Genomic DNA, 126,367 nt, shown 5'->3' on the forward strand with positions numbered 1-126,367 from the left:
CTCTCTGTCTCTCTCCATATAAACATCACTGTGGGAATAACCTGTGGAGTGCTTATTCCCACAGGAATAACCTGTGGGGATGTTTCTATAGAATAACTTCCTAAAAACAGATACATTGCACCAAAGATCATATATATTTAACCTTTTGAAAGATATTGCTAAATTGTCCACTAAAGGTAGTATACCAATTTACACTCCTCTCAAGAATGCATGAAGATATCTTCATTTCCCACACCTTCATGAATGTTGAGTAATATGAATACTTTCAATCTTTGCTAATCAGATAGCTAAAAATATTTCATTAGATCTGGTTCTTAAAAGTTCTATCTTCTTCTAAAAGTAACACGTTTATTTTAGAAAAAGTGAAAATCATGGGTAAGGATAAAAAATATAAAACATCTATAGCTTCCACAGATAATTACTATTAGCATCGTGGTGTATGCTCCCCTAAAAACAAGAATAACACCTTCCTCCCTACCCGCTCTGCCACCCCCTTGCTTCTACACTCCATAAACGTTATCAGTTGAGTTGATTAGAAAACAACCTGCTGAGTAAATCTGATTTGGATGTCTAGGGCTAATAACTGCTTGGTGATGGCACTCTTTCCATGGAGTATTTAAATAAATGTACTTTGGTAGATTTATCATAACATTTCAGGCCAGTAGGAGGCAGGAGAGGAGTGGGTAGGGAGGGGAGATATCCGTAGGGATCCTTCCAACATGCGTGTTCACTTACTCATTGTGAAGTTCATTCAATATTTAACTTGATTGGCTCCAGAGATGGTCATGCAGTTTTTTGTAACTACTTAGACTATCTTGGAATTCCAGAGAACAAGTGCATTAGAAAAAGACAGGGAAGAGAAAGGCTAAAGGAATGAAGAGGGCATTTGGGAATGAATTCAAGCCAATGGGGCAGGGGAGATACAGACAGTCCTCATACCCGACACAGGAAAGAATTTAGGAACACAGCTGAACCACAAGCAATTTGAAGTGTTTGTTGGGCTACAGTTGAAATACTTTTGAGGTTAATGAAACCTTTGAAATGGTTTGGAATTATTTATTTCTCACACAGTCCTGCCTATGGAACAATCTAACAGGATTTCCTTTTTAACCAAGTCTTGGAAATTGGCTTTTTGTTCTTAGGAAAAACATCAATCTCTGAAGCATAATGCACGGAAGATGGAACAAACTTCAGTCCTTTAAAGGGGGGGTTTAAAAAGGAACTGTGTCGGCAGCAGTCAGGGTTAGCCCGTCCCCTCCCCACCAGCTCCCCAGATCCCACCCCGGACCAAAGTGTGTTCTTCTGAGGATTGGTCTCCATGACCACATGACACAAAAAAAAAAACAAAACAAAGCAGAACAAAGCCCATCAATTTGGTTAGTTAATTAACTGAGGGGAGAAAAGTGTTGCTTGATATTACCGTGGGTGAAGAGCACTAACCCAGAGAAATTTGAGAGATAAAGATGCTAGGTTGAAAGTACATTGCCGTTTTTTCAGCTACACGTACTAAAGAACTTGGAGAAGATTGGGCTACTTGGGTCTAGGGAGGACTCAATGGCATTTTCAGACTTTTCCCTATAGCACTATTGCTGTCTACACTGCAACCCAGATTGGTAGGGTTTCCCGGCATCTGTAATTGCTAATGCTTTTTACCAGAAGAAAAATATTACTCTGACCTCTTCTTATTGCAAATGATAGTGCTCATGACCATTGCCCAGTAATGACTTCCAGGATGGCCTGTGTGAGTTTTATCTGGAACTACTTGAATTTTTCATCTTTAAAGCCCTTTGAGTCTTCGCATGTGCATGCTATGGTTTGTTGCAGGTTTAGAGTTCTTTGGTTTTTGTTTCTAATGGAGACCCAGCTTTATAATTTACAGCAGCGTTCATTAATTAACATAATTACTATCCATGATACTTATTATTAGTTTGCATTCATAAAGCTCAAAATTCACTTCATTCTTTCAAGTAGTAAGTAATTAGTTCCTTTGGTTTTGTAGCTTTATCATCCTTTTATGACCTGTTTAGAAGAAATAGACAACCAACCTCCCAGGAGACTGCTTTAAAAATCTGGAAATACATTGTCTGGCTAGTGCAATGAGGCTAATACAATGTGGAAAATATGACTTTTCTTTGGTTTTAGAAGCCAGTTTTTCCTTGCATTTACTCAGCAAATAACTATTGAGCACCTGATGTGTTCTAGGAAGCTTTGGGAGACAGAGATGAATCACTCAAAGATTCTGTCCTTAAGGTTTTGGTGAAAAGGAAATAAGATTTTACATATATATATGTAAAAAAGCCATGATGGCGCATGTACTGAGATACAAGCTATAAATAACCACAAGCACTATCAGAACAGGACGTGACTCTGTTCTCTGCTGTATGATCAGCACCTAACACAGTATATTAAATTGGAGGTTTCATAACTAACTTTTTGGATGAATGAATGAATAATTCAATGTATTAATTTGTATTCTTTCCAAGATGTATCTGTGGGATATTGACATTTTTTCCTAATCTCACTTGCTTTCTTTGTTCTCAGATACCTCAGCAAGCATGGCTGTCTCTTTGACACCCACCCTGGGACTCAATTCTGCCCCAGATGAAATCCAGCATCCACATATTAAATTTTCTGAATGGAAATTTAAGCTATTCAGGGTGAGATCCTTTGAAAAGGCCCCTGAAGAAGCTCAAAAGGAAAAAGATTCCTCTGAGGGGAAACCCTCTCTAGAGCAGTCTCCAGCAGTCCTGGATAAGGCTGGTGGTCAGAAACCAGTCCTGACTCAACAAGCAGTAAAGCCTCACCCTAAGTTTTTGAAGAAATTCCATGATGATGGGAAAGCAAGAGAGAAAGCCATCCACCAAGCCAGCCTTCGACATCTCTGCCGCATCTGTGGGAATTCTTTTAAAACTGATGGGCACAATAGGAGATATCCAGTCCACGGGCCTGTGGATGGCAAAACCCAAGTGCTTTTACGAAAGAAGGAAAAGAGAGCCACTTCCTGGCCCGACCTCATTGCCAAGGTTTTCCGGATCGATGTGAAAGCCGATGTTGACTCCATCCACCCCACTGAGTTCTGCCATAACTGCTGGAGCATCATGCACAGGAAGTTTAGCAGTGCTCCATGTGAGGTTTACTTCCCGAAGAACACAACCATGGAGTGGCACCCCCACACCCCGTCCTGTGACATCTGCCACACTGCCCGTCAGGGACTCAAGAGGAAGAGTCATCAGCCAAATGTGCAGCTCAGCAAAAAACTCAAAACTGCGGTTGACCGAGCTAGGCAAGCCCGTCAGCGCAAGAGGAGAGCTCAGGCAAGGATCAGCGGCAAGGGAGTGATGAAGAAGATCACCAACTGCAGTAAGATCCATCTTAGCACCAAGCTCCTTGCAGTGGACTTCCCGGCGCACTTTGTGAAATCTATCTCCTGCCAGATTTGTGAACACATCCTGGCTGACCCTGTGGTCACCAGCTGTAAGCATGTATTTTGCAGGATCTGCATTCTCAGATGCCTCAAAGTCATGGGCAGCTATTGTCCCTCTTGCAGATATCCCTGCTTCCCCACTGACCTGGAGAGTCCCGTGAAGTCCTTTCTGAGCATCCTGAATTCCCTCATGGTGAAATGTCCAGCAGAAGAGTGCAATGAGGAGGTCAGCTTGGAAAAATATAATCATCATGTCTCAAGCCACAAGGAATCGAAAGAGACTTTTGTGCATATTAATAAAGGGGGCCGGCCCCGCCAGCATCTCCTGTCATTGACCCGGAGGGCTCAGAAGCACCGTCTGAGGGAGCTCAAGCTGCAAGTCAAGGCTTTTGCCGACAAAGAAGAAGGAGGAGATGTGAAGTCTGTGTGCCTGACCTTGTTCCTGCTGGCGCTGCGGGCGAGGAATGAGCACAGACAAGCCGACGAGCTGGAGGCCATCATGCAGGGGCGGGGCTCCGGCCTGCAGCCAGCGGTTTGCTTGGCCATCCGAGTCAACACCTTCCTCAGCTGCAGTCAGTACCACAAAATGTACAGGACTGTCAAAGCCATCACGGGGAGGCAGATTTTTCAGCCTTTGCATGCCCTCCGGAACGCTGAGAAAGTCCTTCTGCCGGGCTACCACCCCTTTGAGTGGCAGCCACCTCTGAAGAATGTGTCCTCCAACACTGACGTTGGCATTATTGACGGATTGTCTGGACTGTCGTCGTCTGTGGACGATTACCCGGTGGACACCATTGCGAAGCGGTTCCGCTATGATTCGGCTTTGGTGTCTGCTCTGATGGACATGGAAGAAGACATCCTGGAAGGCATGAGAGCCCAAGAGCTTGACGATTACCTGAACGGCCCCTTCACTGTGGTGGTGAAGGAGTCCTGTGACGGGATGGGAGACGTGAGTGAGAAGCACGGCAGTGGGCCAGCCGTTCCGGAAAAGGCAGTTCGGTTTTCATTCACAATCATGAAAATTACTATAGCACACGGCTCACAGAATGTGAAGGTGTTTGAGGAAGCCAAACCTAACTCTGAGCTGTGTTGCAAGCCCTTGTGCCTTATGCTGGCAGATGAATCTGACCACGAGACTCTGACGGCCATCCTGAGCCCTCTCATTGCTGAGCGGGAGGCCATGAAGGACAGCGAATTAATGCTTGAGATGGGAGGCATCCTCCGCACTTTCCAGTTCATCTTTAGGGGCACGGGCTACGATGAGAAACTTGTCCGGGAAGTGGAAGGCCTCGAGGCTTCCGGCTCGGTCTACATCTGTACCCTTTGTGATGCCACCCGCCTGGAAGCCTCTCAAAATCTTGTCTTCCACTCCATAACCAGAAGCCACGCTGAGAACCTGGAGCGCTATGAGGTCTGGCGTTCCAACCCATACCATGAGTCTGTGGAAGAACTGCGGGATCGGGTGAAAGGGGTCTCCGCCAAGCCCTTCATCGAGACAGTCCCTTCCATAGATGCGCTCCACTGCGACATTGGCAATGCAGCTGAGTTCTACAAGATCTTCCAGCTAGAGATTGGGGAGGTGTATAAGAACCCCAATGCCTCCAAAGAGGAAAGGAAAAGATGGCAGGCTACGCTGGACAAACATCTCCGGAAGAAGATGAACCTGAAACCAATCATGAGGATGAATGGCAACTTTGCCAGGAAGCTCATGACCAAAGAGACTGTTGAAGCAGTTTGTGAATTAATTCCCTCCCAGGAGAGGCACGAAGCTCTGAAGGAGCTAATGGACCTTTACCTGAAGATGAAGCCCGTCTGGCGCTCATCATGCCCGGCTAAGGAGTGCCCAGAATCCCTCTGCCAGTATAGTTTCAATTCACAGCGTTTTGCTGAGCTCCTCTCTACCAAGTTCAAGTATCGGTATGAGGGCAAAATCACCAATTATTTTCACAAAACCCTGGCACATGTCCCTGAAATTATTGAGAGGGATGGCTCCATAGGGGCATGGGCGAGCGAGGGAAACGAGTCTGGCAACAAACTGTTCCGGCGCTTCCGGAAAATGAATGCCAGGCAGTCCAAGTGTTATGAAATGGAAGATGTCCTGAAACATCACTGGTTGTATACCTCCAAGTATCTGCAGAAGTTTATGGATGCTCATAAAGCACTGAAAAATTCTGGGTTTTGCATAAACTCGCAAGGAAGCTTAGAGGACCCGTTAGGCTCAGATGACTCTCTGGAAACTCAAGATTCAATGGAATTTTAAGTCAGGCAGCCACTTAGGAGTTGGTTTTTGTGGATGAGTTTCCTTCTGGGTTGCATTGAGATCTTCTCCTGTCACCATTCAGTCCTCTGTGTGGGGCTTCACCACCCGAGAGGTGGTAGGTTGGAGAAGCCACAGATGCTGAGTCCACGTCAGGGATGGGTAACTGATGAGCTGGTTGCTTGAGCCATTGAGGGAGTTCAGAAAAGCAACAGGAGAAATCAGTTATTTCAAAGCTCAGTAAACTCAGAACAGGAGTAACAGTCAGGGACCAGAGATGAACAAATCTGTGTGTGTGTGTGTGTTTGACTAGTGATGTGAAAATCACAGCCACATTGTCAAAGAAGAAGAGCCTGTGAAGCCAGGAAGGGAGTTTGTCTTGTGGTTTCCATTTCTCCCCCTTAATTTCTTAGAGTTTTTATTGAGACATAAATGTTTTCTATATCATTTTTGTGGAATTCTTTATTTTTATAAATTTCACATACCTTGTCTTATTCTGCGACATTCAAAAAAGCTGTTCAGATTTCTCTAATAATAATATCTTACATTTGTACGGCATGATGACCTTTAAAAAGTGCTCTGAATGCATTTTCTCATTTGGTGCTTGATGCAGAAATACCCTCCATCCAGAAAAGTTTTGGAAAACCAGTCATTTTCTGGGTTTAAAGGATGTCTGTATTGTAACCTTAAGAATTTAGAAGGTCATCTGCTATCTTGGATTTTTCAATAATGAAGTTAGAATAAAACTGTTAGCTACAGTTGGTTATTAAATCTTCTGATAATACATGTTTACTTAGCTATCAGTAGCCAAAACTGTTTTTGTTTTTACTTTTTAATTAATTTAGAGTCTCCAAATGCTTCTCTATAAAATCTTGAAGCCACAGAGGCTTTTATCATCCAGGTTTGCTCACAATGTAAAAGCAGATTTAATGTCTTGCTGAAAATTTCTGCCAGATTTTCTCCATATGAAACCTGGGCCAATTTTACTAAATCCAGGCTTCCTGGAGTCTTTCCCTCTGCAACGTGTTATTTTTTCTATTGTGATCAGTTTACTGTCAGTGTATGCAGATTTTTGTAGCGGGGAACTTTGTGCTTTTTCCGCCCGCTAAGTTTAGATGGAACCTGCTCATAGTGCAGCAGAAGAGTTCATGTTTGTAGGGCGGGTTTTTTTTTTTTTTTTGCCACTCTTGGGATATTTCCACATTTATTTTGCCTCATTTTTCCTCACAACAACTCTGGGGGGTAACATTGCTATTATCCTTATTTCATAGAGGGTTAAATGATTTGCCCAAAGTCACAGGGATAATAAATACCTGATCTGGAATTTGAACTCAGGCCTTTTGTCTCCAAATTCCATGTTCTTTCTACCACGAAAACCATAAATTGTTTAGGATCCACAACTGATCGTCACGGTTCATAATCTTGGGATTACATTCCTTGGCAGTAGGGATGGGTGAGTTTTTAAGTCATTGGCGTGCTTTGGGTCTTTTGATAGAAGAAAGTGATGCTAAAGCTCCCAAGAGCCCCAAAACCTCTGGTGGCTCCAGTAATTTGAAAACTACTGTCTGCATCCTTAGGAATTTGGGAATTGCCAATAGCTGGCAATGTAGAGCGGGCATGGGATTTTATATGCTTCCCCGAGTCATAATGACATGTTAGTGTTAATTAGTTCTTTTCTTCCTTTGATTTTATTGGCCCTAATTGCCACTCTTCATACGCAGTATATCAAAGAGCTTTGTAATTTACTTGTCCAACATGCACCAGTGACATTATCCTAAATGGGATGCATTTGGTGTTTTGGTGGGGGTTGAACCCAGTATTTTCCATTAAAAAAGTACAAGAGTTTTTCTTGCTTTTTGTATATAGAATATATATAAATTACAAAGACATTCCTAATTTAGTTGTCAAAAACAGATACATATTTTAATTTTATTTTTTCTTGAAAACCTAAGTTTTGCATTTTGTAAACCAAGGGCTTCTCGGACATCCCTTCCCTTCATCCTGTTTAATCCACACAGTATGTCTCTGCACTCATCAGCAGCTAAATTCATATAATCATCCTACTCCCTGAAGCAAGCCGGCACTGGTTTGTAGATTTTTTCCCTTTTCCACCTGTTACTGGATTGGTGGTACTGTAAATACTTTCCAATATTAAATTTCCCTTTTCTAGCATTGTAAGAACTGTTTTGAATGCATGTGACTAACAGTGTGATCTATAGCACAACCTTGCTGGTAATCCCTTAATCAGATCACATCTTGATAAACCCTGGGAGCCCCTGGCCGCAGGACTTTCGGTATGTAGAAATGTTGCCTTTGGTTGCGTTTGCTCTCATTGTCGAGTTTGCAATATCCTAGACCCGGGTTTTATACGAGAGTTTTATTTTTGACAATGCCCTTTGTAAATGCAGTGACATGCTCCAGGGAAATTCACCACACTGAACGCAACATTGTTTTTTTGAAGTATAGACTGGGACTTCAGAAGTGCAATGCATTTTTCTCCCATGAAACCTGATTCTGTGAGTGTTCCTGCCAACTCTCTAAGGTGCTCTGCAGGGACCAGTGATAATGGCTGATGGAGATTGATGAATGGCCCGTGTGAGATCAGAAAGTGTCTTGGGGTTAATAACCATGCGCAAAGAAGCAGGAGTGGGAGGAAAGATTCCTTTTCCTTGCAGGTGAACTGCGGTTTAGTTTTGCCTCAATTTGTTTTCACAAAATATAGATGAAGATAAAGATTTTTTTGGTTGAGTGTGTGTGTCTCTCACTTCATCAAACAGAATTCAAATTCCACACAGCCAGGAGGCGGGATTCAGAGGCCCAGGTGGTGGTGGGAGGAAGGAATCATCACCGGGATGTGAGTGAGTTTTGATGGCGGACGTGTATGTGTCTTCAGTTTTGTCTGGGAGATGATCTCTTCTTTCAATGTTAAGAGATTTTAAGGAAGAGATTTGTCCCTATTTTCTTTTTCCCTTTAACTACAGTAATGTACATAAATATACCTCAGAAATCATTTTTGGTGAGATTTTTCTTTTTTGTGGAATTGCACTTCACTTTATTTTCTTACAAATCATTGTAAAGTTTGTTTAGTGGCTTTCAAGAGCCTTCTTTTTTTCTGTATTAGGGAAAGTTCGGGTACCAGGATGCAACGAATTCATTTGATGCGGGGACTGTATTTCCATTTGAACATTTCTTCACATGTTTCCAGATTGAACAAAGTATTTGTTTCAATACTTATTTTTATGTTTCAATATTTCTACTCCTTATTAATATTATGGTGATTGTTACAACTGTACGTTTAAGTATTTGAAATAAAAGTTTAAAATTGGAAATAGTGGGTATTGTGATTTATATTCAAATAATATTGAGTGCAACATTTAAAAACTGAAGTAACATTTTCCTTGAGGGAAATACAAAATAAATTTGGTGATCTTTAGAATAAAGGCCAACAGAATAGTGATAATGAGTATAATTTATCCTAGTAAAGGATGAGACAATTTGGTTCCAGATACTTGAGGTAAATAGTAAGCCTTTCAAAAATGTAGGATTTGAAAATCTGATAAAATATGGAGCTGTTCCTCAGAAAATGCACATATTTGTATACTCAAAATTTTGGTCAGAGCGGTTGATTTGTCCAGGGCCACACAGATAATGGCAGAACAGAGCTAGAGCCCAGGTTCTCTGCTCAGTGCTTTTCCTAATGACGATAGTAACAAAATAACAATGATCATGCTAATAATAATCATAATAGCAGTACCGCTTACCAGTGTGGTCGGCACTTTGCACTCGGCTTTCTCACCGGCTCCCTTGGGAGTCACTGCCACTATCATCTCCTTGTCCCACACGAGGTCACTGGAGTTCGTCTCAGCCAGAAAATGGCAGAGCCGCATTTCCAGTCGCCCTCCGGCTCTGTGCATCTTGTCTTCCCAGTACTCAGTCACCTCCTCATCATCCACGAATTTCCAAGCATCCTAGTGCCACTCTTGCTGGGGACTTCCCAGGTCCCTTCTCCTCGTAACAGAGATTCAGCCTGGCTGCTTCTGTGCAACCACACCAATTTATAAAATGTTACAATATGTTCGTCCTTGTAGGCAAATAGCCTGTGCCCCGAAGGCCCTGCTGTCTTCCTGTTCTGGCAGCCCCACCCCGTCCCCCAGGAACTCAGGATCCAGCCAGTGACAGGTTAACTCCCGGCACAGCAGGGGCCTAGGGACTGACTGCTCCAGCGACTTCTTCTTTGATTTTTTTTTTACTGGTGCTATCTTTGCCTTGTTTTATTTTTTCCCAGCTTTATTGAGGTATAATTGACAAATACATATTGTATATATTTTAAGTGTACAACATGATGATTTGATATAAGTATACATTGTAAAGTGTTTACCACAATCAGTTAACACATCTCTCCCCTCACATAGCCACCTTTTTTGTGTGTGTAGTAACGCTTAAGATCTACTCTTGACAAATTGCAAGTGTACAGCCCGATATTAACTAAATCATCACCCTGACATTAGATCCTCAGAATTACTCATCTTATAACTGAAAGTTTGTGTCCTTTGACCAAGTATTTGAATATCACCCCTGCCTTTGAGAATGTAGTATGTCCTCACCCTTCAAGGCCCAGCTAAGTTCTCTATCATTCCTGATACCCTTTCTAACCACTTCAGTCTATATTTTGAACTAATATTTGTAGGATGCCTTCTGTGAGCAGGCAGTGTGTGCTTGGCGCTGGAGATACAGCGGTAAGCAACTCGAACTGGCCTCTGCTCCCAAAGAGCTGGGTGGAGGCAGACAATGCATCGACAACAAGGCTGATAAATGCGTGACTACACACTCTCGAGGGCGATCCGGCGGAAAAGTACCAGGTGCAATCAAAGTGCAGTAGGCCAGGGAGTTTAAACTGGGGAATCAGAGAAAGCGCCTAGGAAGAAGGAAGAGACTGGTAGAATGAGTGGGGTGAGGGCATGTGAGGGGCACAGACCTGGAGCAGACTCAGGCTCTGGGAAGACCGAGGTGAGAGAGCAGTTGGCGGTGTTTAGGAACTGAAGGAAAGCCCATGTGGCAGAAGCAGCCTGGGCGAAGGGGAGGCAGGGGCTGTGCGAGTCTGGAGAATCAGGCAGAGGCCTCGGCACGCGGGACCCGGCGGATTGGTAAAGACTGAATCCCACTCCAGGTGGAGATGGAAACCATTGAAGAGTTTGAGGCGGGCAGCTGATGCAATCCATGCCAAGCCAGGAATGGGACACGAGTGAAAAGCTTCCGGAAGGTCCTAAGCGTGAGGGGGTTTGTCCAAGATTAAGAAGGGTTACGCACATATGAGTAAATGGTGGAGCAGCGATTTGAAACATTTTGACGTCAGTTATACACTGCCTGCTGAGTCACACGTGTCACTCCCTCGAGTGACTGTGTCCAGGTGCCCCAGGTAGGAGGGGGAGGGGAAAGGTTCCACATTAGCCTCATTTTCTCAGGAAGTCAGCATTTCTTCCCCTGGCCTTTTTCCTTCTTTCTCATAGAAATTCTTCCCCTTGGCTTTTTTTTTTATATGATCTTTTTTCCCCTTCTGATGGTGACAGTGTATTTCTGCCTTCACAAAGTACATCCTGACTTGCTCGGAGGCCAAGGTCTGTGTATTTTTATAGTGAGGTCTGATCAAGGCCTAAATGAATACCCAGTGCTCACAGCGCCATCTTTCCATTTTTGTCTTCAAGAAGTCCATTGAGAGGTTTTTTCCCCCCACAGCAACCAATTCACTGGTTCCCCAAAACCAATTGCATGTCCTACAATTCGATTTAATTGTGACCCTAACCATGCAACATTAGCCCAGACCCCTCAGGTTAAGGGCTCAGTCCCACAAGACTGCCCCTACTTCAGACACCAGCCGCAAATGGGGGGCCCAGGCTACCCACATTTCTGCCTGGCTGGCTACTAATTTGAGGCTTCCCATGACCCCTCCCACCAAGGCTTGATAATTCGATGGAATGGGCACAGGACTCAGGAAGCCACTTTGCTTATATATTTACTGGTTTATTATAAAGGATACAATTTATTACATATAGTTCATTATAAATGATACAAATGAACAGCTGGATGAAGATGACGAGGGAAAGGTCCAGAAGGGTCCTGAGTGCAGGAGCTTCTGTCCCCATGGAACTGGGTTGTGCCACCCTCCCAACCCAGAAGCTCTCTGCACCTCATTGTTTAGGGTTTTCTAAAAAGTTATTTTATTGAGATCATATTGGCTTATAACATTATATAAATTTCAGGTGTACATTATTATATTTTATTATATTTCAGCTTCTGTATAGACTGCCTCATGTTCACCACCGGTAGTCTAGTTTCCATCCTTCACCACACGTGTGTGCTGCTTTACCCCTTTCGCCCTACCCCCAACCCCTTCTCCTCTGGTCACCACTAATATGTTCTCCTTATCTATGTGTTTGTTTGTTTATCTTCCACATATGAGTGAAATCATACGCTATTTGTCTTTCTCCATCTGACTTATTTCATTTAGTGTAATACCCTCAAGGTCCATCCATATTGTCACAAATGGCACAATTTTGTCCTTTTTATGGCTGAGTAGTATTCCATTGTGTATATATATATATATATATATATATATATATACCACATCTTCTTTAGCCAATCATCTGTTGAAGGGCACCTGGGTTGCCTCCACATCTTGGCTATTGTGAATAATGCTGCAGTGAACATAGGGGTGCATAAATCTTGGGAATTATTGATTTCATGTTCTTTGGATAAACACCCAGTAGTGGAATAGCTGGATCATATGGTATTTCTATTTCTAATTTTTTGAGAAATCTCCATACTGCATTCCCACCAGCAGTGTATGAGGGTCCCCTTTCTCCACATCCCCTCCAACACTTGTTATTTCTTGTTTTCTTAATTATCGCCATTCTGACAGGTGTGAGATGATATCTCATCGTAGTTTTGATTTGCATTTCCTCGTTTAAGGGTTTTTATGGAGGGTTCGTTAAGTAGGCATGGATGATTAAATCATTGGCCACTGGTGATTGAACCCTATCTCTAGACTTTTTCTCTCCCAGGAGCTTGGGGTGAGGGTAGGGCTGAAAGTCCCCAGCTTCCCATCTGGGCTTGGTCTTTCTAGGGACCAGCCCCCATCCTGAAGCTATCTAGGGGCCTTTCAAGAGTCACTTCATTAGAACAACAGCAACAAAATGCTCCTAGCGCCCTTATAACTCAGGAAATTCCACGGGTTTTAGGAGCTCTATGCCAGGAACCAGGGACAAAGACAAAATATCTCTCCAGGATACCACATTCATACTTTTCATGGTTCACAATGGATGATTGAGCCATCTCTTACACACACACAAACCCCTCCTCTTCTGAGTTATCACTATACACTTTGCATTACGGATAGCTTGCACTACACAATTTCAAATTTGTCACCAACTGCTTCAAGTGTATTGCTTTATTTTCTACAACTTTCCTGCCCTGCCCTCTTGCCCCATTCTACAGTGAGACTGTGAGTTCCCTAAAGATAGGTCTCATCGTTTGTGGTTCTTTTTCATAAGATTTAGTGTGGACCTTGGATTTTCAATAAATGCTTACTGATAGATACCTTGAAGAGGCCTACAAACTGTGGATCTAAGCCATGATTCAAGGGAGTTTTATCCTTAAGCTATATACACATCAGCCTTCTAAAAGGAGTGGTATTGATATCTTTTCCTTCCTATTTTCACAAATTATGATTTAAATCAATATACTGGATTGATATCTGGAGACAGAGTGAGGTATTAGTTCTCTTAGAAATGTGTGCCATGTTAGATGTTTCCTGACAGAATTAGGCGTGGGAAAATATATTTTCCCTATCATCTATGGTAAATTCCAAGTCAAAAAGCAAGATTCTATGCTAGAGTGGAATTTGGTGGCAGATAAAGAATTTGGAATTCTTGTCCCTGTGGATTAGAATGGCTGCCTATTCTATCTAAATTTACCATGATATCCATCCTAATCCTGCATGAACTCTTTTCTCTAGAAAAAAGAATAAATTTAACCCAAGGCCTCATCTCATCTCCTTCTGTGAATTTCACCGTACTTTTGGTTTCCAATTTCTGTGAGATGAGATATTTTTATTGATCAAGATATTTGGAACACAAGGAATTTATTGCCATATCTCATCCTTCATTTATTAAATAATTGGAAACAAAGGGAGACAACAACTGTAGAAGTGAGTAACTTCAGTCCATATACAGTGAACTTAATTCAATTCAGTGAACATTTATGGAGCAAATATAGTGAAACAGAAACCATGCCTGGTATTGAGGATACGAAGTTGAAGAAGAAACTCTTCTTGTTTTCAAGGAGCCCACCATCAAATAGAGAAGGCGGGCATATAAATGTCATATAAGTTGATAAAGACTATAAAGAAAGACAGTGGGCAAAGAGAGATAGCTTGGCCACCAAGGTGAGTGTTCCACTCTGTTTAGGCTGAAGGCTTCACAGAGAACATCAAGATTAAACTAAACCTTGAAGGATGATAGCTATTTACCAGGGGAAAGGATTTTCCAGGTGGAGGAAGTATATCTATATTATAGGAGATATTGGCTCAGTGCTCACTACATCCATTTCTCTTTTCTGGGCACACACTAAGCTATATTTCCCAGCCTGCTTGCATCTAGGTGGGCCATGAGACTAGTTTTTGCCAATGGAATATCAGAGGAAATGATGTATCACTTGCAGGCTGAAACATTTACAAGTTGGTGTGTCTTTTCCATGCTTTTTCTTTTCCTTGTATCTGAAGTCTTGAGGATGCAAGATAAAGATAAAGATGGAAGAATTGCCAAACAGAAAAAGCCTGATTCCCTGAGACACATCTTGGGGGAGAGCCACTCAGGTGAAGAGCCTAGTAAGGATAATCTGTGTTGGACTCTGCCTGAGTGAGAAATAAGCTTTAATTGTGGCAAGTTACTGGTATTTGGGATTTTTTTGTTACAGCAGCTAGTGTTAATTATCCTGACTAATATTTATTTTCTTATTCTCATCTGTGTAATCACTCAGAGGTTTGTTGGTTCCATTTGTTCTTGTATCTCTTGCTTATTCAGTTAATTTATTCACTCTAAATATATATATACACACACACATATATACATATATATGTTTATGCTAGACAGTGTTATGTTAGACGCTTTGGCTGCCTATACTGGAATTCAGATGCAACTCATCAAATTATTTATTTTTTGATTTTTATAGAGAAGAAAACCCTGGAGAAGTTCAATACATTTCTTTTTATTTATTTATTAAATTTTTTTTTTAAAGATTGACACCTGAGCTGACATCTGTTGCCAGTCTTCTTTTTCTTTTTTTATTCTTCTTCCCAAAGCCCCCCAGTACATAGTTGTATATTTCTAGTTGGAGGTCCTTCTGGCTGTGCTCTGTGAGACGCCACCTCAGCATGGCTTGATGAGCAGTGCCAGGTCTGCATCTGGGATCTGAACCGGCAAAACCCTGGGCCACTGAAGCAGACGTGTGAGCTTAGCCACTGAGCCACGGGGCTGGCTCCCTCATCAAAGAATTTAATTCAATTCAGTTCAACAACACTTTAAATGCCTACGGGATCCCAGGCATTATGCTAAGTATTTGGTATACAGATATTACAAAGTCGTTGTTTGAGTCCTCACGGAACTCACAGCTGGTTGGACAAGTCAGACGCTTAGCACACTCAGCCACCAGTATTTAACTGGGTTAGGGGTCACAATAGAGATCATGAGAAGGTGCTGGAGCAGCGTTGGGAGGGATGATGAGCTCTGTGTGGTGTGACAGTAGTTTGAGTTAGTACTCTTTTGTTCTGAGAAACAAATTTAATTAAAATGCTATTCTGTAATTCTGCTACAAAATAAGTTTGAATTTCTCTGAAAACAACATTGCCTTTTTAAATAATATTCTCTAGAGATAATCTTTTTAAAGATTTCATCAATTTGGATCAATAAAAATTAGTGTTTTCATATTTAAACTGTGGCAGTTAACAAAAATGCCCTTAGTATGGGGCTGGTGTCTATTTCTATTAACACTCGATTGCTGTGCATGTGTTTTAAGTTTTGATTCCTCTCTGAAGAGCTAAAGGATTAATGACAACTTTATTTTTTCTTAATCCTAATAATGTATTTTTTCCAACTTTATTGGGATATAATGGACATATAATTGTGTAAGATTAAGGTGTACAATGTGATGATTTGCTATACATATACATTGTGAAATGATTACTACAATATGGTTAGTTAACACATCCATCACCTCACATAGTAACTTTTTTGGGGGGGGGCGGTGAGAACATATAATATCTACTCTCTTAGCAACTTTCAAGTTTTAAATGTAAAAACACTTCTTATTTCTTTATAGTCAAGAGTAAAAAGACACGTCCCTGCACCAGAGTTTTGGTCATTGAACCTATGAATCAGAGAAGGGTAGACTTTTTCTCAAAATGTTGCTGCAAATTTTGGTTTGTTTGGGGGGAATTAATTTTGGGAGATTTTTGGAAATAGTCTGAAACTCTGCGGAACTAGGTCTGGTAGATAAAGCAGGTTATCAAATTTTATAATAACATTTTTGGTGATTTGTTTTCCTCCTAGTTCTTCCTTTTATCCTGACTTCACAATTCAGAACTCTATGCTTCACGGGGAAATGGAAAAAACTGAAAATATTAGCATTAGGTTTTGAAGGACACCTGATGAGTAAGAGCTAGTCTATCATGCCGTCATTCATTCATTCCATAAATATTCATTTAGTGCTTACATCACCAGGAACTGTTTCCACGGTAGGTAAAGATTTCTCAGGCGAGAGTAAGAGAAAAAGCTAGAGTGGGCAGACACTGTGGATCCCAGAGAAAAACGGTTCTTCCTTGTATCCTATATCCTGGGTTGAGCTGTGGAGTTGGGCAGAACAATAGAAACCCCAGATAAGTTTGAAGGAGTCAGGAACAGAAAGAATGTTCATCTTACTTTCCTGATAGAGTCCAGGAAGCCAGTGGCATCCAGAGGGGTAATGGCAGTGAAGTGTGTTTAGGCAGAGACAGTCAGGAAGAGGTTCTGTGACCAGTAAGGTGCAGGAGCAGCAAGATGTGTCCCAGAGGGGTACAGAAACAGACAAGTCCTAGGCGGTCCTGCAGGAGCACGGGGGCCACGCTGGGGGAGGAAGGGCAGAATGACCTCCTTCTCACCCTGTGAGCCCACTGGGAACCTGCAACCAGCTGAGAGAGAGCTCAAACTAATGAGGCCTTGGGTTAAGGCTGAGGTGCAACTCGGGCATCATCTTTAAAGCTGGTACCCTCAGGCCACGTGGGAGTGTGGCTGTGGTAGCAGAAGCTAGTGAGGAGAGATGATGTCCCTGAGGACCAGACGCTTCACCCCATTCTCACTCCTACTCCCGACAATTCAGCATTACTTTTCTCCCTGGAACTTGGATAAAAAGTTAAGCGAAGAGGGAGAACCCTAAACTTACTGAAATTAAATTTCCAACACATGGTAAAAGGGATGCATAGAATAGTGTGAGTTGAATTACTGAAAATTTACAGACAGTTTTGTTTCTGAGGCAGAGAGGTGTAAGCACTACAACTGTCAGGAGGTGATGGGGTTCAGAGAAGGCTTCCTGGAGGAGCAGGCGTCTGAACTGGGAGGTAAAGAGGGGACAGGAATGGGCCAGAGGCCTAGGGTATGAGCAGGAGTGACAGAGTGGAGAGGGAGGGCAGGCCCTGCAGGAGGAAGGGGTCGCTCCACAGCCCTGAGGACTGAAACAACTACGGGTGCTCACTGGAAACGTTACCGGTTCCGCATTTTTGGAGACTGAGCACAAAGCATGAAGGGAGCAGTGGAACGGAGAGGTAAGAGAGGGGACAGGAAAAAATGATACGAATGAAGTTGCATGTAACTTTATTTCACTGATGAAGATGGGGGGCCCCGGCCCTGCTCATCTCGCCAGGCCCCCGCCACTCCACGCTCCCCTTGTTTACTCTGTTCACAAGACTGACCTCCTTTCAGTTCCTCAAACATGACAAGCTTCGAGTCACCCCACGGCCATTAGACTAACTATTCCTTTTTATTATCTTTCCCTTCTCCTAACACAGCTAATTCACTAGTACTCGTAGGTGAGTATAGTCCCTTACGATGGTCACTTTGGAAAGCCGTATACTTTTTATTGAGATTATTCTGTGTAAACAGTTTTGGGACTTACCTTTAGACCCTATATATGAGCCACATCAGAAAACCCATTTCGTTAGCTTGTCCTCAGACTTCCTTTTTGACTAAAGTCATAATATAATATTGAGTTACACCCTACCAGGCTTTGGTGACATTGGTCTGTTTCTAGAAACCGACTCTGTCTCTAATGGAAGAAGAGGGGTGACTGTTAAGGATTTTCAAAGGAATGAACCATGGATGCTGAAGCTGATAGAAATGTTTCAGGCAAAAGCAGCATATCATTGGAATAAGTGATATTCTTCTAATGTGGTTTATTTGAATGTTTGTGTAAGCTTATTACAAAAAAAGCCTCCTTATCTTAAAGTCACATCTGACGGACTCTTTGTGAGAAGACTTAAACAGACCTATTTTTACTCAACTATATGGTAAGTAAAACCAAAGTACTTGCTCTTGAAACACACGCCACACACCACACACCATACGCACACACACACACACACACACACGCCCCAAAAGCAGCTATGCTGGTGAGACTGGAGTTGAAGCACAGAAGCCAGTGAGTTCAGAATTAAATTAGTTATTTTATCACATCTTGATCTCATTGACTACAACACAAATATGGGAATAATTCTTTAGCCACTCAGTCACTGTAGACAAATAAAGATAAGGGAATGTATCTACCTCTTGAGGGAATAACTCTTTCGAACTCTGGGAAGGATATTTCAGCTCTCACTTATGCCACTTTCTACTAACAGATAAAAAAGAAATCAGAGTGACTCTCAGAAAATTCAATAGTATAATTTTGCCCTTAATTGGTTAACTACAAATGTTAATAATTGGAGTAAATCTATATAAACAGAAGGCATTTTAATATTTTATTAGTTTTATATAGGTGATAGAAACAACAAAAAATCAAAACTATGGTACAGCAAATTGTTCGAAAGGAATATTCATCAAGCAACATTACTGAAACAAAGTGAATGTGATTTAATTTAGTCAAGCTAATTTTAGTACCTGAGACATGGAACTGTTATCGGAAGAACTTGCATTCCACAGTTTCGTCCCCTGGATGGTTCATGTTTCCCTTGAATTTGGCAATAGTACCCCACGCGCTGTGGATGCTCAGTGGAGACTGATGAATAAGATGCTGTGGCTTAACTCTTAGGATAAGGTGAAATGCCTTTAGAGAAACGTACTCTAGGAGGGAGGATATTTGTTTCTAAGGTCATCTAATTATCAGTTGATGTCTCAAAGCCTCAAAATTCACAGTCCTTTTAACTTTCATTCTAGCACATATCTAAGTGAACCTGAGGGAGTGTACCCTGAGAAAGGACCACCAAATCAATCTCATGGGAAGAATAGTATTGTTTATTTCCCTGAATAATACAAGTTTAAAGAATTTCCTAAAGTTAACAGGTAGAAGATTTTAAATGGAGAAAAATAGATTTGTGTATGTGCACCATATGATGGGGGGATCCTCTGAAGAAAGTGCATGCAGACAACTTGATCAAATGTAACAAACTTGATGTAAATTTCTTTTCTCTTCTTTCCTGTCAATGGAGACTATCTATCTATCTACCATCTATCTAGGTCCTTACATAAGCTATAAAGAACTTTGTCTGCTCACGGGCATAGTCAAGGGGCCAGCTTAGAGGTACATAAAGAGCACTAGTGTGGGATACAGGTGATCTCAGTTTTAATTTTTGGCCAAACACCAAATTATTATATTGCACAAAATAATTCATTTAATTCTTTTAGGTGTTTGTTTCTTTACTGGTCTAATTTTGTCTTAACTTCTCTATAGCTTATTTGTTATCAAAATCATCTCAGGGATATAAGCATACCTTGATTATTATTACTGTGTCCGTATTTAAGATTCCTTGAATGAACAAATTCAAACCAGAAATTCTCATTTAGATACATTTGAGTAAAACATTTTCAGGTATTTAGCATAAGACTGTAAGTACGTTTTGCTGGCGTTTAATTCATCTAACTAAAAGAAAATGTAGATATTTCCAACAAATAAAAATGAGAATATAATTTTTATTATTGTCATGATTCTTTAAAATAGATTTAAAAATTCGATGCACTTGAATTGGAAGGGTCTTTGTGAAGCTAATCAAACAACCTTCTAAGAAAGGATTTCTTGGCAGGAGTCAAAATTTTCCCAGAACCTTTTTTGTGGAGCGATTTCAGTGGAGGCTTTTTTAAGGGTAGGACTCTTTTCGGGGTTTGCAGTGCCCTTGCTATCTCCACATGCTCCTTGCAGTAATACTTGTTGCTTCCTTCTGACAGATGGATGAGCGTGCGTTCTGCCAGATCCATGCACTGGGCATGGACCCAGTGCCCATCTCCATGAGAGCAGTAGATCATGGCAGGTTTGTTGAGCTCAGTTGAATAAAATGGTACCCAAGTGTTGATATCCACATCACAAGTAGGGCAGCATGTAATCCAGTAGCCCGTCTCAGACTCATCTTCCTCATCATCTTCATTATAAGTGTCAAATTCATCATCACCATCAAAACTATTTGCTTCTGCACTGAAACAAAATTCTTCTGAGTCTTCAAAGGGAGTGGAGTCCCCTGGGTCTTCTGTTGATGTCTGACTGTTTGTTAATGTTTTCTGGTCTTCGTTCAAATCGTCTTCAGCACATTTCAATATATAGAAATAGAATGCTTCTGAAAGAGCCTGCTTATTGTCTCCTGGTATGCCAAGGAAAATGGCTCCATTTCCCATGTTACTTCCAAACCATATCTTGCTGTGCTTAATATCTGGGGTCCAATCTGGGGTCTCCATCTCACGAATTTCTATCTTGTTGTCCTCAAAAGAGACAATGTTGCAGACCATTCTTTTTTGATTTTCAAACTGATAGCCACCAACAATAACATATTCATCCTTGTTTGTTTGAGTCAGAATTGCACTGGAGACAGAGATTCCTCCTGGCAAGACGGTGCAGTTCACTGCTGGACTACCCAGGGGGAGATCAACCCTTATTCTGTATAGGTTGGCAGGGCGGATGTTATTGGCAAGTGAATGTCCTCCTAAAATATAAATGGTATCATTTCTGGCAATGGAGACGTGAAAAGATAGCCCATCCTGAAGTTCTGGAAGAATGTATGATGTAGAGCACCCAAATTCAAAATCCACCAAGAAAACATGGGGCAGGCAGTCAGCTACGCTATTCCATTTTTCTGTGGTTCTTTGGGTGGAAGGGATGTAGGACCGTCCTCCAAAGAGAACACCTATACTTTTCCCTCGACTATACACCACATCAATGGAATGACCATATCTGGCTTCAGGAACATCTCCTACCAAGTCTTTCTCCGTGCAGCGAAAAGTAACTTTTTTGCTGTTCTTGCAAACAACAGACATGACATAAATCTTATCCGAAAGCTCATTGTTTGGTGTTTTCCCTCCGTGGATGATGTATTGATGCTTTTCAGACTCTGAGCTGCCTTTGAAGGCGCAAGTGGCTGGGTAGCGGAGAGGAGGAAGGTAGCAGGAATCCTTAGAGAAAGCTGTGGGCTTCAGTTTGAGGTTGTTATGCTTTATATCAAAATGGAAAACTCCAGTGGGGCAGGACCTCTTGGGCCAGCCTTTTTGGCCGAAGAAGAAAACCTGCCCATCAAAAGTCATCAGTGAGAAGCCTGGTTGAATTAAGGCTAGGTTATTACCGACTGTTACCATGTGTAGCGACATATTTTCTGATGGTGGGTAGATTTTTTTATCTAAAAGAATTACACAAAAAAATTGAGTTACTATATCTCTTCATATAAATCATTGTGTTTAGATACTCTCGTTGTTTTACATACTCTCATACGTAAAAAGCATGTTTGAAAAAAAGTTCTCCCACAAGCTTGTAGTGGGACCGAATTAGCAAAATCCAGGCAGTTAGGTAAGCACAGAACCTTCCCGCCTAGCACAATCCAAGCATCTGGGGCACGTTTTAGCCATGGACGCGCCTCTCTTAGATTTCTGGGAATTGTAGTCCCTTTTGCTTAAAGATTCACCACTTGTCAGCAGAAAAAACTACATTTCCCAGGAATCCCGTTCCCTCCGGGTTGTGTGGCCACGACAGTTTGTTGCTCCAGGAGCGGAAACTCCTAGGATGTCTCTCTGAATAAAGGCGCCAGAAGTGCGAAATGACTACATGGCAGCCAAGGCAGAAAACTGGGGAATGGGAGGTGAGAGTGGCGGACCCAGACCCCACATCCGGGTTACGGGGAGACTGCAGCACGAGGGGGGCGGCAGGCAGCCGTGTGCGCGGGTGTTGCCGCTGCCTCTCGGGGGCGTCTTCTGCAGGTGACCGTACGGGAAGCACGCTGCTTCTGGCCGGGTCAGGTTGCCTGGAAACGGCAGCCCGGGGGGACGCCGGGCCGAAGCGTCGTGGCAGACTCCTGCCTGGAGGCTCCGGGGCTCGTCTCGGAACTGCAGCCCTGAGCATCCTCAAGTGGCTGGGGTAGAGCGTTGGGGGGAGGGGGGAGGGGGGAGGGGGGAGGGGGGAGCTGATGTTAGAGAAGCTGTGACTGTTTTGCAGAACCAACAGATCAGTGTCTGAATGTCTGGAGTGCAGGGGGGAGATGACCTGATCGTGATTTTCCCCACTCCTAGATGTAGTGATGGAAATACGGAAATCAGACTTTAGCGAGGGCCGCCTTACACGCTCGCTGTTTTCTCAACTGCTCTTGCTCCTGTTTGTAGGGGCCTTTTAGGGAAGCAGAGAAGGTTCCGAAACGCCTCTCTCTCCCGCTCCCTCCCTCCCTCCCTCTTTTTGGATAGGAAAACAGAGTTAGTGGCTGTTAGGTCAGATCTCCCTTTCCAGCCCAAGTTTTGAAGTAATTCTTTAGTCATTCTGTAGTTAGCAGGCACTAAGTAAGGAAGTGCCAGAATTATGCACAGTTTAATATTTGTACTATAATGTTTTTTAAAAAAAGTATTTACTAGATGAAGTAAGTTCGATAGAGTCTTATTTTGTTATTACCTACCTTGGAGAGATGTCAGGAGCTTTCATGTGAAATACACTCCATGTTAGAGTGAAGGCCTGGGCGCCGGAGGTTAAAGGAAACAAAATAGCACAGATTCCTTGTTTTTTAACAGTAAATTGTTAATATGTTTCAAAACCAATATAAAATAGTGGCTAAGGGTATGGACTCTGAAGGCTGACTGGCGGGATTCAAATCCTCAAATCCTTGCTCTGTCGCTTACTAACTACATGAACTTGGGCAAGTACCTTAACCTCTCTGTGCCTCAGTTTCCTCGTCTGTAAAATGAGATAATTTTGCCTGCCTAACAGGTTGATGTAAGTTATGATAGTAATTAATACATATAAAGTACTTAGAACAGGGCTTTGCATGTAATTATGATGATTATGTCTGAACTTATCAAAAGTAAGGTTGTTAGTGCACAATTGCCTGCCAGTCATGGAAGATGACGTTTATAATGTTGGAGATGATTAGAAAGGCTTTAAACTCTGGGAATCTGGTCAGTGGATGTCCATTGATAATTTTTTTAGACTAATGAGAGTTGGATGAGCATATACAACTGAGGTGCTGGTGGTGAGTTCAATTTAAATAGCAGGAAGTAATTCTTCCTGTTACCCTTTCTCTAACTCTTCATTAAATATGCAGACTCTGAAGTTGGATTGTCTGGGTCCAAATTTGGCTTCTAAAACTTAGTTGCTGTGTAACCGTCTTGGGCAAGTTATTTTTCTCTGTTCTTTCTTTTCTGAAAAATGGGGTAATATTAGTACCTATTCACTGGGTTGTTTTGAAGAATAAATGAGATAACATGTAAAAACATAGCAGTGCTTGGCACATAATAACATTCAATACATATTAGTTGACATTAATTTATTTTTATTCCCCCTGCAAAGGTTCCTCGGACCATTCAGAATCTATAGTCAGTCTAATGAGATGTTGGTGGGCGTCTTGCCTTGAAGCACTTCTGTAGATCAGATGTAATTAATTGCTCAATATTCTCTTCTGCTTATTATTTTGTTTATTTGGGAGATTTCTCAAAGTGTGACATTTTAATAATCATCTTCTGGGTTAGTAAGCCAAGCGAGGACATGGTGAATGAGAAGGATTCTTACTAAGGTAAGCGAGCCTCTCTCTTCCTCAGGCCATGGTAGTTGGTAGGGTCAGCAGCTTGCCCTGCCTGTGAAATAACCTGGGCGATTGTTTCCTTTATTCATGGCCTGTCCAAGTATACAGAAGAGAAGGCATCTGTGCAACTGAGGAAGTGCCCTTCAGAGGCACTAAAAGGACATAATGTTGACCTCAGTTCTCTTAATGGAAACCGTAAGTGATTGCGCTCCACATGATGTGGGATGATTGTCAGCGTTGCCCACGTTTGGGTGGAGGCAGTGCTGAAACCAACACCTGCTTGTTTTAAATGCCTTTGAAGACTATTAGGATATAAAGCAAGCTGTACAGGGGTAATGGATTCCAGATCCCAGGGGGTAACCACACGCCACAAACACCTGCTTTTAAACAGCAAGCTTTAAAAAAAAATGTTTTCATTGTAGCCCTCTGTCTTCATTTTAGTGTTGTGATAGGGATTTCGCCTTCTGCTAAGTGAAAATACAATTATCGTAGATTAAACCGAAACCTTTCCTTTGACAAGACATAAAGAATTCTACCCATTTTGTAGCTTAGTTTGGGTCCCTAAGGATTTCTGACCTGTTCTCCCTTCGATGCCCTGATGTTGGCTTATTTCATAATATTAGGGTCCTAAGAAGAGCGATAAAGTTTATTACTGGTAAGATGAATTACCTCCTCGCGTAACTCATAGTTCATAGCATTTGTGTATTTAATTTTTAGATTACCCATTTTAAACCATGGCCGGATGACTTATATATTTAAAGAGTAAATAGCAACATTGAAAATGTTTTCACATTATTTTGCCTTATTTATTTAGCTTTTTCAATTTTGCTTTACTGACAAATATGTTTTCACTGGAGTAGACTCATATGTTTTCCATGGTTTTAATATTAGTCATAGCCTGGTTTTTAAAAGATTTTTGAAAGGTTATACTAGAACTAAAATAATCCACTGAAGTGATTTTCTTTAAATAGGCTAGATAAAAATAGGCAGATTTTGAAAAAGAAGACACTATTCTTCAACTGAAGGAAGTTTCAAAGCCAGTACATTAAAGGTGCTTTTTAAAAGACAGAAAGATAGGACCAATAAATTGATGCAGTTTTCCCAACCCCACGCTAACGTTCCTCAGCAAGGAGGTTTTCATTTATTCACAGTGAAGCGAGGGCATCGTTGAGCATCGAAAGAGGACTAATGGTATGAGGTCTGGGTTTGTAGTTTCCCGTGTCTGAACTGACGTTTTTCCTTCCAAACAAAGGACTGGACTCTGAAGGCTTAAATCTTGCTGATCGTGTTGCCCATGTTTTCCTGATTGCTCCAGAATTTCAGGGAACCTCATGTCTCTACAGCCATTGAGTGCATGAGTTAACACTGCCTTGCACGGATCATCAGATTTGAGGCATCTGTTACTTGGTTTTTGCTGGCGGTAAAACTAGGGTTAGGTTTCCTTCTGACGCTTAGGCCAGAGAAGCGTTTAGGCTCTGAGATTAATCCATAGGCACTGGTGCCACAGGGACTAAATCCTTGCAGGAGCCTGAGACCAGGAAGCCCCACTGCTTCCAAATTCTCATCATCCCTTCCCGGCTTGACCCCCAGTCCACCTGGAACTAACACGCTGCCTTAGGGTGCCATTGTCCTTCCCTTAAAGCCACACCCCTGGGCTCCTGTCCTGCAGCGTTGGTAGGAATGAAGGTATTGACCTACCTGACGGCCAGAGGGACTGCTCGCCCTCTCTGAGTCTCTGCCGCTAAACCAGGTGTTAACTGTCAGCGCTGAGGGAAGATTCACTGCCTGCCCCCTCGGACCGGACCCTGCGAGCAGAAGGCTGCCGGTGGAGCGCGTATGTGCCTACAGAGGTTCCGGTGAACGCTGCTCTAACGGGAGTAACTGACTGTGACCTTTTTTTTTCTGTAGATGGTTGAGGGAGATATCTGCCAGGGTGTACCCTCAAGATTTAACTATTTCCTTACTGGGGAACAATGGAAATACAATCCACTATTTGTCTGTAAAGACAAAAAAAATCTGGTTGAAACCTGGTTTATATTTTTATTAAAAACATTTTAGAAGAACAGGAGAAAGTGATTATAATTACTGTAATTTTAATAAATACTATTCTGAATCACACGGGGAATTATTTTTTCTAAAGCAGAGACTACTAATACTGATGTCAGTTATTTTGACTTTGAATTGCTCTTTAACAGTCCCGTTTTCTTTAATGCGAGGCTCAGAAGGAGTTCTAGTTATTGGGGGCCTATTATCAACTTTGTATCCGGGAGCTGCTGTGTAATATTGTGCAGTGGCCTGATTAAGAAAATGGGCTTTGGGGTCAAGCCAACCTGGTTTTCTCTACCAGCTCGGCCATTTTCTGGGGAGAGTCATCTTAATCTTTAAGCATCTGTTTCCTCATCTCTGAAATAGGGATCAAAGAAATATTTACCTCAAAAATATTGTTGCAAAAAGATTAAATGAGGGGCCCGGCCTGGTGGCATAGTGGTTAAGTTCACACGCTCTGCTTCGGTGGCCTGGGGTTTGCCAGTTCAGATCCTGGACATAGACTACACACGCTCATCAAGCTGTGCTCTGGCGGCGTCCCACATAGAACTAGAAGGATTTAGAACTAGGATGTACAACAATGTACTGGGGCTTTGGGGAGAAAAAAAAAGGATTAAATGAGATAATGTCTTAAAGTGCTCAGCCAAGGAAGATATTCCACAGTGGTCAATAACAAAATCTATGTTGGTAGCCTCCCCCACTCCCACCCCAAAGTTTCACAGTCGAAGGAAAAATAAACAAAAGATCCATTAATTTTTCTCTTTTTTTTTTTGAGGAAGATTAGCCCTGAGCTAACTACTGCCAGTCCTCCTCTTTTTGCTGAGGAAGCCTGTCCCTGAGCTAACATCCATGCCCATCTTCCTCTACTTTATACGTGGGACACCTACCACTACATGGCGTGCCAAGCGGTGCCATGTCTGCACCCAGGATCTGAACCAGCGAACTCCTGGCCGCCTAGAAGCGGAACGTGGGAACTTAACCGCTGCACCCCTGGGCCAGCCCCAAGATCCATTAATTTTTTATTCTTTTTTTTTAATTTAATTTTTTAATAGACTTTATTTTTTAGAGCAGTTTTAGGTCCACTACAAAATAAGGTACAGAGATTTCTCATTTATACCTCCTGCCCCACTCATGCATAGACCCCCTTCCCGCATTATCAGCATTCCCCATCAGAGGTACATTTGTTACCATTGGTGAAGGTACTCTGACACATCATTGTTACATAAAGTCCGTAGTTTACATTAGGGTTCCCTCTTGGTTTTATATATTCTATGGGTTTAGACTGATGTATAATGACATATATCATACAGAGTAGTTTCACTGCCCTAAAAATATTCTGTGCTCCGCCTTATTCACTCCCCCTCCCCCGCAACCCCTGGCAAGCACTGATCTTTTTACCGTCTCCATAGTTTTGCCTTTTCTAGAATGTCATATAGTTGGAATCATGTACTGTGTAGCCTTTTCAGATTGGCTTCTTTCACGTAGTCACGTGCATTTTAGTTTCTTCCGTGTATTTTCGTGGCTTGGTAGCTCATTTCTCTTTAGCACTGAATATATTACCTCGTCTGGATGTACGCAGTTTATTTATCCATTCTCATGTTGAAGGGCATCTTGTTTGCTTCCAGGTTTTGACACTTATGGACAAAGCTTCTGAAAACATCCGTGTGCAGGTTTTTGTATGGATAGAAGTTTTCACTTCCTTTGTGTAAATACCAAGAACGTGATTAATGGATCGTATGGTAAGAGTATGTTTAGTTTTGTAAGAAACTACCAGAGTTGCTGTGTGATTTTGCATTCCCATCAGCAATGAATGAGAGTTCCTTTTGCTGCACAACCTTGCCAGCATGTGGTGTTGTCCGTGTTCTAGATTTTGGCCATTCTAATAGCTGTGTAGTGGTATCTCGTTGTTTTAGTTTGCATTTCCCTTATGACATACCATGTGGAACATCTTTTCATGTCCTTATTTGGCGTCTGTATATCTTCTTTGGTGAGGTGTCTGTTAAGGTCTTTGGCCCATTTTTTAATTGAGTCGTTTTCTTATTGTTGAATTTTAAAAGTTCTTTGTATATTTTGGATAATAGTCCTTTATCAGATGTATCTTTTACAAATATTTTCTCCCAGCCTGTGGCTTGTCTTTTCATTCTCTTGTCAGTGTCTTTCACAGAGCAAAAGTCTAGCTTATCAATTATTTCTTTTTTTTTAAGTAATTTTATTGGGATTATAGTGGTTTATAACATTGTGTAATTTCAGGTGTACATTATTGTTTATCAGTTGCTGAATACACTTCATCATGTTCACCCCCGTAGTCCAATTTTTATCTGTCACCATACATATGTGCTGCTTTATCCCTTTTGCCCACTCCCCACCCCCCTTCCCCTCTGGTAACCACTAATCTGTTATCTTTATCCATGTATTTGTTGTCTTCCACGTATGAGTGAAATCATGCAGTGTTTTCTTTCATGGGTTGCACTTTAGTGTTGTCATTGCCATAGCCAGTGTCACCTAGGTGTCCTTCTGTGTTCTGGGAGCTTTATAGTTTTGCGTTTTATGTTTAGGTCTGTGATCTATTTTGAGTTAATTCTTGTGAAGGGTGTAAGATCTGTGTCTAGATTCATTTTTTTGCATGTGGTGTCCAGTTGTTCCAGCCCCTTGTTGAAAGGACTGTCTATGCTCCATTGTATTGCCTTTGCTCCTTTGTCAAAGATCAGTTAACTGTATTTATGTGGATCTGTTTCTGGGCTCTCTATTCTTTTCCGTTGATCTATTTGTATATTCCACCAATACCACACTCTCTTGATTACTATAGCTGACTTAATTTTAAAACAATTTATTAATAAAAATATATACCACCCAGTAAGCCATAGAATTTTTCATTTCTTTGTGCTCTATTCTAATTTTTATCCAAATAGATACACATTTTTACCTAGTTATAAGGAGAATGCATTTAAATTTTATCTTTTAAATATAACATTACTTCATAGATGCTATGAAATGTCTATTTTATTTCCACTTTATGCTTTTTTAGTAAGTTGCCTAAAATTCCATTAAGTAAATCTAACAATTTATCTGACCATCTGCTGTTGTTGGTTATTTAGTCAGCTTCCACGTGGCTTAGATGACAGAATGCAGTGGTCAGAGGTAGATGGATCTGGGTCTGAGTCTCAGTTCGGCTGCTTACTAGCTGAACGACCTTTTTGAGCTTCGGTTTCCTCACCTCTAAACGTGGACAGTACCCGCCTTATTGTGAGGACTAATGGATGCAAGATATCTGGCATAAAGAATGTACTCAACAAATCTTGTCTGATGATGATGATGCTATAAATATATTTGGGTGACTATTTTCATTTTTTTGAAAAATATTTGGATATATTTTCATGGCTGACTTTTTCTTTTTTAAAAAAACTGATTAGTAGCTCCGTTGCTTGGTTGATTCTGACCATTTGAAATGTTGGTCCTTCCTTTAAAAAGCATCATCGTCTCTTCTAGTTACTTCCATGATGACTTTCTCTTTGGGTGTTTTTTTGGGTGAAGAAAATTTTGGGTGATTTTCTTACTTTTCGTGTTATATAGTAATGATTATGGTACTTGAAATTCCAGCAACAAAGACACCTCTCATAAAGGTGGAGTATTGGGTATCTCCACAGTAAATACAAAAGAAGAAACACAACATAGAAACCATGGATATATTGAGGCAAGTCTTTTATCCTTTGCATTTTTTTTCCTGCTTTTTTTCTCCCCCAATCCCCCCAGTACATAGTTGTATATTTTAGTTGTGGGTCCTTCTAGTTTTGGCATGTGGGATGCTGCCTCAGCATGGCTTGATGAGCGGTGCCATGTGTGCGCCCAGGATGTGAACTGGTGAAACCCAGGGCCCCGAAGTGGAGCACCGAATTTAACCACTCTGCCATGGGGCTGCCCCTGTATTTTTTTTTTTTTAAAGATTGGCACCTGAGCTGACATCTGTTGCCAATCTTTTTTCTTCTTCGCCCCAAAGCCCCCCAGTACACAGCTGTGTATCCTAGTTGTGAGTGCCTCTGCTTGTGCTGTGTGGTCGCTGCCTCAGCATGGCCTGATGAGCCGTGCCATGTCTGCGCCCAGGATCCGAACCAGAGAAACCCTGGGCTGCCACAGTGGAGTGCGTGAACATAACCACTTGGCCACGGGGCCCGCCCCTCCTTTGCATTTTACTAACACCAAAAAAGAGGCAGTTTGGAGCATAACGGTTAGTTGCTGAGTGGGTTAGTTGTCTCTTGAAGAAACTGGAAATCAGTAACACATTTGGAAATGGATTTGAAAACCCTGAGCTCTTGCCGCACCACCAGGAGAGTGTTTGACTTGCGGTATCTCAGTTAGCATCCCTGATCTACCAGAGTCCTTGGCACAGAAACAAAATCTGAAATAGTAAACAACATTTATGGAGCGTCCAGTATGTACAGAGTCATGCGGAGAATTAGAAAAAGGATGACAGACAGGTCTTGCCCTTAAGGAGCATATGTCCTGGTGGGATGAAGCGATGTTTGATTGCGGATGACCACATTCTTCCCATGCTCACCCTTAAAAGGTCACCGAGAAATCACAATTATAGGTTACTCAGCCCATTCTTAAACCTTGAGGTAGAATCAAATTCAAGCTCCTACTGAAATATATTGATTTCTCCTGCCTTAAATGCGAGAGCAGTGGACAAAATACAAGTCAGCGTAACTGCAGAATAAAATAATTTTTATTCCACAAGGAAGATAAATGACTTGGTAAGGGGGTATACTGATATAGTAATTGAATGAAAAGGAAGCGTAATTGGAGGAAAATAGAATGTCAGAGATGGGAGAAACTCCAGTCCAGTCTCTTTATATTTACATTCAAACTACTTAAGGCCAGAAAAGTTGAAACAACTTGACAAGAGTACTGCAGCTGCAGGGGTGTGTGTATGTGGTGAGTTGGTGGGGGCAGGGGTGAAACACTCTTCTGTGAACTCCTGACAGTGTTTTCAAGAAGTGCAGTGTACTTCTCACGCTTTTCCATTCCCATTTTATAAAGGGAGAAGCAACTTAAATTACATTGAAATAAGGTCACTGGGAACTTCCCATAGCATTTGGATAGGCATAGGCAATTTTTCCTTTTTTAATAAGTGGCTGATTTTTAAGGAAACAATATAAATAGTATAGGAAAGGGAGATGTTTGGCTTGTTGAATGAATCCCACAGTAGGAGCCACAACTGAAAGTGGCAAAGAGGAGAAAAGAGGAGAAAAGAGGAAGAAAAAGGAAATAGATAGAAGGAAGCAATCTACGGTTAGTATGATGGATTGTCACGATAAGAACGTGACAAGTGACTTGTCATTTTTTATTTAAAGCAATTAATTAAATATGGCCACTTGACCAGAAAGACTGGTATTTTCCCAAGTTTCCACATTCTCTCATTTAAGGTGGACTCTGCTGTAAAATAAAATGGAGAAAAATTTCGGAGGTGTTTTACAGTGTTACGCTAGAAAAAAATTCACTTAATTTTATTTTTAGAGAGGAGGGAATTTGTATTTCTTAATTTCTACCTTTGAGTGTAAAAACCATGTGGAAAAAGAAATTTTTTATGTGTGCGTATTTGTGTACGGATACATCGAGGGAAAATGGCAATGAAACGCTGAGAGACTGGAAGGTAGGGAAGCGCTGGACTACCTCCCGACACCCGTTTATTATTCTGCAGTCATGGGAATTTAGAATAAAACATAGCTAAGAAATATACCTTTAAAATCTTGTTTTCTTTTCAGAGAATGTCAGAGGAAAAGGTCGATTTTATTTGCAAGATCTGGCATTTTGAAACACTTAGAAACGCATTCCTGCGAGCAGAGGCGACTTAGTTCAGTTGGTCTACACCTCCTAACTATGTGCAGGGTTCGCTTTCTGGTTTTGTCAGAGTGCTGTGCACAGTGCAGGTGGCTGACGGCTCAGGAGGCTGGAGAGAAAGGATGACCTCAATATGGAGTGGATGCCTTTGGGTTACAGCTGTTGTACAACACAGATAAAAAAAATAAGCATTAATGGGACGTTGCATCCCATGTGAAGGTGGGATTACAGCTGTGCTAGTAAGTCTTTTATATTGAAATATTATTGCATGATTATAGAGCTGTAAAGTTGACTCGGAAACTCTACTGCCTTGTGGAGTCACAGCTTTATAGGGGCCTTGAAACGTTCTCGGCGACCCTCAGTCGTGGTCCACGGCTCACTGACAGAGCTGACACCATTTCTGAGGGTAGGAGGTCAGTTCTGAATATGGTTGAAATATGTGTATTGGACATAAATAAATAAATGTACTTGATAAATGTACTAGTCTAAGGTCAGTTAATGTGCTTGTAGGAGTTTTGTTAGCGGGTGAAGTTAGGATATTTACCTGTAATTATCCATGATCTTAACTTTTCAAAAAAGCAAGTAAGGAAACAAAAATGGTAGTAAAATGATAATTTTCCTGATTTAAAAAACAATGGTTTTTCTGAAATTTGCCTTATGGGTATCTCCTTCAGATTCTATGTCCACAGGTAATCTGCTTTTTTTTATTTTTTTATTTTTTTTTTATTAATGTTATGATAGATTACAACCTTGTGAGATTTCAGTTGTACATTTTTGTTAGTCATGTTGTGGGTACACCACTTCCCCCTCCGTACCCTCCCCCCACCCCCCCTTTTCCCTGGTAACCACCGATCAGATCTCCTTCTCAATATACTAATTTCCACCTATGAGTGGAGTCATATAGAGTTCGTCTTTCTCTGACTGACTTATTTCGCTTAACATAATACTCTCGAGGTCCATCCACGTTGTTGTGAGTGGGCCAATTTCGTCTTTTTTTATGGCTGAGTAGTATTCCATTGTGTATATATACCACATCTTCTTTATCCAATCATCAGTTTCTGGGCGTGTAGGCTGGTTCCACGTCTTGGCTATTGTAAATAATGCTGCGATGAACATAGGGGTGCAACGGACTCTTGAGATATCTGATATCAGGTTCTTAGGATAGATACCCAGTAATGGGATGGCTGGGTCATAGGGTATTTCTATTTTTAACTTTTTGAGAAATCTCCATACTGTTTTCCATAGTGGCTGTACCAGTTTGCATTCCCTCCGACAGTGTATGAGGGTTCCTCTTTCTCCACAACCTCTCCAACATTTGTCGTTCTTGGTTTTGGATGTTTTTGCCAATCTAACGGGGGTAAGGTGATATCTTAGTGTAGTTTTGATTTGCATTTCCCTGATGGTAATCTGCTTTTTTTAAAAAAAGATAATGTGAGTGGGGAGAGGACGTTGGAATGCTTAACTGTTTGCATTTTTCTTTGTTTACTGGAATGAATAACTGTAATTGAAAACAGTCTGCTAATCAGCTACCTGCCTCAGTGAGTCAATGCAGACATTTCTGGATTGACTTAAACAGCTTGGAGGTAGGGTATATTTTGGGGAAATAAAATTGATTTTATACCATTCCCTGAAGAACAGCAAGGCTTAATGAATGACAGCTTCAGGAAACCTCCTTACAGCAGCTTGATGGGTGAGCAGGAGAGGGAAGCACATTTCTCAAGAGGAAAGTCTCTGCTTAAACATGTGATTTTATACATTAGTGTTATTCCCACTGATTCACAGGATAGACTCACATGAGGTTGCAGAGAAATGTACAGGGAGATTCCATGCAAACTTGGTCCAGCCTTCCACAGTGTTAACATCTTATGTGACTGCTGTATAATATAAAAACCAGGAAAGGGATCTTGGTACCATCCACAGAACATAGTCAGGTTTCACAGTTGTACCTACACTCATTGGTATGTGATATGTGTGTGTGTGTGTGTGTGTGTGTGTGTAGCTCAACTATATCACATGTGTAGCCTTGTATGACCACCACCACAATCAAGATACTCAGCTCTACCACCACTACAGGACTCATGTTACCCCTTTATATCCACACCCATCCATTCTGCCCTTCCGTAACCCCAGGCACCGTTAACCTGTTCTCATTTCTATAATTACCTTATTTCACGAATGTTAAGTAAATGGAATCATGCGGTATATAGTCTTTTGAGATTGGCTTTTTTCACTTAGCATAATTTCTTTGAGGTTCATCCAAGTTATTGCCTGAACCAATAGTTTCTTCCTTTTTATTGCTGAGTAGTATTCCATGGTATGGACGTACCACAGTTTGTTTAACCATTCACCTATAAAAAGACATTTAGGTATTTTCCAGTTTTGCGCTATTACAAATAAAGCTGCTATAAGCATTTGTGTACAAGTTCTTGCATGGAGATAGATCTTTATTTCTCTGGGGTGAATGCCCAATAGTGCAATTGTTTATTCCTTTGGTAACTCAATTTTTAGTTATGAAAGTAACTGCCAAACTATTTTCCAGAGTGGCTGAATCATTTTGTATTGCCACCAGCAACAAATGAGTTATCTAGTTACCCTGCATCCTTGCCAGCATTTGGTATTATCACAATTTTTTCATTTTAGCCATTCTCATAAGTATGTAGTGGTATCTCTTTGTGGTTTTAATTTGCATTTCTCTAATGGCTAATGCTATTGAATATCTTTTCATGTGATTATTTCCTATTTATGTATCTTCTTTGGTGAAATGTCTGTGAATGTCTTTGTCCTTTTTTAATGGGATTTTTCTTTAATGTTGAGTTCTGAGAGTTCTTATAATTCTATATGCCAGTCCTTTGTTGGATAGGTGGTTTAATATTTCCTTCCAGCCTATAATTTTTCTTTTCATTTTCTTAACAGGATGTTTCACAGAGCAAAGTTTTAATTTTGATGAGGTTTAATTTACCGATTTTTCCTCTTATTACTTATGCTGTCTTTAGTCCTATGTCCTAAAGATTGTCTATATTTTTTCCTGCTTTCTTTATAAAATCCACTATTTTGCCTTCAGATGTTTTTATTGTTATTATTCCTGTTACGTTCTTCATTGTTAGATACTTTCACTCAATTCCATATTGCTGTAATTTTAAAATAATCATGAAATGGATCATCAGAGACATTCCTGTTACAAAAATGGAGTCCTGCATAGAATATGTAGATTATAATCCTCTTTAGGGACCAGACTAGATCTGTTTATGTTAAGGCAACCTTTGTGATATCTATGTATATGGTAAGCTTGAACTGAACCCACATTTTTTGTTAGGTACAGTTTTTTGGTATGGATGTCCTCTCTTTCTCTTTTCCTTAAGGTGAGATTTTTGTCAAGGAAACAGTAAAGCTCAGACATGCCTGCTTCTAAGACCTCTGCGTAGATGACATACAACCTCTCTCTTCTAAAGCTCTGTAGTCAACAGGCATCTCAAGCTTTTCCTACTGCCCACCGAATGCTCCCTTTAATATTCACTGCCGAGGGCTGTACCTAGGGGAATTTACATAGAAGTCTAGACGTTTGTATTGTTAACTTTGTTGGTGATAATGGAGAATTCTATGCCTTTTAAGTGTTGGGAAAGGCTTGTTGGGAAAAGGTTATAACTTGAAGTGCGGTGTACTCTTTGATGCTAGAATTGTATGTTTTTATTTCATCCTGATAAAAAACAATAAAGGAGTTTAGATTTGTTTCTATCTTGTAAGATAAGTTTTGTAGTTACGCTTCTCTCTGTTCCTTTTATCTCTTCCTTTGTTTTCTTGTTGCGATGGGTAGGTGCCTAAAACAGCAGCGTGCGTGTATATCTGCATATGTATGTGTGTGTGTGTACATAAATATGTATTTTGCTTCAAGGTGTTTTGTATGATGCTGGGGTCAGAGTGTAGTCAGAATTGGAGGCATGGATACACCCATCCAGGGCACGGATGCTGCTTTTTGCTTAATTTCCTGCTGACTTCATGTATGCCTTAAAAATCATAATTATGAGCATCATTATTGTTTATGATATGAGAACCACATAATAGCGCTCAATAGAGTCATTAGTTGACAAAACCTCACCAAAGTTTCTTTCCCAGATTCATCTGTTTATTCTCTATGATTAGACTAGCGGACCTTCAGGTTTCTCTCAACTCTGAGACTCCGCAGCAATTTCTGTCATTGGATTTCGTTCTGTCTTCTTGATATGATCTAAAAGATGTAAAAAAATATAGGATGCAGAGTAGTTGTAGTTCAGTCAAAGCAGAAGACATCAGTTCACACCGGGTCCCTTCTGTCATATAAATAAATCTGTACCCTTATAATGTAATTTGGTCTTTTTGGGATTTGCCCATTTTCCAAAATATAAAAAGTGACCCATCTTGTCAAGTCCCAAGGTTGATGGTTTCATTTCCTTAGGCTAGGTGAATTATTTTATTATTTTTAAAGATTTTATTTTCCCTTTTTCTCCCCAAAGCCCCCTGGTACATAGTTGTATATTCTTAGTTGTGGGTCCTTCTAGTTGTGGCATGTAGGATGCCACCTCAGTGTGGCCATGTCCGTGCCCAGGATCCGAATCAGCGAAACCCTGGGCCGCCGAAGCAGAGTGTGCAACTTAACCACTTGGCCACGGGGCCATCCCCTAGGTGAATTCTTTTGTACCATAATGTACCATTTTACCTTTCAGCTCAGCAGGAGATTCTTGTTGAGCAGAACTATGAAAATTTGAGAAAGTGGGCTTTGGTAGCCCCTGCACAACTCTTTAAAAATGTGTTATTACTTATCATTTTTAAGTCTCAGTGGCAATCCTCACAGGGTTTTTTTTTTTTTTTCGCTGAGGAAGATTAGCCCTGAACTAACATCTGTGCCAATCCTCCTCTCCAGTTTTTTAAAACAACTTTTTTTTGCAGACCTACAACTCTCTGCTGTTGAAAAGCAGGTTATGCACTTTGAGAGGAGACTAGCTGGTGCTGATTTGTTTCTGAAGGCTTACCACTCTTGTCTGAAAGTTGCATTTTGTTTCCGTAGTTGCATTAAGCAGGGATCTGAAGACACACATCAAAGATGTGCTGAATCAGTTCGATGGTAATAATTCCAGATACTACGTTTCAGAATGATGTCCTTTCCGAGCGCACCCAATGCTAACTGGCTTGGGTAGTTATTAGTTTTATTATTTGATAGAAAATAAGACTCCGGGAAGATTCTGTGATTTTCCCTCATTCTCAGTGACTCGGTAAGAAGAGAGCCCTCTTCCTAACCAAGCCTGGGTCTTCAGGAGAAATTTAGCAGAGCAGCACTTCCTCCCTGTGTTTACTGCTGGCGGCTGTGATGGTGAAAGCGTTGCTTATAATTTACTGCTAGATGTTCATACACATTTATGTATCATCATAATATGTTCTGGGTCTTTCATGTGGAGCTCTACACTTTAAAACATAAAAACCAAACCAAAACAAAGAATCTTGTTAGCCAGGCAACTGTCCCCCTCCTCAAAAAAACTTCCTGAAAAAGTATGTGAATGGTGTGAATGGTAACTGAAAAAGCATTGCTTCCTTCTAGAAAACCACTAGGATTTGCATAAACCACTTGACTGTCTGGTGAATGATTATCTGCGCTGTCAGTCCCTGGGGACTTTTATCATTAGGCTGTTTGTATTTTTATAGATAAGGAAAGTTCTGCATTTGAAGGTGGGTATTTGTTAAACTCTTCAAATAATGTTTGTGAAACTAGATTTTCCAAAAGTCTTAAAAAAGTCAGTAAAAACATACCCTCTTCTGTACTGCGATAACCACATGAAAAGCAGATTGACATTGACATTCTTGTAATTAAGTACATGTTCTACTGATAGTGACATAATAGCCACCTTTGAATTTATCATAATTTATTAGCTAGCAACTGCAAGCATGACTTATTAAACTTTGGATTACTGAAGCCTGCCAGTGTTACAGGTAAATTTGTGTAAACCATAACTGATGCTCTTTCCTATATCTAATTTTCAGGTACAAATAGCTTGAAACAGTTACTTTCATTTTGACTTGGTGCACAGCTACACTTTTTATTTTTACTTGGTCTTCTACAACACTATGTTTTATCTAGGGTGGTAACACATGACAAACTATCTTGATTTATCTTTAGGTAATGTCAGTACCTTCAAAATAAGAGGGGGTCACAGTTGTAACAGGACTTTGTGTAGGCAAAGGACAGAATGCTAAGACGATCCATTATCATCATTGTCATCATTGTGGCTAACATTTCCTGAGGTCCCACATAACTTCATTTAATCCTCATAGCAATCCTGTGAGGCATGTGGAGCTTCACAATTCCTTATTTAAAACCATTGGGGTCAGATGTGTTTCCGAATTCAGAAGTTTTTGGAGTTTAGAAAGGTAATCAGGGCAAATGCCACAAATTACACAAAATTTCCAGTGAGGTCTGGGAAAACGCCTCAAGAGCAAGCCCAGTAGTATTTCTGCAGGGACACAAAGGAATGATCATACTGAGTAGAATAAATAAAAGTCATAAATACTTCATGTTAATTCAGATCAAGTCTTGCCACCAAATGAGTTTGGGTACCATCTTATGAAAACATTGTTGTTTTTTTTCTGAACTTTTTGGTAAATGCCAAATAAAGTTAACAACAGGTAGCAGAGTTTTACTCTTGTTTCAGAAAAGTAGAAGCAGCTTGGTGGTTTTTCTTCCTACTGTACAGTATTGCAGAACCCTCCGTATTATCCCCCACGAATTACACTGGCTACTTAGGCACGAGTTACTCTTCTGCTTTTTGTAGATAGTTCATTTTCTCAAAGCTGTGTAAGAATCATATTTCATACAGAATGAATGGAATTTAACAAGGTGAAAACCACAGATAGAAACAAAGTTCAGACTGTGCAAGGACTGAGGCATTGTGTCTTGGCACCCAGGCGTTTAGTTGGCAGTGTGTTAAATGAATGACAACGTGAAGGGCCACCAGCAATGTGATCGCGATCTTCAGCTAGATGGCAGGAGTACGATATTTAGAATGTGAGGGTCAGTCGAATTTCACTGCATGCAGACCATATCTGGAGTCTTGTTTCCATTTCTGGATGGCGTATTTTAAAGGGATGCAGGAAGTGTGAGCTCTTTCCCAGGTAGCTTGATCAGGAGAGTGAAAGGACTTGAAGCCGTATCCTGTAAGGCACAGGGGAGTAACTGGGCAAGTTGAGTTGGGTGTTTTGCTAGCTTCTAGCAATATTTGGCTATAGTACCTGCTCAAATGAGTAATTTTAGCTTGATGTTGTTTGACTGCCAGTTCTATGCCACATCCTGAGCTATCAAACATTCGGGATACAAAGATGAGAAGATGTGGACCCAGGCTTTCATGGGCCCCAGGTCTAATAGAGAACACAGAATGTATACAACTATTTCCAATACAAGGTGATTAGTGTAACAGTAGACGTAGCACAGAGGCAGTCCGGAGGGCGTAGGATTAGCTCTTTCTGTGGTGATGGGAGATGGAGGGCTAAAGCCTTCAGAGAGAAACTGAATTCTGAGCTGGGTTTTGAAAAAGAAGTTTAAGTGAATGAATTGAGAAGATTGAGAAAGGACAGTATAGCCTTGTTCAAATATTTGAAAAGATGTTATGTACAAGAAGGGCTGAAATTATTCAGTACAATCCCAGGGGTCAGGGATCAGTTGGAGTATAGTACAGAGGGACAGAGTTAGGCTCAGTTTTTCAGGAGGAGTCTTTAATAGAGCTGTCCAAAGGCGCCTTCAGAATGGTCAGAGTTCCCATCTCTGGCTGTGTTAAAGCACTGACGAGTCAGCTGTTTGGCAGCAGTAGAGCCATATTACAGGGGGCGGGCTGTCACACAGTGGGTAGACTGAAGCATAGTGACGTGTTGAAGGGCGAGCGTTCTAGGACCAGACTTCTGGAACTGGTACTTCTACTTACTGGCTCTGTGACCTGAGCTAGGACTGTTATGAAGTTATCATTAAAGTGCTCAGAACAGCACCTGGTATGGTAAGTGCTAAATAAGTAGCTAATAAATGTTGGCTACTATTGTTGTTGTCATTGGATGGGTGGTTGGTTGAAACACTCTTTGAAGTTCATCTCATCTTGAAAGACTGAATTTCTAATTGTGTAATTGTGTGACGATATTCCTGTGAGTTAACAAGATGGAAGTGAGGAAACTGAAGCAAAAATAAAATTGCGATGGTTAACAATTCAGCAGCCAAGACATGAATCAACTCCAGTCTCTTGAACTAGAGTGGATTGCTGTAGTAACTCTCCTGATCTGTTATTCTTTTGGAACCCTGGAATTCTTCCACCTGCCCTTCTAGAGTATTTTCAGAGAAGCTGGAGTTGTGCGACTCTCTAGCTCATGCTTTTCTTTGTTTCACAGATAAAGTGGCCTTGTGAATAGGAATGCCCTCCCAAATATCAGAATTGCAGATCATGGATGAAGATCGATTAATTGAAGAAGTCTTGGATAAGTTTGTTAATTGTCACGAGCAGACATATGAGGAATTTCTGAGCACGTTGCCTCATCTTTCCAAAGGTAAAATGGAGTGGTGAACTTTCTATGGCAGTAGAGATAAAGAATTTTATTATAATTTTATGTCTTTGCTGCCTTTTTAGAAAGACTGTGTAGTGACCATTCATTTGTTTCATCTCTTTGATCAGATAAACCTTATCAGGGCATTCGTGACTGATACATGTAAATACCAACATTTTTATACCCCAAGGATTGTCTTATGGAATCAGAACTGTTGAATTTGAGAACTAAAAATGATCTGAGAAGTCATTTAGTATATTTCCTTCACTTTATTTTTGAAGAAATGCAAGCGCAAAGAGTGGAGGTTTTTAAAAACATATTTAAAACTTTTAAGAAATATAGCATACTGTAGGTACACATTTGGATCTTGGCATCGCCACTTTCTGGCTATGTGCCCTTGGTTTATTGAGTAAAAGGGAAGCTAAAAGGCTGATGAAGGTTAATTGAGATAACCCATGTAAAACCCTTAGCAGAGTGGCTGACACATCAGTACTTAATGAAAGCTGGGTATTGTTATTGTTGTTATTGTGATGATGATGATGCTATGGTTTCTGTGGAATGGACACAACCTGCTAGATGGAAGTGATACACTGAAGCCCATAGGCCAAACCTGTGTTGCGTATTTCATGATGTGTTTTGCTTGCTTCATACAGTATTGTTACTGTTGTTTTTTAAGTTGAGCCAACATTTAAAAGTTGGGAAATTTTACATAAAAATCTTGATTTGTGTATTTTTCTGATTAGGTGAGAAGATCTGTTGTCTATTTTAATTTCCCTCATGGCAGTATCAGCTAGAGCTCAGGAGCCTGGTGAGCTTCCTAGCTCGTCACACTCTCTGCCACTCACATAATCTAAAAATGTGTGTACATCTTGCTGCTGCATTCACTTGAGTGTCTTGTGTCTGCGCTCGAGTTTGTATTCTTTGCTCTAGGTTCTGCTTCAGACTGCCCTCGGCTTGCTCTCGGCCTTGGTCCTTGCTGCGTCGTTGAGCCACATTTGTGAGACCGTTGGTTCTCCAAGTACCTGCATGTTGGACTCATCTGAGGAGCTTTTAGAGCTTGTTGGTAGCAGGGCCCCTCCAGCTCCTAGCCGGGGCCCGGGATTCATATTCTGTAAAGATTCCCCTAGTGGCTCTAACGTGCACCCAAGACTGAGAACAGGGGGTTTCATGATGTCCACAGTCATGCCACTCTCACGATCCCTGCCTTCATGATCTAAGAAATGATTCCTATGTCCTCAACAAAGGTGAAAGAAGAGTGGTTATGGAGACAAGGAAGCAGATTCTGACCCGTTTCTTTTATTGTGGAGGTGGTTAGAATATTGGTGTCTGTTTTGTTTAAACTTACGCATCGTGGACTGTGGTTTTGTTTACACTTAAGGGAAATGGAGAATTTAGGAAATATCTAGTTAACTGTGGGGCTGTGAATGATCTATTTTGACATGATATGTGGATCAAATTAATCCTGATTACGGCCACATCATCTTTTGGTCTATGAATTTGGGGTTAGGAGGATGCTTGCTTTCCCTGAGCCTAATGATTTAGTCTCGTGTTTTCTGGACCCAAACATGGCAGTATGAATGGCCGGGGCGGGGTGTGGAAACCAGAGTAAAACTGGCAGAATTAATGCATTTTGGTATGCCTGTGGCATTTTGGTTATTCAGATTATTTGGGGAATTATTTGTAAGGCTAACTTTATTTTTGTACTCTGGAAAAGTAAAAACTTCTTACAAGGACTTTGATATTTTAAGGAGCTTCTGATGTTTTTGTTTTTGGGATAAAGGGTCTATTCTATTTCAGATTTCTGTGTGATCATTACATGCTGAGAAAGAAACTGTTGCAGATGTGGTGACTGCATTTTGAGTTCAATTTGGGCCCCAAATTGAACTGAGATAAATGATGACGCAAGTCACATAAACTGCTCTCCAAGCACACTAGTTTTTGTTTTCCTTTCAAAATATCCATAGGTACCAGTTCACATTATAAACTAATGACCTGAAAAAATTCCTCTTAAAGCACAAAACGTTGAGTGCAAAAGTGTGTCTTAAATCAGTAAGCATCCTTTTTTTCCCCAAAACATTTAAATACCTTCTGAAAAAGGAAACAGGAATTAGGGACAGGCTGAGTGATAGCCTGCAGAATTGATCAAAGTGAATGTGGTTAATTCTGTTTTAAGGGAGACATGAAAGCCATTTCTTCAACGTTTTCCCCTTCTTCCTACTTCCTTTGTCTTAGTTGTTGGTTGTTTTGCTGATGTGTGGTGGAATCTTTTCTCTGTTAAAGTGGTTATCACCATGCATACTTATGTACCTTTCTTTAGCAAGTTTCCTTTCTCTAGTCGGGTACCATTTCCACTGATTGACTGTTCTATTTATTTTTATAATAGTTACATGCCAGAATGCTTATGGGATTCATTTTCTTTCAAAGAGTGTTAAAAGGGTCAGTAATCCTATTAAAAATATTTTCCTGGAAAAAATTAAACTGTAGCCTCATTGAAAGAAATTTACATTACTGCTTCAGACTCTTGGAAAACAGTTGGAAACTGTTAATATTGTGGCATAATTCTCACTACAGCACATTTATGCTGATCATGTTTACAGATTTTTTTTTTAAAGTAGCTCTGGTATTTTTAAGCCATGGTACATATTTAATAATAAATCAAAATGTTTAAGGAAATATATTAATTATTAGGTTTAAACAAGCAGTTATAATTGAATTCTCAATAATGTCTTCTCTTCAAGAGACTAAGACCAAGTTTTAAGATTTGTATTAGAAAATCTAATGCAGATTTTGGTTTTATTCATTGTTGGTGAAGACATTATTATATTTCTGACATTATTGTAGATAAAGATATGAAGCTAAGTTTCAATCTGGTATTTCAGTTTCTTTGTAAATATGATTAATTTATAGTCCTTTCTAGAATATCGTCTAAAGGAAAAAATGCTTCTTCCTTGTCTGTCATATTTCTATCACTTTTTTTAGGTTCTAAAAATACAGATATGAATACTAATATTTGATTTTGTGTTCTTGCATTCATTCATTTATTCGTTCATTAATTCTGAGTGTCTTGTTATGGTCTAGGTGTTATTTTAGATGCTGAGGATTAAAAATAATTAAGATAAAGTTTGTGTTCTTGAGCACTCATCGTCCAGTGAGAGAGATAAATAAGCAGACAAGAAATTATACTAATGTGTGACGAGCACCGTAGTGGAGAGAAGCACAGAGTTCTATGAGAGTCATAGGAGGCCATCCAGCTTGTACGTGGGGGGAGGGCAATAAAGTCTACCCATTGGAGAGGATGCCCGACGGGAGTCTGGGGTAACCAGAGAACCAAAACTTGCTTTGGGTCCTGAACAGAGTGCAGGAAGTTTTGACAGATAAAAGCTGAATTTGAAAGATGTTAAAATGCCTTCATTGGTGATGGTCCTTTTGGGTCACAGTTCCATTTGTTTTAGTGTTTATTTATGATAGAATATATAGACTATATATATGAAAGGATATATTTATATATTCTTTAAGTAACAAGTTTTGAGATGGAGACGTGGCCTTGCTTTAGTAAGGTTTAGAGTTAGTTCTCAGCTGCTGAAAGAAAAAGGCGGGACCTTTGAATTCCTTCTGCACCGGGTTGCCACGTGGTCTGATTTGGAAGAGTTTGCTCCCACCTTTCAGAGTGGTAGTTAGCTGCTCATGTTGCTGTCGCAAGAAATTGTATATTTAGGAAGCCAGTGGCTTGGAAACTAAGAAGTCAATCTTGTCAACTCCATTTTGTTAATATAGTAATCTTAGGGGTTACAGTAGTTCCATCCAATTCTTATATCTCCCTCCTTCTCATTCTCTCCCTCTCTTACACACACCTGTTATTGTTCTAATTTTGTGCTTCAGGCTAAATGATGAATTTCCATTAAGAGTGCCCATTTTACCAACTATTCAGCTTAAAATAGTTTGGAAATTGAAATGAATCTACTCTGATTTTATGATTAACTCTTAACTAAGTCTTTGTTTTGCATTGTCTCATTTCCTTCTTAAAATACCCAGGGTCCGTTTCCCCAGTGATTCCACTGGTTTCTGTGTTACCACATAGTGACGGCTTTCTAGTCACTGCCACATTTATCTACTTTAAACTGTTTTCCTATGTCTAGGTCAAAGACTTTGTTTCTGATTTTGAGGTGTAATTACGTTTCTAGTTTTCCTTATGCTATTCTCATTTCATTTGCAATACACTGTGCTTTGAGCATTCTGTAGTTCTTTTGACATATCTTTGAAAAAAAATTCCTGTCAACTCAACCTCCTTTTCTCCCTTCATGCTTGTTAATATTTGAATTAAATTCCCCTTTAGGTAGAACATTGTGTGTCAGAATGTTCAGGACAGATGGCCATGTCTGTGGGTTTATAACCTGGTGGTGGTCTAGTCTTTGATTGTTCTGAGCTCTTGGTTTCAAAACTTCTAAAGTAGGTTTCAATTTTTCTTAGATTTTAATAATCCTTTATAATTGTAAGAGAATTTAATCTATATTTTTTATTTTATTCTTATTTAGTTCTTTAAGGGCTATGCCACCATTACACATTTCAAGAATGTACAGTTACCATATGGTTTGTGGTCAGTAGGACTGCACTGTCCAGTATAGGGCCACGTGTGATAGCTGAGCACTTGAAATGGCTAGTGCTACCCAGGAACTGAGTTTTAAATTGCATTTAATTTTAATTAATTTAAATAAAAATACTGATACTCAATTCAGTTATGGGACAACTTTAAATGTGTTTGAGACAACTTGGGTATGTGAATCAATTTTTTCAAATGTAAATTTTATGAAATATAGACGTAGATCAAGTATTTCTGATGAAAACTTCATTTTGGAATTGAGATACACTCTAAGTGCATAATATGCATGGGATTTTGAAGACTTAGTATAAAAATTGAATGTAAAGGGGGCTGGCCCCTTGGCCTAGCGGTTAAGTTCACGTGCTCTGTTGCAGGCGGCCCAGTGTTTCATTGGTTCGGATCCTGGGCACGGACATGGCACTGCTCATCAAACCACACTGAGGCGGCATCCCACATGCCACAACTAGAAGGACCCACAACGAAGAATATACAACTATGTGCTGGGGGGCTTTGGGGAGAAAAAGGAAAAAGTAAAAATCTTAAAAAAAAAAAATTGAATGTAAAATATCTCAACAATATTTTTATCTTGACTACATTTGAAATGACAATATTTTAGAAAATTGGCTTAAATAAAATAGTTTATTAAAATTAACTTTGCTTTTTAAAAATCTTTTTAAAATGTGGTTGCTTGAAAATTTAAAATCACGTATGTGGCTTACGTTATATTTCTATTGAGCAGCGCTGCTATAGCCCAGTAGTTCTCAAACTTGGCTGAATATTAGAAAGAATTTTATAATAGTCAACTTTTTTTTTTTTATGGTGAGAAAGATTGGCCCTGAGCTAATGTCTGTTTCCAATCCTGCTCTTTTTGGTTGAGGAAGACTAGCCCTGAGCTAACATCTTTGCCGGTCTTCCTCTGTTTTGTAAGTGGGTTGCCACCACAGCATGGCTGACAAGTAGTGTAGGTCTGTGCCCAGGGATCTGAACCCGTGGACCTGGGCCACTGAAGCAGAGTGCGCCGAACTTAACCACTATGCCTTGGGGGCGGCCCCAGTATAATAGCCAACTTTTATAAAAATACAGATTTGCAGACACCCTCCTGGCTGACTGAAGGAGAGGCTGTGTAGCGATGGGTGTGGGAGTTTTCTGTCACGAGGCTCTCTAGGTGACTGCTGTACTGTCAGTTCTGAGAGCCGCTGGTGTAGATACAGATTCGGATAGTACAGTCCTTTAAAAGCAGGGCTGTCTGTGCTCCTTTAAGATACCAGATAATTGATCGAAGTTTGTTTCTGTTTAAATTGTGGCGTTGGAAGAGACAGTCCGGTGCTCTTTGTTTTAGATTGAGTCACTGCTGTATTCACTAAGCATTTGTCTGGAGGAACTTATTTGTCACAATGATGCAAAGAAATAGCTCTTGCTGTTCCTTTTCACGGCTCAGAACTGACCGTCATGTCATTGTAGCGTAGCAGCTTGCCTGAGGTCCAGTCGAGGGTTCACGCTCCCGACGTCTGACCCTCCTCCCACCACCAGCCCACTCCCACAGAAGCCTCTGGGACCCCGAGATCGTGGGCGAACCAGGCTGGTGCTGGTGCTGGTGCTGATAAGCCGCTCACCCATGTGAAGTCCCAGATGTTATGCTTAGTGCTTTACCTGGTCATCTCAATTAATCCTTAGGGTAACCTGGTGAACGTTCTTTATATTGTGAATTTCATTATTTTCATTATTCCCAACTCAGATGAGGAAACCAAGGCCTAAGCTTAAGTAAGTTGCTATTGTGGGCTGAATAATTTTCCCTCAAAGTGTGCACCCTGGAGCCCTAACCACTAGTGTGACCGTCTTGGACATAGGGCCTTTAAAGAGGAGATTAAGGTTAGATGAGGTCATAAGGGTGCGGTCCTAACCCAATATGAATGGCATCCTTATAGAAAAGAGAGACACACCGGGGAGGTTGTGCACACAGAGAAAAGGCTTCGGGAAGACACAGTGAGAAGGCGTCCATTTGCACACGAGGGAGGGAGGCCTCAGGAGAAACCAAACCTGTTGACACCTTGATCTCGGACGGACTTCCAGCCTCCAGAGCTGGGAGGAGGCGAATTTGTGTCGGTGAAGCCGGCCAGCTGTGCTGTTTTGTTGCGGCAGCCCTGGGCTTGTCCAGGGCCGTGGGACTGGTTGGTGCTGGAACTGGCTGATGGGCCTAGTCAGTGTGGCACCAAAGCCCATCCTCTGAACACTTTGCTTTGCTGCCGCCCTGACAGCTGCCCTGACGGCGTTCGTCCCAAGGTCTGGAGTCGCAGGAGCAAAGGCGCTGCCCCCAGTGGCATCTCTGTCTCCTCTGGAGCGCAAGGTGCCGGGGGGCGGCTTTGCTCCCCGTTGTTACTCGAGAGCTAAAGCAGCCCTGGTGCAGAGTAAGTAGGTGTTGAATAAGTGAAATAAAAAGAAAATAGAAGAGAATACAGAATGACAGGAAGACAGACGGGGCCTCAGACCGAACCCTAAAGAGCATCCACATTTAGTGGCTAGCACGGGAGGCAGAGCCCACAGAGGTGACGTCGTGGTGCCCCACGTTTGGATCTGATGCACCAGCTAACTGGGAGGCACAGTGCGTTTAAACACACACCGCGTAGACATGGCAAGTGATTTTGAAAGGCAGAGGCACAGAAGGAGAGAAACAGCTGGAGTCAGGGAGACTGGCTCGGAGGCGACGCAGAAATACGTGTGTGGCGGTGTGGACTAGGGCAGCGAGGGAGCAACTGGGAAGCGAAAGGACGCAGAGGGCACGCCAGCCCTGGTAACGGGTGACTGACAGGATTAAGGAGAAAAAGAGTCAGAGATGAGGCACAAGTATCCGGCCTGAGAGACACTGAGGCCTGCAGAGGCTGAGTGACTTGTTCGGTCCCACGGCCCTCACTGCAGGAGTCTTTCATTTTTCTTCCTTATTGAGCCCGTGTTCTGTCAGGAGCTTAAGATCCTGGGCTGGGATTTGGTTTACAGTCCTGGACTGATAAATTTTGACTTGTCGTTTCAGTCAAAGGAATATCACACTCACACTTGACAACTTCTAAAAAAATGCAATTAAAAATGAAACAGGTGACAGCACATAAAACCACACATTTCCAAAGCTGACATATCATTTTGGTCCCCAAAGCTATTTTGAATTTGAGCTTTAGAAATGTGCCTTTAAACTTCCATAGGGGTACAAAGAGTCTTTTCCCAGTCTGAAGAATGAATTCAAAATCTGCTGGAGAAAAATACCACAGAGAAAAATATAGAAAGCAGCTGGGCCTCTTACCAATTTCAGAGCAGGAAAGGAATTTCAGTAGAGCATGAAAACAGCTTTCTCGCATAAAAGAAAACACAACAAAAAGTAGTCCTTGCTGTGTAGCCTTTTGCAGTGGTTTTCGGTCGTGTACTAGAGGCCAGCGGGCTTGACATTGTTTTGGTACCTTTGTAACCGGCAGATTGCCTGCCGGAGGAAGTTGGAAACGGACTGACCAGCTTTAGGCTTCCAGGTGGCACTTCAGCCACATTTTCTGCGCTGTTGTTATCAGTCCATTAATTCCCTACTGAATATTGAGTGGTGTTTTTAGTTCACAGGCCATTTGCAGTGTCTTTCTGTTTCCTTTTTTACGTTAGCCACATGAAGAAAAAAAGGCAGCTTGGGAAGCACGTTAGCAAATGTGAGTTTCACAGTAAAGAGCACAATGGAAAATAACACAGCAAATAGCAATAAACTTACTTCAACTTAAGACATAGGCCATTGGGGTGTTAACCTCAAGAGAAATTTGTGGAAGGCATCATATGAAGTCTTGCTTATAAAGGTGACTAGGCAGTTTAAAAAACTCACCTAATTAATCTGACGTCCCAAGGGAGAGAATAAGGAAGCAGTGTTATTTTGAAGCTTTTTATTGATGTGTTGGGGTTTTCTTTATTGCTGAAAATAATAAAAGGAGAAGAAAAATAGTTCATGGTTTATATTGATCATAAATTCGGTAGCTATCTGTATGTGGCTTCTTTATCACAACATAATGTCAAATATCACATAGTACACTGGAGGAGGAGAAAAGCATCGGACTGAAGTGACCTAAGTTGTCGCGGAGCCCTGTGGAAGAAGCGGCAGCAGCAGCATTAACCTCTCCTTTTTCTTTGGGGGAACAGCTGCAAACTATAATTAAGCAATTTTCATTTGTTTTTCGCTTTCTTTTGTCACCGCTAAATCACTACACTTAGGAAACAAACTGACCAATTATGAAACACACAAAACTGTTGGTTCAGTTGCAGAAGGAAATTTCTCCCCTCAAATTATGATGGATTTTGAGCTGATTGAGCCATTTTGTTTGAGATCTGTCAGCATAAATCTTCAGCTGTGGTTGTTGCAATTCATGTTCTTTCTACACATGAATAATTTGGTCCATAGATAATCATTTGTTTTCTGTGTTTGCTGTAGTTTAGGTGTAATTAGATAAGGAAAGAAAATGTATTTAAGTATTTACGACATTTTGAATTATAATCATTAAATTTAGTTTTGGCCATGTTTTTAATGCATAGCATTTTGTTATAATAAATATTTTTTCTAGTATGTTTTCTCAGTGAGGTAAGATATTATAAGAAGCTTTTAAATTTGGTTTGGTTTGTGTACAAATAAAAGAATAATTTTCTGAGATTCTCTGTTTATATCTTTTGAACATATATATGGTATATTTCGTGTGCACATATAAATTAGGTGAACTTTCTTAGGCAAATGGAATCTTGACCTTTTCTGAAATATGGGTGGAGAACTGCTAGTAGTCGAATGAACGTTTAAGGTGGTCGCTGTCAGCCTTTGGGTGGTCGATTTAAACAGTGTTAAGCGGGTGCACGTTTGTTTTGTAAGCATTTCTCTTTAACTGGAGATGTTACTTTGACTCATTGTTGTTGAATGTATTGTTGTACCTGAAGGAAAAGGGTAAATTACTTGACCGAAACTGACATGGTCATTAGACTGCATCCTTTGATTCAACTGAGTGGGCATGTATTCAGATCTGGATGGTTTTAGCAAAATGCTCCTTCAGCTATAGAACAATAATATTTTCTTTGAAATGGTCAGCTAAACCCAAAGGGATACAAACAGGAAACTTTATCTTAACCAAACTCTTAATTCTTCCTTATGTGAAAATCAAACCGCAATCTGTCTAGCATGAGATTTTTTTGTGTCTTTTTTTTCTACTTGGATTCATTCCAGATGAGATGGACTCAGGTGACGCTGGTTAGCCCCCCTCCTTGCAGCCCAGTGCTCCCTTAGCATGGGGAGGGGTCTTGACACCATTTTCGTGTGTTTTCCGGACTTAGCCTACCTTTGCGTTAGGTTTTACAGTGTAGGAATATTGCTGATTAGGAAAAAGGGACTGTGAATCAAGTACCGTGTTTTCTTCTTCCCTTTCTCCATAGATTATCCTTTGTATGACTTGTAGCCGTCATCTAATTCGTGGGTATTGGGTTTAGTCCCTAATTAAAGAGTCAATCCAGTTCTTGCTAATGTTGAGGTCATTTTGATGTTGACCGTGTTCCTGCTATATTTTAGGCATTGAGCTAGAATCTGGGAATACAAGATGGGTCCCCGCTCTGATATTTGGTTCTTATTTATTTCTGTGTTCTGTGTGTTCTGAATGCTCTGGCTGTGGGAAGGCACAGTAGCCATCTATATGCTTATAGACCATATAGTTAGAAGTTGATTCGTAAGGCAATACTAACTGCTCTTTACATAGTGCTGATAAAACACTGCCCAGAATATCGCCTTTGGTATGGGGTTTTCAGTTTTAGATTGAATAAACATGCTGTATGAGTTAAGAAAAGAGCAATAAGAATGGTTAGAATAGTGGATTTTCAGACAGTTTTTTGTTCTTCTTCTACTTCAAGCTTTTTTTTGATGTCTTGAAGTGCCCTGAAAAAATGAGGGAATGTGAAAGGTCTGCTCTTGCCTTGCCCTAATGCTCTATGCCAGTGTGAGAGTCTTAGATTATGCCAGATTTGTGCATAAGAGTTTATTCTACCTCCTAAAGTTTGAAAACTCCTAAGGAGCATTTATTTGTAAAGGGGACTCCAGCCTCTGTGAGTACACGAGGTTGTCTTGCGTCGATGCGTCTCTGTGCAGGCAGGCTCCATGGTGTGAGGTGAAGGGGTGCATCTTCGTGCAGCAGGCCCGTGGTGTGAGGGCGAAGGACATCGCTTAGTTGGCTGGGATTTAGTGTCATGGAGAGTTTAGTGCACTGCCCTTATATTTCTCATTCTGTCGTGAGCGGGGCCAGTGGAAGGGAAAGGGTACTGTTCTAGCGTAGGATTCAGAAAACCTGGTCCAGGCGTTTATGAATTCTTTGAGATTACAGGCCTTCGCTCACTCCCTCTGACCCTGTAAATCAGGGATAGTTCTGCCTGCTCGGCTTGGCTCATAGGGTTGTGGTGAGCATCAGATGAAATATACGTGAAGGTACTTGGTAAGTTTTAAAGATTTACTAAAGTGTAAAGTTTTATGATTACAGGGACTATTTATGATTTAAAAGAAGTATATCAAAGTTAAATATTAAAGAAATCTTAACTCTACAATATAAAAAATGTAAAATACTGTCTACAGCGTAAGTTGTCCACACTCTGTTCCTTGAAGTAGTTAAAACCAACCATAGTATATTACTGTAGAGTGTCTCTCTGCAGCGTCTATTGTATAGTGTAAGACTATGCAACTCAGGGAATAATCCTACACTGGCCTCTGGTGGATGGACTAAATAGTATGTCTACACGTCACCTTCAGGCAAAGATGTTTATATGCTTTGACAGAGGTAAGGTATCAGATACTTCTTTTTAATTCTCAATTTTTAGATTCTACTCCATAGGATCTTTCCTTGGGACTCTTAACTCGAGCGTATGTAAAGATCACCTGGGAGATGCTTGTTAACGTGCAGATTCTTGGGGATCAGTTCCCAAATTCTGATTCAGTAATTCTACTGACTTTAGACCAGCATTGAGAAACATGCCCTGAGTGAGATCAAGGCGGGGTACAGGGAAGTGTCTGAATTCCTCAAAATTCTGTGCTTTTGCATATGTTGCATTTTTTCTGGGCATAAGGTCCATAGCTTTCGTGAAATTGTCTACACCCCCGACCCAAAGGGTAAGAACAGTTATTTTACTTTATAACTTTTTGTTTAATGTCACCGTTTTATATTAATTAAAAGGCACTTTGACAGTAAAAAAATGTGATGGGTTACAGGAATAATTTTACGGTGATCCTGCTGGTCTGTGATGTGGAGGCTAGGATATGATGCTGTCAGAACTTAGGGTGGGCTTTGGTTCAGCATACCTTCTGTTGCAAGTCTGAACGATTATGCTGCATGTGTCCTTAGGCCCAAGTTACTCCATCACAGGGAAGTCTGGCTCCTTCTGCTGTGGCAGAAGGACTGCGTCCTTTGTGAACCTTCGCCGTTAGCAAGCGCACATGCAAGAGACTCGGGACAGCACGTCGGCTCTGGAGGCAGCTTGTGGCGCGTCCTAGGAAATGCCCCTCCAATCATTTTGTTGCCTTTGGTGTCTATTCTGCTGTATATTTCGTAAATGAAAGTACTTTTAAAGACTTCGTGTAGAATTTTATGATTAGGGTAACTATGATTTAAAAGAGGGACATCAAAGTTAAATATTAAGGGAATCTTGAGTCTACAATATAAAAAATGTAAATGTAAAATATTCTATATGTATTTTTCTTCTTGCGTATTTCCAGGAGGGACTTTTTAAAAAGGAGGGAGATGCATAGAGGCATTCTCCCTAGACTGAGGGCTAGGGGAGTCTTGGTTGGAGAAAATGCTTTTCACCTCTACAAATAAAAGCTTATTTTCTTGTTGATGGTAGAAAAGTTAGAAAATGCAGAGGGGCACCAACACACAGAGCAAAACAAAAAACATACTTTTTCTATAGCAGTAGAATTTTTAGCTACTCTGTGGTCACTCAATAAAAATTACATTTCCTGGTCTCCTTGCATCTGGATATAGCCATTTGACTAGTTCTGTGCCAATAAGAAGTGAGGGGAACTGATGTGTGTAACTTCTGGTCATGTCCTTAAGAAGTGTGCCCGGACTCTGTATCCTTGCTCCCCTGGCTGGAAATAGGCAATTACTGGAGCAACTCCTAGACCCAAAGATGGAAGCCACGTGCTGAGGTTGGCGGGACTCTCCACCACCCGGGATCTCTGGGAGCCTGCCCACCAGCCCTACACTGGTAACTGAGACAGAAGTACAATTCTTGTTTCAGCTGCTCTGCTTTGGTGCCTCCCTGATAATAGTAGCTTAAACCATGCCTTCACTAATAACAGAGGGGAACAGAAGTACATACTTTCTTCTTTTCTTTCTTCATCCTCTTTCTTGGAGCACGAGTGTGGTGGTGTGCCATCCTGGACCATGGGGAGAAGGGTGGTGGAGCAGAAAGATAGAAAGAGCCTGGGTTCTAGGATGACTTTGTGGAGCAGAACAACCATATTAGCTCTGGGTTATCTACATGTCTACTGTTGCATGAGACAGAAAACAATTTCCATCTTGTTTAAGCTGTTGTTACTTTAGGTGTCTCTTTTGTGTAGGCACACCTATTTCCAATTAACTAATTAATAAAACCATCATCCTGTGTCTTAGAGATAAACCACGCTTGTATATATCCTTCCTCAAGTTTGCTGTGTATTGATATGTATATATGGATACAATTATTAGTTAGAACATGAGACTTGGAGACCATCAGGATTTGAATCTAAGCTCTGCTACTTCCTAACTAGGTAGTCTTGGGGAAGTTACTTAAGATCTCTGAGCTTCAGTTTTATCATCTGTAAAATGGGTATAATAACCTCTACCACATAGACTTGTTATTAGGATAAAGTAATTATATATGTAAAAAAATGCACACATATACATATATGTTTGTTTATTTGTATTGACAGTACCTGAATTATAGTAAGGGCACAACCTAATATTTTCATTCCTTTATATATTCAGCAAATTTATTATAATTATTTTATAAAAGTGAGATCATATTACACATACTTTTTATAACTTGCTTTTTCACCTTAAATTATATTATAAGCATCTTCCCAATCAATAAATATGATTAACAGTACTTTTAATGACTACATAGTATTCAGTTGTGCAGATATGCCATAATTAATTTAGCCATCCTCTTTTTTGTTGGACACTTATTTCCGATTTTTGGCTATTATAAATGATGCAGCTTTGCACATCTTCATTCATTCAGTGTTTATTGAACACCTGCTATGTACCAAGCACTGCTCACATAAGTGAACAAAAGAGACAAAGATTGTCACCTTCAGGGAATTTGTGTCCTGGAAGGGAGAGATGGACTACAAACAATAAACACAGTGAGTGAGAAAAGTGTGTGTTAGAAGATAGTAATTACTCTGGAAAAGGAAAAGAATACAGAACAGGATATGGGGGATCATGTTTACTGGTGGGGTATAGGGTTGCATTTTTATGTAGGGTGATCTGGTTAGGCCTCCTTGGGAAGGTAAAATTGAATGAGGATTGAAAGGAAGTGAGGGGGTTAAGCCTAAGGCTAGTGGTTGGAACTGCATTTGAGGCCAAAGGAACAAGGAGTGAAGGGTTGTGGTGACAGCGGCACCTGGGCTGGTTGGGAACAGTGAGGAGGCCGGTGTGGCCCCAGCGGCCTGAGCAAGGGTGCAGGAGTGGAGCTGAGGTCAGAGGGGGTGGAGGTGGGGCAGACAGGGCATGGATAGCCTGAAATTCCTTGCAATGACTTCAGCATTATTTATTTATTTTTTTCAGTGGCTACATGTTTGCGCTCTCCTTATTTATGGCCTTTGGATAAATTTTACACACAGCAATGCCGGTTCAAAGATATGCAAAAATTTAAGGGCTTGATTAAGTAAAAATTTTCAAGGGAATAGATTAGACATTCCTGGCTTTGTAGTGAAATCTTTGCCCATATACTTAATTATTTCTTTTGGGTAGATCTTAGACATGGAAATGCTGGCTGAAAGACATGCAAAACCTGCAGTTGAGTGAGTACAAGTTTTAAGGGAATAGATTATGTGTTTCTCATGGGCAGAGGCCACATCTTGTAACTTTCTTCCCCACCTCTAGTCCTCCAGGCTGGCGTAGTGTCAAGTGCACAGTGAGTTCACTGGTTGAAGGGGTGAGTATCAATCTGCGTTCCAGTCTTAATTGTTACATGTCCTTTGGAGTGGAGAATGAACATTTTCCTTTTCGGGAACTGTGAGTAGGTTCCTGATGGATAGGTCACTGCTCTCCTTAGGCTTACATTGTAGTGGGAAGAGATAGACAATGAACAATTAAGCAAGGTAATTTCAGGTGATTTCACATAAATCTGAAGACAACAGGACCATGTAATAGAAAGTGACCTAATTCTAAGGCTGTGACCATACTGAGGTGATAAGATGATCAGAGTTGTAGCTTTAAAGAATATATGCATTCCTCCTCTTGTCTGGGTAGGGAGGGAAGCTGGAACTCTGTATGGTCCTTTGTTTTGATGTCAGCGTGTCATGCACTGCTGGAATAGGTTTAGCAATAGTGGTCCTTCGACAACTCAATATCAGAAGCAGGGAGGTACAAAATGTGGAAACCATTTGAAAGTTCGTTAACTGGTGAATGGAAAAACAAAATGTGGTCTATCCATAGGTGTGTAGTAGTAGTTGACCATAAAAAAGGAGTGAAGTATAATGAATGCTACAATGTGGATGAAACTCAAAAGATGTTATGCTAACTAAAGAAGTTAGGCACAAAAGACCACATATCTTATGATTCCGTTTTTTTTTTGTTGTTGTTTTTTAAAGATTAGCACCTGAGGTAACAACTGTTGCCAATCTTTTTTTTTTTCTGCTTTATCTCCCCAAATCCCCCTGGTACATAGTTGTATATCTTAGTTGCAGGTCCTTCTAGTTGTGGCATGTGGGACGCCACCTCAGCGTGGCCTGATGAGTGGTGCCATGTCCACGCCCAGGATCCGAACCAGCAAAACCCTGGGCTGCCGCAGTGAAGCACACAAACTTAACCACTTGGCCACGGGGCCGGCCCCATTATGATTCCTTTTATATGGAATGTCTGGAAGGGGCAAATCGATAGCTGTAAAAAGTAGATTAGTGGTTGGAGGTAGGAACAGGGAGTTTCTACAAATGAGCACCAGGGACCTTTTTGGGGTGATGGAAGTGATCCAAAAATTTACTTGTGGTGGTTGCACAACTCTCTGTGTTGACCAAAAATCACTGAAATGTAGACTTAAAATGAGTGAGTTTTGTAAATTACCCCTCAGTAAAGCTGTGGCGAGGCGGAGCTGCTCTTCGTGGCTGCTTAGATCCTTACTTGGAGTTCTTCACTGGATAAGCACATGGCCTTGTGACTCTGGATTTGTCTCAAGAACCAGGAGAGTCCTGTTTGTCTGTGAATATTTCCTATTAAGAAAATAAATCACTTGCACATAGACTTGAAAGTTTTAAGTACATAAGGACTGTGATACAAAAAGAAAAGAACTTCTAGCATGCAACAAGATCCAATGTTGTGTAGACAGTGTCACCAGCAGCTGTCACCCTGTCGGGGACCCTGGGAGGGAAGGGAAGCTGTGTTCAGCTGTCCTGCATCTGCTCTGGCTCAGGGCCACCCCTTCTGTGGCCTGGACTAGATCCATTGGGAAGCTGAGCTTATTTACGGGGTGAGATGCAGTGGCCTCTGCACCACAGCGTAATCCATCTGACAGGCTGCAAGTGTGCTGTATTACCTGCTTTCACTATCACAGAGATTGTTAAAAAAAAAAAGTTACTTAGGGCGTGCCAAATGAAAGTACAAGAATAGTACAGATTGCGAGGGAAAGATAAGGCGAATATCCTGAGATATCGAGAGAGAAAACTACCACTTGGAGATAGTGTCTTCATTTCTGTTCTAGAAACACAGAAAGAACTCACTTTGTGAGCTCTTTTTTCCGTTCTTAAATCCATGCTGAGGCTCCCTTTACGTCTCACCTGGATTTCTAGAATGGCTTTGTGCTTTGACCCCAGGGTCTGAACCACCTGCTCCATTCTGTGCATTTCATCTTCTTAGAGCACAGCTCTGAGTGTGACTCCCAAGGGCGCAGGTAAACTACAGAGCTTTTGTCAGGCCCTCCAAACATCACCCATCTATGTGTCCCTAAATGTGTACTCCCATCTTCCTGGAATACTTGGTGATTCTCCCTCAGGCCCTGTGCTTTCCGCCTTGGGGCTTTGCTTGTGCGAGGTTCCCTTTGTGGGACAGCTCCTGACAAGGTTCACTGGTTGAAATTGTCACTGGCTTTCTTTCAAAGCCCAGCTCACATGCCCCATGCCTACGTGAAGCCTTTGTGATTCTCCCAAACCGATGGTGACTTTCCCATCTCTGACTGCGCTCCTGTGTGTCGTCTGCCTTAAGTTGTGTTCTAAATTGGTGGTTTGCACGCTTGGCTTAACCGCTTAGTCTGTGAACTCTGTAAGGCCAGGGACTGGGTCTTACCCGTCGTTGTCACCTTGCACGTAGTTGGTGCCCAGAATATAACTTGCGGATTGATGAGTTGCATAACTCAGCTACCACTCAGATTTTGTTCCTGAAAATAAACTTTCAGCAACTTTACACTCTTCACATTTTCTCCTCCGTAAGTGCCTAACACCAGCCATTTCAAAAATTTCATCTCTCTGCGATTGTGTCCCTCATTTTGGGCTTTTGAAACATGTATTTTTCTGAGCCAGGATTGCGCATTTGTGTGTTGGCAGCTTGAGAGCTACGACTGTGAATAATGAGTCAATTATCATCCAGCCTCGGGGAAAGCACAATTATTCTCGACTGGCCAGGCTGAGGTAATCCTCCCCTCCCTGTGCCCTCTCAAATGAAGGACATAAAACGGTTGGAATTCAGAGCACTGCAAAGGGAATTTAGACAAAACATTTGTCTGCTGAATTTAGCTTCTTTGGATTTATTCTGATTTATGATTGATTGGTTTTTAAATTGCTTATTTAATCCTAATGACTATCGCTCCAGGGGAGGCCAGATACCAAAGAGCATGTGATCAAGAAACAGTGAAGTGAACTAGTTTGGCTGGACAAATCAGGAGGAAATGTTATTGTCCAGAGAATCATTGCTCTAGGCTAGGGGTGTAATGTGACAGTCACCCCTGACTTTGAAAGTACCCAGCCTTGTTGTAAGCGTGATTGCTTATCCCCTATTCTCTTTGCAGAAGGCTTTTTGCAACTACCCAGGGTGGCACAAATTGTCCCCCATGAATTTTTGTTTCCTTCTAGCAACATGTTCAGTATCTCTTGGCGACTGGGAACGAGCTCTTGAATTACGTGGCTGTTGACCATGGTGCAGAACAGACCCTCAGGGGAGGCTGGAGGGACTTGGTCCTGGGCTCTGACGTTGGTTGTGCTGATCTGTGGAAACTCTCCCGCAGATGTGGTGGTGCTCCTTATCATGTAGTCTGGCTTTCGTGTGGATGAATTTGAATTTTTAAAAAGTTTCTTTCAAAATCGAGTTTTCTGAAAGTGATCACTTTTATCTGGAAGGTATATAATCAATACATGATTAGTCAAGATTAGATTAGATCAAGGCATCAGTAGTTTCAAGATTTCCAAGGAGTGTAACTTCTCCTTTGGCCTGAAATTAGACACTGTAGGTATAGTTGGTGGCCTTGGGAGGGAGATCTGTTAGAAGCTCCTCTGTTTGGTATCAAAAGAAAATTGAAATTCCATGGCTTCAGAATGATGAAACCTTTAGAAAAAACCCTTGTTTCATCTGTATTGAAGTTTTGACTCAGAAATGCCCAAAGAAATGCTCTTTCAGGTCCCAATAACCTACTTGTTCTTGAAATATTGCCGTTAGACTTCTAAAGTGTATTATGTCTGACACATATTTCAAAGCAAGAAACATTAGGGATCAGATGAAAGATGGAGAAGGACTCTGATGAAAAACAGAAACAGAAGCAGAAGAGACGAGACGCTTGGGTGGCAGGCATGGGCCGCCCCCAGGATAGCTCTGGGAAGCAGCGTCCGGCTCTAATCAGGCTCTAGGCCACTTCGGATTCTGGGCTGTGCCAACATCTACCATTTTGACATTATCATATTGAAAAAGAACTTCTTTCCTATCTCATTCTGCCAAGAGATTTATTATTTGCTGTTTTAAAAAAAAATGATAAAAGCCTTTATAGGAAGCCCGTCTGGGCCTCTGGAGTGATGTGGCATGGAGCCTTGTGAAACTGCTTTCAAGGGCTGAGGAGCAGGCTGCAACTGTAGGTTCAGTCAGAGAGACGACAAGTTCTTTTCTGGATCCTCTGGTATTTAAAGAATGAAAGCTTGAGGTTTATAGAAGGAAGAAGTCTTAAGAGTGAACAAGAAATTTTGTTAGATCTGAGACTCCAACAGTAGTTCAACACCAGCATCAGAAGCTGAGACTTCATCCTATTTTCCTCTTTCTTTCGAAGGAGTTTCATCTGGTTATCTGTCAGATAACCTGGACGTCTTATTGGAAATGGCAGAGGAGTACATCGAATGATTATGAGAACAAACAGACCTTGTCCTTGCAGAACATCTGTTCTTCCCAGACACCACGGTGCTTTTCAAGTATTTCAGTCAGTGGACTATTACGGCACTGTTGTCCTGGCCACGCAGCATTGTCTTAGGCAGTACTGGGCCTAGGTTCTGCAGACCTAGAGGGTAGGCAGGGAGAATGAATTCTTCCAGCCCACCTCTTATTAGAACAGTGTGCTGAGGACTCGCAGGGAGCCACAGGAAGTCTTCTTGCCTCTAACTTTGATGAAGTTTGAGGAACCCTTTCGTTCCTCAGAAAACTCCTCCTGTTTCCAAGCATTTCCATGCCTATCTTGCTCTACCCTGCCACCGCTGCTGTCCTTGCCCTAGGACTGATTTCGGACATCTCTGTGGCTGTAAGAGGAAGAAGTTGGGGAGGATACGTCCTAAGACCATTTCTTCCTCACTTATCTGATGGTCTGGCTACTCCAGCAGTATTCTTAGCGACAGCCCGTCACGTCACCTTGCTCGGCCCCCAGCCCCTACACCCTAGCGGCCAGGCTAGTGACTGCACATTAGAGTTCCTAGGGATTTGTTGAAGTCCAAGGCAAGTCACCTCTCCCGGTAGTAGCTAGTTAGGAGTTACGGGTACTGGTGCAGGAGGCAGCAGAGAGAGCTGGCCTGAGCTTGCGTTACTACTAACATAGCCCTTTTAAAGAGAAAGTGAGGCAGTCAGTATTTGTGTTTTCCTCCTCTGGCTTATTGAGTTAATAGCGTGTTATAGACTAGGTTACCTTACCTCTGCTCCCCAACAGTGCTTCTGTGCTAATCTTAATGTCTATGGATATCCCTGCAAGTCTTCATTCGACAATGGTGGGGTATTCAGAAGCAAACAAAGGATTCCAGCTGGGCTTGCACCGGCTGTGATCCTTAGAACAACAAGAATTTCATCGATTTTGATGCCATGCAACCAACAGCTCAAGAAAAACAAGCATGGCCACTTTGCTGGGTAAGGCTGTCTCGTGACCCCTTAAACACCGCCTAAGGAGCTCACAGATAAACAGTCCCCGTGTCTCAGGAACCCGTTCATGGTGGAATATCCTAAGGGGGTGGAACAGGGTTCCCCAACCTGGCAATACTTTGATTTCTGCAACTTGGCCTCTTTTGAACTTCTTTATCACTCTTGCTCACTGATGTAGATGCCTGTATTTGCTGTTGTCATTGGCAGCAAGCAAATCGAGTTTTCGAACGTACCCTGCGTCCTTGGTTCTTCTTGTACTGTTGTAAACTTTTTTCCTTTGTCTCCTTCCTGGGATTTTTTTTTCTTTTTTCCGTTTCATTCTTCTATTCTCTAGGGACCCTTTCCCTTCATTTGCTTTGTTACTCTAAGTGGCATGGCACAGTGCTTAGGTGCATGGGTTCTTAGTCAGGGGTCCTGGGTTCAAATCCCTACTCTGCTACTTACCAGCTGTGTAACCTTGAACAAATTACTTAGTTTCTCTGTGAGCCTGGGTTTCCTCATCTGTAAAATAGGGCTACTAACAGTACCTACGCCTAGGGTGGTTGTGAGGCTTACATGAGATTTATGAGATGCTCATTAAAGAGTGTCTGACACTCAATAAATGTTAACCTTTATTATTAATTTTAATATTACTACTAATAATGCTACTAATAGTAGTAATTTTATGGCTTAAACCATTCCCCCAGTGTAATTGACTACCAGATATTTACCTGCAGCTGTGATACTCTCTACACATTAGTCTTGATTTGCCGCTGGCCCTGGGACATTTCCCTCAGTATCCCTGGCACCTCAGATGTACATGGCCAAAGCTTAACTCATTACCTCTCATCTGAATTTATCCCCCACATTTCTGTAAGTGGCATCATGACGTCACAGTTTTCTCAGTCTCTTAATTTAGGATTACTCTTAGACTCTTTACTTTTCTTAAGGAGATAATCATGAATGTGTACAGATTTAGTACAAAGGTATTCATTGTTTATAGTTTTAAATAGTTGAGAATAAGGGATTGGTTAAATAAGCGACATTTACATTTATACAACGAAATCCTCTATAACCATTAGAGAGAAGAATATTCAATAATATGGAAAGAAATGTTGGTGTCAAGTTGAGTTATAATACAGTATATACAGTATAATTCCATTTGATTCTTAGAAGTATATGGATGCATAGGTAAAAGATGAGAAAAATAGCTACTGAAAAAATTTTGTCGCAGCTTCTCTGTCTTGTAGGATTATGAGTGATTTTCTTATTTTAATTTTTCTCTCTTAAAAATTTTCTAAAATCATCCATACATTGCTTTCCTATAAGGAAAAAACTCTCTCAAATTTAGAAAAACATGAGATAGGTAATATCTAAGAGTCTTGCAAGTACTGTACTTTTATTGACCTTTTAACTGGCTGAGAAAAGTACTGGGTACATAGTAAGCGCTTAAATAAGTATTTGTTGAATAGTGAATGAAATAGTGTTATCTTTCTATGCATTTTTAGAAATAACTTTGTAAAGTTGAGTGTTTAATGACTCAAGCATTCAATTTTTAGATTTCTTTGAAAAGTAATTTTTTTGTTTGGAAGAGAGATTCTCAATAAACACAAAATAAAGTAGAATGGGTGGTGGATGTTTTCTAATGTTATGTAACTTGCCATTTCAGAGGATAATGTGACCAAAAGAGAAGCATTTGGAACTGATTCTTCAGAAAACATACTTACTTCAATAAAATTTCCTCATGAAAATGAACCAAATGATCACCATCTTAGAAATAAAGCCATCTTTCTTCGTACCTTATCACAATGTTCAGAAGAGGAACAGGTAATACCATGGCACATTTGTAGAGACAGTCCGAGAAAGAAAAGCATTCTTCATGAATTAAAAAAAGAGACCGTAAGAACACGAGCAACATTGGACAGTTACTGCATCAGTAACTCAGACTCCTAATTCTAGAAGGAGTGCCATTGGGATACTTTATGGAAAATCCTCATCATATTTTATGATTTTAACAGACAGCGTTTATCATGGTAACGTGGTTATCCCTAATTTTTGTTAAAAAACTTATTAAGGATCTGCCATCTATAGACTCTTCTTGAAATTATTTATGTATTTGAGCTTGTCCTCTATTTGAGCTTGTCCTCTATTTGATACCGAAAAAGTTCTTTTTTATAATTCTGTGTGAAATGGGAGTTTATTTTCCCTCTCCTGGATTCATCTCTTTTAGACTTAAAGTAGAGTCTGTTGTCTTCGTTTTTCCAAGATTTGATTCATAAATGTTGGATACTCTTTTCCTAATCTTCAAGACCTGATAGAGTGTATTCAGGTTCACCTTGACTATGGTTTTTAAGTATCAAGGAATCCTAGTGGAAGCTCTTCTTCTTTTTAAGCCATTTGAGTTTCTACTTTCCACTGCATCCTGTCTTCCTTGTGATATTGTGGACAGAATTGTATATGAGATTATGGTTTTATAGAAGGGAACAAAAATCTCTGTGTTAGAAATTTGTTTATATGCAGCAGAGGCCCACAATTCTTTAATTCCAGTACTTGCTTCCAGTGAGATGATTATGGGACAAGAACTTTTCTTTTTCCCTAGAGGATTCACTTTTATTGGTAATTATTGGCAATTGGACTTATATTTTCTTTTTTTTAATGTGGATTTTTAAAATTAATTTTTTATTAAGGTAACGTTGGTGTATAACATTATATAAATTGCAGGTGTACATCATTCTATTTCAATTTCTGTGTACACTACATCATGTTCACCACCAAAGTCTAATTGCCATCCATCACCATGCACATGTGTCCTTTTACCCCTTTCACCCTCTCTCCCCCTTCCCCTCCGGTAACTGGAATTATATTTTCTATTGAGTCATTAACCAGCATGTGAGAGGCAAAGAACTGTTCGATGGTATTGTTTCTTGGTAACGTGAAAATGTGTGTTAGCATTCTCTGATTTGTCCTCCAGAGGTTCATCGGGATGGGATGGGAGATGGGTAATGAAGTGGGGAGTGTTCCTATTTTACACATGAGAAAACTGAGGTCAAGTAATTTACTCTGGGTTACACCTTTGCTGAGTCTAGAGGACAGAAGTAGAAGTCAGACCTCCTGAAACCTATTCCTTGACCACTGCTATGACTTAGTGAATCCGGTCCTTCATGCATAGCTAATTAAGGAAAACTGCAAGGGGAGTTTTATCACTTGAAGGGCTATAAGATGAGCTCCTTTTTTGTCGGTTGCTTCATTTCAATATGTCCTCACTGTTTTTTTCAGATAGTGATGGATGAAGGCCAAAAAGTTGGCAGTTCCTTTCAAGGTGATCTGAGTTGGGCAGGAAAGGTGAAGGTAAGGCATGACGCAATTTTCTTCTGCGGCAAAGAAGCCCACAGGACTCATTTGCTGTCTCTCACACATGGTTGGAGAAGTCAGCAGATTTTGTCCTTGTACTTTTTTTTAAATTGGTGTTCGAGTATCTGAAACTGTCCTTGGTTGCTTGGGTTCTGGATCTTTTTTCCTGAAAGCTTAACCAATGGAAGGGGTGCTTCCATAGAGAAACCTGACTCCACTCCTCCTGAACATGCACCATTGAGAGAAATGACAATGTTACAGAGCCTCAGGTTCTAGTACCGAAACCATCATATGGAAGATAAATTTTTGCTGTCACTTGGATGCCAAGAAATAAGGGCAGTTATATACTTAAAAGCGATGGAAGCTACCATTTTTAATTCCTGTGTAAGAGCCATGGCCTGGCAAGTGGAGCTGGGGGAAGAAAGACCCAGGCTGTGTTGTGAATTCCAATTATGGGATCTAAATTTGTAATTTTATGACACTTCTTGTGTACATGTTTTAGGTCGTGAGCATAAAAGGCACTTCAACATTATGCCTTGACTTACTCTGCTAGGACTCCTTCCCACTGGTGGTGAAATCATTTTCTTGTTTACCCTCTTTGATATTCACCTGAGATAAATTAGTTCGGGTGTGAAATGTTACCATTTTGTTAATCTAAAACGTCTCATTGTCCGTGGAAAGCAGGATGCCACGTGGAACAGTTTTTCATTGAAATGCTGCTATTGTGTTTGTAGAGGCCATTTGCTCTGGATTTTACCTTTGAAGTCATTTTCAGTTTTATTTGCTTGAGAGAGAACACTTGACTTTTTGCCCCACTCACCTCTTTTGTGATTTACCTGGGGCAGGATGGTTTTGTTTTGAATGAACCTTTCTCTCTGGCTTTCTTTAGTTTCCTCTCTGACTCTTCAGAGTGAAAAGCTTGCTGTTATGACAATAGCCATGCCCACCACCATCATTTGGTTGAAAAGCAGAACTAAAACAAAAACAGGGAAAGAGACACTGTTCTGCACTGTCTTGGTGGTGATAGGATTCTGGGATCGAATCTGCAACAAAGTCCCTTTTCAAAAGCTGCCCAGACTGTTTTTTCAGTGTAGAGATCTTAGTATGGTGGCTACAAAATCCAGGCCAACTTCCAAATTTATTGGGTCTTTCAGACGTCCCTGGGAGAGCACGGTGAGCACAAAGACCTTGACCTGGGACTCAAAGTTAATGAGAAAAGTGGATTCAGTTGCTCACTTAAGTGTTGGGCAAGTGGATTCATTGATTCTTGAAGTTTTTTCTTTAGGTCTAAAATGCATAAAAATGATGTTAATCCTTTTCTAGGTAGACAATTTCCTAGATTTAGAAGATTTGGACACGGATGAAGAGATTAGGCCCCAGATGCCCACAGGTATGCTTGCTGTTTCCTTTCTGTACTGCTTGACCTCTTTCTAGAAACTACAAATAAGACTTTAGACAGCTTTTCCTTTTTTTGGCAATCCCTGCCACCACCTTCCCTGAGATAAGGAAAACTAGAGTCATGCAGTTTCTTCTTTCATAACAAAGATTTCAGCTGAAAGGTCAAAGCCTGTTGAAGATTGTAAGGTCTTTGGTCTTAAATGAAGTAAAGGTGCTCCCCGTCGCCACAGTTTACCAGGTGATTGATTTTTGGATAATTGTCTCAAGTAGAGCCATTTAAGTAAAATCTTTATTTCTTAGAAACACCATATTGTAAATTGAGATGACTTTTGAGTGATACAGAAATATCAATTGATTATAAAAATCAGAAAAATAGCAGAATTGATCATAAAATAAACAAAAAGAAAATAAGATCCAAATTTTTACTTTAATAAATGTTTATCAACTATGTGAACCAAACATTTAATACTAAAGATGTTATAAATGATTCTTCTGGGCAATTTTCCCACAAGGAGTGGGCTGGGGGTGCTTAAGGCTAGTCCACTGCTGTTTATACAGTGAGGCCTTCTCCTTTCCTGGGTGACATTTCTGTGCAAGCATAGGTGTCCTTTGTTGTTCAAAGGCCCTTTGAAATATGTTCAAAATTAGGGTTATTTTGAAAACTCTCGTTCCTGATTTAATATGCAAGGATATCTCACAGTCAGTGTTGACTGGGGGCAGGGGCCGTTTCCATGGGGGTTTGGTGGCTGGCGTTCGTGTGGGTTACAGCCTTCACGTGGTTGTAAAGTGGAGTCTGGGCCTTGTGGTTGAGGGAGGGAGGCTTATTTATAATCAGACAGGAGTTAGATGCCTGGGTGTAGTGTTCCGGGGCTGGCGACTCTCTGTGAATTGCCGTATAAGCCCCTGCTCTGGCTTCTCCAGTTGACTGAATTTGAGAGGCTTTGGTACTTGGAAGCAATTAACATTTTTATTGCTCTTCGGAGCATCACACAACTCCACTGAGAGGATGATTTTTCAAGCACTCCATTGCCCGGTAGACTTTGCAGATTTTTCGGTACTTGCTTGGTTCAGATAAGATCAGAGATCTAAAGGAATCGCATTTCCAGGGAGGGGTTCTCTTTACAGTAGGGTCCTCGGCAGCTGTGAGTTGCTATGTAAGAGCAGCCCAGGGGCTCCTGTTGGGTTAGGAGGGACAGGTAGGGGTTTATGAGGAAGCCGAGTTTGGTGAGCAGGTGCACTGTTTTGGGTGATTCAGGGAGAGGGGGCTTGTTAAAAATGCAGGTTCCTGGTCCTGTTCCCCAGAAAGAGTCTAATTCAGAAGGTCTGGTGGCGCCTAGTGATCCGCGTCTTTAACCGCTGCCCCGGGGCGTTCTGACACAGGTCGTCTCTGTGACACTTGGAGACATGGTTCTAGTCTGCGTGTCGTATATTTGCAATATAAAATGAATTTTGTAGGCAGGCACAAAAGTGTATGGATTGGGCATTTTTGCAGTAGTTTAAATTTCTTGCTTTCTGCCATAACGAGGAGGTCTGTATACTGACATCAACTGGCATAGCCAATGAATTGGATTTCAGTTATATCAATCTTTTGAATTAACTTTTTTACCTTTTCCGTTATTCTCACATTTCTTTAAATGTTTTTTCAAGTCATGTTCTTTTATTACCAGACGTATTTCTTCAGTTTAAAAGATGGCATGAAAACATCTCAGTAGTATGGTTTTTCCAGAAATCAGATAACAGGCGGTCTTGCATTTGCGTCTAGAAGGTTACTGAGGCTGAGCCACGTCTCAGTGGACCGGAATGAGCCAGTCAGGACGTTCCCACAAATAACCCTCAAATAACATGACAAGCTTGGCCGAGAAGCAACCGGGCTTCAGTGATCTAGTCCAATTACCCAGAAGACCGCCAGGGCTCCGCAGTTTTCAGAACGCACAATCTGGGTCATTTGAAAGGAAAAAGAAATTAAATAGTTTGTGCCAAGGTGAATTTTAGTTTGAGCCTAATTTGTGTTACACTTTAGGAATGTGAGCAGAAGGCAAATATTTATATCAGATGGGAAATGTGACATTTTCAGTAGGCAAGTTGCTTGTATAATTTTGGCAGCCGAGAGGTTTCCTGATTAGATTCCGTTGTTGTTTAAGCAGCAGATTTGCCTGGGGCGACAAGGAAGTGAGTTTTGTATTGTTTTTCTACCACCGACTTTATTGGTTCACCTTATTTGCGTGCTTGAATAGTCTCCGAGAGGCAGGAACGTGATTCTTTCCCAGGATTTGGCTTGTCACTTTGGCAGCCCGGTGGAGACAGTCTTTCAGGGGGGCTGCCTCAGCGCAGCGGCACTGAGCAGGTGTCAGAGGGTGACACTGGCCACAAAGTTTGGTGCCCTGTGTTTATCCGACATCAAGTTAACCACTTCTCCTCCTTTGAGTTTGAGAGAATGTGGTTAACCTGCTGGTTATTGCTGTCACACCCCAGACTGCTATCCAGAAGATCGTCATTCAGAATAGGTATTATTCTGCCGAGGCCATGGGAGTAGGGCGATCGTCTGGTCGTCTTTATTGTTCCTCTTCGCTTCGCCCAGCCTGTTCTCTGGCCGAGTGCCACTGGCTGACGAGGCTTTTTTGAGGTCTAGTTCTCACAATTATACTGTCTTAGACAAGTCTCTTGCCCAGAGGGTGTGTTTATGTGGTGGGTGATTGAGTTGGATGACAATGGGCAAGTGATTCCTGTTTGAAGATGGGCAGCCTCATCTGACTTCCATTTTCCAGCTCTCCAGCGCTCCCAATGCTAAGGAAGACAGCAGTCACCTCTTTTTTAAAAAAAATTCTTTTCTTATTGTCCACTTGACACAGGTTTATGCAAACTATGAATGACCTAGGCTTCTTCTTCAACAGATATTTAACAGCTGTGACTGGAGCCTGGCATATAATGAAAAATGAAACAGATCCAGTTCCTATTCTCATGGAATTCATAGTTTATTGGAATAATTAGACATTAAGCAGATAATCACAAATATGTGATCACAAATTGTTCTGATCTCATGAGACCCTATGGCAGGGAAACTTAAATTTGTCTGTGGGATCAGAGAAAGTTCTCTGAGTCCCTGAGATCTCAAGGATGGGTAACCATTAACTAGGCGAGGGGAGTGGGGTGAGAGTGAGGGGTGGCTAGGAGAGTATAGGAACAGCATGAGGAACAGCATGTGTAAAGGTCCTGAGTTAGGAGAAGATGGCGTATTTTAGCTAACTTATCATTTAGGCATTTCATTTATTTTGCACTTAGGACTGTTAAAAATCATTCTTTCCTTGCTTGGAAGATCACTAAAAACATTGAGAGGCAAAAATGCTTGCTTCAAGATGTTCCTCTATCCCCATTCCTCCAATTTTTGTATGTGCAAACTTATCCATCTATTAAGGTCCATCTTGAAAGCCATGTCAACCGCAAGGGCAGACCCGCTGCCCAGTCCTCATGACTGCATGAGGAAACTTCCACTCCACTCCTGAGAAGAGAACAGCCTTGCGAAGATAATTCTGCCTTTTCAACAGTTAATCCGCCTGTTTCTCCCCAAGGGAAAAGGAAGGCTTTCCTTAATTGGAGACACTGGGAAAAGACACTGTGTGTATAAGGATCAGCCCCTTCGTTTCTTCTTTGGGGTTTGTGCTGTTTGGAAGGGATCTGTCCTCTTCTGTGTGCCTGTGCCACTTTTCTTATAGTACACACACTTTAGACAGGGCCCAGGCCTGCCTTATGCAGTGGCTTTCAACCTTAGAGAGGCGTCGGAATCACTTGAGGGGCTTTAAAAAGAATACCTCGGATCCTTGGATCCTGCCTTTGGAGATTCCTTTTCAGTGGTCTGGGGTGTGTCGTGGGCATCGGCGGTCTCTACAGCTCCCAGGTGATTCTGATGCAAGTGGAGGCCGAGAGCCATCTCTAGGCAGACGTCTGGAGGCCTTGCTCTCGGAGGCCCTTCTCTCAGGGCTCCGAGGCAGGTGAAGCAGCTCGCCCACAGCTGGCTGGATGCCTGTCAGCTGTGCGGGCTTCTCTCAGGTGGGAGAACCCGAGGTAGGAAAGCTTGATAAATAAGAAGTCAATTGTGCCTGCAGGACGCGCTCCATTTTCAAATTCAGTTTTATTAGTTATAAAGCTCAGTTTGATCTGCATCTTTCTGACTCCTGTATATATTTCTCTTTTATTTCTGTGCTTAGAGATAGAGGGATATCATTTATTATCATGTCAGATGTCAGTCGCACTCATGAAATAATTCCTCTCTGATCTTCCCCACTTTCTCCTTGGATGGGCAGTAATCTTTCTCTTTTGCACTCCACTTTTATTTATTCTGCAGTTTTTTTCTTCAAAGTGTGTTTTAGTTAATGTGTCTTTTGAAAGCAGCATGTCGTTTACACATACATATATATCCTACAATTTTGACTTTTAATTGGAGGATTTAGTCCATTTACATTTAATGTAGTTGCTGATATATTTGGCTTTAAATCTATTATCTTACTATTTTGTTTTCTACTTGTCCTACCAGTTACCTGTTTTTTCTCTCATTTCTTGCCTGTTTTAGACTAATCAAGTATTGTTGTGTTATTATTTCATTGCCCCCTATTTTTGCTGGGTTGAAAATTCTAGGTTTATAATTATTTTCTTTCAATATTTTAAAGATGTTATTCTATTCTTTTCTGGTGTTAATTGTTGAAAACTGTTGAAAACCAGACAGAAATCTGATTGTCATTCCTTTGAAGGTGTAGTGTGTTTCCCTCAGTTGGCTGCATTTGTGACTCGGTTTTCAGGGATCTGACTGTGCCTTGCTGGTGTTTGACTGGGCTATATTTTGGTTGGGGTTTGTAGAGATTCTCGTGAGTGTTGGGAGAGTCTCAGCTGTTGTCTTTTCAAATATTGCCTGTGCCTGGACCCTTTTCACCTTGCTCATGGATCTCTTACACTCTTTTTTTGCATTTTCCATTCTTTTGTATTTCCTTTCTTGCTTCAGTTAGAATATTTTCTACTATCTATATTCTAGTTCACTAATCCTTTCTTGAATTATATCTAATCTTCTGTTAAAGCCATCAATATTTCAGTTATTTTAGTATTTAAAAGAGATTTGGAGTATCTATTTTTACAGATTTCAATTCTCTGCTGAAATTTTCCCTTTTTGTAATGTGTTTTTTGGAACATTTTAAAGTTCATGTCTTATAATTCCAATACCTGAGATCTCCTGTGGATCCATTCAGATGATTGATTTTCCCTTTTGAGCTGGTGTCTTTGTCTACCTGGTAATTTTTGTTTGAATGCTGAACATTGTGTATAAAATAATATGTAGGCTCTGGATGACATTATCTTCTTCTAGAGAAGCTTTTCTTCAGCATTTTGCCAGCAGTTAGAGTGGTCATAGATCACCTTGCTCCAGTCTGGGATGGAGCTCTTTAGGACTGGGTTTGGAGGGTTTGTGAGGGCCGCTCTGCTCTAGTTCTTGCTTACTTCTAGGGTGTAGCCCTTCGAGGTAATCACGGCCTCTCTCTCTTGGAGGCCCTGAACTCTGGTTTTTATCTTTAGCACTGTGAACCTGTTGCTAGTTCTTCCAAGCTTCTCCGCCTCTTAGCCTCTTTCTTCTTTGCTTCTCAATCTCTGCTTGTAAATCCATAGATGGCATGAGTTGAAAAGCAGCTTAGACTCTTGGACTCACTTCTCAGAGCTTTCCTTCTGTCTGGGATCTTGGCCCCTCAAGTTCTTGCTGCCCTAGTAGCTCCTCAGTGCCTGTAAGTAGTTGATTTTGGTATTTTATCCAGCTTTTCTAGTGTTGGTGGGAAGGTTGGACTGACACTAGCTAAACCAGTGGACCCCAGGGATGTGGTCTAGGAACTCCTTGGGAAACCCCAAGGTCTGAAGGTCAAATGTGTTGATGTTTGCATTGATGTCACAAAAGCAATGAGGAGTAAAGGTGGTGTAATTCAGTGTGAATCAAGCTCATGGCACCAAACTATGCTAGTAGTCATTATAATCCTCACTATTAGGAAATTGCAGTTAAAACAAATGCCAGTTTCTATTGAAAATGCCCTTGATAAAGTGGTAAAAATTATTTATTTTATTAAATCTTAATCTTTGAGTACACCTTTTTTAATGTTGTGTGTGCTGACGTAGTAAGTACAGTCCTTGCCTCCATATCTGTGGGTTCTGCATTCACGGATTCAAACAAACAAAGATCAGAAGGCCTAGGATGGCTGCATCTGCATTGAACACGTACTGACTTTTTCTTGTCATTGTTCCCTAAACGATACGGTATAACAACTTTGACATAGCATTTACACTGTATTAGATATTGTAAGTAAACTAGCGATGATTTAAAGTGTACGGGAGGATGTGGGTAGGTTGTATGCAAATACTATGCCATTTTATATCCAGAACTTGAGCATCCTAGATTTTGGTCTTTGCGGAGGTTCCTGGAACCAATCCCTGACAGATACCAAGGGGTGACTGTGCGCAGAAAGCACTTCTGCTGCATCCTGAAATGTAACAGTTATCTCGTGGAGAAGCTTGTGTGATTGAGTGATGTGCTGAACTAGTTTTGTTTCTTTCTTTCGTGGACCAATATTTTTACTTGAGAGATTGACTGACAGACAAATTATAGTTCTCGGAAATGAATGGAGCGAGCCTGCCTCTTCAAGACAAACAGCTGAGAGTATTCCTTGCCAGTGATAAAGCTGGCAATGGGTCAAGTGAAAATTAGGAAAACTTGTATCGAGTAGTGTGAGCTTGACAGCTTGCCAATATTTAAAGGTGTTTCTGATAAAATTGGTGATGTTAACTAATGTGATTTTTATACTGTATAATGAAATATGTCAACATTTGGAAGATCTACATAAAACAGTGAACCGGTATTTTCCAGATGACCAATTGATGATGTTACAGACTCATGCATAGGAGAAAGATCCGTTCAACGTGTAAGATAGACCAGTGAATTTTAATGTAACAGAATGAAAAAACTCACTGAGGCGTTTTCAGATTGCACATTGAAACTATTTTTAGAAACTTTGTAGTTTGTAAAGTCTGGTATGGTATTAAAGAGGAATGTCTACAATTATATAAAAAGACTATTACAGTACTCCTCCTTTTTTCCAACTACATATGTGTGTGAGACTATATTTCCTTCATTTACTTCAGTTGACATACATATTTCAAAAATTGAATGCAGAAGCAAATGTAGGATTCGTCTTCCTTCTCTTAGGGCAGATATTTAAAAAGATCAAAAAATGTAAAACTGCTTTTCTTCTTACTATTTGTTTTTGGAAGATAGATTTTGCATTAAAATATTTATTTTAGTATATAATGGCATTATTTTTAATGATTCGACAAATATCTGAAAGTTTGTCAGTTTTAATTTCTAATGTGGTGAATAGTGATAGATATAAACCACGTAAACAGAAGCTCTTTAGATTCTTCAAAAAATTTTAAGAACAAGAACCATTGAGATGGACCCTCATAACTGGAAGCTGTGTGCAGAAGAGGCCTGGATTACTAACGTATTTCTTATCTATATCCTTTTGGTCTTAGAGAACTCAAAATTTCAGAAAATTTTGGCCTTCTCTACATGGTAACAAAGAAACAGATTGGCTAATTTTATAACTATGCCAGGCAGGTTAAATATTATTATTGTCTAAACTATCTGCTGTCAAGTAGATTGCTTACTTTTTAATGTTGAATTAAATTAGGTGATTATAGCTTTTGACTTGCTAATCATTGACTAAATACAGAAAGACAAATGGCATGAACACATAGTGTATAAATATTGGAAATTCTTATCATGTAGTTGAGAAAGAAGAGATTGAAGTGTTTTCAACCACTCTTGCCATCCAACATCAAGATTCATTGTTGAGAGTGGCCTTGACTCTACAATGCACATTAGCCATGATGGTGGTATTTAGTTAAGACGAAAACAAGGCCTTTTGTTGTCTTAGAAACAACAATTAATAAGATCAGATTAAGTTCCTTTTGTTCTTTTTCTTTTTTTTGGTGAGGAAGATTGGCCCTGAGCTAACATCTATTGCCAGTCTTCCTCTTTTGTAGTTTTTTTCTCCCTAAAGCCCCAGTGCATAGTTGTATATCCTAGTTGTAAGTCTTTCTAGTTCTACAGTGTGGGACGCCGCCACCACATGGCCCGATGAGTGGTGTGTAGGTCCGTGCCCAGGATCCGAACCAGTGAACTCGGGGCTGCCAAAGTAGAACGCACAAACTTAACCCACTCACCCACGGGGCCAGCCCCCAGATTAAGTTTCTTAAAGCATTTCAGTTTTAGAAAGTTTTGCAGAGAACTTCAGAAACTCCATTCCCCACCATCAATGAGTGTAATCATTTTCTCCCCGAGAGAATATGAGTTTATGAATAACGCACCCATGATTGTAAAATGGCTGAAAGATAAGGTAGCTTTCTTCATAACCTATGTCTTACCAGACTATTCCCATCCATACTGGGTTCACTCTTTTATAAAACTGCCCTCTTCAGAGTTAAAGCTGTCCAATTTTGTTCTTGATTATTCTCTGATTTTATGTGGGAAAATCTTATCCCTGTAACAAAATTTAGTTTTTGAGGGTAAGGACTATGCCTACTTTACATCATCCACAATGTCCTTTTGGTAGGTGGACTCTTGGTACTTGCTGTTCAGTTTGAAAGTTGATAAGCAGGAAGTTAATTTTCTGTCTGCAGGGATTTGTTGAGCATTTACTGTATATAACGGGCAATGTTAAGCACCAGTAGCTCTGCATTTGTGCATCTTGCTTTCACCCTGGAGAAACAAATGACAAGGATTTAAAGTGTGGAGGATCCTGACTAGTTGTTTTGAATGAATTGTTCTCGTGGCAGTAGAATTTTTGTGAAAGAAGCCGTTTTGTCGAAAACCCTATCTTCTTTGCAAACATTAGGCAGGCGAACAGTTTCAGCAAAGGAATGGCAGTCATTCTCCTCGGTGCACAGTGCTGTCAATCAGATTTTAAAGAGCCCTGAAAGCAGGATTGATTTCGATTTCACATTTGAACTGGCGTTTGCACTGGCAGCCAGCGGGTCTGGTGGATACTGGTTTTCCCATTAAGAGGCGGGAACCTCTCCCTTCTCGCCTTTGTTGCTGGCGGGCCCCTGACGAGGCTTGTGCCAGTCCTCGGCAGTTACGCCAGGGAGCTCAGCCAGGGAGTTTGACTGCAAACTCATAAACAGGTGCACTAGAAAGGCAGTCTTTCCACCAACCTTATTGATTTTAAAATATCGCTTCTCTGGGTGTTAAATATAACGACACTTAACACTGCTCACCACGCTAACGTGCCATAGCAGTGGCATTTGTTGGTCCTGAGTTTGGATGTATAATCTGATAGATTTCAATAACATAGGTAAGGAAAATACTTAGTTAGAAGAGGCTCCTGTGACATGGAGGGCTGAGAGCACGCGCTCTGCAGGTGGGCTGTCTGCTCTGCCTCTTTCCAGCCACGGCCCCTCCAGTGAGCTCCCCTCAGTGCCTAGAGCCCATTGCCTGTAGAGCAGGAAAGAAGCGAGCTGTTGGGAGGCTTAGCTGAGTTAATGCATACACAATGTCACCTTATAAGTGTTTGACTATTATTATTGTTTTCATTTCTGCTAATTAATTAGATCATATTCTAAGATTTCAATAATTAGTTGTAGTAGAACTACCTTCTTCGCCATCCCCCTACCCACGTTCTCAGTTTCTAGGTTGTCTGACTGTGGTCTCTGTTGCTAGAGTCTTAAGAACTTCATGATCATGTTTTTTATGATGGTGATTGTCTGCAGTGGTGAGAGAGGTATTTCAAATAAATTTCAGTTTTTCAATATCAATACCTGCTCAATTATCTCCCTATATATGCTGCCACTGGCAACAGCCAAGGCATGCCTGTTGTTAATTAATCACTTCCAGTGAGAACTTAATTAGTGTCTTCATTAGGATCATCATTGAGTAGCAGGCAGCAGCACTGCACGCCAGCTGCATGTTCTTGGCCAGCTCCGGCAGCCATTCTGGTCCTCTGAAAACCCAGACCGAGCAGGAGACCTGCCGTGCCGCTGTGTGTTTCTGTCCTCCTTGAAGAAGTCTGTGGGGGATCATCAGTTGTCTGTGAGGCACCCCTGTTCTGCCACCCACGCAAAAATCAGGGAACATGTCCACTTGTAACGGATCGATCAGAAGACCAAGATTGGTTATCGAATTCTTGTGATTGTGCTAAACAAGCTGGAAACACGTTGTTGTTGTCTGCAAGCGAAGAAAACTAGACCATGTATTCTGAATATGACAGAGTATTTCATTTTTCTGCTGAAAGTTAAAATTCTTTCCTCTTGGCATCATTGTTTTTAAATATGTTTTTGAAGTATTGCTGTCTCGTTACAGGATGAAATCAGCACTCCATTTCCTTTCTCTCCATCCTCAGGAGAAGATGGGAAAAGGAGGCAAAAGTAGCATCTTCTCTCCTTATTTTCCTCTAGAAGCAGGAATTGGCTTGGGGGTGAGAGGCAAAACCAAGTTACTCCCAAAACAATGTTTCTCCAGACTTTTGGATGGGATGTAACTTTGCAACAATAAGATATAAATAAATGCACCAGTGGCTGCTCTTGTATAGAAAGGGGAATCCTTCCGGTCAGGTTCCTAAACGAGGACAGGCAGCGTGAGCTGGGCCACCTGACTTGAGCGTCTTTGCTTCGTTCTTTTGCCTATTAGAGGCTTTAGGTGGGTGAGGTCAGTCGTGAGCGTGGTGAAAGGATCAGTGAAGTATTTTGTATCCAACAGACTTGCTGCTGCTTCCGGGAGAAGTGGAGCCGGATGCGAGCGCCAGTGCTCCCTCTCACGTCCCTTCCGTGGCCCAGCCTCTTCCCCCTGGAGGAAAGCCCAGGCGCGCCAGGAAAGGAGCAGACAAGCAGAGGGAAGAGGTACTCCACAGGGAATTCCGTCTGTCTCAGAATTGCCTTGATTTTGTAACCTGTCCTTTCAGAGAAATGCTGCTTTACATATATGCTTTCGTATTTTTCTCATGGGAAAATTTAGAATTCAGCTTGCTTAATTGGGTCCCTCTCACTGCCATCTATCTCAAATGTGTGTATATCTTTTTTAACACAGAGAGCAATTATGTCTTTATGTGGAAACTGTATTTGTTTCATGATGTACGCCGTGCTGCCGGACAGTGCCACTGCGGACTACGCACTAGAAAGGACGGACAGTTTTCTTATCTCTTTGAGTCTGAACTGGCCGTTTTTCTCTTTATTATTGTTTCCGAGGTCCCATAAACGTCTTGCATTAGTTAAGGTAAGGCAGGCTGTTATAGTAGAGCATCCCGAGGGTAATTCAGTGGCTGGAGGAGATAGAAGTGAATTTCTCTCCTCTAACAGTCTGCGGAGCCTTGAAAGTGAGCAGGTGGCTCTGTCCCCTGCGGTCAGCAGGGGTCCAGGCTCCTTCTCTCTGGATCTCCACTCTGCCTTAGGATGCTGTCCTCACGTGCACATCTAAGTCAGGTCACCGTCCTACCTGGAGGGGCAGCGGCTGAGGGCATGGGGACAGCGTGTCCCCCAAGACTCAGGATTCTGGACTCTCCATTTCTACTCACATTCCATTGGTGACCGCTCAATCACATGTTCCTCCCTGCCAGCAGCGAGGCTGGGCAATGTCATCGGGCCATGTGCTTGACACACAGGGGAGAACGGGCTCTCCACCACGTTTGCTCTTCCAAATGCACAACTTGAAAGTCGTCTTTGCCATCATCTGCAGCTCTTCTGCATATACATAACCACGTGCACCAGCCGAGGCTGCTGGGGGTGCCAGGTAGTGACCTTTATCATCCTTTTCACTCTCAAAGGGGATCAGGCACAAGGAGTTGCTAAGGGCTCTGTATTATTGCTGCCTAATAAACCCCCAAGGTGTTTCTTGGTTATTTAATCATTCAGGTCCTAGTCTTGTTGCTTGAAGATATTCTGTTATGGAAGCAGTCGCTCAGTCAGAAGTAATCCACACATTTCAATCTTTAATTGCCCCTTTCTTGTAGAAATTTTGTTCACGAACATCACAGAAGTATATCTAGGATGCTTGCAGGTTTATATTAAACCTCTAAATTGGTTACCAGATAAACTGGTTAGGACAGTCACTTCTCAATATGCTTTTGGATCATGGATTGCTTTCTCTGAGTGGTAAGAAGCTAAAACCGCAAGGTTGTTTCTAACAGGAATCAGTTTCTTTTAAAGATTGTTCATGGTCTTGACTTCACGTGTGACCATACAAATTATTGGACCGGGCAGTGCTCATGGTGCCTGTAATTGTGCCCTTATGGAAATCGTTATGATGGCCTACCAGTTAAAGGTCGGCAAGCTCCTTTTCATTGGCCCAGGTGTGGTTCCCGGGCCCAGAACCACACCTCTCGTCTGTCAGCAGCCATGCTGTGGCAGTGGCTCATGGAAGAACTGGGAGAATTTACAACTCTACACAACTGTGTACTGGAGCTTTTGGCAGGGGAGAAGGAGGAAGATTGGCAACAGATGTGAGCTTAGGGTGAATCTTCCTCTGCAAAAAAAAGGTTTCAGTTGATGGGTTAAAAAAAACCCAGTGATTTCTGGAAACTTCATAAAGCCAGTAAAATGCAAGTTAGAACCTTGTGTATGGTTGTATCTTTAAAAGGACTATAAATTTCTTCTCCCAAAAACACAAATGTTTTTTAATAATGAGATCAAAATTTTTGTGCTGGCAAACTCGTGAGACATAGATGAGTAGCTTTTGCTGTTTTGAATACCCAGGGTAATATCTTGGTTGGGATTTTTATTTCTAACAACTGTTTGTTAGAGAAACTTTTCAGAACTGTCTAGAATCACAATACTGCACAATCCTGCCTTGTTTTAATAGCATTAATCTCATTTTAAAGTACTCAAAGCCAGTAAGAGAGCATAATCATCAATTTCTAGCAAATATGTCCTGTAAGGCCTGCCCGGGGGCTGTTTTGGGCCAGAGATGGTAGTTGCTTTCTGTAATAAATGTATCGTGGATGTCCCGACTTCTTCTTAATTGCCTAATAAGAATCGATAACTTCCTGATATGAATTGGACCAATTTAATTTTTCCCCTCATTTTATCATGGTTTTATGCATGTGCATTTATTTCTCCCTTAAAGTCAAACGTTTTCCAAGAAGCTTCCACTTTCCATTTGTAAGTAACTTCTTGCCTTAGTTACTCTATTTTGATGAATTTTGGAAGTTTTGAACAGCTTTATAGAGCAAAAAGAATTCACGTTAGGAAGATGAAAAATTGTGATTTCTGCTCCCCCTGCCAACGGTAGAGGAGGTCACAGAAGAAGCTTTTACGGTATTTTAATGGGAGACCTTTGTTTTTCCAATTCATGGTGGGACTCTAAAATTTCTCACCTATAGTTTATTTACCATATTACTTTGTAAGATAACTTGCAGCTAAATGCAGCTATTATTGATTTGAGCCTTAGTTCTGTTTTCTTTAATTTGCCCATGTGTATGATGAATGAAAGTGATTCCTTGTGTAACAGTGTCTTTCTTAGAACGAGTCATAGGAGCAATTTGAAGGAAACTAGCAGTTTTCTAATGGTGTACGGATTCCATTCCCTGAGAGGCTACAGGAAGATTTCAATTAGATTTGAAATTAGACACCTGAAATCCACATATTTCTCTCAGCTCCTTAGGCAAAAATAACAAGTTAATAACTGAATTCACAGTTGTTGTCTCTGTAGCAGTAGGGGATTTGGTGTTCCATTACACAGAGTCTGCTCTTTGAAATAAGTCATAATTTCAGTTTGTAACCTAAAGCCTCGGAGACACAGAGCTTTGAACCCCAAAATGAACCTGACTTGAGAGAAGAGAATTCCCAGTGTGCACAGGAGCCAACAGCTGAAGTACGTAAATAGCATCGCAACTTTACTCTGTTTCAAAAGCTGTCGTTTCAAAGATCACAGTGATGTCTTCTGAGTTTCAGTGTGCGTCTCATTTCACTGTGAATTACACATGCGCCTCTTGTCTTGGAAGACTCTAAATTCACTCCTGTGTGTCTTCATAAGCTTACTTAATTAAAACGCAAAAAAGTCAAGCAGGGGCGAGTTCAGTGCTGTGCGTACAGTAGACATGCAGCAACTGCTGAATGACCAGACAGACAAAAGCCCTCACTACCTGCTGGAGGGATCTCCTGGGATCATAGCACGGTTAGGGCCATCCTCTCCTTTCTTCTCTGTTGGTTCGTTCTCCTCAGCGTGTGCACTGGCTCAGGTCTCTCCCATCCTTAACAAAATGAAACAAAACAAAAGAAAAAGCAGCCTTCCCTTGACCTTGGACGACCTTTGGCTGCTGTCTGTTGTCTTTCCTCTCTTCATCCAGACTCCAGAAACCATTAGAGTCCACTCTGCTAGTTGACTCTGCTTCCTTTCCCCTCATTCCTCATTCGACATGCAAATGTCATTGGCTCCAGTCACCCTCCTGGACGTATTCAGAATAAAGGTAACAGTTACTTTGTAGTTGTCCAATCTCAAAGGACACTTTCAGTCTTTGTTTTAATGGCTGTCTCTCCTGTGTTTCCACCGTCAGTCTTCCCTGACACTGGGAGTCCGCGGGTTCTCCCTTCACTGCTGTCCGTTCTGTGTGCATTTCTCTGGTTGTTCATTCCCTGCCTCCACCCACCCCTTCTGAGTTGGGGTTCGTCGGTGTTCCTTCCAGACCTCTGGCTCTTCCCGCTCACGATCCATTTTCATCTGCAGGTTTTACGTGTATGCCTCCGTGTCTGTATTTCCAGCTTCAGGCCTTTTTCTGAGCTCCAGGTTGTGTTTTAGTTGTCTGTTGATCTCTCTGTCTGGGTTCCTTTAGGGTACCTTCACATCAGCTTGTGGAAAACTGAGCTTATCTTTACCCGCTTCCCTTCCTGCATTCTTGCTCTTCTTTTCTTTCTGTATCCAGACCAGTTATCGAGTGCTGCCATGTTCCTCTCTGAGATTGTCAGATCTCTGCTGTCTGCGCCATGCTCTCACTAGGAGCTTCAGCAGGCCGCTGCCCTAGTCTGCTGACTCCAAATTGACCCTCTGTTTAACCTCCACAGTGACCTCTCTAGGTGCACTGGCCGCAGGGCAGGGCATCTTTCAGTTTGGGACACGCCTGTGTCTCCAGCCCCTGTCTCATTGTGGGCGCTCAGTGAACATTAGAGTGAGGGAAGGAATTTATCTGCAATGCATAGAAGACTAAGGATCTACTGTGCTTTCAAAAAATCCTTCAGGGACCTTCCATCATCTCTAGGATAAACGGCACGTAAGACCTGTCATGACCCAGCACCGTCTTCCTCTCTTGCCACCCTCTGCCTTACGCTTTATGCTCCGACAGCACTGAACTACTTGCAGATTCACGTGTGAAATTCTGTATCTTATTTCCGTGGGCTGCTTCTGAGAACTCCCCTTGTCTGCAAAGCTCTCCTTCCTTGAACCTTGTTAGTTAATATTACCCTTTAAGATTCGCTTAGATATCACCTCTTCCAGGAAGCCGTCTCTGGTTCCTTCCCAATGCCTTCCACCTTGGCCTGGGTTAGGCGTCCCTTCTCTGTTCCCGTCACCCCCTAACTATACCATTTGTACTTACTACATTTCACTCTAGTGATTTTTTATGTGTCTGTCTCATTTCTCTCATTTCACACAAGTCTTCATCTTTGTATCCTCAACACCTAGCACATGACTAGAATTTAATAAGAACATAGTGTTTGTGGAAAGAATGGAAAATATCTGAAGGACATTTGTCCGACATTTTGACTCAGGAATATACTGGCAACATTGCAGGATGGGGTGACAGTGACACCAAATGATTTAAAATGTCTTGAATATCGTATTTTGGCATTGCAAATAAAATTATTACTCTTCTTGGTTTCCTGCTTTTATATTTCAGTGTTTAACCGATTGCCTAGAGAATTAATCTAATAGCTGCTGTTAATAACTCAGTTTCTAAGTGAAGAAATTGACATTTTTAAGTACACTTTTATACCTTTGAGTGTATTACAAATGAATAATTCTTGTGTTGGCATCACATTTATTGACTAGCTAAAAACTTTATTCTTTGCTCTTGTTTTGTTTAATACCAAATGACTGATGAAGGAAATCGTGCTCCGTAACAGAGAAGAATTTAAGTGTCTGAAAAAAAACTTAAAGGAAAATAAGATTTTTCCACTTAAGGGTAAATTCTGTATCCTTAGCACCATGATGTTGGCTGTTATGGCCGCCAGGTATGCTAGGAGCTCAAGGGAGAGGAGTGAGGATGATGGGTTGGGCCATATCCGGGAGGACTGACTTGGCCCTGGGAGCGAGCCCCTATCAGAGATCTGGAAGTCCGGCAGACAGGCCTTACTCTCGCTGGGTTGCTGACACAGGTGGTCTTGGGTGCGGATGAGTGGGAGGCGAGTAGGATTTCCTGGCAGGTGGCCATGCGCGACTGAGAGCGAGTCCAGCTTCAGACTTGCCCCTCCACGCCCCTGGAACCCTTTTTGCGTTCCTTTGTCGGAGAGCGTGGTACGTGGTATTGAAATCATTCACTTACCTCTATCTTCACCCTGAAGTTAGGAAACCTCGTGGACACAGATGTTGCTTTTTTCATCCTGTGTCCCAGTATCTATTATGTATTAACCACTCATAAGCGTTTATGGCGTGAACGCGTGAAGGTGGGGTGGGAATGGAGGGTTGTTTGTGTCGTGTAGAGCGAGTGTGAGGAGGAGCGTGGTGTCGTGGGGACTTGAGCTCAGCAAGGGGATTTCTCTGTTTGAAACTGTGCTCCGGCCTCCGAGGGAGGTCGGTGAAGACACTGTGGCTGCCTTGAGCGAGAGTGGCCAGTGAGATCTTGGCAGCTTTTAGAGGCCTCGGGTTGGGGGTGCAGTGGGAACACGTGGGGACGGGCAGCCTGAAATTGGTGGACACGTGGATGCCAGGCCTCTCAGGGGGCATAACAGGGCAGCGTGAATGCCATCACACTGAATGCACGAGGGGGTGGGGCTCCCCTCGGCATCTGCCAGGATCCATAGCAATGGCTCAGGATGGGGTTGCTGCCAAGGCTGCCCGCCTCGCTGCTTACCGCTGAGTGGAGCTGGAGAGGCAAGGATGCTTGTATTCAGAAATGAACCTCCTGTGTCATTGTGTACGTGTTTCTTCATTTGAGACAGTCTACGCACCATTGCCCTACTGTCACTTTGCTTGTGGCGATGGTAAATTTAATCTCAGAAAGTGACCAAAGTGGACAGATTAGCCACTCTGCAGACCGACTCACCGTGTACAGCTGCTCTTTGCAAGACAGTCATGGATCACGTGGAGCCTCGAGTACATTTGTTATGATAGGTGATGGGAATTGTTTAGCTTATTCAGAAAAGGTCTTTTCTCCCAAAGAGCTGACTCAGCTTAATGAAAACTTCAAGGTGGATCTTTACTGCTGTCTTTGTTGAGAGGGTGAAGCTTTCCATGAAGCACATTGCCCTGGATTCAAATCTTGCTTCTCCCCCTTACGGACTGTAGCCTGGGGCAAGTACGTAAGCCTTCAGAGCTTCCTAAAATGGGGGTAACAATGCTTCCAGGTAGTGTTGTTTCAAGATTACTGCTAATCCCCATGTGGTTCTGAGTACTGGGGCTGGCGCCTGGTGGGAACTCACTCAGGGCATCTCCAATTGTTGTCTTTGCCAGGGAAGCATACACTTTCTAATAGAGGAGACGAACAAGTCTCTGAAAGTTGTTCCCTTGCTGGCTTTACTAGGAAAGGATGATAGATGGCTGGGTGTGTGCCGTTAGCCCTGCGCATCGAACCGCAAGGTGCAGCTTGCCCAACAGATAGGAGATACCTGCTTTTCATGGCTTGTTTTTTTCACCTTCAATAACAGCACATAGTTTCTGAGCTATAAGCTCCATTTTCAAGAACATTGCAAAAGCCACTCAATGGGATCATTTTCCATGCCAGAATATTAAAAGCTGATTATTAATTCAGGGCACTTTTTTCATTTTTGTCTAAACCATAGTTTTCAGTTATTTCAGCATAACCATCCGTATGACAGAGCTACAGAGCGGGGCTGAGGGGTTTCGTCCTCTCACACCTTTGCTTTTGGGGAGACCGCGTAGGGTGATACAGTGCGAGTAAGGCATTCTCCTCTGGTTTATTGGAAAATAGGGTTTTTAATCTACCTTCCTTGAGGAAGACTTTAAAACTCACAGATTGTGAATAAATAAATACAAAATCATTACATTTCTTTACAGCTACTCAGACTTATGATAAATTCTGTAATATTTTTAAAATTCTTGGTGGGGAAAAAGGAATCCTGGACTTTTTAATTTAAGCTGAGACTATGTGTTTAATTCCTACTGTTTGTGGCCCAGGAATTATATGTGTTATTTCAAGAAGTAAGGATATTAAGTATAGGGTATTTTTATCTTTGAAACTTATGTTTTATTGATGCAAGTCTTTTTTTTTTGGTGAGGAAGATTGTCCCTGAGCTAATATCTGTGCCAATCTTCTTCTGTTTTGTAAATGGGATGCCGCCACACTGTGCTTGATGAGTGGTGTGTAGGTCCATGCCTGGGATCCAAACCTGTGAACCCCGGGCTGCTGAAGCAGAGTGCGCTGACTTAACCACTGTGCCACCGGGCTGGCCCTTGATACAAGTCTTTTTTTGTAGATGGTGAAAATGTATTTAAGGCTGATCAAAATATTAAGGTATACTTTCTCGCATTTTAATATAGCTCTAAGTTTTTTCATATGCCTCCAGCCCTAACACTACAAGTGGTAAAAATGTCATGAATGTGTGCAAAAGAGACTTCCTGATTCTTGCCGTGGGCGGAATTAGCTAATGATGTTCTTTCAGATGCAAGATGGTGCAAATGGGCATATTAACAGGCTTAAATTAGGTCAAATTGAATAATTGAATTTATTCCTTTACTTAAAAACAGCTTAATCAGCTGAGAGTTCTGAAGTCTAAGAAAAGTTAATTAAATATTAATAGAGAATTTATGTTTTCAACCTTATCTTCATTTACAAAGATTGTATATGATTTTCGTCCTTTGTTATCTTTAATAGATGCTCGGGGACGAAGTCCAGCCCTTCTCACTTGATGAAGAATTCGATTATGATGCTGTGACGCTCACCCCCAAGTTCACCCCTGCAGAGATGGATGCCATCAAGGAGCTGTCCGCGCAGAAGGGAGAGAACTCCAGCACAGACGCAGAGGGACCCCGGGACTGACTCACCAAGACAGCTTCGTGCTTATTTTTATTTTGTCCTTATTCGAGCAACGTTAAAATAAAAGATAAACCTCCTGTAGCCCCCTTTGTGGAAGTTTATGTTTGTGTTGATTTATCAGTTATTTGGAAGTAGGAGATGCAACTAAGAACACCAGAAATCTCTGCCCTCACAGAATTCTCTCTGTCCCATTGTGCTGCGTCCCCTGGCTGGTAGGTAGGGGCAGATGAGGTGGGAAGTGGGGGCAGAAAGCCTCACCTGCAGGAGGGTCCGTTTTGCTGAGGGTACTGCAACCAGGTAATGAGGGGGTGTTGTAACAGAGATTCCAAACGGCATCCTGCCTCCTTGAGGGTGCAGGACAATCGCCCGTGCAAAACACGCTGTAGCACATAGAGAGGCGATGTTGTGGGTGGGGCGCTGGTCCTGGCTACCCAGAGACAGCGGGTGAACGTGAGTGCTGAGAGCTGGGCTTCCGGGATGGATTGGTGGGGAAGGCTTCGCTGAAAAAGAAGGCATCTGAGAGTTGATTGTGTGTTACATATTAAATTCTTGTACTTTGTTGTTGCCATTAAGCCACGTGTGATGATAGTTACCAGGCGCAAGGAAAGCTCTCTATCTCCAGAAGCTTAAATATACTTTAAGAAGGCAAGACATCGAGAAGACAACTCGAGAGTGTAGGAACACATTATGAAGTGTTAATTGTGTAGAATACCCATAAATGCGTTAAGGGAAGGAGAAGACAGGGGTCAGGCACAGAAGGGGGAATGGTGTCTATGAAGTCATTTTATTATTGAAGGAACCAGCAACAAATCCAATCACTTAGTCTGAATTAGTTTTCATACAGGCCTGTGTGTACGTGTGTGTGTGTGCGTATGCGTAAAAACTTCCATTTATATTCCTTACAAAAGAATGCTCTTGATTTAAAGATGTGATAGAGTGAAGTGATTGTCACATCTGTTTTTCTTTATCTAGTCAACAGACTTTCATAAAACCCCTCGGCACACATTTATGCGCCCAGCCTTATTCCTGGCGATGGCAGGATACAAGTGAATTAGACACGGCCTGATTTATCGGGGAAGACAGATGTATATACGAATATTTACGGTAGAGCCGCACCATCCCATGTAACAGCCAGTAGCTGCGCGTGGCTCTTGGGCACTTGAAATGTTGCTAATGTGACTGAGGAACTGATCTTTAAATGTTACTTAATTTTATTTTAATTTAAAGCAAAAACTTGACATTTGATGCAGTTAGAAAACTTTCAAGTACATTTGGAACAACTTGGGTATATGAATCTACTTTTTCAACTGTAAAGTTTATGGCATCAATACAGATCAATTATTTCTTAGGACAACTTAGTGTCTAAATTTAAAATATGCTTTAAATGTAAATACACATTGGATTTTGAAGAATATGAAAAAAATGTAGAATGCCTTGTTATAGTTTTTGTATTGATTACATGTTGAAATGATAATATTTTGGATATATCTGGTTAAATAAAACATTAAAATTCACTTAATTTCTTTTTACCTTTTGAATGAGGCTACTAGAACATTTAAAATTACACACGTGGCTTTCATATTTCTCTTTGACAGCACTGCAGTAGAGGGCAATCTGTGTTGTAAGAGGTGTGTCCTAAGAGCTACTGTGGCAAAGCAAGTTGGAGTTAATCATGGCGTGGAGAGGGGGGGAGTCTTCCTGGAGGAGGTGACATTTGAGCTTGGTCAGGAAGAGTCGGTGGGAGGTTTTGATGGGAGGCTGTTAGAATAGTCTGTGGAGATGAGAAGAGCCTGAGTGAAGGCAGTAGGTGGGAGCGGAGGGCAGGGATTTGATTCAGGATTTGCGGGTGGAACTCGCAAGGACCATGGATTGATGCGATGTGGGAAAGAGCAGTTGTGAGGGGAAGGCGAGATGTGAGCTGCAGTCTGTCGAGGAGACAACCACATCGTGATGTAATCGTTCACAGGACCAGACACTCTCGCCTCTCTTTTGACTCAATATGTATACGGCATTTTGGTATTTTAAATAAAAGACTTCACCATTTTTAAGATATCTCCTTTTTATGGACTAAAATCATTTTATAATAGAAGAAACAAAACAATCTTTTTTTGTGTTTAAAAATAATTACGTTGTCATGGAGTATTTCATTAACTGGGCAGGGTAGCCGGCAGGTGAGTGTTACTGGAGAGCATTCTATCTGTAGAGTTGGTGCACTCTGTTTTGGCTTCTCTCCTTTGGCAATTTTTGATTCCTGCCTTATTTGAGGCAATTGTGCCTTACAGCAAAATTGACTCTGGGAAATGGGTCCCTTAAAGCCGTTGAATGAAATGGTTTCATCTCACTTGTACTGTTAGCCTTGCCCTACCTGGCAAATACCCCCCCAGGACCAGCTTTCTGGATCCCTTGAATTGATGTACATACTTTGTTTACGTTGGCTAGCAAACCCTAATCAAGTGCCTTTAGAAGAAGCCTGAGCTTCTATGGGTGGAGAATGCTTACCTGGATGAGGAAGTGGTGTCAGAGGTGAGATTCATGAAGAGCAGAAGAAAAGGAGAAACACCTGCACATATACCCCAAAATGAAAATGTTAAAAGTATCTTGAAATACGGTGGCCGTTGCAACACAAACCAGCTTGAGTGGAGAAAATTTCCCTCCGAGCCTGCAACACGGTCCCAGCTGGTCCAGACTGACGTGCGCTGAGCCAATCGTCTTCCTTCAGGATCCGTCTTACGTGGGGTGGCCCAGATGGAGAAAAAGGAGTCAGGCCGGAGAGTGAATTTCCTCCATTCCTTCATCAAGAATTCTCTTTTCTTCTCCCGTGAATGAGATGGAACTGTATCCTCATTAAAAAAAAAAAAAAAAATTTTTCCTTATGTGCTAGGTGACTGGACAGTTGAATTAAAATATGAAAGACGAAAAAATTTTGTTTAAAGAATAAATTCTCATTTCATTTGCTTGTTTCTTGGAAGGTGTTGGTAAGTGAATACAATGGCATGGGAAATGATACAAAACAGACAATCTGGCCGAGAATTTTCTAGAAATATATTTCTCCATATGTAGGAAGAGAAATCCAAACTCTTCACACGGCTGACCCAGCCCTTACGTAATATGACCCCTACTCACCTCTCCCATCTTGTACCTTCTTCCTCATTTTTTGTGTTCTGACCAGTTCACACTTTTTTTCATTTTTCAAACTCTCCACCTCTTTCCGCCTCTGGGCCTTTACTCTTGTTCTTTCTGCCTGGTCTTCCCTGGCCTTCATGTGGCTGGCTCCCTCTCATGATTCGCTCAGGTGAAGTGTATCTTCCCGTCTCTGTCTGACCCCTTACGTACAGTAATCCCTTCTCACAGCCTCCATCCATTGCTGTGCATCCCATTGCTCTACCTGTCTGGTTTATATCTGACTCTCCCATTGGAACGTAGGCTGCAAGAGGGAGTGGACCTCACCTGTCCTTTCCTGCCTGCATCTCCAACACCTGCAATGGGCCTAGCAGAAAGTAGGTGTTCAATAAATACTGACTGAATCTAACCTAAAAGTATAAGCTGATTAGTTTGAAGAACGTGAAGGTCAGTTTGGTCAGACATAAGTCGAGCACCTTTTATGTTCAAGGCATGTATAAGTTCTCACTTCCTAGACTCAGGATAATCCAATGGCCATTGCAAGCTGGGGAAGCCTGGCTGGCCTGATTGGATCGAGCTGTTCTGTGTTCCTCCTCCTCCGCACCATAGCCCCCTGGAGAATTGAGAGAATCTTGGTTCACGTGGGAACTTTACCCACTTCTCAACACTCTTTGGAAACCCTCTTAGGACTCGTCACGTTAAAAATCCTATTCAGGAGCAATTCACGGGATACCATATTGATATTTCCAACATTCTGCACTAAAAAGTGTGGACTTGTGATTAAAGGAAAACTGGCAAGGGAAAAGAAAAGAAGACCTGAAGAGTGAGGTAGGAAGCAGAAGAATTCCACTTTGGTAGCTGTCTGTCAGCCAGCCCCAGTGGTCTAGTGGTTAAGATTCGGCGCTGTCATGCCATGGCCTGGGTTTGTTTCCTGGTCAGGGAACCACACCAGCTGCCTGTCAGCAGCTGCCTGCGGCTTTCACGCTGAAAGCTATCAAGTCCATGGCGCTAACAACAAAGCTGCCTGTAAAGCAGAATCTTTTGTTATTAATTCAAAAATGTTAATGATCATGAGTCATCAGACCTTAGAGGTGGTCTTAAAGCCTGATTCTCCTGTTTTCTTTAGATATTTATTTATGCTGAGTGCGGTGTAAGCTGCAAGAGGGTTTAAGCAGAGGAGGGACATAGTCTGACTCACATTTGCAGGGAGCTGGGCTGTACTGTGCTGGGGAGAGGGGCCTGGACGGGGAGCAGGGCTGGATCCGGGAGGGCCTTTCCACTGTTTTCTCTGGAAGTTTACACAATCTCATTATCCCCAGTATTCTGAAGATTTATGATGATACGTGTTGGCACAGGTCTATTTGCATCCTTTGTACTGGGCACTCAGTAGCCTTTTAGTCTGGAAACCTACGTCCTTAGTTCTTGGATATTGTCGAATTATTTTTTGATGATTTTCTTCCTTCCATTTCCTCTTTTCTTTGTTCGTAGAATGTCCACTTTTCAGATGTTGAACCTCTTAGCTTGCCACTCTAATGTTTCTGTACTCTCTGCTATTTTTATCTTTTTGCTGTATTTTCTGATATTTTCTCAACTTTATCTCCCTCATTTTCTATTGCAATGTATTATTTTCTTTTTGAATTTTATATATTTTTAGATTCACCAAAGAGTAAAGCCATTTCCGTGAAAAACAACGACAAAAAGCCAAACACCTAGAAGACACATCCTGCTCTACCAGAGTTGCATCGGGTCAAGATTATTAGGACTGTGAGGATGGAGATAGTGTCTTATCTTTGATACTGATGAGCACAGTTCCTCTCGATGGTAAGCGCTTGTGTTTACTCTGTTGAATGCGTGAGCAACAGGAAATGGAGTGAGACGTCAAGAGGGTCTTGCGTCTTCCTATCGTGTTGTAGAAAGCCTCAGGTGTGGCCGGGTGGTGGCTAGGGAAGTGGTCCCTGACACTGGGAGAGGGGAGAGATGCATCAGGGTGTGGGTCTCTGGCTGGGTTGCCTTTGGTGTGTACCTGAAAGCATTAGGCACCTCATCCTCTAAAGCAGCTTCTTTTTCTCTTCCTCATGTTCCTCTGTCTGTTTTTGGCACCACATTGGTTGCCAGCGTCTGTTACTTTGGCCTCTGCACTACCTTTTGGCTCCAATCCCTCGTCCGTATCCCTCTTTCCATCATTTAGGCCTTCATTTTTACTTATCTCCTTCCAGATGCCTTCTTACCTCCCACTTAGTCTCCAAACGCCTCTATTCTCTCAATTCTAGCTTGTTTTACACATTGCTTCAAATTAATCTTCATGTTGCTGTCTTGTTTCAAAGCTACCACTAGCTGCTCATTGTCTACTGAATTATTAAAAACTTCTCAATTTGGCATTCTCCTGTACCTATACCCATGCACCCCCAGATACAGATGAAACTGACTCCGAGGCTCCCGGGCGTTGCCTTCCACCTTCACGCTTTTCTTTTATTGTTCTTTCTTTCTGGATGGTCACCCTTTATTTCTGCCCACTGAATTTCTACTCATCCTTTAAGATGTGCCCCAGGGGTTACCTCGTTCATGAAGCCTTTCTGATTCTCCCAACCAGGTATAATTTCATCTTCCCCAGAACCTTGATATCATTTTGAACACTGTTGGTCCTTATCCCGTTCTGCCGTGTATTATTTGTGTCCTTGTTTTCCCCCCAACTCCAAGGGCAAGCACCAAATCTCACTCATTCTTGCAGCTTTAGTACACACTGGCACTGGCACGTCATGGTTCTCATCACTGGCTTCATTTACTTACAAAATCCAGATTGAGTGCCACAAAAATGGACCACATTACGATTTATTCATTCAACTAATATTTACCTAGTGTCTGGTTTCTTTGTTACGTTTTGTTATAGAAACAAATAATTAATGTCCTGATTTATTAACCCATTGAATTTATGGTAAAGAAACTAATGCAGATTGTCTGCACAAACTACGCCACAATGTTGATGTACTGAGATAACAATCAGAAAAAACAATTCCATTCAGTACAAAAGTTGGAAGGAAAACAGACCCAATAATGTAATTCTAATGTAAGTAAATTTTGCATGAAGGAATAAAGGAAGACATTTTAGTATCAAAATAATGGAAAGTCAGTAATAAAGGTTATGGTACATGATATATAATTGTAGTACTTTTCATGTCTATAAAATTGCGCAGTCTTTCTGAAGAGTTTTTTTGTTGGTGGTGGTTCCACTTCAGATGGTAGTAGATTATCTCCATTGCGTGCACTTAGAATATTGACATCCCTGTTAAGATTAAAAAAGGAAATCCAATAACTCTCCAAATTGTGTTAATATTGGCTATATTCTCAGAAGAAATTAGCATCAATTTTCGTTTAGATTGAAAAGTATTTTCAAAGGATGGCTTATGTGCAAGTGGCGGTAATGGCGCTTGAAGTAATTAGGGTGTTTAACAACCAGGCAGAAAAACCCACTAATTATTCTCGTCTTTTTTTTTTTTTTCATCCTCACAAAGATGGGGAAACCTGGAAAGTATCTGAATCATACGCAGATTGTGACATTTTTTTTTTTTTTTTTTAAACCATGGTATCAGATGTTTTTGCAAAAATGATTTCCTAAATCCTTCGGGTTTAAGAAGGTTAATGTCTTGGATTTGCAGAGGCCTTAGCTTTGGAAAATAAAGGTCAACTGGTTCCTGACAAGACTTTAGTTCCTGAAGAATACTTGATGCCTTTCTTTAAATGTTTTGGTTATAGTGTCATCCTGTAACTGATGCATTGACTCTAATGATCTCTGATGACTCTCTCTCTCCATACATATGATATCTAATTCATGTGTCTATGCATTTAGATAATTTTGCAATGAATCCAACTTATTTTCAAATGTGACTAAGTTCCACAGATTCGTTAGTCTGTGTTGCTGAAGTTGAGTTCACTAACGTTTCTCAGGGACAAAACACGCGGCCTTTGTGTTTATTCAGCTTGATTCCTTTTTATCGCTCTGGCCTGGGGGCTTTGTCTGTAGCATCTGTCCCTGCTCCTCTGATCCACCCAGGCTGAGTGTGACAGAGAGAGACGTGCCAGTTGTTGTTTGCTGTTCAAACAGCTGCACACCTGGCTGCTCACGTGCAGGTGCACAGAACTCGGAAGAAGGGATTTCAATTCAAGACAAACGAGAAGAAGAATACACGCAAGCTGCAGATGAAGGCTTGGGTGTCGGACTTGAGATGCTTCTGTGTTCAAAAACAATAAGAACGTGTGAGTCCCTTCCACGTCAGGGACTGTAAAAGCTTGGTCATAGTATTTCTGGAAAATTTCTTCACTTACATAATAGTGTCTGTATTTGTCAGCCTGACGAGTCTATTATATCTTATTTAGTGATTGTCCTCAATTTGCAAGGATCACAAAGAGGTTTACACAGATGGTACCCAAAATGACCACTTCTCACTGTACTGAAATTAAGCTCTACTATGCTATATATCAAATAAATAACCACTCCAATCCTATCACAATAGTTTAGAACGAGAAAATACATTTTGCAAAAAGTGTGCTCACATGGTCATTTTCCCCGAAACTGATAGTTGTTATATTTTAAACAATAATTGATCAAAAAAGAAAGTATTAAGAAAATATCAAGTATCAATTCAGTGTCAGCCACATATTCAGCACTATCTTATTGAGATATAAGAGAAGTAAAAAAATGAATAAATATTCGATAACATGGCAGAGAGGCAAATTTTGACACAGGGAAGAGAAGTCAGTGCAAAATCCTAGGAACCCCAGTGGTGAAATAGAAATATACTAGCTAGACCTATGGCTTCAAATAAAGTATCGACTTTCTACAGCTAAAAGGAGAAGCAAATAGACTTTCTAGAAGCCGACCTCAAGGCTCTTTTGGGGAGATGGCTCATGCCAATTATGTAGCACCAATGGCAAATGCCTGTGTATGCGTCTATTTCCCTGGCCTGTCCCACTGCCGTGTTAGACACTTTGCTGCACCACAGATGGCACATGTTCATCTTGCGGTGGGGAGGGGTTGACATCAAAGGCGAAGAAACCCTTGAAATCCATTCCTCTCAGCCCACAAGAGCAGCTTGTCTCCACCACAGCGATGAAAGCCGGAGATGACAGGGGCATTCCCACCGCTGTGCTCTCTGTTGTGGGCAGCTGACAGTTAACACAGGTGGGCGTAAGGTGCTGCCCACCTTTTGAAGGCTGGCTGTTGAAGGGGATGTCACCTCTCTGGGATCCGGTGCCCTGCTTTGGCCCATGGAGCTGCTTCTGAGAAGTAACCAGGTGGTGAATACCTGCCCAGCTTGTCAGAAAATCAGAGGTGGCTGTCAAAAGACCCTCAATTGTTCAAAGGCTGCCAGGCAGGGTGGGGAGTTTTGCGACGTGCGCCGGTTTGAGGGGCCACCTTGATTCTTGCTTTTTCAGAGGTCACATTAGACTGCTGGCTCGTCTCCCTCCTCGCATAAGCTAGAGGGGAGGGAGGCTGGGTCTGCTCATCTTGGGGTGCGCACAGCTACAGTGCCTGAGAAGAGAAGCAAGTGTTAAATGAGGCTGCCATTCACCAAGCAAACATCCTTTCCTTTAAATTACACTGTGCTATTTTCTCTTGACCCACAACCAAATGGGACTCATTGTAACACAGTATCACGTACAAGATAGTGGGCTTGTTAATAAAACCCTAGGAGGGAGACAGGGGTAAACAATGAAAACTCCCACACATTAGTGCCATAATGTACTACAATATTTCTCCTTCTTTTCATCAAAATCCTCCATGTAATTAAATCCCAAGTAAGTCAGCAAACAAATCCCTCAGCTTCTTTTATTGCACTTTTTTTTTTTAAAGTGAATTACTTATTTTTCATACTAAGTAGTAACTAAGCACAAACTCCTGGAAGGTGCTGGAAGTTTTCCTCAGACAATGAGTATGTATTGGGTGCTTATGGTGCACACGGCACCAGCACACGGAGTTATAGCAGAACAGGCCAAATCACGTATTACTGATAAATGCTGCAATGAACACGAGTGGGGAAAGTGAAAGAGAGCAGTTAGGTGCTATAGGAAACACTTACCAATGAGGTGACAGGTAAACTGACGCTGGAATGGCAAGATGGAGCCAGGCTTGCAATGACCTGGAGAAAGAATGTTCCTGGGTGAGCCAATAGCTAGGTTTAAGACCCTAAGGTGCGAACAAGCTTGGTGACAGAGGAACATAAGGAAGTCCGTGTGGCTGGAGTGTAATGAGAGAAGGCAAACGTTGGTGGGGATGAGGTCAGACAGGCGGGGGAATCCGGAGACTGTGTGACACTGGAGGCCACCGTAGAGAGTTGGATTCCAGTCCCAGTGCCATGGGAAGCCATTGGGTTATTTTTTAAGCCTTGGATGTGCTTTATATTTTAAGAGATAACTGCTTGATGGGGTTGAGTTGGGGTCAAGAGAAGAAGCGGGGCGACTAGTTAAGTGGCTAGTGTTGCAGTAATCCAGGTGGGAGGTGATGGTGGCGTGGCTTGGGTGTCAGCAGTGGAGGCAGAGAGGCGTGAGGGATTCAGACCTGTTTTGGTGATAGAGCAGACGCAACTTAACGAGGGCTGAGACATGGGAGGACGAGGCAGGTGAGGAGTTGGGGCCGAATCCTCAGTCTCTGCTTCACAGGCTTCCCTTCCAACCTCCAAGGGTTAAAGCCAAGATAAAGAAAAAATGTGTTGAAGGGGGGGATTTGCCTGGAACTTCCAAACATAACATTGTATGATATTATAGGAGATTTCATTCTCTATTAAACGTCATTTCTGACTTAGATATGATATTTCTAAGGCCACATGCTTTCTTCCCTCTTTTCAAATGAAAACCTATGCATTATTTAATAATGAGTTTGCAATAGCCCAGCCTCATTCATCTCAGCATCTGAAAGAGGTTTTAAGCCAGTCATCTAAATATCGTTGGTGCCCACAGCACCTAGCGTAGACATAGAAATTGCCTAATAAATGTCTGGAATTGAATTGAGAAGGCATTTAGGGCAATACTACTCAGTGTGGGCTGTAGTCCTGTGTGGTTCTGCGAACTGTTTGTTACGACCTGTTGTTACAGGTCCACAGAAAGATACCTTTGGAAATGAAGAGTAAACATTTAGAAATTTTGATCACACTTTGAAATTGCTGTGACATCCAAGAAGCATTTCCTTTTTTCTAGTAATTTGCTTATATTATTTTATAAAACATCCATCAGAGATAGACTGAGAATTAAGCAAACAAACAAAACTAGTTTTTCACTCCCAATAGTTTGAGAAGCCCTGGTTGAGGACAGTAGGCGATGCTACTGCTTTTCCAAATGAGAAGAATGCATGTGGTGACATCACATGACAGGCCAAAGGCACTGGTGGGAAACAGACCTGGTTCTTACTCTTTGCTTCCTTGGCTTGTTCCAGTCACAGGTCGGTCGTGGGGCGTCCAAGGCACTCCTGGCGGGTGTGACTCCGTGGGTATCTGAAAAGCGGAAACAAGAAGCAAGTGGAGGACTTCCAGGAGTTTACCTAGTGGGGAACCATGAAACTCAGCTTGAATAGGCGACTGAAAACCTATGTGTGGAGACGACCACTTTTATCTGTGTCTCCTTCCAAGGAACGTTCTGGAAGCCACTCCCAATGGGTGATTTGACACTGGCTGTGCCATTTCAGAAAGCCATGAAGTTTGGAGCGGGAAGGCACTTCCGGGATTTTTAGTTCCATTCCCTCATTGTGCAGGTGAATTAACCGGTACCCTGAAGATGCCTTTGGAGGGGACAGTTCCCAGAGGGTCCCGGAGCCGAGGATAAAGGGCACTTGCTGATCTTTCCCACCGCAAACCGAGCCGACGTGGTGGACGGTTTTTCACAATGCTCATTTTTCAGTGTTGTCATTTGGATCAACTTTCTTCACAGACCCACACCTCTGTGAAACTGGAGCTTGTGCGCCCATTTTTAGCCTCTTGTTTTGACATAAACCAAAGATCTGCTTAGTTGTAAACTTGGGCTGGAAAAAGCCACTTGCGCGCTCTGGCAGCTTTCCTAAGTTGGCACGTTTGTCACTGGAAATATTTGCCAAGAGCCCTTCACTAGGTGCCTCTCAGGAGGAAACCAAGCAACACGCATAATTGGTCTACACCTCCTCTTCAGCCACCTCCAGCAGGATTTTATGAGCATCTGTTTTACTGAGGGTCTTCAGGGCTTAGCAGGGAGGAGAATGAGTTTCGGGGTCAGGAAGAGCAGGGTTTGAGTTCAGCACATATTAGTTGAGTGACTGTGTAACAATTGTACCCTCTATGGGCTTAATTTACTCGCCTTCAAATGGGGATAATATTACTTACTTCACATTGTTGTGGGGGTCAAAAGGGATGATATGTGTAAGCACTGAGCACCGTGCCCAGCACAAAATGATTACTCAATAGTGGGCGGTTGTAGGAGGATGTCTATCTGATGAGGGGAGGGGATAATGAATGCAGCGGAGCAAGAGACAGGGTAGGCTGCCCAGTCAAGTCCAGTGTGAGGACCACCTGTTACTCCAATGTGACCACAGAGGCCGAATCTCCAGAGTTTACTAGATACCGAATGGGGCCAGGGGACACCCGAGGCAGGAGCTGTTGGTCCGCCAACGCCTTTATCTGCTGGGTGGGCCTCCTCCCACGCAGGGAACTAGAAGTGGTGTCGTAACACATCTGGGAAATCTGAGGGTGACCTGAGCTCCGAGGTCTCCATCCCAGGGCCTCATCTGTGGGAAGAGGGAGGTAGGCGTGTCTGAGAAATTTCCTCACAGCAGAGCACACTGAGCAAAGTAGAAACTTTTTTTTTAAATTTTATTTTATCCCATCTCACTGTATTTTTTTATTGGGGTATAATTGACATACATTATATTAGTTTCAGGTGTACAGCATAATGACTCAATATTTGTATGTATTGCTAAATGATCACCACAAGTCTAGACAACGTTCGTCACCATACATAGTTGCAAAATTTGTTTTTCTTGTGATGAGAACTTTTTGGATCTACTCTCTTAGCAACTTTCAAATATGCGATGTGGTGTTATTAACTAGAGTTGCGATGCTGTGATTATGCAAAGCAGAAATGTTAAAGGCAAGCAAATGAGGGTGATGGAGACGCAGGTTAGAAATCAAGACAGAGGCCAAGCCATGTGCTAGCGGAGGAAGGCAGGTCTTCAGGGAGGATGGATGTCCGTAGCCAGGGTTTGAGTCTGGTGGGAGGCTCTTGGTTTCTTAGTCCTGCGCCATGAATACAACATTCCATCCAACGGAGCTGGGTGAGCGCATCAGGCTCACCAAGAGGGGGAGTTTGGGCCAATTTCTCAGCTTCTCCGTGTCTTATTTTTCTAAGACATTAACTGGATTAATTCCTGCCTTGCAGGGTTGTTGTGAGGACCAGAGAAAATGCATATCAAGTATCTAGCACCGTGTCTGGTAAAAATGGTAGCTGCTCTTTGTTTTTCTTCTCCCAAAGCCCCCCAGTAGATAGTTGTATATTCTAGTTGTAGGTCCTTCTGGCTCTGCTATGTGGGGCGCCGCCTCAGCATGGCCTGATGAGTGGTGCCGTGTCCGTGCCCAGGATTCAAACCAGTAAACCCTGGGCCGCCGCAGCGGAGCACACGAACTTAACCACTCGGCCACGGGCCAGCTGCTAGGTAGCCGCTCTTTTTATTTATGAATGCCTTTTCTGGTTCCTAAGAAATACTAAGTGCCTAGAGGTTGAGTAGTCGGGAAAGATGTAAGCATGACAGTCTTTTCACAGCGCCGGTAAAGAGAACGGTTTACTTAGACTGGTGTTTCCAAAGGAGACTCCCTTAGAATATTAAGGCCTTGAGACGCTCTATCATAAAAAGATCCCATGGTCAAATGTTGGAAGTATCTCCTTCTGGAATTTCAAATTGCATGTTAGAACATTAAAGTCTCTGAGAAGTCCTGTAGTAAAGAAAGATCCGTTCGCTTAACCTTGTGTGGAACATTTCCCAAACTTTACTGTCTCTTTTTCTTTTCTTTGTCCTTCCTGCCTCCCCTCCATCCCTTTTTTCTCTCTTTCTTTTTCCTTCCTCCCTTCTCCCCTTCTTCCCTACCTCTCTCCTTCCCTCCCCTCCTTTCCCCTTCCTGTCCTGTTTCCCAGAACACCCCTAAGATTTTGCTGGCTTTGACCCAGGAACACTAAGGTCTGCTCTGAATGTCTGAATAATCCAACACGGGGACTCATCTAATGAAATCTCTACAGCTCTCCATCACATTTAAATGAAGAAAAATTGCTTCGAGAATAATGTCCCGTCTTCCTCTCCGTCAGTACTTCTGAATAATAGCTGTTTCTTCTGTGGATTAGCATGAACCTTACTGGATTTTCTAGAGCAATTTTCTCAAACTTGAATGTGCATGAAATCCCCTAGAGAACTTGTTAAAATGCAGATTCTGATCGACCAGATCTGGGGTGGAGCCTGAGGTTATGCTAACAAGCTCCTTCCTGTCGGAAAAGCAGGCGCTCAGGCCTCCCCCTCGACGTGCTGAGTCAGCACACACACTAACACGATCGCCCAGGATGTGTCTGCACGTGAAGGTGTGAGAAGCACCGGTCCAGATCAGAGTTTCTCAAATCTTAGCTCCAGTGACATTTTGGGCCCGATAATTCTTTGCTGTGGGGACTGTGCTGTGCATTGCAGGATGTCTAGCAGCATCTCTGGTTCCTCACTAGGTGCCAGTAGCCCAACTCCGCCAACTGTGACGAACAAAGATGCCTCCAGAAATTGACAAGTGTGCCCAGTTGAGACCTGCTGGTCTGGATCCATCAGACTATCTCAAATTTCTGTTCCTGGGCCATTTGGAGATAGGTTAGTGAGACCTCCACGTGATGATCTTAAGGAGTCCGTCTGTGGTGCCCAAGCTGCTGCACGTCAGTCTCCTGGGAAGATCTGAGATTCACTAGGAGGGGAGGAAGCTTAGCAACCTGCATTTTTGAAATCAAGCTGATAGTTTAGGTTTATGTAACACGTGGTCTGTGGCAGGCACTGTTCCAGGAGCTTCCCAGACAGTCACTCATTTAATCCTTATACAGCCTGTAAGGTAGGTACAGGCGTTCTCTCTACTTTACAAATGAGGACCTCAAGCCACAGAGTAACTGCCTAACACGGAGCCAGTGTTGGAAAGTGGTGGGGGGAGGGGGTGTCTGTCTACGGGGTCGGCACTTGGGAACAGTGTCCTAGCGCTGGTGGCCTGGGGATGGCACAGTCCAGCACTCCAGCCCCTGGGTAGGTATCCCTTTCAGCACCGGAAAGATTGGGCCACTGCCGTTTTCAGAGTGGCTTTCTTATGCGGAGACTACTGCGTTCTTCCTTTCATCAGGGCCTAGCAATACGGTTGGCAATTCGGGCTTTTTGACCTATTCCCCCCAGAAATCTGATAGATCCCGTTGACTTCTCCTGCCCCTCCATTACCTCCTGCTCCGCAAAGAGCTTGGCTTCAATCAGACAAAGGCTCATACCTTGAGTTTCCGAATAAAATGGAGGAAATGGAAACAATAGGTACTTCCTGGCGACACTTTATGAAAGAAGAAACAGTAATTTTAAAAGATCTAGGGTTTCAATGATTAACATGAGTGTTACTGACACATGAAGGCTATTACAGATACTTTTATTTTCACTTCACCTGGTACAGAAGGCTGGTATTAAAGCTACGATGAGCTACGGTGGTGAGACCTGAATTGTGGGCCACGTGAAAACAAGATGAAATTTTGAAAGGCCTTCACGTAAAGTCTTTCACTTAAGTCCCGACATCCATGGACAGACGTTTCTAGAAATATTTCCTGCTGTTATTTCTAGAAATAAAGCTGTTAAAAAAAAAAATAGAGCTAGCATAAATGAGCATTTATTATACTTCAGACCCTGTTGTAGTCTTTAAATATGTTAACTCATTTAGGCCCTCCAACAAGCATATGGGTAGGTACTGTTATTACTAGCATATTACAAATGAGAAAATGGACGCACAGAGAGGTCATGTAACTTACCCAAAGTCATACAGCTGGTAAGTGGCAGGTACTCTGGCTGCAGAGTCTGGGCTCTGAACCACTCTGACTTTTGGTTGGGATTATATCAATTTACTGCAGTGATGCTGGTAGCCCTGTGCTGACCAGGGCTTAAATTGTCATTTCCTACATTCTTCATTAATTAAAAAAAAAGGGGGAGGGGGAAAGGATTGTTAATAAATGCTATTAGTTTGCTTGGCAAGATCTTTCGATACGTGGACTCCACGGCAGTGTAGGGCAGTGTATGATGAAAGGATCTGTAATGGTGAAGATATTGGGTAATCGGGGTGACGACCGCTCATGGCACCATAATGTCACCCTCCTGCACTATTTCCACCTCAGAGGGGGCTTCATGAAACTGGAGTGACTCAGGAGTGAATTTAAGGGGCTGTGGAAATGCTAGCACAGAGATCTGGGCCCAGGGAAACCTTCAGAATCCCCGTTTGCAGTGGAAGCAGCTGTGTCTACTGTCTAAATAAGGCTCTTGCTTGGCTGTCAGCAGAGGCACCGATCCTCTTTATGGAAGGCAATATTGCAGGTGAATGGTTTTTTTCTAGAGACTTGGAGATGAACAAGCATGGCCAGCGGTGTTTCCTCCCCACTGTGCTCCCTTTCTAAGAGCTGCTAATGATCTCGTGCTCACCTGGACTGCTAAAACACACAGCTCCAAGCTTTACTGGGAGAAAGAACGAACGTGTTTCTATGATTCTCTTTGCCATTGTCTGAGTATCAGTAGGAATTCTGGCCAAGACTTCCAGGGACTCTAAATGTAGCTGCTGCAGGCTCATAGCACCTTCCCCGATAGCCTGGGAGCTCTCTTTGGTAGAAAGTGTGATCTCCTTTGAAGAAGAATTTCAAAACTCTGCTCGTTGAGATATTTTGGAAAAACCAGTCTTTTAGAATCCTCATTTGAAACATAAAAACAGATATGAAAATCAATTAACTTCACACATGAAAACGTTCCTCGTATGGTTAATCTTCCTTTACATAGTTTCTTGATTACGTCTGGAAGTAAATCGTCTTGATTACACCTTGGACGCAAAGGAACGTCTTTTAATTAATTTGAAGCATGCTGTCGCACTGCTGATTTGTACACAGAATGATAAATTGGCTTGAAAGCAATAAGTCTCTGATAGGAATGAGCTGCAGTTGGGTTCTTATTTTATTTTTGGCTGCGTGGCGGGCTCAGCTCTGCTTTCTTAAAGGGACCAGCTGGAGAACCTGTTCCTTAGTTGGAAGTCGGGCGGTTTTACTGGCTTTTGGTTGCACAATAATTTGTGAGAGCGTTTTGCCAACTTCTCCTGTTTTCTTTCTTTTTTAAGACAACAACAACGAATTACCGAGGTCATAAACTGAGATACTGGCAACGACAAAGCAAAGAACTCTGATAGCTTTGAATGACGGCGCTGGATAGAAGGATGTAACAGTATCTAGCGGCTCCTCTCTCCTGAGGGTATTATCTCATTTAATCGTCACTCGCATTCAGCTGAGGAAACTGCTGTGGTGCGCACAACCTGAGCGAGGTCACACTGTTCATTAACGGTCCAGCCGGGTTTTAAAGCCACATCTGCTTGATTCCGAGTCTATACTTTCAATTGTTCAGGGCTTAGGATCTTAGGAATTTGAGGGTTTCTTGTGTGCTTAGTGGTAAACACTAAATTGCTAAAATTAGTCTCAGTTTTCGTGGTGTAAATGACAAAATATACGTAGTAAGGTCTGTACGATGTCTATTCTAATAGGTCTCCCCGTGCGTGTTAACGCCGGGGTCGAGGTACCAGGCAGCCTCTCTCTCATTCCTCTTGCTCATAGTTATCTTAGCATGACCCGATTTGAATTTGGGGTTGACAAAGATTTAACACAATAAAAAGTACTGTTGATCTGTGTTCTGAGGCCATTATTCATTGTTATGGCATTCTTTAAATGTAAGTGAAAGTATAGGAAGTGTTTATTTCTAGGATTTAAAATACATTGTGTAGTTAAAAAAAATAAACTGAATAGTCCCAATGAGCAAATCTCTGCATATGTTGCTGGTAGAAATATAATAGATAGTGTGGACGAGGTAGGGTGGTGGCTTTAGACCAATGTCATCAAAGGACCCATTTCTTTGTCTCCTGACTACTTGGAAATCACTGGAAAAGTCCTGAACTTGTGTGTTTTCCTTTTTCCCCTTCTTGACAGAAGAGCCGTAGTTTCAAAAGAAGTAGTCACTATATCTGAGAAAAGCTTTATCAGCGACATGAGGGCCTGGAGACACAGCTGTGTGGTTAAGTCAGATGTTTACTGTACTTTGGGACATATTGAAAGGATGTTTAAACATCTTCCAAAACCTGTAATGGATTAATACATGAGTTACATAATCGTTATTTTTCAGATGGAGAAACCAAGGCCCACATTACTTAATCAAGTGTGTTAAAGACTATCCAGAATACTCCAGAATTACCCCTTCCTGATGTTTCATTCCAATTTGTTTTTTTTAAATCCAAGGCAACAAAATAGCATTCAGATGGATTTAATTCTTATATTAATTCCATGGCATAATATCACAGATGTAGTAAGTATTCAATACAAACAATTTTGAGCATAAAAAAACCACAAGGGAAAAACAAAAACATCCTGCCAACCCAAAAAATCTCTCCACAAAGAGAGGAGAGAAAGAAAACAGCTTCATTAAGGAACAGGCATTAAACCAGAATGTGATCGCATCACCGGCAATCCGCTGAGAAATTACAGACACAGAAAGAAAAGTCACCTTTTTATAGAGCCAAGCAGATATGAGCTGGTACGTACGTGCTCTCAAGAAAAGGACAACCAGTCCTCAGGTAAGAGGCCTTGACAGTGCTACGTGCCACATGTATTTCATCCTAAATTCGCCTGGTAACCGGGATGACCATCTGTGTTTGCCAGTTTCCTTTATCCAAAGGAAAAGTAAATTTCTCCTGTCATTATGGCAGGAGGTAGGGTTGCTTCCATCCTCCCAACACACTGAGAGAGAGGAGCCCTGTCTTTCTGGATGATTACATTTCAAAGAGATGGCTCCCTGGTCCTTGAGGAAACATTCCTGGATTCTGAAGTTGGCAAGAGGCTTACCTAGTTTTTAAAAAGATTTACGTACATTTCAAAGAGGCAGAGAAGGAGCTTACAATTTTCTAAGGTAAATGCTCAAAGAAAAAGGGAGTGGGGGAAGGTCCCTTTCCATTTTCTTTGCCTCAGGGAGAATTCCATTTTTTCCGCTTATTTCTAGTTTGTGTTTACCCTCACACCAAAGCACCAGCATCACCCAGGAACTTAGAGATGCAGATTCTCGGCTCCCAGCTCAGACCTGCTGAGCCCGAGTCTCTGGGGATGGGCTCAGCAGCCTGCGCTTTAGTAAACTCCCTGAGGCTCGAGAATCTTGGTAGAGGACTGCCAGCAGGCCGTGGGAAAGGGCCTGGCCAAGGCAAAGGACTTTCCTTCACTTGGATTAATGGTTATCTGCAGTTTGCATTAGGATGGCAGTCACCTGCGCTGCTAGCGCATAGGCTCAACCGCTTGGCAAGAAATGACCATATCTGACGTGAAGATATTAGGTGCACTCTAGCCAAGAGAGCCAGTCTTAATGACTTGAATAATAGAAGGAAACTAAAGCCAAAGCATTATATAAATTAAAAAAACCCACCCACACTTATGTTCACTTGTTTCTAGAGCACATTCTCTAATTTAATATATGAAGAGTTGCCTGATTTTCTGACAAATCACAAAGTACCCCAATTAAGTAAAGCCATAAAAAAAGGCGAGAGAAATGAGACGACTGTGCAACTTTCTCACGTGCCCGCCTTCTTAAGTCCACCTGGCTTTCTACTGGGACTGAATCTATTCTTTATCAGCGCTTCTCAGTTTTGGATGCAAGATGAAATCACCTGAAGACACATTTACAGCCAAAACAGCGGTAGAGGGTCCAAGGGCGGCGGGGCGAGGTGGGGATGGTGAATTCACGGTGCGTGAGTTACGTGAGCAGCCTGGGCACAGCTCCAGAGCGCGCCCTTCTCAGTGGGCCCGGAGTCTGCCGTGGATGGCCCTCGACAGGCGGGCTGCAGAGACCTCGTGGAAGCTCTAAGCATGGGGGACAAGGTGAGTTATTTGGAGCAGTTTGGAACTTTCCCATTTAAGGAGACTGCCCTGAGAAAACAGTTTTGATACATCAAATTTGATCCATTCCTGAAAGACAGCCCTAATCAATCGGTTCCTGTGGCCACTGGGATGAGCAGCGTTCAGGATGTGAACCAGTCTCCCTTTGGAAGTTCTTCTCGAGAGAAGCTGGTGGAATTTGATTTCTTAGGAGCTCTAATTGTTCCTGTGGCAAACCCTCCCGTGTCCTGAGGCCAGGTTTTGACTCTGCCCTTTGGTCCCCTCAGGAGGGTGCTCTGCCTACTATCAGAAGGACCTGTGGATGCTGTGGGTAAGGTCCTGCCAAGGGAGAACCTGGAATGGAAAAGGCTGAGCAGCTCCAGCAGAAATGCCTGCAATGGGAAAATCATGGATGGGTTTCAAGGGATCGCATCCCAGGGGATGGAGGAAGCTCAAAAACTGAAGGAGCTGGATACAGTCAAAATCCAGAAGTTTCTGAAAAAGATCAGTTTACTAAAACTCCATGGATAAATCTGATCTTTTCAAGGAATTTTAGAAACAAGGAGGTGACCGAAGGCTCTCCTGAGAATGAAGAGTTGCTAAAGTACTGTGTTGGGGGTTACACATTAAGACTCAAAAAGAAAGGCCAGAGGTAACAAGTGCTGAGGCCTGCACAAAAGAGAAACTCAATCCAGCAAGCAGTGATGGATGGCCCAGGTCGGGAGGAAGGCCCACGGGGAGGTGCTGGCCTTCCAGGCAAGCCTGAGAAAGGGGCAGATGTGGCCCTGTCTCAGCGCAGGCTCCTAGAACCAAGGACCGCAGACTGGGCGGCTTATGGACAACAGGAATCTACTGCTCACAGCTCTGGAGGCTGGACGTCCGAGGTCAGGGTGGCAGCAGGGCTGGGTGCTGGGGAGGCCCTCTTCTCAGCTGCAGAATGCCCACTTCTCACTGTAGCCTCACGTGGCGGAGAGAGAGAACAGGGGGAGGATGTTCTTGTGACTCTTATAAGGCACTAACTCCATTCCTGAAGGCCCCACCCTCACGACCTCATCTAACCCTAATAACCTCCCCAATGCCCCACCTCCTAATGCCACCTCTGTGTTGAGTAGGGTTTCAACATATGAATTTTGAGGGGCATGCAAACAGTCCATAACAGGACCCATTCACTGGAGAAGGTCATCCAGCAGAAGCCTAAAGGAAACTAGGAGAAGCTGTGATGACCCGACTTCAGAGGTGGAAGACGCTGTGGAAGTCACTGACCCACGACCTTCCCTCCCTCCTGCTCTCTGTCCCTCTGTCCGTGTGCCCCTGTCTGTAATAAAGTTCTTCTGTACTTTCTTCTCTTGTTTGCTCTTTTGGTAGAAATCGAAGTTATCCTCAAAAAAAGAGCTATAGAAAATTATAAGATACTTTGACTTTTGAATGTTGCTTTTTCACGCTCTATGTGGCTTGTTGATGCTAACCTTAAAACGTTGATGCTAATCTTAAGGCACAAAGAAAAAAGACATACACGTGCAATTCAGAGTAACTGCTGGCAATACGCAGTTACGTCCTGTCAGTCTTCTCTCTACGAAAGTTGACTTAAAAAAAATCACCTACCGTTCTCTTAAGGAGTCTTAGTGAAATTAAAACAGACAGGTAAAAATCACTCGACGGAAGACTTATTTTTCAGGAGACCCTATTTCATGTATAGAAGACCGCACAGGAACGAGACAGTTTGCACAACAAATAGTGGCGGTTTGCTTGGTAAAGCTTTATGTGACCCATGAAGTAATCAAAATAATTGTGGGCACAAATTGTATATGCAAAATGGAACCGCGGTGGGCGTCCTCATCCACGCTGCTCACACCCTGGGAATCGCTGCCCTGACAGTAGGTCCTCCGCAGACAGGAGTGTGCAGCGCCTGCCTGCTTTTTCTTTGCCTCAGTGCTTTTCTTTCAAGCAGCAGAGAGATTAAAAAAATAAAGAACCTGACAATGCAGAGGAGGAAAGGAAATTGCAGGTCGCGAAGTGCCTTCTGAACTGCCAGCCAGAGCCGTGGCCGCCTTCCCCACTCATTCGCGCAAGCCAGGCCTTGCCTTTTGTTACTATTCTAGTGCCTGAAGATTCCTGGAGCTTGTGCCCATGTCTTCTCTCCCGTACTTCCCGCAGCTCTTTCTCTCCTGTTGGGGAGGCAGCAGGTACTCAGGAAGGATCCGGAGAAGGTCACTGAAGCGCTGTGGTACACGATGGGGTGATACCCTGAAACGTTTTTATTTTGCATTTCTCTGTACACATTCTCCCTAGTTTGTTGGAGCCATCCTCCTGCTTCTTAGCACGGTTAAAAAAGGGATGGGCAGAAAGAGTTAATATTCCAGGTTTGATATTTAAAGTAGTATTTTTTGATTGTGCAAGATTTTTTGATCTGTAAGAAATCCTGAACTCCTTTTACCGCCTACCCCCCGACCCCGGACATATGGAGAGGAGGCCTCACTGGATGGAAGCGTAAAGATTTGCCAAGCGTAGAGGCTCCTCCTCTGCCCCAGGAGAGCGAGGGCACAAGATGTGCCAGCCAGAAGGAGGATGCTATGTAGAGGAAATGGAGAATCCAGTCTCCCTGTCCTGGCACGGGGGGATGGGGAGAGGACATGAGGGAGGCGAGAGACACAGGGTTGATCTCCTTTCTTTGGGTCCTGAGTCCTGGAGATGGGAGGAGTGTGCTTGCGTGGGTGACGCCAGCAAGTCTGGGATTCTGGGTGTAGATTTGTTTCACAGGCTGCCTTTGCAGCAAGCTGTAGGCAGCTTCGTCAAAGGACGCTGGTCAGCATGGCCTGGTTAGGCCAAGGAGGGCCTGGGTTAGCTTTTCTGAACGAGCTTTACTTCTCAAGTGATCTAGGAGTTCCTCATGCTCCCACGATGGTCGCTGAGCTTTGCGGAGCCTGGCCGGGCAGCCTGCAGAAAGGGGTGCTTCAGTGGGAGAGGAGCCAGTGTGCTGAGGACGGCCGGCAGGGGCTCTTGGCCAGGCTGTAGAGGGTGTTCACTGTGCCTACAAGAACTGAGGTTGGGCTAGTCTGACGACCCTGAGTGAGGCCGGCCGTGCAGTCCAGAGGCGCCAGCAGCATGTCCAAGGCATGTGGTCAGGCCTTAGCAGTCTCTAGTTCAAGGCTCAGCCCAGCCTGGGCTCTCTGTAGCAGATGCCAGCTGAATCTCGAGGGCCCTGGCCATCTCCCCTCTGCCTCCGTGAGGTCACAGGAGCCACATCCTTACTCCCATCCTCTCAGATGCCATCTTAGGAGGAGCAGGGCAAGGGGAACCAGACTTGGGAACGCTGAGCATTTACCCGAGACATGTCTGCACAGACGTGATACCAACGAAGATGAAATTACTAGGCTGGACAAACGTTTCATGTTTCCTTCTGCCATCAGCTGGATGAAGGCCTGTGAGGGAAACCAGATCAATTACAGAGGAATAAAAAGCCTATTTAGTTTTGTACGTCTGAGTATAGTGTAATGAATATTGACCCTGCCACAGTGCGTGTGTTTTATGTTTCTTAAAATTCCTTAGGAATGAACATTTCCCAGCCTTCTCTGTAAGCTCCAGCGTTAGACCTCTGTTTGTAAAGGCGTCCAGTGCCTCCCGAGGTGGAGGGAACGTGGGCGAAGCTTCAGATGGGCTGAGCTTGAGCACGGGAGAACTGGCGTGAGGTTTGACCGAAGCTGCTAGCAAGTAGATTCGAGCAAACAAACCAGCGTGCTTATTCTCCTAGAAAAATCCCCTCCCCTGCCTTCACGTGGCCAGCCTGGATGTCTCCTTTTACGTGAAATGCCAACTCATCTCCAGGGATGAGGATAAAGGTCACTCTGAATTTAACTATTATTTTAAGTAGGAAACACTGAAGCGTCAGCCATACTGTGGGAGAAAAGGCATTCTCCATTTCCCGCTGCAAATAGTGAGCTTCCCAGATCCTAGTTGTGTATTTAGCTTTGAAAGCAGTATTTAACAAAAAGCCAAGTGTTTTGAGAATTAGAAATAGCATGGACGTGGAGGCCTAGCCAGGCCCTGGCATGCAGAAGGGCCGTTAAAAATACGGGGGCAACTGGAAAAACACAGGGTGGCCGGATTTTTCTCGGGCAGATACAAAATCCAGCCTTTGGTCTTTGAGGACACACCAGCTACCAGGGGAAGTGTGTGAGGAGGGCCATCAAGTGGCTCTTGTCGTCAGCAGTGTGTAGGTGAGGGGGTGGCTGGCACATCTTTTCGTGCAGTATCATGTGTAAGCCTCTTCACATCTCCAGGAGGTGCACGTTTATGTATTGATTCCATTGCTAAGAAAACTGAGGCTCCAAGAGTTGAAGTGATCTACCCAGGTGATGGCGAGAAGGTTTGGACTTGAAACCGAGATCTGATCACAGACCCATGCTCTTCCTGTCGCACCAGCCTGCCTCCTTTTGGGAGAGACGAGAGCGTCTCCCAGAGCGATCCAGCTGTGGCATTTCCTCTTCCTCCTTGTAGAACACATCGGTCTATAATTTTAAAAATTAAACCCGTTTTCCCTCCTGCATGGTGAGCCACACAGGAGCTGGGGCCATGCCTGTTTTATTATCAATGACATGTGACACAGGCCTGGCACACAGTACTCGCTCGAGGTTTTCACTGGCTGATTGTAAGTAATCACAGATTCTGGAGCCCTGAAAGTCCACTAATGCAAGTTTTCGGGATTGTTCTTTCCAGATAAATAAGCTTACTGATAATGTCTTTGATGCATTTAGAAAACTACTTTTTTCCCTAAAGTTACAGATGGTTTATGAGATTCTTTGATATTAATATTAACTAAAAACTTCTACATGACCAATGAAGAGCTAAGAACTGTTGACGAGAGGGCTGGCCCCGTGTCTGAGTGGTTAAGTTCGCGCACTCTGCTAGGGCGGCCCAGGGTGTCGCTGGTTTGGATCCTGGGCAAGGACATGGCAGCAGTCATCAGGCCACATTGAGGTGGTGTCCCACATACTACAACCAGAAGGACCCACAACTAAAATATACAACTATATACTGGGGGGATTTGGGGAGAAAAAGCAGAAAGAAAAAAAAAAGATTGGCAACAGTTGTTAGCTCAGGTGCCAATCTTTAAAAAAAAAGAAATGTCAACGAACAGGCAAGTTACCTGCTGGAGCCATCACTGTTAGAATTTTCTAAATTTCCCACTTTTTCCTCTCTTTCTTTTTTCTCCTCTGCAGACCAGGATAAGATTTGGTTTCTAATGGTTGGATGTGGGCTTTGTGAAACCTGGAGGATCAGAACGAGAGTGGGACCTAGGATTTGAGCTTGGGGGCACTCTTAAACAGCCAGCAGCTGAGATTCAGGAATGGCATGGAAACTGATTGCGCTGGAGTCACATAATAGCTCCTAACAAGAAAGAACAGGGTGGGGAGAAGACATCATGAGTTGAGTGAGAGGCGAAAATGGGAGTTCCTAAGGGTAACACGATTACCCACTTACTGTTGCGCTGACTAAGGCCTTGCGTCCATTTGGACATAAGACTCGTCTCTCCTCTTCCCGCTGACATCTAAGCTGAAAGCGCCAAGGTCAAGCATGCAGGGAGGCCTGGGCAGCAGTGCATCTATTTTAATGAGGTGGATATTATTTCTGCCTTAGCCATTTTCAGCCAGAACCACATGGTGGCAGCGTTGCATCACTCCTCATGAAAGCTGAACCCGCAGCTGCAGCCTGGTAAACTCAATTGCTGAGCAATAAATTGGGAGATGCAAGATGGTGTTGGTTTAACCAGTGAATGTTGTACTTGTGTTTGGTACCACTGATTGTGTTTTTCATGATAAAATATAGCATATTTCAGGAAAAGTAATACATTTTCACCCCTTGTTGGAACACTCGTGTAATTCAAGCAAATAACAATTGTGGACCCAGTCTGAATTTCAGTCTTATAGGCTCAGTTTTCACCAAGATCAAACTAATTAGGTTTATTCCATCCAGCCAACACCTGCTTGAGAAGAACATTTAGTGTCATAAAACAAACCACCTACCAAGAAATAAGGAAACTATGAAAGGCCGACACTCCAACATCATGGTGCCAAGCTCAGCTCTGAAACAAGCCTTACAACCTCCCCTTGTGGGTTCTCTTGGAAGAAACCATTTTCTGATATAAGCATCTCCATAAAAAATTTGTGTTTGGAGTCTCGAAATGCTCCTAAGCAAATGATATTGTTGGGAAACTTTTTCCTCTTCATTAGGAAACAATCTCTGAGGACATGTACAGCGTTAAGTTCTTTCAGCACCTTCTTGAGTCCTCTGATTTCTGAACGTTTTTAAAGAGAAGAGACTAAATGAAATTATGCAGTGTGATCAAATGCCACAGGGTTTGGAGGCTTGCAAAGTGTGATGGACTTAGTTACTGAGTAGCTTTTGATGATTTTCAAAGTGAGGTTACAGGTGTTAGAACTGTTCTAGCGAGAAAAGGTTCAGGTGTTAATGAGTTGCTTTTACAGAGGGGGTTAACGGAAAGGATGCTGCCGGATTAGTGGTTCTTGAATTTTGGCCAGCATCAGCATCCCCTGGAGGACGTGTTAAACCAGAGTGCTGGGCTCCACCCCCAGTTTCTGATTCCGTGGGTCTGGGGTGGGGCCTGAGAACTTGCATTTCTAACAAGTTCCCTGGTGATATGAATGCTGTTGGTCCCAGGACAACACTTTGAGAACCCCTACCCCAAACCTATTTTTCTCAAAGAATGGGCAACTGGGTCGTTCTCACTCAGGTGCTTTTCACAGAATGTTGAGGAACACTGACTCAATGGAGTGGAAGGCTTGCCCTGGGATCTAAAGATGTGAACTTAAATACAGGCCCTGTAGCTTAGGAGCTGGATGGAAGAAAGCAGTGACTTAACCTCCTGGAACCTTAATTTGTCACCTAGAAAACCGAACTTTACCCAGATATCAGGATTTGAAGCCTGGTTCTGCTAACTACAATATGACCTTGTGCAAAGTACTTAGTCCCTCCAGGTCTGATTTCTCAGGGGTTAAAAAGAGAGGTCTTTAGGGGCTGGCCCCGTGGCCGAGTGGTTAAGTTCGCGCGCTCCGCTGCAGGTGGCCCAGTGTTTCGTTGGTTCGAATCCTGGGCGCGGACATGGCACTGCTCATCAGACCACGCTGAGGCAGCGTCCCACATGCCACAACTGGAAGGACCCACAACGAAGAATATACAACTATGTACCGGGGGCTATGTACCGGGGGGCTTTGGGGAGAAAAAGGAAAAAATAAAATCTTTAAAAAAAAAGAGAGGTCTTTATCTCAAAGTTGTTTTGGAAGTAATACATTTAATATAAGGACTTTTTGCTCCCTCCCTCTCTCTTATATTTTCTTCCTCAATTGATATATGTACCTGAAAGCATTTTATAAAATATAAAACATCGTAGAAATGTTAGTTAATATTTTACAAGAAATTGCTTTAGGAGAAACTTTCTTGGGTCCCTTAGATGGTCTCTTTTCCTTGACCAGCCTAGTCATGTTCAGACAAATTGGCTGTTTCCATAATCTCACATTTGTTTGATAGAAATCACTGGACAAAGCAAAAGTTTTCATAATGTAGGCCAGGTTGCAGGAGGAAGTACTGATAACTTCTAGAATCTTCTCCAGATTGGGTTGGTCAGCTCTGCTTCCTTCCTTTACCTCCCATTTTTAAAAATGTGAAGAAAGACTATAGAATTGGCTGACTAAATGCAGGTTGGCTTAGAGAATGGGGGTCAGCTGGATGAGGAGACCTTTCCAGATCCCAGAAGAGGCTGGTGCCCAAGCAGAATGGACTGACTATTTCCACATTTATGGCTGTGTCTACTTGATGTCAATACAACTTGTTATAAAGTTAAAAAGTAATTGATCATATAAATGTTGATTTGAAGATGTTGAAGCCTTAGTTCTCTTTCTGCCAGTAACTACATGTACAGCCTTGGGTTTCTTCCCTTTGCTGAGCCTCAGTTTCCCTATCCACAAAATGAGGGGTTTGAATGAGATCTGACTTCTTCAGTGGCAGACTGTAGACGGGATTCCTGGATCACCGAAAACTCCAGATCTTGTGTTTGTGCGTTTTAATGGAGAGAGGACCCCATGGCTTTGATCAGATTCTTAAAGGGGTCTGTGGCACTAAAAAGTGTAACCTCAGGTGTTATTGAAAATCATACTCAAGTCTAGCCTCGCAACTCTGCCTGTGCTGCTAACTAACCATTTCCAGAGGGTTTTTCACTGAACGAGTGAAAGAGATCAACCTGCTCTTTTGGTATGGTACAGATACTGCTGATGAGTGATACCATAAAAGGAAAGTAACCTTCTTAAGCAACTGTGAAAGAGTGGAAAAAGATCAACGGCAAAGAAAAGGGTAAAGCCATGGAAAGGCTTCCTGGCAATAGGCAGCAGCAGCTTTGTAAATGTACCACTGTCCACAGGCTGCAGCAACTGGGCTTTATCAGTATACTTAGAACTGATCAGATTTAAAGTGATGGATACTCACTAAGTCAATGCACATGAGACTGACGGATACACTGGAATGCCGATGTGATTATTTACAAGGGAGGACTCCTGCCTGTGCCCCTTTCCTAGGCACTGAGCTACATTATTAATCAGTAGGTTGTTGAGTAAGGATTCAATGCAAAAGGATGCAGATTGTTTGGAGGAATATTTCTTTTGGGTCTGGGCGAGGTCCCAATGTGCCAACATCGTTGACTATGTTTCTGAAAGAAGCTGGTGGACTTTCTGCTTGCTCCTACTCAGTGTTGATTATTTGGTTTGCCTGTCAGTGGGCACCTTTGTTTCCAAGTCCTTTGGGGGCAAGATTCACTTTGCCCTCAGGTACTGCATAAAAATGCCAATTATTTTTGTTACTGAAAATATTCTCAAGGATCATCCTGTGCAAACCCAGTTAAGAGATACAGGCATGCTTTTCTATTCACAACCCCCTTTGGATTGTTGACCCCCGGTAGAAGCAACTTGAGTATCTAACCTCATCTAACACAACAATACACGTCATTATTCTTGAGTTTCTGTTAACTATTTCAATGAAACTGAGGCTTTTGTTAAATACACTTATTATCAGTTGTTCTCTTTATAAGAGCCTGTAGCTATAAGTGTCTTTTCTCGTACTTAGCATCCTCTCTATTTCCCAAGAGAGGAGACTACTCATTCCTCTACTAACTAGTCAGAGGAGCAAATCTCTTACCCGTTTGGGGATAATCATATTTACTCTATGCATTGCATATAGGCATGTTGAGATCATCAGGACGCTCCTGCAGAAACTTGCCCACCTGAGGACGCATTTTGTAAATTAAATCATCAGTTTTCATGGAGTTCTAAATATTCTGCCTTGCAGAGAGAGATGCAATGCACGCTGTAAGTGTACCTCTTAGATGTAGAAAAGCATGCATTTACACAAAATAGTCAAGACGTTTTCACTGTTCAAGACGATCTCACCAATTTCTCTTCTGGAATACCTATATTATGATTTGACTTAGGAGAAATTATTTACCCAGAGCTTGTCAGAAACATATACACTGTATAAAGTGGAACCCTGAGTTGGAATTCATGCTGCCTCTTTCTTGGGATGCTAGTGATGCAAAATCGGAGGCAGAAAATTTCAGTAACTCCATCCTGCAGAATAAGATGCTAACTACAGTCAGACTCCTCAACCTCTTATTTCCACGCAATTACCCACAGTTTTATCTATGCCTAGCAGAAAGTACAGACAGAAAACAGGTGAGGCTTTCTGTCTTGGATCCTTACTCCTGTTTGGCCTTGTTTTCCACCCTTGATGGTGGACCTGCTCCAGCTCCTGAGGTTATTGCTTCCAGGTACTCTCTCACTTCTCTATAAACACCGGTGCCCTAGAAAAATGGCTACACTTATTTAGACTTATCTAAGGTGTAAATGATTGACCATGGTTTGATATGTGACCTATCCTATATGGTATTTGCATTTTAAAAGAAAGTACCAAAGGAATACATTTCTGGTTCACGAATTTCAGACTATAGCAAAATGGTAGATCAAGTTTTGGGCAGTGGTAGTGGGGGAAAGGAACATGCTTCTTGGGTCCCAAGAAAGCATACCCCACTAAATCAGACTTTGTGTCATATTTCTAGGCCTGAATTCTCTGTACTTGTTTCTAACTGTACAATTGATATAAATAACATAATGGTTACTGCCACTCCTTTGAGATCAAGAATGCATTAATCTGTGGGCTTGTTTTCTAGTAATCAAGTGATAAAACCTCTCTGAGGTTGGTGTGCATATAGAAGGCTTTTGTAGTTGATTAGCAGGGGAGTGAAGCTGAAGGGTTTAACCCACCACCGAAGTCATTAGGTTCGAGTTTCCCCAGTACCAAATTTGCTCTTCTGTAAGGATGGAAGGAAGGCAGGAAGGGAGGAAGGAAAGAAGGGAGAGTTCCATCCGTTGACAAGCAGCACCTGTGCCTTTCCAGTTTCACTGATGTTTGGAGAAGATCTGTCCTCACATTTCGCAATCTCATTGCCGGGCCGTGCTGCGAGCTGACCTCATGTGAAGGCCTGGACTCCGCTGGGGAGGTGATGTTAACGAAGAGGCCAAGGTCAGATTCCTGTGGGGGTGGAGCCAGAGGGCATTGTCCCCAGTCAGAGATGCTGAATGCTCTCCCTCAGTCGTACCGTAATCACTGGTCCCAGGGTGACAAGGAGGAGAGAATATGGGTCTATCTATATAGTCCATCCCAATGTCGGGAAGCAATCCAAAGGTAAAGTCTATTGTAGGGTTGTAGTGCTGTCATCCCGTGTATAAAAAGCAGCACCTTCCTCCCTCGTTCACTCACTCACCAAAGGCTTATTGTAACTCAGTCTGTTCTCTGGGCTTGGTGCTGAGGGAAGTACTGAGGTTGATGAAACAGATTTCTGACCTCAAAGAGCTTACAGTGGGGGAAAACACCTCTCTACTGTTTTCCATAGTGGCTGCCCCAATTTACATTCTCACAAGCAGTGCACAAGGGTTCCCTTTGCTCCACATCCTTTTCAACCCCTGTTATCTCTTGTTTGTTTTTCTTTTTTTCATAATAGCCATCCTAACAAGTATGAGGCAGTGACTCATTGTGATTCTGATTTGGGTTTCCCTGATGATCAGTGATGTGGAGCACCTTTTTATGTACCTTTGTGTCTTCTTTGGAGAGATGTCTATTCAGTTCCTTTGCCCATTTTTAAACAGGGCTATTTGGTTTTTGGCTGTTGAGTTGTAGGACTTCCTTATAGGTTTTACATGTCAATCATCCTCAATAAAGTACTTTTAAAAAAGTTGGGGAGTGTCTAGTAAACTAGTATTTAGAGTACTTTGTCATGTTTGTTTTATCAAGTGAACATAGAGGACTAATTCTGGGGGGAACCTTAGAAGGCTTTTAGAGGAGACGTCTGTTGAGTTGGATCTTGAAAAATGGGTAGGAGTTAGCCAGGTGGATGGGTGGAAGACTAGGACACTCCAGCTGGAAGAAACACCACCATATACAGAAATACTGGGAGCAGAATGGCAACGGCTCATGGTTTTCTGTGGCTAGAGAGTAGGGTGATGGGGAAAGTGGAGTGGTAGGAGATTAGACTGAAGAGGAAGGTAGGGGCCTTCTGGGCCATGCAAAGAACTTTGGAATATATCTTTTAGGCAATAGGGATCCTTCAAATATTTTTTATCTGGAAAAATGTTTAATTTGTGATCAAATTAAATTTTTAGAAAGAGCCTTATGCCAGCACTATGGACAGCAGGTTGGAGACAGAATTGGTAGCATGACCAAGTAGGGAGGCTGACGTCATGGTCCAGGTGAGAGATGAGGGGATCCAAACTCAGGTACTTGCAGTGAGTATGGAGGGCAGGGGACAGTGTTAGGAGATACTTAATACAATCGAGTAACCCAATTGGCTATAGATGGGTGCATATCATGGGAGAAAAAGTAGAAAAAGACTCAAAAAAGGAAACAGAAGTTGTTGAGGATATTTTTCTCAAAGAGAGAGGAACTTGTGAAATAAAGGGTTTGTATGAAGTATTCTAGATTGTTTTCCCATCTCTGAATTTCTACAACACTTTGATTTGGAACCATGCAACTTAGCATTGAATTCCACTTTCCACTGGACTGGACAGTGAGAATACAAAGATGGACACGGCAGGGTCCTTGTTCTCAAGGAGCTCACAATCTATTAGGGGAGACAAATAGATAAACAAATAAGTGAAACAGAATGTGGTGTGCTGTCACCAGGCCTGTGTAAAAAGACAGAGCCTCGACAAAGCATGGGAGGGTGCGTTCAGGACATTGCATTATGGGTCTGGGGTAGAGGAATGGTACGCTTAGATTTGGGTTTTAGAAAGGTCACAGCAGGCTGCAGGGTGAATTGGAGTGAGGCCTGTCTAGTTGGAAAACCAGTGAGAAGGTAAATGCTCAGTGGGAAAGACAGCTGAGTTGGAGCTGCAAGGCTGCCTCTCTGGCATTGTGGACAGGAGCTGTGCCTTCTGAGTCCTAGAAGTCTTGCCAAGTCCTAGCATTGCCTCAGCAACAATCCCATTATTACACCTCAACTTTCCCTTTGGTCATTTTGAGGTCCTGAGGACTTCTGTTTTCTTCTCATTGCTACTGGTAACCAGAGCTTTGACAATAAGGGCTGGACAGTGGCCCTGCTGTGAGAAGAGAGAAAAGGAACGGGGCTGAGGGAAGGACGAGAGACAAGATCCAGAGGGTGCTGCTCCCTTGGGAGTGAGTTCTGGGTGGGAATTGATGGGGGAAGTTTCCATGAGGCTCCTGGATGCTTGGGAGCTGGGGAGGATACAATGAAAGGAGGCAGGAGAACAGAATACCCAGATGGGGCGTGGAGAGGAATGTCCTCACATTTGTCACAGAGCAACCCTATGTGGCCCTTCAGGCCAGATTTTATATTATAACAGTAGTAATAATAGCAATACATTGCATAGCTCTAAACACTTTAGGTATATTAGCTGGTTTAATGATCATAACTCTGTGAAGAAACTGAAGCTCAGAGATGTTAATTACCGTCTAAGGTAGACCGAGTAAAGAGTAGAGAAGGCTTTGCACCTAGGAAGCTGGCTCCAGGATCCATGTGCTTAGCACTGAGCTGTCTCCCAAACTGTTGGTAAGAGAGGACGTGCATCCATAAACCCTGGATTATGTGTTTCTTTGTCCCAGCAATTCTAATCTGTTCCATCTCTATGTTTGGTTTAAGATAGAGAAGGCGAGGGAAGGATATTGTCTTGGTGCCTGTGAATTCCAGGTGAGAACGAATGAGGGAGGAGGGAGAGCCCCAGGGGCTGAAGGGTTCTGGGATGGCTGACATGCTGGCTGGACTTGGGAGGATGAACTGACCCGCATTTGAGGGAATGCTGTCTTATTAGATCTGAAGGCGATGCTATTGGATCTGGGTCTTTCCTCATCAGCCCACTCCTGGAAATGGTGGGCAGCTGGAGCCAAGATGACAAAGGGGAAGATTAGAGGCAACTGAGACCTAAGTCCTGGACCTGGAAGGTGAAAAGGTGAGTCTTGTTTGAAACTGCGTCTCCCGGGCCCGCTTCAGGGCCTGAGCTTTCAGCCAGAGTTGTGGGCACACACTTTATTTTTAAAGGTAAAACATTGATTGTTCTGGAGACAAGAAACTCACCTTAGCTGTGAACTAATGCCCCAGTTGAGATAGGGATCAGTGTCTCCGTGCCTTTCTAACCCCTGGGCAATGTTTTATAGAAATTACCTGTACCACTGGTTGCTATAGTTACCTCTTGTCTAGGCTTCAAGAGGAGAAATATCTAACCAGGCCAGTTAGCAGGAGAGAAATAGGTGCTGAGGTCTGACAAAAAAGAGTAGAACATGCAGAAAAATCTTTATCCACACGGCATCAAGTTTTAGAGCATCTACCCTATTCACAGGCTGGTGATCGTGCATCTCCACCTCCCCTTTGTATGGGCATCAGCCCAGTTCACAGGGGTGAGCCTGGCACAGTCATGTTTGAAATGGGTGACCACATTGCCATGGTTGTAACTATTTGGACCATGGTGAACACCTGACCCAAGCTTGGACAGCCAGATTCTCTCCCCTGCAAATTGGGGCTGAAGTTTCCCAGCCAGTCTGTCTGGATAAATGGCAGGCCCTGTGCTATGTAGGCATGGAAGCCTAGGGCCTGTTTTCTATCCTGTAGAACAGAAAGCAGGTGTGTGGAGGGAGAATAAGCCTACTTGCAGAGGGAGCAGAGAGGAGGGGAGAAGGTCTTGAGAGGTTTGCAGTTCCTGGCGCTTATTGAGGCATGATTACACTCCTGCCTTAGTTTTTTCTTTCTTTCTTTTGATGACGATTGTTGCTATTATTAGCTCTCAGTGGCATGAATTACTTTGTGTTACTTGTCACTGAAAACTTATACTCTGCTCTAAAATTGTTATGGGCTGAGGGGTGTGTGTGTGTGTGTGCTTGTTCATACATTGAAGTCCTAACCCCAGGACCTCAGAATGTGACTGTATTTGGAGACAAGGTCTTTAAACAGGCAATTTGTTTAAAATGAGGTCATTAGGGTGGGCCCTAATCCAGTGTGACTGGTGTCCTTATAAGAAGAGGAGATGAGGACACAGACACACACAGAGGGAAGACCACGTGAAGACCCAGGGAGAAGGCTAGCCATCTACAAGCCAAAGAGGAGGCCTTCAGGAGAAACTGAACTTTCTGATACTTTGACCTTGAACTTGCAGCCTCCAGAACTGTGAGAAAATAAGCTTCTGTTGTTGGCATCACCCAGTCTGTGGTGCTTTGTTACAGCAGTCCTAGCAAACCACACAACCGCTCTGCGAGATGCGAGCTATAACTCGCCCTCCCTCTGCCCCTGACAAAGCAAACGCAGTCGTAGAGGAACTGCTGGTTCTTTTCTTAATGGTGATCCTTAAAGACAACAACAAAAAGATCTTTCACCTTGGTTAGATAGTAAGCCAATAACTGGCATTCAAGAACCCTAAAGGAGTACAGCTCTCGAGAAATATATCTCCTTAACGCTCTTGTTTGGCTTAAATTGAAAGTGTTCAGCTTCATGTCTTCTCAAGGAGAGATACCTGCTAAACTTTAATTTTACATGGGAAAATGATTGTTTTTTCTAATTGGAATGAAGAGGGACTCTTTCTTCAATTTGTGTAAACCTTGGTGAGAACAAGGCCAGCCACTTTGCAGCGGGTACCAGGGCCTGCAGATTCTTCCCATTGACCTTGAGTTCTGAGGTCAGTGTACGAAAAGGCTTTTCCAGCAATTGTCATCACATTAGAGAATTATGTAGAGAAAACTATTCAGGTCTTGGTTTTAATCAGGACAAAGTATTTAGGAAAATGCTGTTAAGATTTCAAAAAAATAAAAATAAATGAGAGGAGAGGGGAAGGTCAAGGGTGGAGAGAAGAAGCAAAAAGGTGTTGATTTAGCTGAACTACAGTGGTGTTTAAAAGGTCCCTGAGCAGAGACAAAGTGCAGAGGACATGGGAATAGCTTGTAGGCTCAGAAACACAGCATGTGCTACTAGAAACAGGCACTGAAAGCATCCTGGCCTTTGTGTGTGTGCCCCAAGGCGGTTTCTCTGGAAGGGAGGGGAGAGAGAGGTGGGACTTCAGGGCATTTTGTGATGTTCTCGTGTTTCTGTGAGGTAGCATTGGGTACTACTGGAATAGACATGGCAAATAAGTTTCAACTCATACGCAACCCTGAATATTTGGAACATTATCTCCCTAGGGGGTCGTGTTGAGATCGATTCTGAGGGTGCATTCAGATTTGGTGGGAGAGGGTGTCAATCAGGGATGATGAATCAATACCTGAATGCTGTGCACGTGTGCCACTCAGGACATCAAAAGTCACAAACTGATGGCCTGAGGGACAATGGGGCCTGTGACAGGTTTTGTTCCGCCCAGGTGGTTTCCTAAAATAAAAAAAATCTGAGCTAGACCTTTAAAAGTGGACAGATTTAAATTTTTTTAAAATCACATTTTCAACTTCTCTTAAAAAGTCGTAAACTTCGGCAATACTGGTTATCCCACACGACGACAGGATGGAGCTGGGCATGGCTCAGTTCAAGCCTGGCCCCCCGGGGACGTCAGAGCGTGTGAGCCCAGGCTACTTATGGCCTTCTCTGGACTCAGGGGTCGTGTGGCTGCAGACTGAGGAAGTGGTCAGCAGATGACGTCGCAAGTCAGAAAGGACTGAAACTTCAAGACCGTTCCGGCCTAAGAGGCAGAGAAGAGGGCAGGCGAGTGTGGCAAAGGCGGTAGGTCGCTCAGACGGTGTGTGAGACCAAGACCATGCACCACAGCATTTCCAGATAAGCGGTGAATGCGGTCTTTTCGGGAGGGGTGGGCAGCCTGAGGTTCTGCAAGGATGGAGCTATGACTGGCGAAAGCTGAACCCTGAAGTCTTCCTAATGGTCTACTTGTGCTACTTCTGGGCATCACCTTTTATGGGTTGGGAATGAGACATTTCATCAAACTACCAGTTTATCTTTTTAGAAATTTTTAATGGAGTCAGCAGTACAGATGATCCCGCTCCTCTGAACCCCAGAGCCGCACATCCAGCTGTCAACTTGCCATCCTCACTGTGTCAAAGGTACTTCAAACCTGAGTGTCCAAAACGAGACTTACTTCCCTCCCAAATCCGGTCCTTTCTGGTGTCTATCTCAGGGAGTAGCACCTCCCTTCCTTCAGCTATGAAAACTGGGGACCTCTTGCTCGTTACCTGCCTCCTCGCCGTCTCTTGTCCAATCATTATGAAGCCCTAGTAATTTTCCCCCTAAACATCTGTTGACTCTGACCCCTTCTCTTTGGCTCTACTGCTCTCAGAGTCCTCGCTTCCATCGCTTTTTGCCAAAACCATGGGAAGTTCTCCTAAACTCGTCTCTCACACCCTCTCACCACGCTCCAAATTTCCCTTCACACGGCGGCCACAGCCAGCTTTACAAAAGCGAATCCATCACGTCTCCTGCTTCAAACAGTCCAACAGCCTCCTGTCGTTCTCAGGATGCAAGCCTGCTTTCCTCTGCACACACTTGCATCCTCAAAGGCTCGGCATTTGCTCCTTACATGGCTTGTTGTCTTCCCTTTCCTCTTCCTTAGAAAATCAATCTTCGTAGGAAAGCAAGTCACTCCAGCTCCCCGCCCACGGCGTGACTGGGGACACGCTTCTCTAAGGGATGAAAAATGGACACAAGTCATTCTGCTTCTCTTTGGGTAGTGTTGATTTTTAGCTTCTTCTTTCAGTACTTGCTGCGACGGCTGCAGTCAATTCCAGACGTTTCCTGCTGCTTAAATGTCAGCAGCTCATCTTCACTTCCAGCTGCTGGACGAGTAATTGTTTCACGTGCTTGAACTGAATAGTGATCAAGTAGCCTGGGGCCAATTTGAGAGTCAGCCTTCCAGTCCTCCTGGAAGCAAATTTTAGACATGTCTTGTTTTGGTCATCTCAGCTTCAGAGGTCCGGCTTCCTCCGAGTTGACTTTTTTGCTTGTCTTGGGAGGTCAGATCCTGAACCCTGAGGAGCCATTCCGCGCTGATTAGCAGAAGTGGATGACAGTCTGCGAGGTGCTCTGTCCAATAGGGTAGTCACTCGCTGTATGTGGCTATTTAAATTTATTAAAATTAAATGGAATAAAAAATTTAGTTCACAGTTGCAGTAGGCACATTTCAAAGCCCAGTACGCACATGTGGCCAGCAGCTGCCGTATTGGACAGCGAACTCACAGGGTATCGTTGCAGAAAGTTCTCCGGGACAGCATGCTCTGGGGTTTCCCACAGAGGGAGTCCTCGCTGGACAATATGGTACACCTACAGCAACACGTTTTCTTTCAATTAAAAGGAATCAGTCTCCTCTTATTTTAAGTGACAGTTGCTGTCGTTTTGCTGTCATGGAAAGTGAATCCGTGGTCACTTGTTCTGGAGAGGAAGAAGCAGGTCAAAGGGTAAAACGTGGAGGGCCACTGAATTTGGAGAGGGAGCTCCCTCTAAAGGTCCTAGGGGGATAGGGGGAGGGGGGGTTTGGGTGTTTTTTTACCCCTCTAACATGCTGGCTCCCATGTGGACACACACAGGATCATCATGTGATTTGTGTCCACAGGAAAACTCAGTGCAGGGCCCTTTTCACTTTGCCATAGGATTGGGCTGACGGTTAAGGAGGAAAAGGAACAGTCATCCTACTGCGAATACGGCAACTAAATGTGTAGCATGTGGCACCTTCCAAAAATTCCTGCCTCTGTCACAGCACCTCCATTCATTTCCTGAAGTACTTTTTACTTGTAAGTTGCTTTCACATCTACACTCCCATTTTGTTGCCGTTTTCCTCCTTTTGTTTTCCTTCTGAGGCTGTAGAAAAGGGGGCAATTCTATGTTGGTGGTTGGTGCAGGCAGGTGATTAGATTACGTTATAGTGCAGCTGAATGATTGCTCTGGTCTTCCTGAGATTAGTAAGGAGAATAGTAACAGCCAATGTTTATTAAGTGTTTTCTTGGTTCCAGGCTTTGTGCTAAGGGCTGTAGATGGTTGATCTCTTTCAGCACTTCAGAAAATCTCTGAGGTGGTCTCCGTAGTGGTTAAAAACACAGAGCCCCACCCTGGCCCCACCATTTATCAGTTGCGCTTCAATTTCTTAATTAAAGGCAGTTCGTGGTGTTTACTTCACTACTTAAAGGATTAAGTGAGTTACATGGAATCCACTTAGAATAGTGTTTGCATGTAAGAAACACTCAATAGTTATTCTTACTATCATTATCCCTGTTTTTATTGGCGAGGAGATGCATTTAAGGAGCTTTGAGGAGGTTAAGTAACGTTCCCAGGGCCAGATAGTTAGCAAATGGAGGAGCTTGGGCTGGAACCAATTTCATTCTGATGCCAAAATCCCAGCGATGCCTTGCTAATGTGTTTGGCTATTTCCAGCGATGTCAATATGTTACCAAGCATGATAATGTATATGGAAGTGGTTTAAAAATTATTTAGTCCTGGTGAGATTATCATAATCATCACTAACAAAAAAGGACTATGTGCTAACTTTGTCTCGGATTTATAACACTGCCATTTTTTTTTCAAAGAAGTGAATTCACTTTTTTAGCTACTTAAAAAGGGATGTTATCTTGTCTGTGACTTTGAGCAGAGGTGCTGGAGGGTTTCCAATTTGTGCTAAAATAACACATTTTGTGAGTCGTCCTGAAGAGCAGGGATCTGGCCTTTGTAGAAGTGAGGATAGCAATTAAGATTTCAGAGAATCCTAGGTACTGGTTGGCAATTATTTTGAATAAAGATTTTTTGATGCTGATGATTTTAGACACTGAATTGGGCACCAGGCATACGAAATAATATAAACACAGTCCCTACCCTTAAGGGGCACAACATTTATTGGAAAACAGGATCTATAAGCAAATGTTTGGAGAATTCGGCTTCATGGAAGGGACACTTAATCCAGGTGTTGATGGATGAGTGAGTTTTCCAAGGAGTGTGGAAAAGGCATTCTATGGAAGAAGGAGAAAGAACAAACCACAGAGGCCTGGAGAAGTATTTTTTGATTAGATTATCAGTTGTTTGGAAGGCTCGAGTTCAGGACACACAGGGACAAGTTTCTGGAGATGAACTTGGACAGGTAGGCTGCACTGAGAATCGCGCTAAGAAATCTGGACCCTCTTCCAGATGCTAGGGACTATTGAAGGTATTAGTCAAAGGGATGACTCGATCAGCCTTGTGTTTTAGAAAGGTAACTTGGCACTTGTATGGAGGGCAGCTGGAGGAGGGGTGGGCCCGAAGTCAGCAACAACAGTTAATGAAAGATTTTGCGTAGTCCACGTGAGAATGACAAGGGCCTGAATGTTGAGGGAGAGACTGGATTTAAGAATCATTTCAGGGGGCTGGCCCCGTGGCCGAGTGGTTAAGTTCGCGCGCTCCGCCGCAGGCGGCCCAGTGTTTCGTTGGTTCGAATCCTGGGCGCGGACATGGCACTGCTCATCAAACCACGCTGAGGCAGCGTCCCACATGCCACAACTAGAAGGACCCACAACGAAGAGTATACAGCCATGTACGGGGGGGGGCTTTGGGGAGAAAAAGGAAAAAAATAAAATCTTTAAAAAAAAGAAGAATCATTTTAGGGGCCGGCTCCGTGACCGAGTGGTTAAGTTCGCACGCTCCACTGCGGCGGCCCAGGGTTCGGATCCTGGGCATGGACATGGCACTGCTCGTCAGGCCACGTTGAGACGGTGTCCCACATCCCACAACTAGAAGGACATAAAACTATGATATACAGCTGTGTGCGGGGCCAGGGGGTGGGGGGTTGGGGAGATAAGGCAGAAAAAAAAAAAAGATTGGCAACAGTTGTTAGCCTAGGTGCCAATCCTTAAAAAAAAAATATAAAGAATCATTTCAGAGGAAAAATGGGCAGAACGTGGTGACCAAAAATACAGAGCTAGGGAAGAGGAGTTCAAATGCATTTACAGTCAAATCCATTTCCGTGTGTTGCATAATGAGATTTCAGCCAATGGTGAACCACATACAGATCGGTGGTCCCATAAGATTATAATGGAGCTGAACAATTCCTGCTGCCTAGTGACGTTATAGCTGTCGTAACATCGTAGCACAATGCATTAGTCACATGTTTGTGGTGATGCTGGTGTAAACAAACCTACTGTGCTGCCAGTCGTGTGAAAATATAGCACATATAATTATGTACAGTATGTAATACTTGATAATGATAATAAATGACTATGTTACTGGTTTATGCCTTTACTACGCTAAGCTTCTTATCATTATTTTAGAGTATACTCTTTCTACTTATATAAACAAAATTTACTGTAAACCAGTATTTCATGTTACTCCAACAGCAGCCTCATACATCTCGTGTTTACTGCGTCTCTTGAGTGCAGCACTTTCTCTTGTGCTTGATTTGGTCTTGTGTTGTTTTGTTCATCGTGGCCCCTAAGTGTACAAAATCCACTGCTAATGTTGCCAGTAAGAGGCCATTTTGAGTGATTGACCTGGAAACAAAATTAAAAGTGACTAAGGACTATGAAGGTGGAAAATCAGTGATGGTTATTGCTCACCAGTCAGGCATGTCCCATCCACCATAGCTACGATCTTGAAGAACAAGAACAAAGTGATGGAAGCTGTTAAAGGATCTGCTTCATGGAAGGCAATAAGACCAACGAAAATTCGAGAAGGGTCTGTATCAGACATGGAGAAACTTCTAGTGACCTGGATTGATGACCAGACACCGAAGCACATCCTTCTTAGCACCATGAGGATCATGGCCAAAGCAAAAATTTTATTTGCAATGTTGAAAGAAAAGGCTGGACCCGAATACCATGTTGAATCTGCCACTCGCTCTGGGTGGTTAAATGATTCAAGAATCATTATTCATCACGTAATGTGAAAGTAAGTGGTGAGTCTGCGAGCGCTGATGTGGAGGAAGCCAAAAAATTTTCAGAAACTCTAGATAAGCTGACTGTGGAGGGAAATTACTTGCCAGAGCAAATATTCGATATAGATGAAATCTTCCTATTTTGGGAATAGAAGCATGAAAGGACTTTCATCCCTAAGGAGGCCGTATCAGTGCCAGGTTTCAAGGCTTCTAAGGCCAGGATAACAGTCTTGCTGGGGGGCAATGTTGCAGGCTGCAAATTGAAACTCTGTGACCTGGCACAGTGAGAGCCCCCGGGCCTTCAAGCACATCGACAAGCACACACGGCCAGCGCACCACAGGAGCAGTGAGAAGTCAGGGAGGACCCAGCTCTTCTCCCGAGTTACCCTCCTGAATTGCTATGCCAGAGAAATGGAGAAGTACTGTTTGGAGAATAACAGACTTTTAAAGATTTCACTTATGGTTGCTAATGCTCTTGGTCATCCTCCTTTTATTGGTGATCTTCCTCTCAATATCAAAGTGGTGTTTCTCCCTCCAAACACCATCTCTTTGATCCAACCAATGAATTAAGGAATTATAGCAGCTGTTAAGGCCTGATACCCGAGGAGGACCTTTGCCCAACTGCTGCAACTGAGGAAGACACTGAGAAGACACTGATGCAATTCTGGAAGGATTCCAGCATCTGTGACGACATCAAGAACCTTGCTCGGGCTTAGGGTGATGTCACCAAGGAATGTGTGAATGCCATCTGGAACAAGACACTCAAGAGGTTCGTCCATGGCTTCAAAGGATTGGACAAGTATGAGGAGGCTGCAAAAATCAACAAGGCTGTGGTTGAGATGGCAAACAACTTGAACCTGGGTGAGGATGAGAATGACACTGAGGGGCTCCTACAGGTGGTCCCCGAGGAGTGGACTGATGAGGAATTGTTGGAACTGGAACAGGAACACACAGCTGAAGAAGAGGCAAGAGAAAAGGAAACTGAAGGAGAAAAAGAAGATGAATCCCCAAGAAAATTCACAGTGAAGGGTTTAGCAGAAGCTTTTGCAGACCTCAACAGGCTCCTTAAAAAGCTTGGAAACACTGGGGCTGGCCACTTGTCAAGTGGTTAAGTTTGTGCGCTCTGCTGCGACGGCCCAGGGTTTCACTGGTTTGGATCCTGGGCACAGACACGGCACCGCTCATCAGACTACATTGAGGCGGTGTCCCACATGCCACAACTAGAAGGACCTGCAACTAAGATGTACAACTATGTGCCGTGGGGATTTGGGGAGAAAAAGCAGAAAAAAAAAAAAA

At 42.5% G+C, this 126,367-nt stretch overlaps 3 protein-coding genes across 9 annotated transcripts; 2 read left to right on the forward strand and 1 right to left on the reverse strand.

Annotated features, from left to right (window-relative positions):
• Positions 1-2,545: 2,545 nt before the first annotated feature.
• On the forward strand, positions 2,546-8,968 carry RAG1 (recombination activating 1). Its single transcript, XM_014851022.3, has one exon. It carries the CDS (start codon positions 2,556-2,558, stop codon positions 5,682-5,684), a length of 3,129 nt encoding a protein of 1,042 aa, XP_014706508.1. The 5' UTR covers positions 2,546-2,555; the 3' UTR covers positions 5,685-8,968.
• A 10,435-nt stretch (positions 8,969-19,403) lies between these two features.
• On the reverse strand, positions 19,404-25,777 carry RAG2 (recombination activating 2). Of its 2 annotated transcripts, none has more exons than XM_014851016.3 (2): positions 22,831-22,889; positions 19,404-21,573 (listed from the first exon to the last, which is right to left on the reverse strand). In XM_014851016.3, the coding sequence occupies exon 2, from the start codon at positions 21,542-21,544 to the stop codon at positions 19,961-19,963; it is 1,584 nt and encodes a 527-aa protein (XP_014706502.1). In that variant the 5' UTR covers positions 21,545-21,573; positions 22,831-22,889; the 3' UTR covers positions 19,404-19,960. The 2 variants fall into 2 exon arrangements, with proteins under 2 accessions (XP_014706502.1, XP_070343640.1); XM_070487539.1 differs by lacking the exon at positions 22,831-22,889 and adding an exon at positions 25,648-25,777 and having other exon boundaries at positions 19,812-21,573.
• On the forward strand, positions 21,885-85,959 carry IFTAP (intraflagellar transport associated protein). 6 transcript variants are annotated; one of them, XM_014851019.3, is made up of 8 exons: positions 21,895-22,029; positions 27,621-27,734; positions 40,219-40,374; positions 62,153-62,310; positions 63,760-63,831; positions 65,158-65,224; positions 76,004-76,143; positions 84,279-85,959. In XM_014851019.3, exons 3-8 carry the CDS (start codon positions 40,242-40,244, stop codon positions 84,441-84,443), a joined length of 735 nt encoding a protein of 244 aa, XP_014706505.1. In that variant the 5' UTR covers positions 21,895-22,029; positions 27,621-27,734; positions 40,219-40,241; the 3' UTR covers positions 84,444-85,959. The 6 variants fall into 6 exon arrangements, with proteins under 6 accessions (XP_014706507.1, XP_014706506.1, XP_014706505.1 ...); XM_070487540.1 differs by lacking the exon at positions 21,895-22,029 and adding an exon at positions 22,131-22,304; XM_070487541.1 differs by lacking the exon at positions 21,895-22,029 and adding an exon at positions 22,131-22,147.
• Positions 85,960-126,367: the final 40,408 nt, after the last annotated feature.

The sequence above is a fragment of the Equus asinus genome, chromosome 17, assembly GCF_041296235.1.
Source record: "Equus asinus isolate D_3611 breed Donkey chromosome 17, EquAss-T2T_v2, whole genome shotgun sequence".
In the NCBI taxonomy this organism is placed as follows: domain Eukaryota; kingdom Metazoa; phylum Chordata; class Mammalia; order Perissodactyla; family Equidae; genus Equus; species Equus asinus.

Excerpts from the sequence above, each read along its gene's own strand:
- IFTAP (XM_014851020.3), top strand. The coding sequence starts at position 40,242 with ATGCCCTCCCAAATATCAGAATTGCAGATCATGGATGAAGATCGATTA. Across the intron at positions 62,311-63,759 it reads AATGTTCAGAAGAGGAACAG|ATAGTGATGGATGAAGGCCA; the intron begins GTAATACCATGG and ends TGTTTTTTTCAG. Across the intron at positions 65,225-76,003 it reads TAGGCCCCAGATGCCCACAG|ACTTGCTGCTGCTTCCGGGA; the intron begins GTATGCTTGCTG and ends TGTATCCAACAG.
- RAG2 (XM_014851016.3), bottom strand. The coding sequence starts at position 21,544 with ATGTCGCTACACATGGTAACAGTCGGTAATAACCTAGCCTTAATTCAA.
- RAG1 (XM_014851022.3), top strand. The coding sequence starts at position 2,556 with ATGGCTGTCTCTTTGACACCCACCCTGGGACTCAATTCTGCCCCAGAT.